Source organism: Aplidium turbinatum, chromosome 3 (assembly GCF_918807975.1).
Source record: "Aplidium turbinatum chromosome 3, kaAplTurb1.1, whole genome shotgun sequence".
Taxonomy (NCBI): Eukaryota; Metazoa; Chordata; class Ascidiacea; order Aplousobranchia; family Polyclinidae; genus Aplidium; species Aplidium turbinatum.
In genome coordinates, this window is record NC_137474.1 from 47470339 (window position 1) to 47614517 (window position 144179).

General features: G+C 39.2%; 2 protein-coding genes and 4 non-coding genes across 8 annotated transcripts in view; 4 read left to right on the forward strand and 2 right to left on the reverse strand.

The window, feature by feature from the left end:
- Positions 1-5938: 5938 nt before the first annotated feature.
- Trnai-aau (transfer RNA isoleucine (anticodon AAU)) lies at positions 5939-6012 on the reverse strand. Its single transcript has one exon. It is a non-coding gene; the product is annotated as a tRNA-Ile (tRNA).
- Positions 6013-8697: 2685 nt separating this feature from the next.
- Positions 8698-8780, forward strand: Trnal-uaa (transfer RNA leucine (anticodon UAA)). The gene has a single exon. It is a non-coding gene; the product is annotated as a tRNA-Leu (tRNA).
- A 2514-nt stretch (positions 8781-11294) lies between these two features.
- Trnal-uaa (transfer RNA leucine (anticodon UAA)) lies at positions 11295-11377 on the reverse strand. The gene has a single exon. It is a non-coding gene; the product is annotated as a tRNA-Leu (tRNA).
- Positions 11378-14062: 2685 nt separating this feature from the next.
- On the forward strand, positions 14063-14136 carry Trnai-aau (transfer RNA isoleucine (anticodon AAU)). Its single transcript has one exon. It is a non-coding gene; the product is annotated as a tRNA-Ile (tRNA).
- A 26345-nt stretch (positions 14137-40481) lies between these two features.
- On the forward strand, positions 40482-111422 carry LOC145766279 (uncharacterized). 2 transcript variants are annotated; one of them, XM_082577954.1, is made up of 18 exons: positions 40482-40627; positions 44494-44587; positions 46801-46853; positions 61789-61939; positions 64696-64809; positions 70916-71102; positions 71404-71488; positions 82916-83033; positions 91881-92014; positions 94152-94312; positions 94377-94475; positions 99928-99998; positions 103431-103987; positions 107271-107377; positions 108095-108338; positions 109882-109925; positions 110166-110258; positions 111104-111422. In XM_082577954.1, the coding sequence occupies exons 1-18, from the start codon at positions 40531-40533 to the stop codon at positions 111260-111262; spliced, it is 2568 nt and encodes an 855-aa protein (XP_082434080.1). In that variant the 5' UTR covers positions 40482-40530; the 3' UTR covers positions 111263-111422. The 2 variants fall into 2 exon arrangements, with proteins under 2 accessions (XP_082434080.1, XP_082434081.1); XM_082577955.1 differs by having other exon boundaries at positions 99931-99998.
- Positions 111423-136298: 24876 nt separating this feature from the next.
- The window catches only part of LOC145767547 (P-selectin-like), a 47916-nt gene continuing 40035 nt past the window's right edge, over positions 136299-144179 (forward strand). For both annotated transcript variants that reach the window (XM_082579389.1, XM_082579390.1), the window contains exons 1-5: positions 136299-136425; positions 137045-137133; positions 137733-137844; positions 140978-141109; positions 141968-142063. In XM_082579389.1, the coding sequence (XP_082435515.1) occupies positions 136362-136425; positions 137045-137133; positions 137733-137844; positions 140978-141109; positions 141968-142063 (493 nt within the window). In that variant the 5' untranslated portion in view covers positions 136299-136361. The remainder of the gene's footprint in view (positions 136426-137044; positions 137134-137732; positions 137845-140977; positions 141110-141967; positions 142064-144179) is intronic.

Consider the following 144179-nt stretch of genomic DNA (forward strand, 5'->3'; position numbering starts at 1 on the left):
CAGGCGGATGAATACTAAGCAAAAGAGAAGACCTGAGGAAAACGAAAACAAAGTACATCGTTTCAATGCAAATAAACTAAAATACATAACACCTCCCCAATAAAATTTATGACCACCCATAACGAAGAGGTGGTTGGCGTCTTCTCTTTGATCGCCTTAATGTTTGTTCTTGATGCGATGACGATGATGGATCGTCGGTCGCTATCGGCGTCGATGAATCCTCGGTCGCAATCGGCGTCGATGAATCCTCGGTCGCAATCGGCGTCGATGAATCCTCGGTCGCTGTCGGCGTCGATGAATCCTCGGTCGCTGTCGGCGTCGATGGAACTGGAAACTCGTCAGCTGTCGATGACGACGTGAAAGTAGTCTCCCCTGGGTCCCCGTCTTCCGGCGAGATGTAACGCGGACGTAGCTGGTTGATATGGCGTCTCCATATTGGACCTCGAGGGTCCACTCGAACCTGCAAACTATGACTCCCGTGTCGCTTCACCACGACGGCAGGAACCCACCGAGGGCTTCGGCTTTGCCTGGAACCAAAGTATAAAGCATAACAAGGATCACCAACATCGAAGTTAATTGTTTTCCGGTTTTGTTTCCGAGGCGAAGGACTCGTCGATGGTTTCGTGATCTGAGCTGAGGAAGGAAGTAAAATATCTAATTTAGTACGTAGTTGTCGGTGGTTTAATAACTCACTAGGAGAGTAACCACTGGCATTAGGCGTACGGCGAAACTGCATCAAGAATTGAGTGGTGGCACTTTTAGGCGGTAACGACGATTTTCTCAACGCCTGCTTGAAAGTGCGCACCAAACGCTCGGCAGCACCATTCGTAGCTGGATGGTATGGTGCTCCAGTGATGTGGACTATACCCCTAGCTTTACAATAATTCTTGAAATCTTCTGAAGAAAACGTAGTCGCATTGTCTGAGACAATGGAGTGGGGGTATCCAAAATGGGCAAAATCCTGCTCTAAAAGATCAATAGTACCAGACGTCGATACGGAAGAAGTTGGGTGAATAGAAGGATACTTACTATAAGCATCGGTAACAATAAGCTAATTATGACCTAAAAAATTAATAGCGTGATCGACATGAATTCGACTCCAAGGCTTCTCTGGAGCTATCCATGGGTGGATAGGAGCCTTGCTTGGTGCAGCTTGATGCTCACCACATGTAGTACATGTTCGGCAGAGGTCGACAATGTCCGCATCGATATTGGGCCAGTAGACTGCTGTCCTGGCCAGCTGTTTCATTCGCTGCATGCCGAAATGACCTTCGTGTAAAAGAGAAAGAATGTCATTGCGAAGTTTAAAAGGAATAACTACTCTAGAACCATATAATAAACAACCATAACATGTTGTTAGAGAATCAGCAACTCTTCTAAACTGTTCGATTGGATCGTTAGAGTTTGATTTCGCAGGCCATCCTTCTTGTGTAAAGCGAATGATTTTAGACAAGACTGGATCCTTGGAAGTTTCCTTGTGCAAAGTAGAAGAATCGGAATGACTAACCTGCGAATCCAACGTATCAATTGCGCAGACAATATCAACATCATCTGCACTTTCCTCCCCATCAAAAATTGTGTCATCGTTGGACGGAAGACGGCTCAAGGCGTCAGCATTTTGGTGAAGCGTTGTTTTGCGATACTCTATAGTATAACTAAATTGACTCAAAAACAACGCCCAGCGTGCTAACCGGTTAGCCGCCAGCGAAGGGGTAGGTTTATCTGGACCAAAAAGTGAAAGTAAAGGCTTATGGTCCGTTATCAAAATAAAATTCCTACCGTAGAGGTACTGATAAAATTTCTTCAAAGCGAAGATGATAGACAAAGCCTCCTTTTGGATTTGGCTGTAGTTTCTTTGAGCCTTCGTCAAGATTTTCGACACATTTGCTATTGGCCTCTCGCTTCCGTCCGGGGAGCGGTGAAACAGTGTGGCGCCAATGCCCACGCTTGATGCGTCGCACGCAATTCCTAAAGGAAGCAACGGGTTAAAGTGTACGAGAACATCGTCTGCGGAAAGAAACGTTTTTAATTTTGCAAAAGCGCATTTTTCTTTGTGTTCCCATCTCCAAGGAACACCACTCTTGGTTAAATGATATAACGGTTGCGCTACCGTAGAAAATTCTGGGGGCATAAACTTAGAATAAAATTGAACCGACCCCAGAAAAGAACGCAAGGTACCGGCATTGGAAGGAGCAGGCATGTTCAGTACTGCATCGACTTTAGGACCCTTTGAAATCCCCTGTTTAGAAAGAACATGACCTAAGTACTCGACATTTGCCTGGGCAAATCTACATTTTTCCTTCCTACATCTAAGACCTTTCGAAGATAAACGATCGAGTAGTCGTTTAAGGTTCTGGAAATGCTCTTCCGCTGTAGCTCCACTTATCAAAATGTCATCCAGGTACACTGCTACACCTGGAAGGTCACTGGTTAAATCATCCATTATCTTTTGGAAATGGCCTGGGGCAGAAGAGATGCCAAACGGCATAACATTTTGCAATAAAACCCCTCTATGGGTACTTAATGCCAATATTTTTCGACTCTTTGGACCTAACCTAATCTGGTTATAAGCATCTGCAAGGTCAATCTTAGTGAATCCGTGGCCACCCCCTAGTTTACGCATTAAATCCTCTGGAAGAGGCAAAGGGTGCCTGTGAGTTTTAAGTTGTGGATTAACCGTCGAAGAATAGTCACCACAAACCCTTAATTTGGATTTCTTACCTTCGGTAGAAGCCTTGCGAACTGGTACTACAGGAGTTCCCCAGTCGCAAAATTGTACAGGTGTCCAGATACCTTTTTCTATGCCGGCGTCATAGGCAAGAGCTAAGTCTTCTTGAATGGCGAAAGGCACTGGTCTGGGCTTTGAAAACACTGGTTTACAATCAGAGTTAAACTCAATCTCTAATTCGTAATCCTGAAGACAACCTAACTCAGGTTTAAATAAGTCTTCGTATTGGTCACATAACTCGGAACATGATTTTTGCAAGTTAAAATCTATGTCGTTGTGACGATGAATAGCATGTATAGATGAAGAAAAGAACTTATCTACCGAAATATCTAGTGCTTGAATAGCATCACGCCCTAATAAGTTAAGGTTAGGGATTTCACATACCATAAACTGAACTGTGGTCGTCTTTCCCGATTTGTTGCAGCTCGCTTCGGCAGTGAAAGATCCAATAATAGGCATCGAGTGCTTACTTGCCGACTGAAAATGTAGCTGCGGAGTCTGCAGGATAGGTTTGCCTAGCTGCGACCAAACTTCAGAAGAGATGAAATTTCCCCCTGTAGCTGTATCAAGTTCCATTAAGACGGGAAAAGACTTAATAAAAATTCGAACCTCGAGTTTAGGAACTTTACTCGACGAATTATGAACAGTATTTACCTCCTGTATGCAGTTGACCTTAGAAGAATGAACTTGTGCGGCTTTTTTACGACATGCGGATTGTACATGCCCTGCAAGTTTACAGAAATGACAGACCGCATTTTTAAATCTGCAGTTGTTAGCAAGGTGATTAGAGTTACCACATCGATAGCACTTACTTTGCTTGTTCGCATTAGCACTGGCCACTGTAGCTTTCTTGAAAGAATATCGTCTATCGGTGCCTTTAACTTTATGTACCACCGACGGTTCAGTGCCAAACACCGTCTCCTTAGCCACTTTTGCAGCGTCTTCAGTTTCTATGGCTATTTCAAGAGCACGTGAAAAAGTAAGATCGTCAGGTTTAATTTTAAAGAGAGCTTTAAGAACTGCTTCGTTTCCTACCGAGCACATAAAACAAGTACGCAAAGCTTCATCTAAAGGATTAGTAATAGAAGAAAAGTCGCACGTGGCAGCGGCTTGCCTTATTCGTGCACCCAATTCTGGAACAGTCTCACCTGGTTTCCGCTTCAAGTTGCTCCAGAAGCGAAATCGTTCACGAATAACGAAGCGCTTAGGGTCGAACTGTGCCTTCATGTAATTCGAAATTTCCTCCATTGTAAGTTCATTGATTGGCTTTGCTGTAGACTCTTGTGCGGCCAGATTGAGGATCATCTTGTAGATGCTGGCTGACTGGTTAGTGAGGAAAACTTGAGCCTTCTTATCATCAGGAACGGACTGTGCTTTTACAAATGTGCAAAAACGTGACCAATAATCAGTCCAAAGTTCTAAAGTTGAATCAAACTCACAAAATTTTGGAATGGCTTGAAATAATCGATTCTGGTTTTCTGATTCGCATGGAATTTTGAGGGCTGAAATTAACTCCTTCAATTGTTCTTCATGATGACGTTCTTGCTGTTGCATTTGTTGTCGTGCCTGTTCTTCTTGCTGTTGTCTTTGTTGTCGCGCCTGTTCTTCTTGTTGCTGCCTTTGTTGTCGCGCCTGTTCTTCTTGTTGCTGCATTTGTTGTCGCATATGTTCTAGCTGCGACTGCATTAATTCAACCACTTTTTCCATATTGTAAATAATTTAAAAAAAACTAGAACTTGTAGAAAGTAAAACTCGTAGGGACTAAAACTGAACACTTCTGCGTACCACTGTAAGTTTCTCGTTCAGACGTTCAGCATCCCATCCTCGTCGCCAAATAACTCTGTTGTGTTTTTAGCTCATTCAATCAGAGTCATACTGGAATTCTGTTTTATTATAAAATTGCACAACCAAGATATAGTGTGAAACCTGCAAAGTAAGCCCAAAACGAGAAGTGCCAATTAACAAAAGCAGGCGGATGAATACTAAGCAAAAGAGAAGACCTGAGGGAAGCGAAAACAAAGTACATCGTTTCAATGCAAGTAGTGTTATATGTAACTTTGCTTTATTATTGTGTTGTTTGTGGAGGTTGTGTTGTTTGTGGAGGTTGTGTTGTTTGTGGAGATTGTGTTGTTTGTGGGGATTGTGTTGTTTGTGGAGATTTTGTTGCTTGTGGAGATTTTGTTGCTGGTAGCTAAATTGCATAGACAACGGCGTGACGTCACACCAACGCGCAAAGCTGTCAAGGAAATAATTTATTTTAGGTGTAGGTCTAACCATGGCCTAACCTTCACAGAATTTCATATATCGCGCGGTGAGAAATGGTGATATTAATAATCCTTATATGAGGCTGAACAAGGCTTAGCTAAAGAATCAAAACTTAGACGTGCTACAGCAAAAGTTGTTGACATCGCCAGGACTTTCAATGTGGACTTTCAATGTGAAGCACGAAATTGGATTTAATCCGCACTTAAGACGAGCATCATTATCTGTTCGCGTCGGAAGAAAAGCGTTTCATCCTGAACAACTTTGCAAAGTCGCGAAAAAGCTAATTATGAAACAACCGTTTTTTGCTTTTCCCTCCACGAATAATATCTTACAAATTTTATACTGGAGCAAAGAAGAAGATTCAAACTATTGTCCTCATAGCCAGCATATCCAGCGTGTGAAAGAGGAGCTCTTACCTCAACAAATTGATTTGAATTTTACCATTTCTAAATGTTACTGAATGTTAAAATTTTCTAAAAAATACCGACGTTACTATGGCTCTATCGTTTCAATGCAAGTAGTGTTATATGTAACTTTGCTTTATTATTGAATTATCATTACGTAACAATTATGCAACAATGTAACAAAAACGTAACAATTAGATGTGTTGTGTCGCATTAACTGTTTCAGTAGGTACGCCAGTAGTAAAGATGCCATAATAAAGATGTCACATCTCACAGAATTCAACAAAAATTATTTGTAATTTGTATGCCTAATTACCTAAGCCAGGCTGGTCCAAGACTGCGAACATGAAGGGCCACATTAGGGTCTGAGAAAAACTTCACGGGCCGCATAGTGAGAAATGATAACGCGTTGCTGAAAGTAGAAACGTTGTTAAATAAAAACTTAACTAGGTTGCGATTTTGAACTTCTTTTCTATAGATTTCGATCTGTTTTAGCTACATTCTTACTGTTCGCTGGCTATGAACATTAAAATAGAATACATGGCCAGTACGGGGATCGAACCCGCGACATTCGCGTTATTAGCACGACGCTCTAACCAACTGAGCTAACCGGCCAGACAACGTCGAGGATGTTGTTGTTGTTTCAAACTAAAAAAGGATTGGCATATTTTTATGCGAAACGTATCGTCTGTTCTGATGATGTCACTACTTTGCCGTTATCAATATAATTTGTGTATGTGCCTTACGACTTTTTTTTTTTGCTGTGTTTTAATTTTTACTGGAAATCTTGTTGTTTAATAAAACTTATGTGCTGACTGACAAAAGAAACGTTTTATGATTCTTATTACAACTAAACCATTCTATGATAATAACATGACAATACAACTCAGCACACAACCACTAAATTAAGACAAAGAACCTCCTGCTTTGGTATTGTTCAGTTTAGATCTGTGTAGCTTGTCAGGTTCATAATTTAGCTAAGCATTTGTTTGATAAAGATCATTGAAACAGTGGCTTTAGGTAATCATTGATAGTAATTTTGATAAATATAACTTACCTGGAAATTAAATTTGTTGGTATGATGTCATTTAAAGCTTATAAGAATAATAGCTTTTTTCAAAACAACGTTACTCTAAGTTTGTCATTGTTTGTTTGTACGAATAAATTTTGCATTTTTATTTTAGATGATGCTAATACCAGCTAAACAATCAACATTCCCTTTATGCAATGAAAACAACCAAATTAACAGCTATAGAACAAATTGTTGCAACATATAGGCCGACTTCTACATTCTGACAACTAGAAAAAATCAACAAACCTTACGCAAACTACATCACAAATTGTTATCTTAACTTAAGACAAGCATGAAAAAATACAAACACTAGCAGAATGCGAGCGCAAATTTTGCAACACGCAATGACATCTGATGATAAAAACACACAAACAAATCTCCGAACGCAGATTTCAACGTTAAAAATTATACAACAGAAACTTGTGATATTTTGTTATAGTTTCTTAAGCTTGTAAAAATAACATTGTAATTTGCTGAAAATATTTTTAAGTTTGTAAAAGAAAATTTAAGTTTGTGACTTAAAATAATTTTTCATGTGCATGTTTTTCAGAGGTAAACTTTCAGATTACAATTTGTTAAATTATTATTTTTTTTTATTTTCAGTTTGTAAGTTATGGAACTTATAAGTTTGTTGTTTGTTAAAACTATTTTTTCAGTTTGTAAATTATGGAACTTAAAAGTTTGCACCTAGTCAGTTAATTTTTGTTTTGATTTGTCAATCATACAACTTAAAAAGTTTGCAGTTTGTTAAAAATATTTTTAGTTGGTTTTTACAATGAAAGAATTTTTTCATTTTTTGCAAGTAACAGAACTAACATTTTCAATTTCTTAAAATAAATTTTTTCGTGTCAATAATTTTAGAGCAAAAACTTTCAGTTTACAGTTTGTTGAAATAATTATTTTATTTCTCTCAAAGATAATACATCAGCTTATTTATTTATTTGTTTATTTTTTATATGCTACATAAGTCAGTTTGTAACGTTTTTGCATAGAAAATCAAGATGAGGTATTTCCAGCAACTTAAAGCACACTTATGATTTGTAAACCCCTAAATTGTTTTTATAATCTTCATCTAAAAATAATAATAAAACACTTTGAATGTGTCACATGAGACTTTTAAACGGCAACACCATTTTACTTAAGGTTTCACCTCCATTCTGTTCTAAAGGTTTTATTGTTGAGCTGTTGGATCCGTGATCGATCCCACGCTTACATTTGTAAAAAGAATTAGTGTCAACTATTTTTGTCACATTTTCAACCCTTGTTATTTTTGTTAAACACACGCATGTTTACTTTGTAGATGCTAAAATTTTTATACTGGTAGTTTTATCAAGCATATTAGAATATATTACAATTCATCTGTAAAGATAATGATTAGGCTTCCTAAAACTTACTGTTTTAAAATAACAACGTAATTTTTTTTTTTAATCTTGGTAAGTTGTATCGTGCATAAATCACTTTAAAGCCTTTGTGTTTTGCAATCTCCGGAACCACTGTAGGCTACAAGATTTTTTAAGAAACAAAGGAAGTTATGTTTTTCAGCTTTATAAAGCTCGATGCTTAAACTGTTTGTAATTATATCTAACCTAATAGGTAACTTCTAACAGATATACTAAACTATTTTATTACATTGAAAGATGTTTTCTAGCAACTCATTGTTTTACACGTTCTATATGCCTCTAACTTTATGTAATAATTTTACCACACCTACTAATAGCTTCATTTCAGTGAGATATATTTAAAACAACAACTTTCTATGAGTATAAACCCACAACTTTTTTTTTTTCATTTTAATTCATTGTTGGGTGAAAGCACACACACAGGTCTTGGAAACGAAAATTAATTTATGCCTGTCCTAATACATTGTCTTGTATCCAAACTACAAAATTTATGTGTTACACTGATTGATTTATATAAAAACGAACCCATATTTCCTTAAGTCCTATCAAATGCGTATAACGAAGTGTATCACACAACTTAACCGCTTCCTTTAATTGGATGACACCCTGTAATAAACTGCTAGCACCTTCTGTTTGAATAGCTTAGGCACCTGCTATAGCACATAATTTCATGATCACAAGTTTTCACAGTCGAAGTTTGGCTTAAACGTCTTTGTTTTATCATAGTCAAAACATTTTTTAAATAAAATTGCAATAAACTGTTTTATGTTGTAAAACAGACCTTAGGTGGTCGTGTGTACTGAGCACTTGTTTAGGCTATATTACCAAACTAGATTGACCGAGTGGTTAAGGTGTTGGTCTTAAGTACCAATGGACTAGTGTCCGCGTGGGTTCGAATCCCACATCTAGTATTTTGGGTTATTTTTAACGCATAACTCGATTTATTTTGTTTCTTAACATCACTTCAGTTGCTTGTCTACACGGTTGTATTTCTTTTCTCAGTCATAACAAGATTCACTTTCTCACATAAAAACATAGAAATCTAAAAAAATTAGAATAAGTCACCTTTTGTTTGCTCAGATTCCAACATAAATGAATAAAACAATCTCATTACCTTTAATCTATTTCACTATTTTCTGGCAAGCATTCAGGTTTTGGCAATACTTTTGCAACAACTTATTTAGTTTTTACGTGTGTTCTAGCTACAATATACTTATCACGAGTTCACTTGTAACAAAAATGGCGGATAAAAATATAAAAAACTCAACTTAGAATGGTATAACCTTCGTAATTTGCGATAAGTTTGTGCATACAAAATGTGAAATTTGAAACTGAACCAAAGTTAAGCACATATAACAATAACATTTTACTTGTTTGTATACAACAATACCAAAAGTAGTAATTATTTCCAACCATATAGCATCATCCATTCTGTTAGAATCGATGTCACATATATATATATATTTTTTTTAAACAAGTCTGAACACGATTTACATTTTTTATTTCACTGTGTTATTGTTTGGTAATTCTTTTTTGTAAATATCTCCATCTTGTGTGTAACTTTAAGTGTTTTGTAAGATCTAAACAAAAATCAGTCAATCTGATACATTTCAGGGTAGCTTTTGAACATGTCTAAACTGGTTTTGATGAAAATATGCTTGAAAACACTTAATGATGCTTTATTAAATGACCCACATATGTCAACCACGAGCTAAACCAATTACAATAATTTTGTTTCACAACATCAGAAAACTTTGTGTCCGTAGATTTTAATAATTGTTTGTTCTGTAATCGACTTAACCGGTTTGTTTACCATTAACTTACGTTTAAACATAAGAAAATTACTTGAACACTCTACTTGGTTACATAGTACCATGGCATTTACGCGTGATGATTTCTTGTAACAACTACAAACCAATGACATCAATTTATTCAACAGAACCATTATGTGAAGATTTGTTTATCATTACCCCAACTATTTCTATTGTCTTTTCACCATTCACCATTGAATCAGTTCCTATCAAAACTATCAAACAAAAGCTATCAAACAAAATCTAAGACAGTGTAAAACATTCACCAAAGCTCATTTGCAGAAAAACATATTATAACTAGATTATCTTATAAAATTATATCTTTCTATTATATTCTTTCTATTATAATCATATGTATATGATATTATACCTATTAAAAATTATATAGAATATATTAAAGTATTTTTCTATATAGTATATTCTAATTTTTCTTGACAAATACGTTTTGGTGAATGTTTTACACTGTCTTAGATTTTGTTTGATAGCTTTTGTTTGATAGTTTTGATAGGAACTGATTCAATGGTGAATGGTGAAAAGACAATAGAAATAGTTGGGGTAATGATAAACAAATCTTCACATAATGGTTCTGTTGAATAAATTGATGTCATTGGTTTGTAGTTGTTACAAGAAATCATCACGCGTAAATGCCATGGTACTATGTAACCAAGTAGAGTGTTCAAGTAATTTTCTTATGTTTAAACGTAAGTTAATGGTAAACAAACCGGTTAAGTCGATTACAGAACAAACAATTATTAAAATCTACGGACACAAAGTTTTCTGATGTTGTGAAACAAAATTATTGTAATTGGTTTAGCTCGTGGTTGACATATGTGGGTCATTTAATAAAGCATCATTAAGTGTTTTCAAGCATATTTTCATCAAAACCAGTTTAGACATGTTCAAAAGCTACCCTGAAATGTATCAGATTGACTGATTTTTGTTTAGATCTTACAAAACACTTAAAGTTACACACAAGATGGAGATATTTACAAAAAAGAATTACCAAACAATAACACAGTGAAATAAAAAATGTAAATCGTGTTCAGACTTGTTTAAAAAAAATATATATATATATGTGACATCGATTCTAACAGAATGGATGATGCTATATGGTTGGAAATAATTACTACTTTTGGTATTGTTGTATACAAACAAGTAAAATGTTATTGTTATATGTGCTTAACTTTGGTTCAGTTTCAAATTTCACATTTTGTATGCACAAACTTATCGCAAATTACGAAGGTTATACCATTCTAAGTTGAGTTTTTTATATTTTTATCCGCCATTTTTGTTACAAGTGAACTCGTGATAAGTATATTGTAGCTAGAACACACGTAAAAACTAAATAAGTTGTTGCAAAAGTATTGCCAAAACCTGAATGCTTGCCAGAAAATAGTGAAATAGATTAAAGGTAATGAGATTGTTTTATTCATTTATGTTGGAATCTGAGCAAACAAAAGGTGACTTATTCTAATTTTTTTAGATTTCTATGTTTTTATGTGAGAAAGTGAATCTTGTTATGACTGAGAAAAGAAATACAACCGTGTAGACAAGCAACTGAAGTGATGTTAAGAAACAAAATAAATCGAGTTATGCGTTAAAAATAACCCAAAATACTAGATGTGGGATTCGAACCCACGCGGACACTAGTCCATTGGTACTTAAGACCAACACCTTAACCACTCGGTCAATCTAGTTTGGTAATATAGCCTAAACAAGTGCTCAGTACACACGACCACCTAAGGTCTGTTTTACAACATAAAACAGTTTATTGCAATTTTATTTAAAAAATGTTTTGACTATGATAAAACAAAGACGTTTAAGCCAAACTTCGACTGTGAAAACTTGTGATCATGAAATTATGTGCTATAGCAGGTGCCTAAGCTATTCAAACAGAAGGTGCTAGCAGTTTATTACAGGGTGTCATCCAATTAAAGGAAGCGGTTAAGTTGTGTGATACACTTCGTTATACGCATTTGATAGGACTTAAGGAAATATGGGTTCGTTTTTATATAAATCAATCAGTGTAACACATAAATTTTGTAGTTTGGATACAAGACAATGTATTAGGACAGGCATAAATTAATTTTCGTTTCCAAGACCTGTGTGTGTGCTTTCACCCAACAATGAATTAAAATGAAAAAAAAAAAGTTGTGGGTTTATACTCATAGAAAGTTGTTGTTTTAAATATATCTCACTGAAATGAAGCTATTAGTAGGTGTGGTAAAATTATTACATAAAGTTAGAGGCATATAGAACGTGTAAAACAATGAGTTGCTAGAAAACATCTTTCAATGTAATAAAATAGTTTAGTATATCTGTTAGAAGTTACCTATTAGGTTAGATATAATTACAAACAGTTTAAGCATCGAGCTTTATAAAGCTGAAAAACATAACTTCCTTTGTTTCTTAAAAAATCTTGTAGCCTACAGTGGTTCCGGAGATTGCAAAACACAAAGGCTTTAAAGTGATTTATGCACGATACAACTTACCAAGATTAAAAAAAAAAATTACGTTGTTATTTTAAAACAGTAAGTTTTAGGAAGCCTAATCATTATCTTTACAGATGAATTGTAATATATTCTAATATGCTTGATAAAACTACCAGTATAAAAATTTTAGCATCTACAAAGTAAACATGCGTGTGTTTAACAAAAATAACAAGGGTTGAAAATGTGACAAAAATAGTTGACACTAATTCTTTTTACAAATGTAAGCGTGGGATCGATCACGGATCCAACAGCTCAACAATAAAACCTTTAGAACAGAATGGAGGTGAAACCTTAAGTAAAATGGTGTTGCCGTTTAAAAGTCTCATGTGACACATTCAAAGTGTTTTATTATTATTTTTAGATGAAGATTATAAAAACAATTTAGGGGTTTACAAATCATAAGTGTGCTTTAAGTTGCTGGAAATACCTCATCTTGATTTTCTATGCAAAAACGTTACAAACTGACTTATGTAGCATATAAAAAATAAACAAATAAATAAATAAGCTGATGTATTATCTTTGAGAGAAATAAAATAATTATTTCAACAAACTGTAAACTGAAAGTTTTTGCTCTAAAATTATTGACACGAAAAAATTTATTTTAAGAAATTGAAAATGTTAGTTCTGTTACTTGCAAAAAATGAAAAAATTCTTTCATTGTAAAAACCAACTAAAAATATTTTTAACAAACTGCAAACTTTTTAAGTTGTATGATTGACAAATCAAAACAAAAATTAACTGACTAGGTGCAAACTTTTAAGTTCCATAATTTACAAACTGAAAAAATAGTTTTAACAAACAACAAACTTATAAGTTCCATAACTTACAAACTGAAAATAAAAAAAAATAATAATTTAACAAATTGTAATCTGAAAGTTTACCTCTGAAAAACATGCACATGAAAAATTATTTTAAGTCACAAACTTAAATTTTCTTTTACAAACTTAAAAATATTTTCAGCAAATTACAATGTTATTTTTACAAGCTTAAGAAACTATAACAAAATATCACAAGTTTCTGTTGTATAATTTTTAACGTTGAAATCTGCGTTCGGAGATTTGTTTGTGTGTTTTTATCATCAGATGTCATTGCGTGTTGCAAAATTTGCGCTCGCATTCTGCTAGTGTTTGTATTTTTTCATGCTTGTCTTAAGTTAAGATAACAATTTGTGATGTAGTTTGCGTAAGGTTTGTTGATTTTTTCTAGTTGTCAGAATGTAGAAGTCGGCCTATATGTTGCAACAATTTGTTCTATAGCTGTTAATTTGGTTGTTTTCATTGCATAAAGGGAATGTTGATTGTTTAGCTGGTATTAGCATCATCTAAAATAAAAATGCAAAATTTATTCGTACAAACAAACAATGACAAACTTAGAGTAACGTTGTTTTAAAAAAAGCTATTATTCTTATAAGCTTTAAATGACATCATACCAACAAATTTAATTTCCAGGTAAGTTATATTTATCAAAATTACTATCAATGATTACCTAAAGCCACTGTTTCAATGATCTTTATCAAACAAATGCTTAGCTAAATTATGAACCTGACAAGCTACACAGATCTAAACTGAACAATACCAAAGCAGGAGGTTCTTTGTCTTAATTTAGTGGTTGTGTGCTGAGTTGTATTGTCATGTTATTATCATAGAATGGTTTAGTTGTAATAAGAATCATAAAACGTTTCTTTTGTCAGTCAGCACATAAGTTTTATTAAACAACAAGATTTCCAGTAAAAATTAAAACACAGCAAAAAAAAAAAGTCGTAAGGCACATACACAAATTATATTGATAACGGCAAAGTAGTGACATCATCAGAACAGACGATACGTTTCGCATAAAAATATGCCAATCCTTTTTTAGTTTGAAACAACAACAACATCCTCGACGTTGTCTGGCCGGTTAGCTCAGTTGGTTAGAGCGTCGTGCTAATAACGCGAATGTCGCGGGTTCGATCCCCGTACTGGCCATGTATTCTATTTTGATTTAAAAAATCTTTGTATATTTCTTTCAGTAGAAGAAGTAGCTAAAAGAAAAAATCTAGTTTCATTGGCGTTTGAACGAACTTCAGAATTTCTTCAAATTGGGCTATATTATGTATCCAATTTAAGATGAGCTGTTTGCTATTGCAATCAGCAGTGGCGGTCTGGCGGAGCAGCCTCCTTAATAAATGTTTTAAAATGGCTTAGGTCAGGGTGGTCCAAACCCTGGCACGCGGGCCGCATGCGGCCCACGTGAAGCTTTTGTGCGGCCCGCGAACACTTTGTGCATGCCGGAATTATCAGTGCTAAATCCAAGGTTTATATACACCTACGTTTTATAAATACATTATATTCGCCACAACCCTAAATAAGTCGCGCATAATCAGGTCAATAGGTCACTATGAGGGAACAATGTCGGTTTGTGACGACACAAATGTGCGTTGATATTTTGCTTTTGTTGCTGGCACTTTCTCCGTTATGAAGCGATTAAAAAGTGACGCACGGAACAGAATGGCTGATGAAACCCTGGATGCCTGCTTACGTCTGTCGACCACTGAATTTAAACCAGAGATCGACACTATATGCAAAAGCAAAAACCAATAAATTGTTTTGGTTTGCTAATTTGTTGACGTGTTATGTATCGTATCTTTTTTACTAGCTGAAAATCACTTTTTGAGTCGCAAGCAGAGATTAAAAAGCGAGTTAGGCGTGCAGCAAAACATTAGGTCGATCAGAACAGCAAACTCAGTCCTTTCATTGCAACTGTATTTTGTCAGCGACAAGATTTATTAATGTTCATAGCCAGCGAACAGTAAGAATGTAGCTAAAACAGATCGAAATCTATAGAAAAGAAGTTCAAAATCGCAACCTAGTTAAGTTTTTATTTAACAACGTTTCTACTTTCAGCAACGCGTTATCATTTCTCACTATGCGGCCCGTGAAGTTTTTCTCAGACCCTAATGTGGCCCTTCATGTTCGCAGTCTTGGACCAGCCTGGCTTAGGTAATTAGGCATACAAATTACAAATAATTTTTGTTGAATTCTGTGAGATGTGACATCTTTATTATGGCATCTTTACTACTGGCGTACCTACTGAAATAGTTAATGCGACACAACACATCTAATTGTTACGTTTTTGTTACATTGTTGCATAATTGTTACGTAATGATAATGCAATAATTTCCCGATCTAATAGAAAACAAGGTGCACAATTCATGAAAAGTCAACAAATGAAGTGAAGATTAGGGATGGTGAAGTAGCCTACCGTTCAAGACCAAACTGCGGCTTGTGAGAGCCATAGTAACGTCGGTATTTTTTAGAAAATTTTAACATTCAGTAACATTTAGAAATGGTAAAATTCAAATCAATTTGTTGAGGTAAGAGCTCCTCTTTCACACGCTGGATATGCTGGCTATGAGGACAATAGTTTGAATCTTCTTCTTTGCTCCAGTATAAAATTTGTAAGATATTTTTCGTGGAGGGAAAAGCAAAAAACGGTTGTTTCATAATTAGCTTTTTCGCGACTTTGCAAAGTTGTTCAGGATGAAACGCTTTTCTTCCGACGCGAACAGATAATGAAGCTCGTCTTAAGTGCGGATTAAATCCAATTTCGTGCTTCACATTGAAAGTCCACATTGAAAGTCCTGGCGATGTCAACAACTTTTGCTGTAGCACGTCTAAGTTTTGATTCTTTAGCTAAGCCTTGTTCAGCCTCATATAAGGATTATTAATATCACCATTTCTCACCGCGCGATATATGAAATTCTGTGAAGGTTATGTTAGGCCATGGTTAGACCTACACCTAAAATAAATTATTTCCTTGACAGCTTTGCGCGTTGGTGTGACGTCACGCCGTTGTCTATGCAATTTAGCTACCAGCAACAAAATCTCCACAAGCAACAAAATCTCCACAAACAACACAATCCCCACAAACAACACAATCTCCACAAACAACACAACCTCCACAAACAACACAATAATAAAGCAAAGTTACATATAACACTACTAATGCAAATAAACTAAAATACATAACAAATATGTAGCCTAATAATATAAAAAAATTAAAAAGATGGTGCCCAAAACATTGGGCAGGCGGCTTCCCCGCCTGCCCCCCTCTGGAAAGGTAACAATAATTTCCCGATCTAATAGAAAATAGGGTAGTGGTGCACATCCCTGGAAAGGTAATTTAATACTGAATCTGGTGCATGTAAAATTTAAGTGGCACGTGTTGCGGATTATAGTTTTATTCGAAGATGTTTGGAGTGGTGTCTATTATGCAAAAATTGTATTATTTTCTTGAATATCGTAAATATATGCTCCATCTTTGCAGCGTTCTGCTGGGAGTTTCTTCTAAATGCCGACCTATTGGTGCACATCCCTGGAAAGGTAATTTAATACTGAATCTGATGTATGTAAAATTTAAGTGACACGTGTTGCGGATTATAGTTTTATTCGAAGATGTTTGGAGTGGTGTCTACTATGCAAAAATCTATTATTTTAGTGTTCGTAAATATATCCTCCTGCATTTTTGAAGCGTTCTGCTGGGAGTTTCTTTCAAATGCCGACCTATTGGTGCACATCCCTGGAAAGGTAATACCCTTTAAGGGACAATGGTACATATGTGTACCATAAACGTTTTGGCCTTCCGCAACTAAAATAATCATTTTTTTGTTAATTTTACCTTTTTATGGTATTCTGCTACATGGATTGTTCAATATAAAATTAGAATTTCGAAACTCTGGATCATTTTTAACATATTTCAAAGGTCGGTTTTTGAGCAGTTAGCGCAGTACCACGGTGACGTCTGTTCACGGTATGTTTGTGGAAACAACAAGCAGCAGTTTGCTCTATTTCATTCCGAAACATAAAGGATAGTTGTTGTATTGTAATATATCAACGTTTTTACCATTGTTGAAAGTATTTTAGTATTGAAAAAATCATATAAATTTTATGGTACATATGTGTACCATTGTCCCTTAGGGGAAATATCAGATAACTTTTCAGATCTTATTGAGGTGCCTGTAGGCAGTGTGTTTTCGTGTTGTTGCTGATTCGTAGCTTTAATATCATCAAATGTTAATAGCCTATGTACATATATGCAAACATTGCACCAGAAAAACACTCCAAAACAGAACAAGCAATATATGTATTGAGTGTGATGTCCACCTGTGCTATGTAAATGGTAGAAATTGCTTCTCATTGTATCATGAGTGTAGCTAACTTTACTGAACTGTCACCATCATACTTGGAAGATGTTTCTGCATGAATATGGGAATTTCTGATTTCCATCATCAAGTTATTTTGTATGGAAACAACACTTTCATAATAAAAATGGTTAATATGGGGCTGAGTTGACCCCCTAAATGTGTTGAATGCAATGTCCACCTGTGCTTTGTAAATGGTAGAAGTCGCTCCTCATTGTACCATGAATGTGGCTAACTTTACTGAACTGTCACCATTACACTTGGAAGTTGTTTCTGTATGATTGTGGTAATTTCTGATTTCCATCATCAAGTTATATTGCGTGGAAACAACATTTTCCTAATAAAAGGGGTGAATATGGGGCTGGGTTGACCTCCTAAATACCTAACATTGAATAGTCGTGTTGGTAAAATCTTTAAAATCACAAGACTGTAAAGCGAAAGTGCTTATGAAAAACAATAGGGCTCCTCATATGAAGCAACTATAATCAAAAGAGTTATCAATAAAATTTCCCCTAAGGGACAATGGTACACATATGTACCATACCGTTTTATAATAAACAAACAAAAAAAATTAAAAAAAAATTCTTAAATTCAATTTAAGTTGCCATTTTAAACTACAAAACATATTTATTTTGAAAAAAACTTTCTTAGAAATATTATATCCCTTAAAGGGTTAATACTGAATCCGATGTATGTAAAATTTAAGTGGCACGTGTTGCGGATTATAGTTTTATTCGAAGATGTTTGGAGTGGTGTCTTATATGCAAAAATCGTATTATTTTAAAGTGCAACTGCACGATGACTTTGACCGCACTTTATCTGAAAGAGCATGTTTCAATCTATAAATACCAACCCCGCCCTTACCTTTTAAGGCTATATTTATCTCAATAAAAATTATCAAAACTATGGTTTTCCACGCGCTTGTATTTTTGGCCACGTTCCTGTAATGGCGGATTGCATTGCGCAACACGCGGATTATGACGTCAGTTGGAGTCAGAAAGAAGCGACAATCGCTTTTGCAAGTCCTTTAGTTGAGCAGTGGTCGGCAACCTTTTTTATCAAAAGAGCGATTCTCAGGGCCGGATTAAGGGTTTATGGGGCCCTGGGCTGAGCTGAAAGTGGGGGCCCTTATCAAGTGACATTTTTCGCTAAAAAGGTTATCGATCAATGACGCTAAAAGCATTTCTCAGCAGCTGGGGGCTCCGCCTCCAAGCCCCCAGTTGTGTGTATTGTGTAGTTGGTACTGTGCCATTGCTGCGATTGAGATCGAAAAAAGCGATTAAACAGGAACATTATTTTTTGAACAACAAAATGACATAATTCGTTTAATGCTGACTTTGGAGGGGCACAAACTCTCAAACTTACCCGAGCGACGCCACTATTCTCTAAGTACGCCACTGTTCTCTAGTTGTCTTTTTGAAAGCAAAACCTGGTTAATTTTCAACAGTATTTCTTCGGGAAAGATTCGTTTTCTGATTGAAAAGCAAATTTAGCAATGACAATGAATTTTTAGTGCTTGGTGTGAATGGTGTCGAATGCTTAAACACAAAACTGTTGAGATACAGAGCGATCAAAGTAAGTTTAATCGTTTCACAAAGATTGTTTTTGGCCGCAACTGTATGTATGAACTATAAATTGTTTGTCAGCTTCACACGATAAAAACAGAATCATATTCATAGAAGTATAGGCTATCAATCAAAAATGAAACTGCAAACTGGTAGGCAGTACCCGTACCGTAGTCATGTTGTTTGCTGCCCTAGAAAATTGTTTATATCAACTCAAAATGGACGCTTTCTTGCTTTTCTCGTGGCAAAATCGCTGATCAATTCTTCAAAATGCAATGAATCCAAAATATCGTGTTCAATGCTTAGAAGCGAAAGATTCGAAACTCGCTCTTGCCGCGAAGAACTTCGAACTCCATTTTTGATTCTCTTTAATTTTGAAAAAGATCTTTTTCCACTGCAGTTGGAGACCATCATACAAAAAGAAATTGAATAACTGGGGCGGGGGGGGGGGGGGTGCTGCAGCAGCGGCGCACATGTGGGGCGAGCCGAGTGGCATAGTCAGAAATTTTGAAAGGGAGAGTTTAACGGCCGGCAGACGAAAGGACACCCAGCGGCGGGGGGTCTGGGGGACCTCCCCCAGAAAATTTTGAAAAATTACTTTGAATTTGCTGCATTCTGAGAGCATTTTCAACAAAAATGTGGGTATAAATATTCCTGTAAAATGGTGCTGTCCGGTGGCATAGAAAAAGGATCAGATCATATTTTCTTTAGCATTTTTCGGAAATAAAGCTAAGTCTCTATGTTTTCTTGTTACTAATTCCTGGCTGAGATATTTGAATGTTTGGTAGGCTATTGGCGAAACTCGCTCTTTTAATGCAGTTTCGTTTAAAATTAGGCAAACTTTGTTTTAGAGACATAAAAAGTTTGAAAGCATCATTCTCAATATCATGACATTACACGCGTGCCAAATGAGGGTTGAACCCCCCCCCCCTCTTGGCTACACCACTGAGCGAGCCGCCCTTGCTTGTTTGAGATACGAATTAACGCAGCAAACTCCAGCTGTGCAACCAAAAATTAACTAAAATTAATTTTCTTCTTTGAGATGGGGGCCCCCAAAAGTGGGGGCCCTGGGCTTCAGCCCAGTCCGCCCCCCCTTAATCCGGCACTGGCGATTCTGTTACATATTTTGGCAGAAATGACCAGCTGAGAGCCACAAAACGTAATAAAAAAGGGTATGCTGTTCAGTGTTCACGCCAAAAGCTGTAAACTGACCTGATAAAGTCAAAACTTGAATAACAAAAATTGTAAAAAAAGGTCTATTATTTTCTGACAGAGTATCACTCGATCAGAGTTGGCTCATTGCTGCATCATCTTGCACAACTAGTAAACAACGTTGTTTTTTTTGTTTCATTATCACAGTCGAACGCATAGGCTATACCAAATCATGTCAAATCTGGAGGGAGCCGCTTCAGAGGAGCTAAAGAGCCGCAAGTTGCCGACCACTGTTCTAGAGGAAGGAGTTTTTTTTTCGCTGCTTCGATCTTGTTGCACGTGCTTTTTATGCGAAAGCAGGTAGTTATAGGCTCTTTGCAATCTCACGTTTGAAAAAAATAAGCTAGGTCTGTTGACTTATCCATTGAAATTGTTGGTTAAGGAACAGACCAAAGCTGTCATAGGCCCACGCGAGGTAGTACGGTACGTCTTAACCAATGTTATGTGACATTCGAACCACGTATGGCGGAGAGCACCTCTTGCATCACTGTGTTGGACGAATCCCATGCAATGGTCAATCCAGCAGTCCTACAAACCTTCTTCAGGGTTGATAGGAAGAATTGGGAAAAAGATGGCAAGCCCAGAGGACGCGATGGAAAGTTGTCAAATGAGTGAGTTTACTTGAGCTTGTTTACTGTTCAACAGCCTTTCAAGAGCTGGTTGCGTAATTGTTCCATTTATTATTAAACGAAGCTGTTATATCTCCCAGGCAATTCAGGCTATGGTCGCTTATGGGCACGTGCTGGAGTGGCTGTTGGATGGAGAAGTTCTGGGCAAGTCGAACAGAGTCGTGCTGCCATCCTGCATTGTCTCTTTCATCCGCAGAAAGTACCCCAGCGACGATGGAGATTATGCTGGGTTCCGAAGACAGTGTTACCATGTTAGTCTTTTTAAAACCAAATCTGGTTTAGTTGCATTTTTTTCGATTTGGTGTGTTTTTTTGGTTTGGTTTGTTTTCGATTTGTGTGTCGTAATGCGATTTGTCATCAGTAGGCTATTGTATGTTGGTTTATTTTTTAATTTATTTCTGCTTCAATTTGGTTTATTCTGGTCTTTTTTTAACTTCATCTAGATTATTTTTAAAAAACCTAGATGCCAACACTGCCGAAGAGAGTCCCAATGAATGCTAAAGCGTTATCGCATGATAGTCGACTGTAATATGTCCTACAATACAATACAAAATGTTTTCGATATAACCAAGTTTGGCTGTTGTAGGCTAATCTACGAAACTAGCCTTCGGCGATGGGCTTCGCAAACCACTCCTGGCACACAGGCATGAACAACTAAATATGTATAATGCTGGCTAAAAGATGCGTCTTCATTATGGAATGGATGCCTTATAAATTTGCGCATTCACTAGCAACCAAGCCTATCTCGGCTAGTTTGGTCTCCACTAAGCTCGACTCCAACTGACGTCATATCACTAGGTGGCGTTAACGAGTTTGCCACTTCCAGGTAGCGTGAGAGAGAAGCGCTAGAGAGCGTGGGAAAAGGGTCGGTTTCTCGGCTGTGGGCCTCAATTGTAAGGAAGTGAGTTTTTCAACAGGTACCGGATGTCTTGGCAATCGATTCTAGCCAATGTTAATTCGATCGTGCAGTTGCACTTTAATGTTTATCATGAATATCTCCTCCTGCATTTTTGAAGCGTTCTGCTGGGAGTTCCTTCTAAATGCCGACCTATTGGTGCACATCCCTGGAAAGGTAATTTAATACTGAGTCCGATGAATGTAAAATTTAAGTGGCGCGTGTTGCGGATTATAGTTTTATTTAAGATCTTTCGAAGTTATGTAATGTCGCAGTTTGTGCCTCGCACTTATTCACGGATAACTTTTTAGGCGGAAAGCGGAAAAATTATTCTGCCAGAATGACGGTGGTTCTGGGTAGCCACTTTAACAAGTCGAAATTCTGCCACTGAAATTGACTAGAATGAAACCGCCAACCAATCATAAGCTACGGTTTAAGTGACGTAATAAATGGGGAAAACAAGATCATTGAAAGCAAATTAAGTGATGGATTTTTTGTCAGCTGGTTGGTTTAGGGGTTAGGGTTAGGGCTAGAAAGTAGTCATTTCATTGACGCGTGTTCGATTCTCACCACTGCTATTGCTCTTTTACTTCTGTAATTACCAAATAAAGTTCAAAACAAGCATTAGCTCTCTGGATGAGTGCTAGAAGGGTCACAATTGGACAGTAGCCTCTTATAACACGTTCTGATTGGTTGGCGGTTGCATTGTAGTCAATTTCAGTGGCAGAGTTTCGACTTGTTAAAGTGGCTACCGTGGTTCTGAGGACTCCGCAGTGAGGAGTCCAATCACAAGCTACGGTTTAAGTGACGTAAAAAATGGCGAAAAGAAGATGATAGAAAGCAAATTAAGTGATGGATTTTCTGTCAGCTGGTTGGCTTAGGGGTTAAGGTTAGGGCTAGAAAGTAGTCATTTCATTGACGCGGGTTCGATTCCCACTACTGCTATTGCTCTTTTTCTTCTGTAATTACTAAATAAAGTTCAAAACAAGCATTAACTCTCTGGATGAGTGCGAGATGGATCACAATTGGACGGTAGCCTCTTATAACATGTTCTGATTGGTTGGCGGTTGCATTCTAATCAATTTCAGTGGCAGAATTTCGACTTGTTAAAGTGGTTTCCGGAGTCCTCATCATGCAGTGTTGCCAGGGTAAACAAAGTTGCCAAATTTTGACAATGAACAATTCGATTTATTTTTTGCTGCTGAACAAAAAATAGATGGAGTTGTTTCGAATATTGAAATTAAGAGAGCGAGGTGGTTCTGCTAAAATATTTTTCAATTTCTATGCATAAATTTGTTGTTCCTGAAAGATTTCTGATTTCATCAGAATTGTTAGGCATGCAGTGCATGCCTTGCATGCGTGGAAAGTATGCCTCTGATTTTTATCCTAATAGAAAGCGATATAGGACAACTATGTCTAATAGCCAGGGCCGGATTTACCAGTAGGCAGAGTAGGCAGTTGCCTAGGGCGGCAAATTATTGGGGGCGGCAAAATATACGAATATATTACATTAATAATACTTTACGTGAATATAATAATTCACAACAGATATATTCAGATATATAGCAATAAATATGTTATCACATCACACACATTTATAAACAGTGCAGCAAGTCATGTATGGCAAGTCATCGCCCCTAGAGTACTTCACGCTTGATTGGTTTTCAACAATATGTGCTGCTTAGCGCTTCTTTTAGTCATCTGTCTCGCTTAGTATGGAAGACTAGGCTTTGTCTGTGCAATTTTTATTAATCTTCGTTTGGTTTGTTTCACTGCTGGTAAATTTAAAGGAGCCTAGAAGAAATATTTTTAGTCAATGTTAGGTTGATGGAAAAGTTGCAGGCTATTTTGTGTACTTGCTTTGATGCTTAAAGTATGTAAACAAGCCAAAAAGTAAGACTAATATACGAAAGAACTTTAGTTTCATCATATTTTTTAAAAATGGCGGCATTGAGGACAAATGAGAGCAAGTGCCTGTGTTGTATCGAAGAATCGAAAATCACCATCGCAAATTTTTTTTGGGGGCGGCACTTTTCTCATCTGCCTAGGGCAGCACTTAGGCTAAATCCGGCCCTGCTAATAGCTAATTCTAATCTAATTTAAATTCTATTCAAATTTGTGAAAACATGGGTAGCTCTAATTCTAGTTTAATTTGTAAAAACTTGAATGTAGTCAAGTGGGGTAAAAAAAACAGTGGGGTACGCCTAGCCCTATTAGGGTAAAAAAACACTTACCGGTACCTCAACTTTTTTAGTTTTGTTTGAGTGGTCTCTGATTAATACTTTGAGGGGTAGAGGAAAAAGATTGGATTTGACAACGAAGAGATATGTTAAATACAGTAAATATGGCCAGCAAAGGGTGCAAAAAAAGGTTTGGAGGAATTTATTAAAGGTTTTTGCTCAGTTTTAGTGATAGGTAGGCTTAAGGTACGGTAGTATGAATGTTTAAATGTTATATATATTATGAGTACTATGTTGTGAGGCTACTTGATGCAACAAAGACTGGGCCTCCAAATGTTTGTGTAGATTTTTATTGGTGTTCTTTTAGTGTTGCAGGTTAGTGTTGCACTGTTGCAGGTTAGTGGTTCTGTAACATGTATAATACCATGTTTTAACTAACAAAATTATATTTTAACATTTAACCGAAACTTATCAGAATTGCAAAATGCATTTCAACGCTGCAAATTCAAAACCCAAACGTTCTCACGGAATTTAGGTCACGCTTTCCCAGAAATGCCACTCTCACAGAATTTAGCTCACCACAATCGTATTTCTGAAGCGATGTAATTGTGTAACTGGCTTCGCTTAATAATTCTCAAAGCGAATAGACTGAACAACGCAGAACTAAAAATGTTACATTCACGACTGGAAAATGTCGCTATTCTGACACCGGTTGCAATAAATTAAATTAGTTGGGCATATTTTTTAATTTCCCGAATTTGTAACTTTGATTTAATAAAAAATAATTAATTCTATTTAATTTGTTTGCTTTTTGTAGAAAGTCATAGCCTACCCCTAGACTAGACAGACAGAAGCCTAAATTATTCTTTTTTATTATCCTTTTAATTAGAGACTTAGAGTCTCTCAATATTCTTTTAAATTATCCTTTTTATTTTTATTAACAAAATTTACGACAATTAGACAGCCAAACTCCTAGGGTGCAACCTAGTTCGTACCCTGAACAGTTCGTACCCTGAAAAGATCGAGAGAAAAAATTAAAAAAAGCCGAAGTCGCTGATCGGAGTTTCCGCAAACAACTCGAGGGTTAGGGTTAGCGGAAACTACGGTTAGCAGAAACTGCGGAAAAATATTTGCGGAAAATGCGATAAGCTAGGGTTAGGGTTAGAGAGCATAGATTATTAGAGTTAGAGTAAGCGGAAACTGCGATGAGCGAGGGTTAGGGTTAGAGCATAGATTACTCTATGGTTAGAGTTGGGGTAAAGGTTAGCGGAAACTGCGGAAAAATGTTTGCGGAAACTGCGATCAGCGAGGGTTAGGGCATAGATTAGTCTATGGTTAGAGTTAGGGTTAGCGGAAAGTGCCGAAAAATGTTTGCGGAAACTGCGATCAGTGAGGGTTAGGGTTAGAGCATAGATTACTTTAAGGTTAGGGTAAGCGGAAACTGCGGTTAGCGAAAACTACGGAAAAATGTTTGCAAGAACTACGATCAGCGAGGGTTAGCGTTAGGGTGAGGGTTATAGCGGAAACTGCAATCAGCGACTTTGGCTTTGTGCTATCTTTCTCTCGATCTTTTCAGGGGGAAAATTTTAAAATGTTTGCGAAAACTGCGATCACCGACTTCTGCTTTTTTTATGGCAGTGGCTATTTGACCGGCGCCGGTCTTTGAATCTGAAACACTATTTGACCGGTCATGACGTCACTCTATAGGCACTTCTTTCTTTTTCTCTTTCAAAGCAAAAGACGAGAAGAGTGCGTATATAACTTGTAAATTCGACGATTATCTTCAACTGATTGGATGGCGCGTGGGTTACGTCTCTGGTTGGTGTTCCAGAGGGAATGAGTTCGATACTTTGCGGAAGCGTTTTTTTTTTAATTTTTAACTAAATTTTGATCCGAAGTGACTCAATCGTTAGGCTGCTGCATTTTTGTAGTCAATTTTTATTTTCGGAAGCCTACAGCCCAATTTTTTATGTCTTTTCAACTATGAGTAATAAACTCAGAGTTTTTTAATTTTCTTGAATTTGAGAATTTCTCTGGATAATTTTCCGTTCGTCATGAGAGGATGTGACCGTGTTTTCCGAACGACGCATTACATTTTTGCGATGTGACCGTGTTTGCCGAACGACGCATTACATTTTTGCGTCGTTCGGCTAAAATGGTCACATCCTCTTATGACGAACGGAAAATTATCCAGAGAAATTACCAAATTCAAGAAAATTAAAAAACTCTGACTTTATTACTCATAGTTGAAAAGACATAAAAAATTGGGCTGTAGGCTTCCGAAAATAAAAATTGACTACAAAAATGCAGCAGCCTAACGATTGAGTCACTTCGGGTCAAAATTTAGTTAAAAATTAAAAAAAAAACGCTTCCGCGAAGTATCGAACTCATTCCCTCTGGAACACCAACCAGAGACGTAACCCACGCGCCATCCAATCAGTTGAAGATAATCGTCAAATTTACAAGTTATATACGCACTCTTCTGGTCTTTTGCTTCGAAAGAGAAAAAGAAAGAAGTGCCTATAGAGTGACGTCATGACCGGTCAAATAGTGTTTCAGATTCAAAGACCGGCGCCGGTCAAATAGCCACTGCCTTTTTTTATTTTTTCTCTTGATCTTTTCAGGGTACGAACTGAGGGTACGAACTGTTCAGGGTACGAACTAGGTTGCATCCAAACTCCTACGCTGGGGACAAAGTTAGCTAAAAACCCTACACTAGGGGATGTAAGAACAGGCAGAACCCTACACTGGGGGCTCGTCCGGGATATCCTTTTAAATTATCCCTTTATTTTTCTTTTCATAAAAAAATTACGACAGTAAGAATAGCCAAAACCCTACAGTTCAATAACACAGATTGAGTGCACAGAGTGATCCATTGATCGATAGTGCATAACACATACAATCATACATACACAGACTGTTGTTTGATTTCCTGTCTGTTGCTTTTAGTTGTACAGTATGTTTATTCACAAACTGCTGGTTGATTTTTTACGATTCATGATCCGCGAAATGTAATCTCCCACTCGCATGTTCAAACTAGAGCTGCAGTTAAAATTGAGGATGGCGTGCATAAGTATACTAGACACAATTTTTTGTCTTGCTGCTGTTTTTATTACAGAAATGCGACTTTGGGATTTAATAAGGGTGCAACCTAGTTCGTACCCTGAACAGTTTTTACCCTCAGTTCGTACCCTGAAAAGATCGAGAGAAAAAATTAAAAAAAGCCAAAGTTGCTGATCGCAGTTTAATAGCACAAAGCCGAAGTTGCTGATCGGAGTTTCCGCAAACAACTCGAGGGTTAGGGTTAGCGGGAACTGCGGAAAAATAGTTGCGGAAACTGCGATCAGCGAGGGTTAGTTTTAGAGAGCATAGATTACTCGATGGTTAGAGTTAGGGTAAGCGGAAACTGCGGTTAGCGGAAACTGCGAAAAAATGTTTGCAAAAACTGCGATTAGCGAGGGTTAGGGTTAGAGCATAGATTACTCTATGGTTAGAGTTAGGGTAAAGGTTAGCGGAAACTGCGGAAAAACGTTTGGGAAAACTGCGATCAGCGAGGGTTAGGGTTAGAGCGTAGATTGCTCTAAGGTTTTTCTTTGTCGTATCCAGGCTTGCACTTAGTGGTTGAAGATTTAGATTAAGTGGATGGGAAGGCAAGGAAGCCAATCTTCGTGTCCACCTTCATCCTTCAGGCATGCCTTTAAGTGTCCTGCCAGAGACACAGCCGCATGCTCTTGAGCGGTGTCGAACCGGCGCCCTTTCGATTGCTGTTCCAGAGCCCTCACCACTCGGCTATGCAGCCGACAGCTCTAAGGTTAGGGTAAGGGTTAGCGAAAACTGCGGTTAGCGGAAACTACGGAAAAATGTTGTGTCTGGTCTGAATTCTTCGCCATTTAACCGTATCTGTCACTGGTGTAGACCTTATGGTCTCGCCCTCTGCTAATTCAGCAATTTCACATAGAAGCAGTGACGCTAGAAACCTGAGATTTCTTGACTTTTACTTTTTTTTCTTGCTCCAAATTTTAATCTGGAATATGTTGGTATCGGATAATTGTGAAGTTCACAATAAACCTTTTGTCACAGCCAGTTATGAAATGCAGGAAAATTTCGGGTTTATTCAATAGCTTGATTGACAGTTTACTATTAGCGTGCGGTCTCATTTTGTACTTGTCAGTCAAACGCGACGGCGCTAAAATTCCAGGCAGCAAAATCCGTCTTTTTACATTGATTCAACGTCGATTTTGCTGTCTGGGTAGAGAGTCGGTCTCTGACGCAATATGAGTCATTCTTTGCTGGCAGACAATGATTAGGAAGGTAATTTATTAGTTGCGCAAACTGCTTTGTAGTGCAAAAAGTGCATGGAATACTGTTTGCACAGAAACGGAAAAACAAAATTGATGAAATTCTGTGTTCTATGCAAGAGGACTTTCAAAATGAAATGTCAACTGAAAAATTTGACCAAGAAATGGCGAAAATAGGTCTAAAACCGAGTCTTTATCACCTTTTCTACCTAAAATACACAATCACGAAATTGATTGAAGTGATAGATAAGGCTTTTGACCAACGGCATACTTTTTCCCGGTGTTATTTGATATAAGCCGACGGAGTAATTAGCTATAAGAGAGACGTAGACCTGATGGTCTCGGCCAGTAACTCTTGCCGCCAAAAGGAAGCAGTGACAGATACGGTTAAGAGCTATGGCTACGGTTTGTAAGGCATTTTAAAATTTCAGCAAAGGCTTTCATCAGACCAATGAGGTGCGCTTGGAGAGTCAAAGCGTCGTGTAGCACTGTATCTGCAATACGCCGCATAACTGATTAACTTCCACCCAACGAGGTCGTGTGGCTTCTTGCGTCACAATGCTCTGGGCACGGGTCGAAAAACTTCTATACAATGACGCTACTATTTTTTTCTGTGCAAAGTTTCACTAGGATTTTTTCTTTGGGTTTATTTTTGCATGTCATGTGAGCGAAAGTTAATTTTCCCTCAGGGGCCTTTTCTTTCTTACTGTAATACCAAAACTTGACAAATTTTGCTGCAATTTGCTGTGATATAGCCTACTCGTATGATCTAATTTTTTAACAAGTCTTGCTTTATTAATATCACCCGGAGATCAAAGCCAGACATTGTGACGTAAGACTTGAAATAAATTGCGCGTGGTTAGTGTAGAAGTACACCGGTACTCCCATCGATTCTTAGCGAAAAATTCACCTTTGTTACACTGATTCAATGTCATCAATCGTGGAAGCAAAGTAAAACTCGAAAGTTTTCCTGCTTGAATGGAAGCTAAGGGATACAGTATTAACATTTTCTAGATGCGTGCACTAGAATGGGCAGGAAATCATATTCTTGAAAAAATTGTTCGTGCTATGCCAGCACGTTTGAGCAACTTGTGTTTCTTCTATAGGCATGTATGGCTGGTTTTGAGCTTGCTTTTGCTGGCCGATGTTTATCGGCAAAAAATAGCCGATATAAACAATATATCGGCTACACCTGATATAGGCCGATATATATCGGCTAACTGATATATCGGTCGAGCTCTAGCCAGGGCACATACGACTATTATCATCATTTTGGTAGAACTCTGTAACATTCTGCACAACTTCTGCTTTCAAAGTTAGTGTTACTTTACAAAGTTATATACTTTCAAAAAAATCGTGTTAGAGGAGACATAGACTTAAATGTAAAACTAGGCTAGCCCAACAACCTAGCAAAATCGCCCTTTTGAAAAATGCACAAAATAACCTTTATGACGTGACAGTATGTGTTCGCCCTTCCAGCTATTTTGAAAACTCAGCGCCTATGGATAACGATACCTTCTCAGACTGACCATGCTATAACAGTATGGCGAAATCGATTTCTGATTATTAAAAATGAAGCTGGTACACTGGTGTTGCAAGAGCAGCAAGACTTATTCTACAATATAAGGTCTAAGCTAACCGGATTTTATGAAAATTTCACAGATATCGTCCTCATTGAATGAAAACTATGGCAAAACTAAAAATATTACCTCTCCCATTTTTTCATATGTTACAGAGATGGTATCAAGGAATATTGTTCATGTAGACAAGTTTTTTGTATCACGTGATCCACAGGGTCAAGGTCTAAGCAAAGGTCAAAACGTCATTACCCTAGCCCAAACATGCTTATTTTTGAAAATTAACCACAGATATGAAATCCTTGACCAATTTCCTGCAAAATGACACCAATTTCATTAAAATACACCCAGGTGGTCGGTCCCACGAATTACCCATAAGTACCCATAAGCACCATAAGTACCCATAAGCCCCATAAGTCGCGTCGAATTACCCATAAGTACCCATAAGTCGCGTCGAATTACCCATAAGCCCCATAAGTCGCGTCGAATTACCCATAAGCACCATAATGTCGCGTCGAATTACCCATAAGCCCCATAAGTCGCGTCGAATTACCCATAAGCCTCATAAGTCGCGTCGAATTACCCATAAGCCCCATAAGTCGCGTCGAATTACCCATAAGCCCCATAAGTCGCGTCGAATTACCCATAGGCACCATAAGTAGCATTGAATTACCTAGAAGTAACGTCGAATTACCCATAAGCCTGTATAATGCGGAGTGTAGTCTATAGCCGTCTAGAAGCCTAGTAGTCGGCTGCATAGCCGAGTGGTGAGGAGCACTGGTTGGGCGTTCGAAAATATAGTTCGACACCGCTCAAGAGCAGGACACTTGAAGGCATGCCTAAAGGTGGACACGAAGATTGGCTTCCTTGCCTTCCCGTCCGCTTATGTGTAATCTGCAGTTTGTTGCTGCAGATAGAGTGTTTTGTCCGATAAAACACTTTAACATTGGACAATTTTCCCTATAAACCAGGTGACTGCAGCATAGCAATCGTTCTCGCACTCAGCCAGAGACTTAATTCTTGCTTTAAACTTGATAATTAAAGAAAAAAATAATAATGGCAACGGTGGGAATCAAACCCATGTCACCAAATTCAATAGCCCTTCGGCTAAACCACTCCGCCACGGAAGCGCTCGTGGAATCTTCGCTTAATTTGGTTTATATGGTTAATGTTTCGAGAACGCTCACAATATTATCAGTTTAGTTTGTTTTTATTTCTGACCATCACAACGAAAAAACAATATACGACAAACTTAGCACAGATCTATAAAAGGTAGAAGCGACAAAACGCGGACGTTATAACGTTCATGATACCAAAGCAGGACAATCAGTTTAACATGACACGTACGTCGTACGGTCGCAAGTCGCAACAGCAACCTGCAGATTACATATACGCTGACATGAGGCGTAAGTAATTCCACGTTGCTTATGGGTAATTCGACGCGACTTATGGGGCATTTGAGTAATTCGACGCGACTTATGGAGCTTATGGGTAATTCGACGCAACTTATGGGGCTTATGGGTAATTCGAGTCGAATTACCCATAAGCAACGTGGAATTACTTACGCCTTCATGTCAGCATATATGTAATCTGCAAGTCGCTGCAGCAGACGGAGTGTCACGTAAAATAAGGTGCTGCGACCGTGCCATATTTTAAACTGATTGTCCTGCTTTGGTATCATGCACGTTATAACGTCCGCTTTTTGTCGCTTCTACCTTTTATAGACCTCTGCTATGTTTGTCGTATATTGTTTTTTCGTTGTGATAGTCAGAAATAAGAACAAACTGAACTGAAAATATTGTGAGCGTTCTCGAGACATTACCGATATAAGCTAAATTAAGCCAGATTTCAAGAGTACTTGCGTGGCGTAATGGTCCAGACCAGGGGTGTGCAACCTTTATTACAGGAGGGCCAAATATAAATAAATGGGTGAAACCGCGGGCCGCACGTTTATTTAACATAATTATGATTTCTAGTAGTTGCAGGCACAAAAAAGTACTTTGTTTTTGTTATACATGTTATTCTTATGGCATTATTAGGGGTTATCTCTTTGCAGAAATAATAAGTCAAGATGCATAAATTTCTAAAGAAAACTGCTATTTTAATTTATTGTCACACCAACTTTATACGAGTTCAGTGAAAAGCTTGCAGCTGGCTTTTTTTTCCCGACTGCTTTTTCCAATTTACTTTAATGGAAGTGCTCGCAATTCGAAGTCCATTTCCAAGTGTTCGTCTGTCAGAACCATGACCTTGGTCAGAACCGATCGATAGGAAAATTTCATGACGCTTATTTTAGCAAAAATTGTTAGCACAAATACGTTGAGCCAAAAAGAGCTATTTTTTAAGCCATGAGTTTTTTCAAATGTGGGAACTCACCTTGGTTGAGATGTTTTCGGTAAACATCGCCAAGATTCATTTCTAATTAGCCTATAGGCTACTTGCTTTCAAATCCGTTTTCTCTTGAAGATCAATCAGTTCAAGATGGATATCAGCTGGTGCTTTGTGAATGTCTGTGTTGAATGGCGAAGAGAATATACCAAACAAATGTTCATGAGATTTGAAGTCCTTGAAACAAGCCAAAAATTCATACAACAATTTTTCATGTTGGTATGCAAATTCAGTTTTCTTCTCAGGATGCATTCGATAGTCTCTCCAAATTGGAAAGTGAAAAAGATTTTCTGTCTGTGTGTGAGCTTTCCAAAGTCGTAATTTGTTCATAAAGCCTTTTATGTGACCATATATTTTTACGTTCCAGTGATTAAATGCAATGGATTTGTGGTAGCCGGTGGGAGATTTTAAAATGGTTAACAGAAGGTGTTAAATCTACAGTAGACCTACAATAATTCACTCCACAATAAATTGTTCACACGTAGGCCTACCAGACAAAACTAAATTATAAACACGTTTCGCGGGCCGTGCACAATACAAAATTGGCACAACTACGCGGGCCAAACAATTTTTCTTCGCGGGCCACATTTGGCCCGCGGGCCGCACGTTGCACACCCCTGGTCCAGACGATAGCTATGCAATTTGATGATACGGGTTCGATTCCTACCCTTGCCAATGTTTTTTTTTTCTTGTTCAATTATTATCAAGTTCAAAGCAAGAATTAAGTCTCTGGCTGAGTGCTAGAATGATTACTATGCTGCAGTCTCCTGGTTCATAGGGAAAATTGTCCTATGGTAAAGTGTTTTACCAGTCAAAACACTCCATCTGCTGCAGCGACCCGCAGATTACACATAAGCGGACGGGAAGGCAAGGAAGCCAATCTTCGTGTCCACCTTCAGGCATGCCTTCAAGTCTCCTGCCAAAGACACAGGCACAGGCTCTTGAGCGTTGTCGAACTATATTTTCGAACGCCGAGCCAGTGCTTCTCACTACTAGGCGGCTATACACTACAGGCTTATGGGTAATTCGACGCGACTTATGGAGCTTATGGGTAATTCGACGCGACTTAGCCTATGGGGCTTATGGGTAATTCGACGCGACTTATGGAGCTTATGGGTAATTTGACGTAACTTATGGGGCTTATGGGTAATTCGACGCGACTTATGGGGCTTATGGGTAATTCGACGCGACTTATGGGCTTATGGGTAATTCGACGCGACTTATGGGTAATTCGACTCGCGTCGAATTACCCATAAACAACGTGGAATTACTTACGCCTTCATGTCAGCATATATGTAATCTGCAAGTCGCTGTTGCGACTTGCGATCGTGTCATTTTAAACTGATTGTCCTGCTTTGGTATCATGCACGTTATAACGTCCGCGTTTTGTCGCTTCTACCTTTTATAGACGTCTGCTATGTTTGTCGTACATTGTTTGTTTGTTTATCTTTATCCTGCATTGCGGGAAAGCGGACTTGAGCGCTATGCATCGGTGTACGCCTTCCGACGTACACCTGACCCACGCTGCAGCCGACGGCAATGTCTGTTTCCGGTTGTCTACTCTACTTATGACTTAAATTTGGTACTACCCATTACTCGAAATCGATCACTGGGTAGAGGCAATTATCGTAAAGTTTCTTGCCCAGAGAAACAACAGCAAGTGCGGGTGGCTGGAGTCGAACATGCAGACTCTCGATTGCGAGCCCAACGCGCTAACCACTCGGCCACGGCTGCTATTGTTTTTTCGTTGTGATGGTCTGAAGTAAAAACAAACTAAATTGATAATATTGCCCTGTTTTTGTATGCTTTACATAAAAATTGTTGCAATTCGGTGGTGGTATTCACGTTTTTCCCCGTTATTTCAGGAAAACTTTCGCAAGTGCTGTAGCCTATTACAGCACACAATCACTTATTGGTCGTTGGTTAATTCTTGGTCGCTGGTTTGAATCTTCATCCTCGGCTTACTCAGTTTGAGAATGCAGATTCAAACCATCAGCAGTTGTTTTTCAATCTCAGTGGCAAACCCTTTTATTCAATGAAGTAGTGTGCCTGCCTCTGCACACTAGTGTGTATGAATGTGTAGTTAGATTTACTGTGATGGGGTGGTGGCTGACTAGATGACTGCTTATGGTCTTTCGCTACCATCCTGATTGCGCCATAATCTAACCAACAGTTGTACAATGCATTGGTTTGACAATTAGGCTACATTTTACTCTGATTGTTTGTTAATATATGGCGCTGTTAAAGCAAAATAAATTGACTTGACTTGTGAGCGTTCTCGAAACATTACCTATATAAACCAAATTAAGCGATGATTTCACGAGCGCTTGCGTGGTGGAGTGGTTTAGCCGAAGGGCTATTGAATTTGGTGACATGGGTTTGATTCCCACCGTTGCCATTATTCTTTTTTTCTTTAATTATCAAGTTAAAAGCAAGAATTAAGTCTCTAGCTGAGTGCGAGAACGATTACTATGCTGCAGTCACCTGGTTCATAGGGAAAATTGTATCCCTAGGAAAATTGTCCTATGTTAAAGGTGCACTGCAACGAAAATACATGGCTTTTGTATTTGTAGATCTTTCTGAAATAAAACGTTTTTCAACAATTTTTTTATTTTTTGTGTTACCAGTAATTAAAAAACCTAAAATAACCTTTTTTGAATTGAATGATTCTGATTGGTCAAAATTTTTGATGACGTCATTGGCTGGCAAAGCCGCATCCAAAGTCTACTGTTTTGCATGCAAACACAAGGAACAAATCGCGTAGGCTACCGAAACAGCGAACAATTTTGGGCTAAGGGAGTTTTTACGCCCTTAAAATGGTGGTTTCTTGTATGGCTCCCGGTTGTACTAACCGGGGAATCGTTGGGTGTATCATTTCATCGTTTACCTCTGAATAATGACGACAAGCTGAAGAAATGGATCTCAGCGATGAAACTCAAAAACCCACCTGTAAACAAGCACTGCCGTGTGTGCAGCAATCATTTTCTGGCCAGCGATTACCAACGTGATCTACAGGCAGAGCTAAAAAGCACCAAGTTCAGACACCCGCTCATCCCTAAAGCTGTTTCTTCTGTCTTTGATTTTTCAAGATATGTGAAAGCCACTGTCAATGCAGTACCCACAAAACTCGATCGACCTAGGTACATAGGTCTGTGAGTACGATCGGACGTTTGGATCGAATAGCAAAGCGAGAAAACAACAAGACTTTGAAACTTTTAGGACAGTAAAACATTGGCAGGGTAGGCATATTAGGCAACTCTGAATACATCGGCTACTTTTAGCTGATATAAACCACTTGGTTCAAGCAAATTATTTTCCTGCATTTTTTTCAATGCAAATTTTCCATCCGACTGCTGTCCGAACTGGTGTTGTCAGAGCACGAATCAGAATGATGTTCTTCGCTGTCAAGTCGCCGTCTTTTTGGTTCAAAGAAAAACCCTTGTCTTGTTTCAGACATCTTGCTTATGCTGATCTTCTATTACTCAATATGCAATGACCTATGCGACGTTTTTAAAGCAAATGCATCAAGCTGTTTACTTGGTTGCCAGCCGATGACGTCACAAGACACATAGCGCCATCAGGTGGCCGATTTTCATTTGGTTATATCTCCCAAACAAAAAGGCATATCAAAAAAATTTTTCGAAAAATATAATACTTAAACACTAAAGAATCACCAAAAAAATTTAATTTTTCATTTCTGACCCCCTTTAAAGTGTTTTACCGGTCAAAACACTCCATCTGCTGCAGCGACCCGCAGATTACACATAAGCGGACGGGAAGGCAAGGAAGCTAATCTTCGTGTCCACCTTTAGGCATGCCTTCAAGTGTCCTGCTCTTGAGGGGTGTCAAACTATATTTTGGAAGGCCCAGCTAGTGCTCCTCACCACTCGGCTATGCAGCCGACTACTAGGCTTCTAGATGGCTATAGACTACACTCTACACTACAGGCTTATGGGTAATTCGACGTTACTTCTAGGTAATTCGACGTTACTTCTAGGTAATTCAATGTTACTTATGGGGCTTATGGGTAATTCGACGCGACGTATGAGGCTTATGGGTAATTCGACGCGACTTATGGTGCTTATGGGTAATTCGACGCGACTTATGGGGTTTATGGGTAATTCGACGCGACTTATGGGGCTTATGGGTAATTCGCAGAGATGTACGTATGCGCCGCAAATTCTACGCCGCATACATGCGACGTAGACTTTTTGTTTGCGCTAACGCTTGCGGCCACATTTTTTTGGATAGTTTGCGCTTGAGGATGCGCCGTAAAGTTTTCGCGGTTTTTTAGCGCATAGCGTCAACGCATACTTTTTAATGTCTTAGTTGTTGTTTGCAATTTATTTTTTTTTGTCAAACTGCGAAATGTTGACGTCTTGCAATTGCCCATTGTTCTAGTGTTGTGTCACAGTGTCATCTATTGTTCAGTCAGCTGGAGTTTGTTTGTATATCGCACTACTGGCAGGCAGCACTACTGTCGGCAGCCATGGCCGAGTGGTTAGCGCGTTGGGCTCGCAGTCGAGAGCCTGCATGTTCGACTCCAGCCACCCGCACTTGCTGTTGTTTCTCTGGGCAAGAAACTTTACGATAATTGCCTCTACCTAGTGATCGATTTCGAGTAATGGGTAGTACCGAATTTAAGTCATACGTAAAGTAGACAACCGGAAACAGACATTGCTGTCGGCTGCAGCGTGGGTCAGGTGTATGTCGGAAGGCGTACACCGATGCATAGCGCTCAAGTCCGCTTTCCCGCAATGCAGGATAAAGATAAACAAACAAACAATACTGCCTTTGACGCTAGAGTCCCACGTGGAAACTGAAGTCTTGCAGAAAAAAAGAAAGAATTAGTTAAAACAACTTAGGCCTACTGCGAAATTACTTAGTAAATTACGGGTCAGAACAGGAATGTAATGTAAGCTAGCAAGTAGGTAGGTTGGTAATGTCGCTCCATGTAAAATGTAAACAATGACTTGGCTTCGTAGTGTGAAGTTTTTTTAGTCAAGCAGTGTTGAAGGCGTTTGTAAGCAATTGTGAGCACTTTAATTTATATTAGTTAAGTCTTGCATTTTGGGGCAAATCAGAAACTTCTCTGGCAATGAGCAGTGCAGCCTATGTATCTAAACAAACTCAAATATTTGGTCTCCGACCGTGATTGCTTGCATGATGTTGTACTCTGTATGTTATATGTAGTACATTACTTTGCCTTTGCCGGTCATTCTTGTTGTAGGCTATGTAGCGTAGTAATGTGTTGGCCTACATACAGTAGGCTATCAAGCTAAGGTAATTTTTACTTGACAATTTATACATTCTGTTGCGTAAGTATGTAATTATATATGTTTTGTAACTTGATGAGAAGTTTAGCAAAACATGCATCCAGGGGCCAATTGTGAGAGGCTTTTGAGTAGCCTACTGCTAATAACACTAGTAATGCTAACTATCCCTGAATGCTAATAACAAAGAGTTGTGCAGTTCAGAATCTAAACTTGCTTGTGTCTGGCAGTTTTGTCTTCCATTAACCCACTTTTTAAAAATCTTATCAAAAAAAAGCATAGAGCTTACTGAGAGAATTATGGCATTACAAGCAACATTAGTCTTATTCAAACGGAATCATTTTAAAAATAGTGTTTTTTATAATGGATTTTTAGGGAGCGACAGTTAGTATATTACTAGGAGCGACAGTTAGTATAATACTAGAATTTTCTTGATAGGCATATGGTACAGTTTCTTACACTACACTATTGTATTCAGGGAATAACTTACGGTAATACTAATCTCCAAGTGAAATGGAGCATGATAATACAAATCCATGGCCCTACAATCATGGAAAAGTATTTTAAGCTCTCTTCTTCGAAAGGCAAAAACTTATATTTTCAATGCCAGATGTGCCTTTCGGCCAAAAAGATAATTTCTTGTAACGAGAAATCGCGAAGTGGCTTGAAAAGTGTGTTGTTTCAAGTGGTTTATACCGTGTGAATGTTTGGCACCTAGCAAACAAAATGAGTTTGCGCTAGAGCAGTGTTTCTCAAACTTTTTTAGTCCATCGCCCTCTTTTCGTTATTGAAATAAAATTTCGCCCCCTAATTTTTTCAAGTAAAATAAACATTGATAATAGAGTGATAGACAAATTTAGTTTTAGGAATTTAATCAATGAAACTGACAGTAACATAAATACATGATAATGTTCAATGGGATATGTGAGATTGGCGACTTTTACAAAGTTTTGAAATGTTTGGCGACATCTTCGTAAGATAGAGTCGAAGATCATGCCGTTTATGAACTAGCAAGCGTTTTTTTGCTTTGAAAACATCAATGCCACAGCCGAAAACCCCTTTTCAACCATATATGAAGTAGAAAACGACAAAATCCACATTCTAGCTTCTTTCCAGAGAAGCTCATATTTGCCAGCAACCTGGCACCAAAATAAATCGTATCGATCATTTCTGAATTTTACTTGACTCATCATCTGTTTGCATATCAATGAACTGCTCTTGAAGTTCCACTTCTTCTACATGTAGGTTCGGTAGAAAATGGTTGTAACACCCAGTTTGGAACATGGAAGTCCACGAGATCTGGAAAGCGAAGTTTCATGTCTTTATGAAACATGTCTAAATGTGAGCAGTATTTTTGCCGTTGTTCTTCTGTAATAACATTCTCGCTCAAATTAGGAAACTGAGTTAAGACATTTTGACTTGCACTTATCTTGTTGTTGACATATTTTATCACAATATTCAGTGATTCATGCAGTTCAGGACTGAGATTAGGCTACGGGCAACCAAATGCTGACGGTGATTACACAATGTATTGCAAGTCCAGGAATTGCTCTTTTCATCAGTGCAATGAACCCTCGATGCTTTCCAACCATTGCCGAAGCACCATCAGTTGCGCATTGTAGAATATTCTTCAGTGGAATCCCCTTCTCTTCGTAGAAGTTTTTCACTGCATTTGAGATGCTTGATGCCCGAATATCTGTAGGAAGACTGAGCGCAAAAATCCTTTCTTCTTGTTCTCATATTATGAACAAAACGCACATATCCAAGCAGCAGCGATACATTGTCAGTCAAGGTAGAATCATCTATTTGCAGTAAATGGTTTGCGCGTTGGACTGTTGTTAGCGCGTTGGACTGTTATTGGTGGTTTGATAAATTCGCCCCCCGATCGCCCCCTTTGATTTTTTTGCCCCCCTGGCGCTCAAAATCGCCCCCAGGGGGGCGATTTCGCCCACTTTGAGAAACGCTGCGCTAGAGTATGCGCTAACGCTGACGCCGCCAACTTTTTTTACAAGTTGCGTTGACGCATGCGGCGTATAGTTTTTCGAACGTTTGCGGTTGCGCTGACGGCGTCAATATTTTTTGTATGCGCGTACATCACTGGTAATTCGACGCGACTTATGGGGCTTATGGGTAATTCGACGCGACTTATGGGTAATTCGACGTGACTTATGGGTAATTCGACGCGACTTATGGTGCTTATGGGTACTTATGGGGCTTATGGGTAATTCGTGGGACCCCCAGTGGTTGCTGAGAAATGGCATTTTGAAATAAGCCGGGTACCCCCCAAAATACGAAATTTCACAGGGCCATATCTCCAAAACCACTGGCCGGATTTTGATAAAATTAAAAATTCATGCGTTTTTGCCCAAAACCTAACCACAAACCAAATTTGATGTAAATCGGTGATGGCGGCGTTAACAGCATTGGGTGAATTGAGCTGGAATGACCCACATATGAGTTACACAAAGCTTCTTTCCTTTGGTGGAGAATCATTTACACTACATATGAAATCAGTAGCAAAACATATGAAATCAATATTATAATAATAAAGAAGAAGCTGCTGTACTAACAGGTGTTTTTTTTACCCCATGAAAATTTTTTTACCCCAAAGCTGGGGTAAAAAAAATTCATGTCTTTTGTGCTCAATTTTCAAACCAGTTAATGGATTTAAAAAATTTCATTGAGGAATGATAGACATAAAATATGGTAGCCTGTGCTTGTGACCAAGTTTAGTGGTCATACTTGATAGCTAAAAATCTAGGACAACCTTTCTGAAACAATTTTTTTACCTCACTTGACTACAATAGTTATGATTCTAATCTAATTTCAAAAAGCTATAAAAGTTCGGAGCTGGTATACAAGTCCCCCTGGTAACTCATCACAAAGACAGGACTCGACCAAACATAGGGTGAAACTACTTTACCTTTGCTTTACTGTTCACACACTTCAATCCACATGTTTTGGTCAATTCCTCTTTGTCATGAGTTACCAGGGGGGGGGGGGGGGACTTGTATACCAGCTCCAAAAATTCTAGTTCTATATGTTGATTGACTTTGTCTGCTCACTTCTGACAAGTTGTAAGAAGTTTTTATTCACTTGCATGGTTAGTGATACAGCTTTGCTAGGCTGTCTGAATACTTCACTTCATGTAAATTTTCAAACATGAGTTCAAACCAAGGAAAAATAAATGCGCTAGCTGCTGTTCGAATGATGCAAGTTGACGAAGAAGATGATGATGATGTAGCAGAACCACCATCAGGTCAGTCTCTATCAAACACTTTCTTGAAATTATAAACAGATAGAGGTGGACCCATGCTGTCCTATCATACATTGGTATGGACCCATGCTGTCCCATCATACATTGGTATGGACCCATGCCGTCCTATCATACATTGGTATGGACCCATGCTGTCCCATCATACATTGGTATGGACTCATGTCGTCCCATCATATATTGGTATGGACCCATGCCGCCCCATCATACGTTGGTATGGAGTGGACCCATGCTGCCCATCATACATTGGTATGGACTCATGCCGTCCCATCATACATTGGTGTGGACCCATGCCGTCCCATCATACATTAGTATGGACTCATGCCGTCCCATCATACATTGGTATGGACCCATGCCGTCCCATCATACATTGGTATGGATCCATGCCGTGCCATCATACATTGGTATGGACTCATGCCGTCCCATCATACATTGGTGTGGACTGTGGACCCATGCCGTCCCATCATATATTGGTATGGACCCATGCCGTCCCATCATACATTGGTATGGACCTGGTTTTTTTTTTCGGTCATTTATCGGTCATTGACCGATTTTTTAGCAAAATGTCCGAAAAAATATAGTCAATTTGGTCAAAATGTTCGAAAAAATACATAGTCAATTCGGTCAAAATGTCCCTTTCGACATTAAACACGACAACGTTTCTCAGCAAAAGTTAATGTTGTAGCTAGCCAGGAAGTGCAAATTTTGGTTTGTATCAGCTACTTGAAAGGAAATACTTTCAACAGAAAAAATGACCAAAATAAATAAAAAATGACCGAATTTTTTCAAGTCATTTCGGACAAATGACCGAAAAGTCTCAGTGAAAAAAAAAACATATATGGACCCATGCCCTCCCGTCATACATTGGTATGGACAGTTTTTGCTGCCAGAAAAATCCTATTTTATTTTTCATTGCTCGTGCAAACGTGTAGAGAACAGCAAGTAAAATCACAACAGTCTGATTCTGCACTCTGCAGTCTAAAGTTAGTTTGAGGTTTTTGACATAAATTTACTTGTGTAGCTTTTTCAGGCATGCTCGAGCTGTCGACAGTCTCGCTTGATGCTCTAACAATAGTTGGCTAACATCTCTATCACTTATACAAATGTCGATCAAATCTTATTGCAAAATCCACCAATTTTTTCAAGAAACTAGCAAAATGTTTGTGCAAAAAATATATCTTGATACTCAATCATGTTATTCCTGAGTATTTTGGAGTTTTGTAATTAAGTTCAGATCAGATCTATGCATAGAGCTTCAGCTGTTGCTGTTACTCCAATTTGTCGCTGTGTTTCAACAATCATCATCGAAGCTACACAGCAGGTGTGAAACTAAAAGTAGCACTCTTGTGGTCAAATTTCGTATTGTGACATCACAGAGATTGGTAAGATCAAAAGGACTGTGATTGCCACCTTTTCGAGAAAAATGCTTTGATCTTATATGCTCTGGGATGATCGCTGACAATATTGTGTTGTGTATCGCAGAACTAACCTTTGCAGCAAAATCTGTCATTTTACATTGATTCAACGTCTGCAGACATTTAGTCAATCCAATTTGATGTTGATGATGAATCAATATAATTTGATATCAATTCAACGTCACATTGATTAAGCGTATCAAAACGTCTGGTAAATAGGTGATACGATTAACCGATTTCGTCTGCACACCAAAGTTAAATTTTTTGAAATGACATACAAGTAAATGCCAAAACAAAGTATTAAAACAGTTGCCATTACTTGACATTCCTACTAATTGTTTCATTTGGTCGAGTTTGATATGCACCAGCAGGAAAATAATTTTCTTTTTGTAACAAAATTACTTATTTAGAATGTTAAGATATATAATCAGGTTAAAGGTCAGATTTTGGAACATAGCTCCTATCCATCCCGGAATGGCCGTTTCATTGAGTCCGTTTCATTGAGTCCGATTCAGTGAGTCCAATCCCTTAACGGGGGATTTTTTCAATTGTTTTTTTAAATTATTGGGTACCGTAGCCGAATTACCATTGCCGTTTTAAGATCAACACAAATGATCCAATTGTGATATTGCAACAATTCAATGATGATTTGTCGTATGTTTCTGTATTTACAAAGACTAGTTGAATGTGCAATTGAGACCGCACCAAATAATTTTCCATTATAATGAAGGAGGACACACTTTAACCTTCTCTCTTAGCAGTCAATGAACAACTGCCATTTAGTTGAGTTGTAAATCGGAATTCTCAACTCCTTCAGTAAACTTTATATGTCATGGCAATGCACAAAACAACTCTCACTTTGAAAGTAAGTAAAGTACTCTTTCTCTGGACCAATAAAACAACAGCTTCGCTCATTTTCTCGTTTAGTTTTGATGCAAAGAGTTTCGAAGCTGTTGTTTTTCTATTCCCAAATCTCATTTCATAATTATGATCATTAGGCCTGCTGTCACTAACAAATTCCCTACAATGGCAAAGATCAACAGAGCAACTGCAAAGAGTTTATGTGATGTAAACACAACTGTTCTTTTTTTTTTCTACAAGCAGCTCAAACAAGACAAACAGAATAAAAATATCGCACAGTCCAAAATTTATTGTTCAATTATCATATGTGTAAGCACACTGATTTTTTCCACCAGGCCACCTCCATCCACTTCTCCGCATTTGCACATCACACTCATTTTAAATCAAATATGGTTATTACTATGTAAACCCTTGACAGCCTGTTTCACCTAAAAGGAGGATCATCAGAAGGTCCTGAAAAACAATTGCAGGGTGAAAATTGTTCTTTGAATGGGCAATGCTTGTAGAAGGTCGTTGTTTACAAAGCCACCACTGATAACGGCCCGAAGGTTCTTAATTACATCGGTTGTTGTAAAACTGCTTTTAAAAACGTTTCTCCAACCATAAATGTTCCTTCATGGATAGGTCTAAACCAGCGGTTCGCAACCAGTGGGCCATGGCTCACTGGCGGCCATAGAAGCATTTTGAGGTGGGCCACAGACTTATTTAACAAACTGAGAGATTTATTGAAACATTTTGCTTCATTTTTAACAGTATAGTTGATTTTAGACTTGTGTGTTTTTTTAGTAACAATGAATGATGCTGCTGTTTTTAGCTACAAAGTGGCAATCATCATTTTTTTTATTGCAACACAAAGTTTTTTGTTTCAAACAGTAAAATCACTCATTTTTACATTGATTCAACATCCGTCCTATGACATATCAGACTGACAGACATATTTATATTTAACTGGGTGTATGTTGACTTGTAGAAGCGACGACCAAACATGGCCTACCGCCGGCGCAGTAGTTTCCGTGGCCATTCTTACTTTGTGGCCATAGTTGCCATGTCTGCCAGAAGCTTAGAAGCCTGCTCCTTTAAAATTTCCTCTGTTCCTGGATAACTGGCCCTTTCATAGTTCACTGCCAACCACTGACCTTGCTACATACAACTTCTTGAATTTTTTTGCAATAAATAAAATTTATCCAACTTATTTAATGCTTGAATACAAATGTGAAAGCCTGAAACATAGGAAACAACATTAACACGTTGACCACCGGGGGTTTTTTCAAGAAAATTTTCAGGTTGCCAAAATATTTTTTTTACAAGATATGATGCAATTTTTTAAAATTCTGACCATCATTACTCCACCATAATTTTAAAATTTTGTTACCAACATGTCACATCTTACACGAATTTTATACAGGGTTGCCATATTACCGTCCTTATTTTTAAGATTTGTTCTTATTTTGAAATACAATATTTGAGAAAAATGTATTGTCTTTATTTCTAAGAAATGTCCTTGTTTTTGACGTAAACATTTTTATTCAATTTATTTGTAACATCAGGTGCATATTAAAGTGGTTTTACTTTAAGGAATGGATCTTGCCCAATTTTTGACTTGCCCAGAAAGTGAAGATTCATCGAACTCCTTGAAAAGCATTTTAAAGAAGAAAGAGGTTTCATGCAGGTCCCATTGTTTTACTTAATGTTTTTTACTTTACTTTAAATAGAAAAATTAAAACTTTCAGAAATTAAGATATGACCAAAATAGGTTAATTTTAAGATTACCTGATGGTTACACAGGCCTTAAAACTTGTGTTTTTTTCTGGCAGCCATCGTGGCCTACCGGGTGCTCCTTCTCGGCGGCCAAATTTGCGCGCTTGGAGGCCAAAATACAAAATACGATAGCCAAACCTCGAATCTGAAGGCGGCCATCGCGTCCATGGCCGCGATTAACCTACAAAAACCGACATTTTGTCTGCCGGGTCTCGCCCTTTCGTCGGCCGCATTTGTCCGCCATAAAGTTCCGAGAAAATTTTACGCAAGCGCCGTTGTTAATAAAGTACTTTGTCACTTATAATCACAAATGATTAGAAAGCAGTCAAAGCACCCGATGAATCACAATACACATTGGTTATGCTTGAATTGTTAACATTATTGATTGACCAAGCAGCTGATGTCTGACGATAAGCAGGATGCAAGTGACATCACAATACTCTTTATTGATGCGATACATTCAGTCTTCGAAATTAGCGACGGCAATAAAAATGCCAAAGCTTTGCCGTTCGCTATCAAACGTGGACGCTTGATTGCAAGTGGCGAAGACGCTGTAGATTTACAGCCAAGCGATGTGCCTCTTGATATGTCCGATTCCAGTGATGGCGCTCAACCTCGTGCTCCGATACAGCATCTGATGATTCCGATTCTAGTTCTTTATCAAACAGACTTAGTGTTGTTCGCAGTATCGCAATTGTGCCGAAATTATGTTAGTGTATGCGTAAATCGAGGCAATCTTCTCGCAGGGAGCTATCAATTTGTTACCGGTAGGCTACCTGGTTGAGCAAGCAATTAAGGTTATTTTATGATAATTCAACGTTGCTAGATGTCGAATTAATGTAAAACAAACGTAAATTTCTTATTGGGCATTGTTGTTACGCAGTACAACCCGCTGGAAAATTAAATCGATCTGTGCTGACTCGAACGTTGAATTAACCCAAAATTAACTTACTTTTCCGCCCATGAGTTATTTAACGTGAATTACTGTAACAGCGTGCGACGTGCGTATCTTGTTGCTCGCTTTATCGCTACTTTTGGCATTATTACATCACAACAAATCAAACAGTGCGGTCGTGACAGACTATTTTAGTATATTTTTCGCTTCTCGTTTTACATGTTTTGGTACAATTGTTTTGTAATAAACGTTCACAGCAATGTCGAAGTTTCAATGGCCGCCATGTGCATGTGATTGGCCGCCGAACAGCTTGCTTCAGTCGGACACGTTTGGCCGCCGGAAAAAAAGTTGTTTCGAGGCCTGCGATAGCACAAGTAAATAGAATTAAACTTGCAACAATGCTAAAATGATCACTTAGCGTTGCTGAAGTCTGGGCGATGTCCTAGATTGTCCTGCAATAGAATCGTTGTACCACGCAATAACTGCTTTATCGGGATTGTAATCCGGTATTGCGGGACCATCTAACGACACTAAATTGTTCCAACTGCATACCGCCTTTCATAAAACCTGACCATTTATACCGATATGATGTCACCATTGAGGGTGTGAAGTCACTAGCCCATAGCGTGAACATTTCTCAATTACGAAGCACGTATTTTCCCTTCCAATGTCAACTAACCTAGTTCTCCTTTTTAACAACGATTCAATGTCCGACAACATTGAATCGACATAAAAACGACAATATTGCCAGCCGATGTAAATTAGCACTTCGGATTAACACTTTGTTAAAATAAACGTCAGGAATCACAAATAAGACGTACAGCGCTGGTGATCACAGCTAGATATATTCTATAATACAATAGCAAATGTTCCCGCACAATACAACAGTGGTGATTATGACGTGCTGGCCTAATTCTGCGTCACTCTTTGATACTACATATTTTCGACAGTTAATCCAGATCATTCTATTGCGAAATTAAATAACTGGCTAGAAAAAACTGGCGGCCAAACTTGGCCACCGAGGAGGTAGCACCGGCGGTCATTCAAGCACTACTTAGCAGCCATGGCCATCGGCTGCTTTAAGGCTTGGTTACGGGAGATTGCCACTTCTAAAACCAGGTTTTCTAATCGTAGCCTTGGCAATAGGTTATATCCCTGCCAAATTATTCCAATGTGTCTTTAGAAAATGTTTTTTTTAAATAATCTTTTATAAATTATTTTCGTTGCAGGTCTTCAATGACCGAACAGTGTGCCCAAATCGATGATCCTGAAAAAACGCAAGGTACTATATAATTATATATGAAGGGCTTAGAGGCAAACCGGTCTAACCCCAAAATTGTCAAATTCGTTTTAAAGATGCCATTCAACAGATATCGATATTATCTGTTTATGCTATAACGGTCTAACCGTTATCACGTGTATGTGAAGGCGAAATGAGCAGACTAATTTCAAGCTCTTCGGTTTTTTTTATACTTGCTAGAGCCAAAGTGGTCTAAGCCATAATTTTTTCCCTGCGCTTGAGCCAAAGCGGTCTAAGCTACAATTTTTCCCCTGCGCTTGAGCCAAAGCAGCTGCTGTGCAAATGCTTCAGGGTTGTCAGTTGTCATTATTTGCAAATTTGGCTATTTTCAATATCATTTCAATATTATGTTGTGTATAAATATGTATGATGCAATTTTGGCAACTTTAAATTATTGCAGACTCATTTTTAGCCTATAGGTTGTCCAAAACAAGAATCATAATTACAAGATAGCAGTATTTAGCTAGCTAAAGTATTAAGAGTTGATGTTCTGTGTTAATAGAAAGGTAGGTAGCTAATAACCTTGTTTATGAGAAGGTCAGCCGTTTTTGCATTACCGGACCTCATAATTTTATCGATTTAGAAATTTTTGGCTATTTGGAAACCTCGGTTATGGCAATCGGTACTTTTACAGTCTTGGCAACACTGGTACAGTTTAGGCTATTTGAAATTTTTGATATCCATCAAAAGTTTACTTCGAGATATGGAAAAAAAATGACGGACGTTACTAACGTTGTTCATAGTTTGATGAATGATGATTCAAGTGATAGTGGTTCATTGGATAGTACTGATGTGGATAAGACTTACCAGCCAACTGAACAAGAGAGTGACAGTAGTGAAGAAGAATGTTCAGGTAAGCTAGCCTAATCTTATTGCATCATCTAATTTATGCAGTAATCACTCAATTACCACAATATGGTTCAAGTTAGCGGAATTGAACTAACATAATTATCTGCTAATGCCAGACACTCTCTTTTTAGAAGTTCGAGGTCGAAAACGGAAACGGAATGCTGACAACTGGAAAAGAACGACTAGAAAGCGCTTGAGGAATAGTGGAGAGGAATATACCAGTGTTACTGGAAAAATTTTGCTGCAAAGAAAAGGCGTTATTTGGAAAAACATACTTGCCATTTTAATTGTGCTGAAAAACTAGATAATGCTCAACTTGATGAAATATTTCATGGCTTTTGGGCAATGAAATGTTGGTCAGCACAGAATGCATATTTATGTGGTTTGGTACATCAAAGGCCAGTCTCTCATCGCTACACACAAAAAGGAAGCGAAAGTCGTCGTAGCTTAACAAGATGCTTCTATCTCTCATCTAGTGATGGCTCAATTAGAGTGTGCAAAGCAATGTTCATGGCTACTCTTAATATCAGTAACGGTAGGCTAAATAGGGCACTGAAAAATCAGCTGATGGCGGGCGAAAGCACTCCTGTTGCTGACCGAAGAGGTAGACACACACCTGCCAATAAAATACCCCAATGTAAAATAGATCAGGTCTTTAAGCACATTAGCAGTTTCCCTACTTATAGTAGTCATTATAGCAGAAAAGACAATCCTAAAAAACTCTATTTAAGCCCAAGTCTATCTCTTAGCAAGATGTTTAAACTTTATATAGAAGAATGCCAGCACCATGGAATTCAGCCTGTCAAAGAATGGTGTTATCGTCGAGTATTTGTTACTGATATTAACTTGACCTTTCACAGACCTCACACTGATACCTGCAAAAAGTGTGATGCATTTAAAGTTAAGATTGAAGCATTGAAAGACGATAATCAAAAGACATCACTTGAAACTCAGTGGGAACTGCATAAAAGAAAGGCCGAAAAGGCTCAAAACCAATTGAAAATCGACAGCATGTTAAATGATTCCCAAGTCGACACTTTCACGTTTGATCTACAGAAGACAATGCCAACACCTGCCTTGACTACAAGTGTAGCTTATTATAAAAGACAACTATGGACTTACAATCTTGGTGTGCACTTTTGCACATCCAACAATGCATTCATGTATATGTGGCATGAAGGTCAAGCAGGCCGTGGTTCTCAGGAAATTGGGTCATGTTTGTTGAAATACTTGACTCAGAAAGTTGCTGAGAATAAAAAGGTATTTCATGCATACAGCGATTCCTGTGGTGGCCAAAACAGAAATATTAATATTGTTCTTTTGTGGAGTTATGGAGTAGCTAGACTTGGTATTGAAGAAGTCAATCACAAATTCATGGTTTCTGGCCATAGTTATCTTTTGAACGATAGTGACTTTGCAAAAGTAGAAACCGCAAAAAAGCGTCATGAGAATGTTTACATTCCGCAGCAGTGGATGGACATTGTTGCAGAGGCAAACAGGAAAAAACCTTTCAACGTTATTCCCATGTCTTCAGAAGACTTTATTGGTGTGAGTGATTACAAAAAAGAACTGGTGATCAGAAAAAGGGATACTGGTGGCAGAAAGGTGGAGTGGTTAAAAATTCAATGGATCAGACTTGTCAGTGAATCACCAAGTTTAGTGTATTTGTGGCGCCCGAGAGCTCTGACGTAACGCACGTCACATACTGACGTTATATGGAATTCTAGCACCTTCGTTTCCAATCAACAAATACCGCATACGTTCGGAATGCAATCCTGTAATCAATCTTTGTACCGTGCCTGAATCATAGTACTACTGTATTTCATCGATAAGTGGATCCACCGTTATATAATGTTAAATGATCGTATGTAGAATTGGCAATGCCTGTAGATTGCGTCTTTCCAATTAAGCTAGAGTGCTTTTTAAGTAACGGCAACCATGATCCTTCACTGTACTTTACTATTCAACTTTACTAGACTTTACTATACTATACTATTCGAGACGATTCAAGAAAGTTCGCTAGTATTTTCTGTTTGCAACCAAGCTGGTTACTCGATTTCTGCAAGTTGAAGTTCTTTTAGTTTGGTGTTCTTATTTCTCTATATTTTGGATTTCTGTTCTTTGAAAGTCGAGTTAATAAACAACGGAGTCTTGGAGAATTCAATCTTGTAGTCAAGTGTTAGCTGTCAAGCCAGTTAAGAAATATACAGTGAAGAAGACCATCGTGTCCTGGTCATTCCTTGCCAATTCGGATCTCGGTTCTGCCCAGGAATGTCGCCGTCAGCACGGACGGCTGCATATGAGCGCGCGTATTAACTGACGCGTCCGCTACATATTTCAAGGACAACTTGACTGATATTACTGAATGGAATGTATTGGATTTGGCAAAGCGTCAAAGTAGTGGTCGACCAGCCAATGGTGTGGCAGTTCTCAATCGTCTTCATGATCAGCCTGTGCTGATTAACCCGTTAAAACTAAAAGATATCAACGATTTGTTGGATTATGTTCCTCCTGTCTATCACGATTTCTATAAGAACTTGCGTAGTTCTGCGGATCAGGATCTTGATGAGATGCTACCAGACGAAGCAGATCATGAAAACGAAAATGATTAGAGGAAAGTTGTGTGAGTTAATGATATCCCAAAAGTTTTTCACAATAGAACTGCTTTTATTCCTTAAATGCATTGACACTTTCTTTTGGTAAAGTTTTTCTGCCAAACCTAAATATTCTTCAGCCCTTAAAAGATCCAACTGTAGATAGAACTCCCAAAATTGTAACTTACAATGTATGCTACAATGGTCTAACAGCATTTTTGTAGTTTGTATTGTTATGTTACAATGTGTGCCACAATGGTCTAACCGTATTTTTGTATTTTGTTCAGTAGTTATTTCGATTTTTTGAAACATTCAGTGGATAACAGATGAGGCTTGTCACAATATCTAATAAACTTGCAAGCATTGTTGTGTGTATTGTTTGTCGATTTTTTGGTACTCAAAATACTTCAATTGCGATTTACTCAAAATAATGTTTTTTGTGGTTTAGACCGGTCTGCTTCTAAGCCCTTCATATACAATTGTAAGACTAGAGATTTTTACCAATTTCATTCAAGGACATTTTATAATACAGTAGAACTCGGTTAATCCGGATTCGATTTGACCGGCGGTTCCATCCGGATTAGGCGAAGGTCCAGATTAACCGATGACGGTTCTATCAAGCCTGACGTTACCTAGATAGAAGGATATCAGTAAAAATCACCGAAATTGAACGCATTAGTGTGGTCATCTGCCAATTCCTAGACGCGCGATCACCACATTAGCACTAAAATTCTTTTGAAATGCAGTATGCATGTAAAACGAATGTATTTGTAGACTCTGCGTCTAACGCAAGAACACACTGGCAAAAGTTACATCTTCAGATATGCGTGTCGGAATAATCTGTAGTCACTCAAAACTTTTGAAAACAGTTACGGAAGACGAGTTTCTATGGAAAACTTGCAAAAAATCACGGTCAAACAAAGTCTTCAATTGGAAAAACGTCACCGACATACCGCCGAAAATTCCACCAACATCTTTTCAAGTTACAGTACGAGTTTGGGCATTTGCGCACGAATTTTGCATTAGGAGGGATTACTGTTCATGAAAGGAAGAAATCCGTAATGATTTATTGTGTCACATTAACTGAACAATAGATAAGAAACTTCTCGCAATAAGTCACGTTACGTTTTAGCATAAAATGGCAAAACTGTCGGGCAAATCCGGATAAAGCGATAGAGAAAGTGCAACTTTTGTCCGGAATAGGCGAAGATCCGGATTAAATAATCCGGATAATCTGAAGCTGTTTCTCAAGAAAAAGATTACAAATCATTTGTACTTCCAGTTTTATCCGGATTAGGCGAAGATCCAGATTAACCGAATCCGGATTTACCGAGTTCTATTGTATAATATAATAATGTTTTTATTCATTTATTGAGTAGTGCAGCATTGATCGGTTTAAACTAAGATTATTATGAACACATGAAAAAAATTGGATAATTTATTATACCATAGACATAGCGAGCTCCCATTCTTATACATTTGAAGTGCGTTGGGTTGCGGTGTCTGTAACCTAGAAGGTCAAACTTATGCAAAAACTACGTCACTTTATATATTTTCTGGTTAAAAATGTTGTTATAAAGTTTATATATATCTGATAGCCCAAAGCTTTGGTAGAGATTTTGCATTTTTGAACCATAGACAAGCAAAACAAAGTAACCTTAGTGGGTTTAACATAATATTAAATACAAAACAAAATATATAACATACATAATGACTCAAACGTTTTCGACACATACGTCGTACGTGTGTCCCCATCAGGAATTAAGTCTGCAATATACATAAAATAAAAAATCGTAAGATAAATCTGACTATGCACTATAACTGTAACGACACTCTCGACTGAAAAGCACAAACTGAACAAAATGATACAAGAATGATTACAAGTAAATTATACGGTGGGAAACAGATCACATGAGGTGTAAAGTCCAAGCATGTGAAAAACAATTAGAACACACACGAAAGGAACGATGAGCCACAGGCGAATAACTGCCAGTTGAGAGATGGATTTACATTTTATTCTTAAGGCTTCCATGATCTTAGTTTGAAAATCAAATCTGCCTGGAGAGATTTTTAAATTGGTTGATGGAGACAATGAGACATTGTCAATGCACGTTTCACAAGATGCGATGTGCTCTTTAATTGCACTTTTAGTTGTTAGGTTTGGGTTTAAGTGTTCCTCGGCCCTTGTCAACAAATGACTGGTTGACATACGAATGTATGTCTGGTTTACATCACGCAAGCAACTAAATTTATACACAACATTTGAAGAAAGAGCAATAAACAAATTTTCATCTGACATTCATCCTATGTATACAGGCCTCAAAGTTCACGGTGGACATGTTCGCCGTCACAGCATGTGATGTCCGCGGGAAGTACCATCTAGATCAGTCATATTTGTCCGCCTAGAAATAACACAGGAACTAGCGATACAATTCAATTCAATTTATTTTTCATTGCTGGTGCAAACATGTAGAGAACAGCAAAGTAAACACACGAATTTGGTACCTACAAAAGGGAAAGATGGCAAAACCAAATAGTTTAAAATGTGCAAAAACAGTATTTGGATGTCACTGTTTTTATTTTGCACAGCCACCAAACTTAGAAAAGAGATAAAAAAGATTAAAAAAAAATACACAAATCGTCATTGCATAACACGAACAATTACTGCGAGAATATAATTTTCCGCGCATACTAGCGCGCATCTAGAAAATGTGAATACTGTATCCTTCAGCTTCCATTCAAGCAGGAAAACTTTCGATTTTTATGTTGCTTCAACGATTGATGGCATTGAATCGTAACAAAAGTGAATCTTTCGCTAAGAATCGATGGGAGTACCGGTCCTTCTACAGTCTACACTAATCACGCGCAACTTAGTTCAAGTCTTTGTTGTAGATTACAACTGACCATTCTTATTTTGCCTCATGCCTAATCATTTCTATTGCTTCTCCTTGCGATGCTATGACGTAGGTAATTGCTCGTTTAAACAATCAAATGCCTGCCGCTACATTTTACTTGTGTTCTAGCAGCGTAGCTTTATACAGCAGATTGTTTAGTAGTGAAGATATTTTGGTTGCATGTAATCTTTAGTTTGTAAGCTGTAGTGTATAATCTTTTTATTTAAGTTAATACCTACTACCTTATTATGTTGATTGTTGATGTTAACCGCTATGTTTATGTTCAGCTATATCGTGTGTTTTGTTTATAAAACCTTATATTGAGGATTTGTGATGAATGAGTATGGATTCATAACAATTTAATAAACAGACACAGAATGGATCTTAAAGACTTAAGACCAAAACTGTTTACTGCCGATCTTCACAGTTAGCGAAGCCAGGAAGCTTTGGTCGCACTGGTATAGGTCATTTACCTATTATATTCAGAAGTATGAAGGTATTTCGGATGCTAATAAACTCGGTCTTCTTGTCAATCATCTTGATAGTGCAGCTTATGAGGTCATTTCAGAAGTTGGCACGTATGAAGCTGCGATTACTCAACTTCAAAGTGCATATGACAAAGCTCCTCAATGAATTTATGCGCGTTATTTGCTTAAACTTGCAAGCAAGACGTCAACCAGACACTTGATGAATATTATCAAAAGCTCAAGCGTTTGAGTACTGACTGCAATTTCGAAGCTGTGTCGGCCGTTCAGCACAGACAGGAATCTATTCTTGATGCCTTTATTGGCGGATTGACATCACTAGAAATTAAGCAACGTTTACTGGAAGAACCAAACCTTGTTCTACAAGCTGCTTTCGAGAAAGCTCGGTCGTTGGAAGATGCTCAAAAAAATGCTGGACGAATAGTTGCAGAACCCTCGACACTGCATTTGCATCAAGTTGCTGTTATATCCGAACCTAAAGATCTTGAGAGAAAGCAAGATACTGTTGCAGCTACCGTTTCAGTAAGATGTCCATATTGTGGAAATAAACGGCATTCTTGACAATTTTGCCCAGCTAAGGAAGTTGAGTGCTATTGCTAAGAAAGGACATCTCTCCAAAATGTGTTGATCACCTAAACTTTCTATGAATAAGAATCATTGTTCTTCAACTTCTTTGATGCACGTAACCCCTCAAAAGGCTTCAAAATCTATTGATACGAAAGTCATCATTCCTGTCACCAATAACGGTATTTCGGCCAATGCTTTAATGGACACAGGATCGTCGTTATCGCACATAAGCAAGTCGTTTAGTCAACAATTGCAACTAAACCGGCGATACAAATCGTCATTGCATAGCACGAACAATTGTTGCGAGAGTATAATTTCCCGCACATTCTAGCGCGCATCTAGAAAATGAAAATATTGTATGATACCATTAGCTTCCATTCAAGCAGGAAAACTTTTGATTGTTACGTTGCTTCAACGATCAATGACATCGAATCAGCGTAACAAAGGTGAATTCTTCGCTAAGAATCGATGGGAGTACGTTTTTTTTACAGCAATCACGCGCAACTAGTAAGAAAGTTACTGAATTATGAAAGTCTGTCAAGAGGCTAACAAGTTCTCTTCTAACCAGTGCATAGGGCAGAAGCAAGTCACCATCTCCAAATGCCTTAGAACTTCCAAATATCCAATAAGGACTTGGTCATACATATAACTGCCATCCGTATTTTGGTTTCTTGCGGCCCAGATGCAGGCTCATTCTTGGATTTGTCAATAACTCCAAACACAATTTCATACTTCAGTGGCAGCTTATCATTGAAACAAAATACATAATCAGTAGATGTAGGAGCCATACTACTCAAAAACTTAGAATATTAACAATCTGTCAAAATAAATGAGAATGGTAAATAATTTTGGTAATTTTCTCAAAACTTTTGCCTGCAGTAAAAATGATACCATTTTTTTCGCTAGCACTAAAAATGGTACCATTTGGCCATTTCAAGAGCTTTTTTACTTTTTCTTCCACCAAAATCTTTGCATTTATTCTGACCATCTTACACGAGGGCTTAAAATACTGGAATTGGGATGTGGGGGGCACAGCAAGAAGATTTTTACAATAATTTTTTTTTTTGAGGGTATTTTTTCAGTATTTTTGGAAGAAAAATCAAGTTTTGGCCACTTTCTACATGAGATAGATTATTTTAACCACCAAAAATGAATTCATTGCTGAAAAATGAGTAGGAATACACGTTTAAATCAACTGATTCTCTCAACTGTGTCAGATTTTATATCCAAAATTAATTTTTATGAAAAAAATTCCCTCGCTGGGGTCAAAAATCACATTTTTTGCCCCTAATGAATGGTTTTTCAATATTTTGACCTAAAATTTGGTATACAGCCTAGATTTAGTATACGGTATCTATCAAAATAAAATTGGATATAAAACTATGGATGTAAAAAACAAAAAATAAACTGAACTGATCTATACTATTTTTTGGGTACCCCCCCCTCTGGTCTCACGCCCCTAGTAATATTGATAAGGCAAGGTTGGTTATAAAATTAGATTATATGAGTAGGCTATTACAGTAAGAAAGAAGAGGCCCAGGGAAAGTTCACTTTGGCTCACATGACATGCAAAAATAAACCTAAAGAAAAAAGCGTAATGAAACTTTGCACAGCAGAAAACAGTAACATTAGTGCAGAAGTATTCCGACTCGTGTGCAGAGCATTGTGACGCAAGAAGCCACACGACCTTGTTCGGTGGAAGTTAATTAGTTATATGTGGCGTATTGAGCAGCCACACGGCACTGACTCTTCAAGCGCACGTCGTTGGTCTGATGAAAGCCTTTCAGAGTGACTTCGCTGAAATTTTAAAAAGCCTTCTCAATGTGGCTATAGTTTTCAAATGACAAAGAATTATCAAGTTGAAGTAACTAAGCATGACGATTGATGCTAAAACTGGTGTGTCCGCGTGAGAGTTAATTTGTCCGCCAAGATAGCTGCTCAGACCAGACACGTTTGTCCGCCGTCAACAAAAACGAATTTTGAGGCCTGGTATAAAACAATTAAAGTGCACCAATATTTTCAACTGAAGTCGCCTACCTCCTTTGCTCTTTTTTCAAATGTTATGTATAAATTGAGTTGTTTGCGTGTCGCAAACCAGACATACATTGGTATGTCAATCAGACATTTGTTGACAAGGGCCGGGGAGCACTTAAACCTAACAATCAAAAGTGCAATTGAAGAGCACATCGCCTCTTGTGAAACGTGCACTGACAATGTCTTGATCGACCAATTTAAAATCATCTCTCGAGGCAGATCTGATCTTCAGACTAAAATCATGGAAGCCTTAAGAATAAAATGTAAATCCATCTCTCAACTGGCAGTTATTCGCCTGTGGCTCATCGTTCCGTTTGTGTGTGTTCTAATTGTTTGTCCAATGCCTGTAGTTTACACCCCATGTGATCTGTTTCCCTCCGTATAATTTACTCGTAATCAACTAATCATTCTTGTATTATTTGTTCAGTTTGTGCTTTTCAGTAGAAAGTGTCGTTACATTTATAGTGCAAAGTCAAATTTATCTTACAGTTTTTTATTTTATTTATATTGCAGATTTAATTCCTGATGGGGACACACGTACGACGTACGTGTCGAAAACGTTTGAGTCATTATGCTATATATTTTGTTTTGTATGTACTGGGCTGCGATTTCTGCCTTTTTTGCCATGTTCTTTTTTTATCCTTAACCCTAACTCGCTCGACACGTGCCGTCACTATTCAACAAATGCCGTGCCTTATGAAAAAATACGAACACCAAGTCAGGTCGAGGAACAAATAAGGGGGGGAGCATCACGTGATGCAATCATAAGAGTGCCGACTTACGTAAATTTTCTTGCGCCGGGTACTTCAAGGCAAGGCCTAAAAGCTACGCTTCACGCGAGAAATTTCCAAGGTGTCCGCACCACCAGTTTGAACACTGCGGCAAAATGCTTTGAGTGAAGTTCTAATACCTGGCATCAAACATTTTGCCACAGACGTTTCGTGGCTATTCGACACAACGGGTTTCTTTTATAGATGAAATGACTGAAGTAGGCTACTTTTAGTTGTCAACGTCTATGCCAGTTTGTATTTTGCCATATGAGCCAATTAACAGAATTGACTCTGTGAGATACTTAGTTACTTACTACGCATTTTTTTTTTTAAATCTAGAAATAAGCTGAGTTTCCGACCAGATGTTCAGAATCAGAAATATAGATGAGAAAGGCCGTTACACAGTGTCCGACGTTTTTTCGTAAACAGTTTTTCGTAAAACGATTGTTCGTAAAATCAATTCTTTGTAAAGCAATTTTTCGTAAAGCAATTCGTCGGGCATGCAATTGACCGTAATACTAATTGTTCGTAAACAAATGTTCATAAAAGTTAGGCTACAGCTTTTAAAAAAAAACACAGTTACAATTGTTTACGAACAATCAATTAGGATAGCCTATATGTTAAAGATGTGCTAATTGTGCTTAAAGACGTGCTGTACCTGTAGAGTGTAGACGAGCAGACAGAGTGTAGAGTCCCTGATTCAGAATGGCATTACAGTTTGTGAGCAGTGAAAAATGAAAGCCAAAACTTTTGTAGAGTGGCCAGCTTTATTACAAAGTGTCACGATTTCTTTCTATCTCTTACCAGGAAAAAGACTTGGAAAGGTTCAATGACGTAATTTAATGGGTTAAATCGAAAAGCAGTCAATTAAATTCACGGATAGTTCTACTGGTGAAATGATATATATGAAAACGCTTGAAGGACTCCAACGAATGGTTCACCACTTCCAGCAATTAATCAAAGTAACAGTAAACAGCAATAGATTCCAACGCTTGCGGCTTTTGATCGAGTCTAACGTGATCCACTCACAGCTTCTCATACGATTCTAATTTCAATCAGAAATTATATTAGCATCAACTTTGCTTTACTCGTATTCAATACTTCAACTCTCGATCAACAATAATCTTTGCGTCTATTAACAGCTGCTACTACTACAACAATGATCTCTCATCACCAACTCATAATAATAATAATCAACTCATCATAATACAACTCCAATAATAATCATTACGCAAATTACACCACTATTTATAGAAGGTTGTTTCGGTCTAGTAACATCGAGAAGGTTACGTAATGTCACATTGTTCTGTCAAGTTGCAATAAATGTCAACAAGCAGAAGCTTAAAGAAGTCTAAAGAATGTCACGTAGGGTAGAAGATTCTTACATAATAACGGTTTCGCAATCAGAGATCCATTGGTAAACATCCTTGTGACATCATTGCAAACGATATTTGGTGATTGAGAAAACAACAGAAAGTTCGAGGTTTGCATCAAAGGTTACTTCAGGTCATAACCGATGATAATAACACATCACTCCAGAATTTCACAATCAAAACAACAACGCTCGTTGAAGACACAAAGATTATAGTGAACTTAACGCACAAGGGCAAGAAACTACTTATTGGAAATGTGAGCATTTGAATAAGAAATGTCCTGCACGAGTAACAACTGCTATGGCAGCCATTGTACAATCCAGAGGTGAGCACAATCATGCTGGAGATGCTTGTCATGTCGAAGCAACAAAGGTTATGGAAAATATTCGTTGTGCAGCAAAAGACAGTCGTGATGCCCCAAGTTACCTCGTCTCAGCAAAAACTATTGGACTCAGTCAAGCCACGGCAGCAATACTGCCAAGTGTGCAGAGCATGAAAAGGGCAGTCACCCAAGTGCGATTGAAGGAAAATGCAGGCCCGGCAATCCCACATTCTCTCCGTGACATTGTGCTTCCAGTAGAGTACAAGCAAACGTTTGCTGGTGTAACATTCTTGGCCTATGATTCTGGGCCTGGAGATAATTGTATGGTCCTCTTTGCCACTGAAAGAAATCTGCAGCTCCTTGCCCGTTCAAAGCACTGGTATGCTGACGGCACCTTCAAGACAGTGCCTTCACTGTTTGAACAGCTTTACTCAATACACGGACTGAAGGAAAACACTTCAGTGCCTCTGGTGTATGCCCTGCTGGGGGACAAAAGGAGAGGGACATACATTCATCTGCTGCAAAAGATCAAGGAGTTGTTACCTGCTGTTGCTGTTCCAGAGACAATCATGACTGACTTTGAGATGGCCATGGTTAATGCAGTAAGCAGAGACTACCCACTTTCAACTCACCGTGGCTGTTTCTTCCATTTGTGCCAGTGCATTTGAAGAAAGACGCAATCAAGTGGCCTGAAGAAGCAGTACGAGACAAGTGCAGAGTTTGCTCTGAGGTTGCGCATGTTGTCGTCTCTGGCCTTTGTGCTTATTAATGAAGTCAGCCGGGCCTTTGACATTCTCATTGATGGGAATGTATTACCAGATGTTGCTCAGCCAGTAATTGACTACTTTGAAGACACTTGGGTTGGGCGCCCAGATCGTCGTCAAGGGCGCCGTCCTCCAATGTTTGCAATTCAAATGTGGAACTGCTATGATGGCGTCCTCAGTGGCCTTCCCAAAACTAATAATAGCATTGAAGGATGGCACAGAGGGTTCATGTTCCAGGTATCTGCAAATCATCCAGATATTTGGAAGTTCATATCTGCAATCAAGCGAGAGCAAAATCTAAATGAGGTTCGCATTGAACAGTATGTTAGTGGCCAGGCAGGACCCCCTCCAAAGAAGAAGTACAAGGACAGTGCAGAAAGACTAACTAGAGTCGTCCGAACTTGGCGTCAAGACTTTCAAGATGATGAAATTTGTGATTACTTGCGTGGAATTGCACACAATACTTCATACTAAACTTGGCTCGTGGACAATTTGTACGAAGTTACTCAAAGTAATATTGATAGTGTAAGCAAAAAATGGCTAAACACAGACAATTGTTGTATTCCAATAAATAACAAAAATGCACTTTTTCATTGTGCTTATTTCTTTGTGTCGTCGTAACTTGGTTATTCAGGAAAATTTGCATTATGCACCTTCATCGGAAATTGCAAGACAAACCTTGCTGTTGCGAAAAATTGTTCACGAACAATTCACCTATCACCTGTTTACGAACAATTCACCTATACGAAGAATTGATGTATACGAAGAATTGCTTTGCGAAGATTTGCTTTGCAAAGAATTGATTTTACGAACAATTGTTTACGAACAATTGCTTTACGAACAACTGTTTACGAACAATTCACCTATAACCTGGTTATACATATGAGTTCGCTTCCAGACGAACAGTAGGAAGTCACTGGGCGTGAACAGGGCAAGGTAATAGGCAAGTTGTAAGAACAGCATAGCTCTGCCCGACAACAGATAGGATAGTCTTCATTTAGTCAGTATCTTATTATGACCAAAAAACAAAAGAATCCTCCGCCAACACGGATGGCAAAAGCTTCGGTCGGTCTTTATCTTCTTTGTGTTTTCTTGGTAACTTTCATATTTCGCTCCTAACTGTGTTTGTGTGCGGATACAATACATAACCATTTACGTATATACTAAGCGAGACTAAAGAGATACGGTACCAAAGGAAAACATCTCAATTATGCAGTAGATTGCACTAGCGTTAGCTTAAAGGCTTTTTTATTTGCGATTTTCAGTTTTGCGTTTACAACAGTTCTCTTCCTGGAGCAAAACAAATAATATACACGTCCGATAGGTGCACATTACACAACTTAGCGCTTGATAATCCTTTTTACTTTGCAATCACTCAACCAGCGTGCAACACAACTTGTGCGGTAATTCGCAGCCAAACGCTAACCGTATCTGACTTGTGACATCATATTACTATTCAATTTGGGTAGAGAGGTAACTCTTTTAAACCATAAACAGACATAACTCAGCAACAACACTACATTTAACATTATAAAAACAAAAAGCGAACGTTTTCGGCTAGTCATATAGCCCTTTTCAAGCCTATAAGAAAATACATTTTTAAAAGAAATGCTAAAGAATCATATAGTATCACAGCAAAAATCAAAAATTATGTCAAATATGTCAGCAAAAATATGGTCAAATCTAAACATTTGAGAAACTGCCTCGCTCACACAAAATGACAACTGAACATTACACAGCACAACGGGTCAAGTATTTCAGAGGTAAAATTAATTGATTGTTCAGACAAGGACTCAGGCAGATTACGCAAGAAAGACAGAAGCACAAATACTTGACCCGTTGTGCTGTGTAATTGTCAGTTATCATTTTGTGTGAGCGAGGTGGTTTCTCAAATGTTTAGATTTGACCATATTTTTGCTGTGATACTATATGATTCTTTAGAATTTCTTTTAAAAATGTATTTTCTTATAGGCTTGAAAAGGGCTATATGACTAGCCGAAAACGTTCGCTTTTTGTTTTTATAATGTTAAATGTAGTGTTGTTGCTGAGTTATGTCTGTTTATGATATTACTATTCGACAAACAAACGCAGAATTTTTGGTTGTTCGACAAGAAAGAAAAAATCTCAGCCCTGTGTAGTGTGTATATATATAATACATTATGTTAAACCCGCTAAGGTTACTTTGTTTTGTTTGTTTATCATATCTGTCAGGTAGAGCCTTGTTACAAAGTTTGAGTGTAAGTTTTCATTGTGATGTCATCCCAGATCGTGAAATTGATGTTCCTGCTTTGGTTGTTACAACCTCATCACCAGATGAAGAAAAGGAACTTGGCGAAAGTGACTCGAAAAGTTGTAACATTGCATCCGCTGATACTCCATCACTGACCAAGCAAATCAATTCTAATCATGGTGAAAGGTAAATGTTCTCATATCTCAATGATCGATATCATTCAGTGCGATTGCAGTCTTCTCATCTCAATGATCGATATCATTCAGTGCGATTGCAGTCTTCTCATATCTCAATGATCAATATCATTCAGTGCGATTGCAGTCCTCATATCTCAATGATCGATATCATTTAGTGCGATTGCAGTCTTCTCATATCTCAATGATCGATATCATTTAGTGCGATTGCAGTCTTCTCATATTTCAATGATCGATATCATTCAGTGCGATTGCAGTCCTCATGTCTCAATGATCGATATCATTTAGTGCGATTGCAGTCTTCTCATATTATATCTCAATGATCGATATCATTCAGTGCGATTGCAGTCTTCTCATCTCAATGATCGATATCATTCAGTGCGATTGCAGTCGTCTCATCTCAATGATCGATATCATTCAGGGCGATTGCAGTCTTCTCATCTCTCAATGATTGATATCATTTAGTGCGATTGCAGTCTTCTCATCTCAATGTTCAATATCATTCAGGGCGGTTGCAGTCCTCATATCTCAATGATCGATATCATTTAGTGCAGTTGCAGTCTTCTCATATCTCAATGATCGATATCATTTAGTGCAGTTGCAGTCTTCTCATATCTAAATGATCGATATCATTTAGTGCAGTTGCAGTCTTCTCATATCTAAATGATTGATATCATTTAGTGCGGTTGCAGTCTTCTCATATCTCAATGATCGATATCATTTAGTGCAGTTGCAGTCTTCTCATATCTCAATGATCAATATCATTCAGTGCGATTACTGTCCTCATGTCTCAATGATCGATATCATTTAGTGCGATTGCAGTCTTCTCATATCTCAATGATCGATATCATTTAGTGCGATTGCAGTCTTCTCATATCTCAATGATCGATATCATTTAGTGCAGTTGCAGTCTTCTCATATCTCAATGATCAATATCATTCATTGCGATTACTGTCCTCATGTCTCAATGATCGATATCATTTAGTGCGATTGCAGTCTTCTCATATCTCAATGATCAATATCATTCAGTGCGATTACTGTCCTCATGTCTCAATGATCAATATCATTCAGTGCGATTGCAGTCTTCTCATATCTCAATGATCGATATCATTTAGTGCGATTGCAGTCTTCTCATATCTCAATGATCGATATCATTTAGTGCGATTGCAGTCTTCTCATATCTCAATGATCAATATCATTCAGTGCTGTTGCAGTTTTCTCATATCTCAACGATCGATATCATTTAGTGCAGTTGCAGTCTTCTCATAAATAATTATTACTACTTGTTCAGGTGTTTACTTGTGTTTTTGCCAATTTGTGATCGATGCACATTTAGAAGCAAATGTTGCACTATAGCAGATATAAACATGGACATGCCTGCCCACTGCCCAGTTTAGGAACGCTTGGCGCCAAGAAAATCAACCCATATTGAACCAAAGCTGTCATTTGGTTACAGGCTGTCTGAAACCAACAAACATGATGCCGCTACACATTCTGTCTGGAATTGCTCAGGACTTCCAATATCAGAAGCCTGACCTGCAGAAATGAAAGATCTTGTCAGAACATGGATTTGAGACACCCACTACATGGCCAAACCCCAGCTCGTGGGTGACTAAAGTCAAAAAGAAGTTTTGTTGCTTCAGTTGTACCACTGGGTCAAGATGAGGTTGCCACCAAAGTGCGGGTCCAACTGTAGAAGGAGGAGCTGGCAGCCGGGCCGACATGGAGCTCTCTCCCACAGAATGCCTTTCTTCTGGAAAGTGTGAATGGAAGTATTGCCTCAACTGCTTAAGAACTGGTGTTGGAAGGTGCACCATAATACGCTGATGCGACACTGGGAGTATTCCCCAGGAAGCACAAGCTGTAAATGTGAACAGGAGTAAAATATGCAACATCTACTCGAATGCCCTGTCCTACAAGCAAGATGCTCTGCACAGGATTTAGCCGAGTTCAACGATAGAGCAAGAGCTTGCGTGATGCTCTGGGCTACGGTCGTGTGACACGAGACAAAGAAGAACATGGACCTTTTGAGCATTTTAAGCCAAAAACCAGTTTTCTTCTAACTATACCGGTTTGTAAGATCAGATTTTTGTCGATTTAAGAGGTCCCATGACCTTTCTGGGCATTTAGCTACAGGGTGCAGGATCTGCTACTATTCGGTGAGTCCGATTCGGTGAGTCCGATTCGGTGAGTTCCTAACCTCTAACCCCTAATTCTAACCCCTAACCCTAAAACGGCAATGATAATTACTTAGGCTACGGTACCCGATAATTTAAAAAAAAAATTAAAAAATCCCCGTTAAGGGATCGGACTCACCGAAACGGGCCATTCCGCGGGGTTCAGGTGGCAGATGACTAAAATCACTTAGAAAGTTGTTTTTGAGCCTTAAACACCACTTTTAAGACATCTGGTTTTTGATATAAAATTTTTTTTTACTCCACCCCAGTGCACATAATTCCAGTAGGGACATGCATCAAAGTGCAACGTAAAAAAGCACTGACTTCGTTTAGAATTTAGATCATGAAGGTTGTGTGAATTATGTTTTACTAATATTATGTTTCTTGTTTGGGAGTGTGAGAGGTCTGTGGTTAAATTCACTCAGGAAAGCTTACAACTATTCTATTTGAGCTTACAACTAGGCTTACAATGACACGCTGTAGAACCACTGCATTGAACTGATGTCTTTATGTTTATTGTTTTTCATAACAGACTGATGCCAACAAAACTTTGCAATGTTTTATGTTACAGACAAGTCGTTCGGATTAGCGGACTTCCATTAGATTTCAAGCTGTCCGAGCTTTTCACATTCCTTGGTGTATGGCCCATTGGTGGCAAAGATGGTGTAAAGCTTATCTATAATCGGTAAATTGTTAAGCATCGATGGCTAGAGCTCGACCAATATCACCTTTTTCAGGCCGATGCCGATACCGATATTAATGAAATTTTTAGGCCGATACCGATATATTTCAACTGATATATCAACTACAAAAAATTTGTTACCAACAAAGTTATTAAGCAACAAACCAGTCCAAGAAAGTTTATGCATTGGTTGCTGTAATGGAAAAATCATTCTTAACACTAATCACAAAAAAACACCAAACAAAAAAGAAACAACCAAATGCAATACTGTTTTGTGTTCAATTCAATAATCAAAGTTCAACAGTTTTAAATTGTAGTTCAAAAAACATAGTTTCTAAGCATACCTGCCAAGAAGAGAACATCTTTGTCATCGTAAATCAGTCCAACACGATAGGAGTTTCTGCTAGGATTTCGCACAAAGACCGAGGTCATCGCCACTAGCTCGATATACAGAAGCACAACCAGGCAGCACCAACTAAATAGGCAGCTAGAAGAGCGCCCTTCCACGTGCACAAAACAAGACATTCAAAAGCATACCCACGTGCTGCTTGCAAAAATCGATTGTGTGCAGCCGTTTGCACGTAAATAAAACGAGAGAGTTTAAATGCGTATTTGGGCAACTTGTGTTTCTTCCAAAGGCATACGTATGACTGGTTTTGAGTGTGCTTTTGCTGGCCGATGTTTATCGGTGAAAAGTAGTCGATATATACAATATATCGGCTGATAAATTTCGGCTGATTGATATATCGGTCGAGCTCTATCGATGGTGTGAAATTAGTTTTTGAGACAGATTTTGGTGGTGCAAAGTTGTAGGTGGTCACATCACTTAACTATAGCTGGGTTGGTTCGCAAAATACCTTTGTACGCAATTGTCATTTTGATATCTTGATAAATCATCCAACAGCAGCTATGGGGCCGAAGTTACTTAATGCCAGGACATTCTCAATGCTTTGCTGAGAAATTTGGTTGTTGGCTCACTCTGTCATGTGGCTGGCTTGCTTTTAATATTTTAGTGAAAATATTTGATGTTCATAGCGACACCATGATATACTTTCTTAATAGTAGCCTAGTGTGTGTTTTTGTATCATAGCGCTGTATCCATCGCATATGTGCGTTGCTCCTCAGCGCCTTACAAGGCAATCAGTGCAGTCGTATAGAGAGGCGCAATATATTATGTATCCTAAATTTATTGTCAAGCAGAAACAAGATTCAGTGTCATCATTAAAACTTTTTCTTTGTGTGACCCAATAAGGCATCAAACCTATGTTTGCTGATTCAGAAGTGGACACGCTAACCACTTAGAAGCCATCTAGGCGGTAAACGCAAAATGAACAATTGAACATGTAATGATCAAATAGATTACAACAACAAAGTTTTTGTATTGAAATCAAGGAGCTGGTATTATTAGAGATGAATGCATCTTGAAAGAAAGATGGGTTTCAGCGAAAATTTGCTCAATGTGTCACTCAGGTTACCATAGAAGAATATAATGTTTTGCAATGTAGTTAGTTGTGCTAGTAATGCATCGGATGCAACATTTTGGCCAGAAGCAGGATGTTTCGGCCGGAGAATTGCAACTACGGCCAGAGGCCAGAACCTCCGGCCTTTGGTAGTAAATGCTTCAACCGAGCAGTTGTAGACCACACTCACCAAGCGATCTAAAAGGTGCCTCACTGCCTCATGGCAATGTTAAGGGTCCTTTGAAAGGATTTCAAATTTGACAATGTTTTCCATCCATCCGATGTACAGTAGTACGGACTGTACGGTATATATTGTTTTTAAGATATTGAAGATTTTTGATTTATTTGAGATAGTAAACCTGACCACAGCCACACACACAGCTTGCACATTAGGGTGGCTCATTTTCGTTGATGTTCTTTAAAATTTTTGTCAGTTTGGAATAATGTTCCATTTTGCTCACTGATAGTTGTAAACCAAAAATTTTTGTTGGGTTTTCACCTTTGACCCTGGTTCACCCAAGGAGAAATTCTGAATTTTTCTGAAAAATTAGTAAATTTCGAAGTGGTTTAGCAGTATCTGAAGAGGGAATTTCTCAAAATTTGACCACGTGATTTTAACGTCACTTCCTCTGTTAACTTCCACGTGGAACATCTTCACCCTACTCCAAGTCTGAGAGTCACTAATAGTGCATGCTTTTAGTGTCATTTTAGTTGATTTTACAGCCTTTTCGCAGTCAGTGAATTTATAACATAGACCAACAAAAAAAATTTGGCACAGAAGATGAGAGTCATTATAGAGTATTTCAGGGCCCCTGATTCCGAAAATGCACTTAGTTTTTTCGAATTGGCTCAAGTTTTCGAGATATTTGACAATGAAAATATTTTTGAAATCGTTTCTCAAAAGCTTTCAATTTGCAAATCACTTATTTTCAGCGCTGTTTACCATTATGATGTCATAATTGCACTTGTCTAATTCAATTGGTTCATATTGCACGAAAGTTCAAAACGCAAGCAAAGGTTGAAATGAACTGTGTTTAACACAAGGGAGACATAAATATTCAATGAAAACAGTTGTGAATCAGTAGGCCTACCTCACAAGAAAAATATCCCGAAAGTCATGTGTTTATGAATGCAGCTTTATATTGAATAGGTAAAGGGGGATCCCATACTTGATTTAAGTGTCGGGTATGAGAAGATAAGGTTCTCATTGTACTAAGCCTTCGGCACTAAGGAGAGTAGGGTGGCCAGTTCCTTTCTCTCGGCCGCCTTTACTTCAGCAACTACGCCCACCCAATTTATTACACCCTGGGTAGAGGTGAGCGGTGTTTTCAACAACCAGCTGAAGCCGGGAGTCGAACCAGGTTTGCACAATTGGAAAGCCAACGCCTTATCCGTTGCGCCATCCCACCGCTATATTGAATCGGTATATTGAATAGGTAAGCCTACTGAAATGGATACTGTACAAATGAAATTTTATTCTAAGCTTTTGCTAAGGCCAAGTCTTTGCTGCAATAAGTTTTTTTTCTGGTCTTTAGGCTAAATAAATGGCATATAGGCTAATAAAATATGCCTTTGTCAAGTAGGATGATGTACAAACAACCCAGATATATTTTGCTGCATGAGACAACGCAGAGGAGCAACGCATTCTGCGATAGATACAGCGCTATATAAAAACAAGCATTATTATTATTATTACTTTGACATGAAGCTGGGTGATCAAGATAAGTCCTGGGTTCCTCCTATAAAGTATGCAAACATTGCACGAAAACCCGTTTCTGGGCTAAAGGCTAAGAAGTTCAGAGTGCCATGGCATAAAGAAAGCCGTGGCATCACCATGAAAATTGATACTTCTGCACGGTGAGAATGTTCGAAGGAAGTTGGAACATTATGTTTACATGGAGTGTGCAAGGCAGTCATTGCATGGACGTTGCTATTTCTGTTTTTTGTTTGCCCTCTTTAGATTCAAGTGGTGATTTGCTTGAAACAATAGGAAAACCGGCATGACTGAGAGTAACCTCAATACCTTCAGTAGTGTTTTGGAGCAAGGTCAAGTTTTTTTTCTCAAAACCATTTCTACCACCTACTGTAGTAGTTAAAGATTTAGTTATCAAAAGTGGTAGCTGGAATCTTGGCTCCTCATCTCGATCAACATGCAATTCTTGACTCCAAGGCCAAGATGACGTTCTTCTGCAGCAAGGATAAAATTCTAAGCAGCTACTTTACTGAATAACATAACTTTGTATTCTGTAATTATATAAATGGCCTTCATACCTTGATGGGGTGTTGCTCAGTAGGCCAATCATATTAAAGAGTTGGGTTTGTTCATCGACAACTTTGTTTTGCTTATTTGTCTAGTTTGTTAAGCAAAACAATGTATGCATTTTGTTTGTACATAGTAGCTTACTTAGTAAGTCTGATACTGTTGAAGTCAACAAATATATTAATGCAAAACGCAAGTTATATATTCTACATCTTGTATCCTCAGGCTTACTTCACAACATATTTTGATTGTTACTAGGCCAGTAAACGTTAAATAGCTGTTTGTTTGGGTTGTAATCAACGTGATTGGTTCCAAATAGCGTTTATACAACTCAGAAATGTGCCTGGGATTACTTCCAGTTTTGTCTATGTAGTAAACGACACGACGTTAAATCTATAGGGTCTCAAAAATTAAAAAATAATATTTTTGCTGTAACTCAAAAACTAGAGCCAATTCGAGAAAACTTAGTGCATTATCAGAATAAGGGGCCTCGAAATACCTTAAAATTACTGCCTTTATATAAAAAAAAGTTTTGTTGGTCTGTGAAAATCGATAAACATTGTCAAATGATTCAAGAAACTGAAAGCAGTAGATATTTACTACGGTGAAGGGTGCACAAAGAAAATCATGTCTGAAAAATGATAGAATTCGACATTTTGAGAGTAATACACGTGTCAGTGTTCATGGAGTTGCTAATTAAACCACTTAGCTTGCTACAAGTTTGTGTTACTGCCTCTTATTGTGTCCATTAAGATGCTAGAGTGCATTAGAAGATAGCGGGTGAGCAGTTTCAGGGATAAGCAAAAATTCCATATTTTGAAAAAATTCAAACCAGGTGAACCAGGGTCAAACGTTAATATTTTTTTGTGAAATTTGGTGTAGGACAGGGGTGTGCAACGTGCGGCCCGCAAAGAAAAATTATGTGGCCCGCGAAGATGTGCCAATTTTGAATTGTGTGCGTCCCGCGAAACATGTTTATACGGTAATTTAGTTTAGTCTGGTACGTTTGAACAATTCATTGTGGAGTGGATTATTGTAGATTTCGCACCTTCTGTTAACCATTTTAGAAGTCTCCCACCGGCCACCGCTAATCCATCATATTTAATTATTTGGAACGTAAAAATGTATGGTCACATAAAAGGCATTATGAACAAAGTACGACTTTGGAAAGCTCACGTACAGACGGAAATCTTTTCCACTTTCCAACTTTAAGAAATTATGGAATGCATCCTGAGAAGAAAACTGAATTTGCTGACCAACTTGAAAAATTGTTGTATGAATTTTTGGCTCGTTTCAAGGACTTCAAATATCATGAACATTTGTTTGGTATATTCGCCTCGCCATTCAACACAGACATCAACAAAGCACCAGAAGATATAACTTGAACTGATTGATCTTCAAGAGAAAACGGATTTAAAAGCAAAGTATTTAAAAATGAATCTTGGCGATTTTTACCGAAAACATTTCAACTAAGGTGACTTAATTTCCACATTTGAAAAATCCATGGCTTCAAAAATGGCACTTTTTGGCTCAACGTATTTGTGCAAACATTTTTTTTAAAAACGGGCGTCATGAAATCTCCCTATTGATCGGTTCTGACAGACGAACACTTGGAAAATGGACTTCGAATTGCGATCACTTCTATTAAAGTAAATTTGGAAAAAGCCGTCGGGAAAAGAAGCCAGCTGCAAACTTCTCACTGAGCTCGTTTAAAGACGGTGTGACAATAAATTTGAATAGCAGTTTTCTTCAGAAATTTATGCGTCCTAACTTATTATTTCTGGAAGGAGATAACCCCTAATATAAGAATAACATAAATATCAAAAAAACTACTCTTTTGTGCCTGCAACTACTAGAAATCATATATTAAATAAACGTGCGGCCTGCGGTTTCACCCAATTATTCATATCTGGCCCTTCTGTAATAAAGGTTGCACACCCCTGATGTAGGAGATACATTTACCAAAAGGAACAATATTCCAAACTGACAAAAAGTTTAAAAGAAAAAAAAATTCGAGATTTTGCGCCAGCCTATTGCACATGCACTTCCGGCTCCGGACCAGAGTTACTATCACCACCAGTCCGGAGCTGCAGTTGAAAAAGTGGCCGCCGTTTGACCGGAGCCTGAGGGCGTTCCATCAGTTAGTGCACGGTTTACTATCTTTTGTTTTCCCTGCTAGGGTAGACGCCACCAAATGTCAATCCGGCTAGATGGCAGCTTTTCACGCACTCCTTTTTCAAACGTGGACATCACGATCACAAGGTTTCCCTATGGGAAGTCACTCAGCACGCTATGGTACCACTTATATTCATAACCCCATGTTGACTGTGAATAGTGAATGGATTCTATTCCATTTGACCGACACCGTAGGTTGTATTTTACGCTGCAGCGTCGGTCAGCCAGCCGGGCGCGCATACATTGAGTTGGAGCGACATCAGGACAAGATGGTTCTCTTGCGGATGTCCGGAATGAAGTTCAAAAAGAAACAAATTGAAGTTATTTTGTGTTCTGGAGACACCATGGATGTGGAATGGTCGAAGACGTTACGCATTAAAGAGCAAACCAAACAATCACCGGTAAGTTTTAAATCCACATTAATGTGGTTTTCTCATGATTTTTCTTTTGTTGCTCATCGTTTCTATCTTTTATTTATCTTTTGTTTTGTTAATTTACTAGAATTGTTTACAAACTTGTTGATGATTTCTTGATTTATCAGACAAGCAGGAAGTTTAATGTTTCGGTTGTGATGAGGGGAAAATCCTTTATATTCAATAAAGGTGTGAAAAGTTAATAAAACATTATATTAACAACATTTCAGTGCAGCTTCAAATAATACTACTCTATAAATAGTTCAACTCAGGACAAATTTGTTTTTAGTTTGTGCTGATCAGTAAAATGGAATGCTCCATGACTACAGAAGAGATGATCCAACTCCTGTCGGATTATGAGAGAAAAGATGAAGGTAAGACTTCAACCATTGTGAAGAAAGGCGTTCTTCCCGGCTATCAGCACAAGGCTGATCACTCACTAGCACAGCGAGCAGCAGTTGCACTTCGCTAACCAGAACGGTGTAGCTTCCACGCAAGCCATTGAGACCTCCAATAAACGTTTAAGTTTTTGGCAGCCGATTGTAGCATCGAATAGACAGCGATAGACACGTGTAGCTTCCACGCAAGCCACAAGACAGGTCTCAATGGCTTGCGTGGAAGCTACACCGTTCTGGTTAGCGAAGCGCAACTGCTGCTCGCTGTGCTAGTGAGTGATCAGCCTTGTGCTGATAGCCGGGAAGAACGCCTTTCTTCACATTGACCTACCCCTGGCACCTGCTGGTTTTGTTGGCTCTTTCTTTCCACAAAGATAAGAGTTAAACTGACTGGTAAAGCGGCGGTCGATTACTCAAGTGCTGTATCAATAAGGATAGGCTCTTTGGCTTACGCCGATTAAGCAAAACAAACTTGGCCAGGAAAGTAGACAGTTTTGGATAAAGAAAATTGCCAGTACAAGTACAAAAGTAGCCTACACAGTCTTCAGCCATTCGGAAAAATTAAAGACTAAAAAAAAAGCTCAAGAAAAATTCATCTGCAATCAACCAAGAAGACTAGCTTAATAATCAACCCCTACCCAATCAACGGAAAAGACTTCAGTACCCAACCTCTACCCTTGTTAACCTTTCCCACCCTTAACAAGCACCGGGATTCGCAATTCCAGCCCGGTCTTGTTACTCTCCATCTTTACCCCGAAGACAGTATTTTTAGCTTAAGAAGAAAGGACAAAAAGACTTTAAAAACCGTAATTATTTGTGTTTTATTTTAATTTTATTTCCACCTTGATTTGTAAATTTAAAAACAAAAACAGTTGCAATATTTAAAAAAAAAAAATCCTAGCCTAATTTTTGATCTTCTCTGTACCAATATTGTCTCTCAATTTTTACCAATTTCAATAATTTTAGTTAATTTGTATAACCAGCCTGTTGTGTCTTCAAATTTTTGTAAAACTAAGTTATTTTGCCCATTTAATTACCCAAATTCCACCCATTTTGATTATTTTCTTCATAGCTTTTTAGCATCAATTAAAAAAAAAAAACCTAGTGTTGCCAGTGCTCCCCAAATTCAATTCCATATTCTCTCTTTTTAAGCTTGAATTACGTGTCGCTTTTAATTGTTTTATTCTGAATCCTTAATCGTTGATCCGAAACCATTTAACTGATTTATTTCCAATCAATTGTAACGACTATTGGCGTATTATATTATATTTAATTGTTGTATTTTATTAATCGTCGCAGGGTCACTCTGCTAGCTGGAGTAAAGTTTACGAACTGACGTCACAATTGTACATTCATTCAATTGCTCTTAAAGCTTTATCATTTTCCTCTTATTTCTCCCACCAATTCGTAATTAAAATTTTTTTTTTTTAGTTTATTTATCTGTCACTAACATTTTTACATTATAATATTATCCTGTAACGTTAAATCAACGTAAATTGCTTTTTATCAGCCAAATCTTTAGTAAATCGTTGGTTTTTAAATTCAATTTCATCACAATCTGCTACCAGTTCTTATATCGTCACTTTTAAATCTCTAAATTTAGAAACGTCGCCGTAAACTTTAAATCTTTGTAATAACCAGCTTTTTATAATTATTTCATTTGAATTATGTCTCGCTTTTCAAGTAGTGCAGGTTTGAAGACTTTTAGAGATAACCTGGCCGGTGTTGGTTTCTCCCTTCCATCTTCTCAGTCCACTAGCTTAGGCTCGCCGACGAGGAAGCAGGTTCCTGTGAGTGGTCACTCATTCAACCCAGATGGTGAAGCCTCCCCGGTAGACTCACTGCTTTTTGCGAACTCGTCACTTCCTCACGGTGACGAGTGTCCGATCCGCAATTCCGCACCACATCGTGGCTACCCCACCCATTTCGAGTCACCCTTCCCGAGGTCGAATAGACTGCAGTCCGTCTGCCCTATTCGCCTCACCCTCCCCAATCTATTCCCCCTTCTCTGTCCTTTCTCCACTTGCAGGAGGGCATCTCAACCTTACCGAGATGTGCAGGCGTATCAGGACCATATTCGAGCATTTCATGGTTCGCGCGCCGAGTTCCTGATCACCTGCAGCAGGTGCTGCCGTGTTCTCCCTCGAGCTTACAAGCTGGATGGGGCCCAAGAGCATTGGCGATCCTGCCCCGAGGGCCTTCAATTGCCAACCTGCCTTCCCTGGCTGAGCAATGACCCGACACCCTCGGAGAGCCAAACCAGACCCCCTATGATGACCAAGCCTGGGCTTTCCTACACCTCTGTTGTCAGGCGTGGAAGGCGCCGGCCCTCGACTGCAGGCGCATCGGTCGAGGGGTCATCCCCTCTTCCCCCTTCTTCTGTCATCCGTTCTCAAGTCTTCTGGCGCCAAGGCCTAGACAGCACTCCCACTTTGCCCCCCCCACCTGACTTTATGCCTGAACTTTTCCGTACTGTTCTATCTCATCCAGGCAAGACTTCGCTCAGCCCTGCTGACACTGACAGCTTGCCTGACCTAGATGTGTTGTTTCTTCCTCATCTGTCTTCGGCCGGACCTGGGTCGGAAAGTGGGGACTCTTCCGACTCGTCTGACTCGTCGAACAGTGAATCTTTTTCCTCTTCCTCCAATTCTTTGCCCGATAGCCCGACCACGGACTGTTACGGCCCTACTGTTAGCGCGAACCATTTTCTACATGTACCTCTGCGCAAGCCGACCTCCACCGGAGCCGTGGCAGTGGACTCGCTCGGTTTATCCAAGCCGGCTTCGCGCCCTTCTTCTTCTCTGCCTCTGACGGCTACCACCGGAGCTGAAGCTGGGGACCCCATCAGCTCCTCCAAGCCGCCCATGCAAACCTTTTCTCCTAATTCTCTTCAGCGCTATTCATCTCACTCCTCCTTACCCTTTAATCCTGCTCCCATCTGTCCTATACAACCTTGTACCTCGACGCTGTCTGCTGAAGCCCAACCTTTTATCCCACCTACCCAAACCACCCACTCTAAATTCCTGCCAACTATCTCTTCCCAAACCTTGACTCAACCCCGAAGTGACACCATGACATGCAACCAAGCCACGATTGACTCCGGACTCCCACAGACTACCCCAGGGATGTCCATCTCACCCAACATTCAACGATCCATCCAAGACCCTGTTGAACCAGTCAGGGAAAGTAAGACGAAAAGCTCCAGGCGGGCTCTTTGCAGTTTAGTGAACCTTACTTTAGCGGGTGGCATAAATTTCGACCGGTTCTGCATTGAATTGGAAGAGTGGACCGCTGGCACTTCGCCGCCCAAGAGGACACGTCCTCGCAAACCACGCTTCAATTGTGGCGCCCGGGCTCGCGCGGCTCGCCGTCGTTCGAACGGGGGTTCTCCTCGGTCGGACGGCGGGGGTTCGCGCGGGAACGGAGCCCGATATTGTAGGGGCGTGGGGTTGCGAGCCGCCTTCTCACGGGACGCGAAGGGAACAGTCCGCCGGATCGTTGAAGGAAAAAACAGTGACCGTCGTTGCGAAATCCCACCTCAAGAAATTGAGGAGAGATTTCGACGCGACATGACCGCTCCTGAAGCTGGGAGTTGCTCGCAGATGCCCGAGTGGATGAACTCCCACCGTTACGAGCATGATAGTGTGAACCTCTTCCCCGTCGATGACGGTGAAGGTCCCATTACGGCGCGGGAGGTGGAGGCGGTCCTCCAGTCGCTTGATGTCGGTTCCGCCCCTGGTTCTGACGGATTGTCCTACGGTTTCTGGAAGACCCTGGATCCAAGAGGGGGACTCTTGGCCAGCCTTTTCGAGACCTGCCGGATCAACCGTCGTGTACCGGACCAGTGGAGAACCAGCAGGATCACACTCATATGTAAAGACCCTGAGGGTGACCTGCACGACGTCAGCAACTGGCGGCCCATCTCCATCTGCCGAAACATTTATAAAATCTACGCCGCCGTATTGGCCCGGCGCCTGCAGCGATGGGCGGTGGAGGGGAATGTTATCAGCCGAGAGCAAAAGGGATTCATGCCCACAGAGGGCGTCTATGAGCATGTGTTCATGCTCGACACCATCCTCTCGGATGCACAGTCACGCAAAAGGCCTGTGTCGGTTGCGTTTCTAGACATTCGAAACGCCTTTGGCAGTGTCCGGCACGAATGCATAGCCGAGGTCCTGCGTCATTTCGACGCCCCCACAGACCTTATTGAGTGCATCTCCGACATATACGTCGACAACACCTGCACCGTCCGCTGCGGCAATGGTGAAACCGACCGTATCCCTGTGGGGCGGGGAGTCCGTCAGGGCTGCCCGTTGTCTGGGCTGCTATTCAATTTGGTCATCGAGGTGCTCCTCAGGGGCGTCCGTGACAAAACGGATTGCGGCTACAACCTTCCTGCCAAAGAAGACGACATCAAAGTGCGTTGTATGGCTTATGCGGATGACATCTGTCTCGTTTCTTCCGATCGCGAGCAGATGATCTCTCTTCTATCTGCTACTGAACCCTTCTCTTCCTGGTCCGGGCTACGGTTCAACCCACGCAAGTGTGGCACCCTTTCCTATGGGAAAGTGTCGGCGTCCCGTCTGCGGGTCGACCCGAAACCTTTCTCCCTTGCCGGGGAGAAAATTCGAGTCATCCCCAAAGGCGAGACGTATAAATACCTCGGCGCTCGAACCGGTTACGCCTCGGACGCATCCCTAACCCAACCCTTCATCTCCACTCTGGAGAAGCACATTTCCTTATTGATGAAATCCTTTCTTACCCCAAGCCAGAAACTTCTGGCACTCACTTCCATCATTCTCCCGTCCGCGTCATACCATCTGCGAGTGCGGCGCTTTAGACAGTATGAGCTTCTGAAGCTTGACCGACTGGTTTTGCGGTGTTTGAAGGTGGCGTGGCGTCTTCCCAAGTGGGCCTGCAGCGCGTTCTTTTACTGTAAGCCTGCATTGGGAGGTTTGGGCATCACGAACTTGTGTCGCGAAAGTGACACGCTTTCGCTAGCTCATGCTTTCAAGATGCTGACGTCACCTGACAGCATTGTCTCTGCCGTCGCTCTCGGGCAGCTTAGGCGTCATGCCTGTCTGAGGTTCGGCACTCCAGATCCCACGACTGACCACCTGGCCAGTTATCTGAATAGTGACCCCCCTCCTGACGGCGCCCGTCCTAAACCGTGCCCTACAGGCGAGAGCCTGTGGGGCCGTGTCCCGGCGGCCACCCGTCGCCTGAACGTACGTTGGTCCGCCCGCCCGGATGGCGGCCTTGAGTTGGCCGCGGGGAGCTCCACAATCACCCCTCCTATAAGGAAAAAAGTGGTGCCGACCCTCCATCAACACAATGACTTGTGGTGGAGGAGACAGTGGGAATCCAAACCTGACCAAGGCAAGACGGTCAGTGCCCACTGCCTGTCCGGATTTTCAAATTCCTGGACCCGGCACCCGGAGCTCCTGGATCACGCGGACCGAGTATTTGCGTACAAAGCTAGATTGAATCTAATGCCACTTGAATCAAAACCAAGCCATGGCCGCCGTTACCTACCTTCCATGTGTCGTGCGTGTGGGAAAGCGGAAGAGACTCTCCCCCACATATTGAATCACTGCCCTACCGTGATGACTGTCATCACGGAACGACACAATTCGGTATTAAGGGAGATCGTGGGGCATGTGCCTGCCGAATGGCAACCCGGGCTTTCCATAGATAGTACGGTTCCACAGCACGTGGAAGCGGGCGGTGCCGATCTGCGTCCTGACATCGTCCTGCAACGCCCTGACGGTGTCACGGTCGTATGTGACGTCACATGTCCGTTCGACAACGGCGCGGATTCTCTTCGAAAAGCCGCCGACAGGAAACACGACAAGTACGGCGAGTTATGTGTCAACATAAAGGAAGACAGGAAGCGCCCTTGCAGGGACGTCCTGTCACTTCCGTTCGTCGTAGGCTCCCTCGGGAGCTATGCCCCGATGAGCTCTCGAGCTCTGACGGCCTTGGGCGTTCCTACTCGTGGGGTAGCAGAGGTGGCTAGAAAAGTGGCTTCCCTCTCAATCAAAGGATCCTTCCGCGTCTGGAAAGCTTGGAACGCCGGGCTCACTTGTGGAGGGGCTACGTCATAGAAAAGACGACATCAGCGATCAGAAACTTATTCCCCAATAACGTTGCAGTAAGTATCCGGGCGCGCAAGACAGCAAACCGTTTAGACGTTATAACCTTATAACAATATTGGCTTAAAATTGATCACCTTATGTCATCACCTTATTTCTATAAACCTGCGCCATTTCTTTTATATGATACTCCAGTCTCTTCAAAAACAACCATTCTAAAGTAAAAAGGAAGGAAATAAAATACCTCATGTACATTGTGACTTGAGACTGGTTTAATAGCAATTAAGCAATTTCAATCCTCACTAGATTCTCTATGTACTAATCAATCAATTGTTTCGAACTGTCATACGCTGCTTTCGCCTTGTAACGCTGTTCTTGCCCGCTCGGATCAACATCGCTCCGCTTTCAATGCATTGATCAACACGATCCCCTGATCAACTCGATGCAGCCTCAAAACTTCTACCCCAATTTTCTATTTTTACCGGTAGTGCAGCCTATCAGTGCCTCTGGTTTCGATCGCTAGCCTCCCCGACCCAGCTGGGCGAACCTGCCTCAACGTCTGGCCAGTGCACATCCGTGCTCGCCGAATGAAAGCTTACTCTTCTCCAGTGAGTATTAATTACACTCCCACCTATATATATATATATATATTTTTTTTTTGATTACAGTATATTGATTCATCGAGCCTCTGCTCCACATTTTTATTGAATATTCGTCTCCCACGAGAGCCAAATTATCCTTAAATGGTTCGACTCTCTTCCTCGTGGGAGACCCCAATTTTATCCGCTCTGCCTACTGGCAGACCGGGTATAAGAGTCAAAGTACCTGCGCGAGGACGCGTGAAGGAGACGTGGGCGCTGCCCGGCGGTCAATTACTGCCGGTTCCAGCGTCCACACACGACGGGTCGCCCGGTTCGTCGCAGGGCTTCTTTCTGGGCTATGCAGAAAGAGCCTGTCTCCCTGTCCCGCTCCGCCATTCTAAATTTGCGGACGGGCCATATAGTTTTTCGATCCACACTCTCCCTCCACAGGTACCTCGACTCCCCAGCCTGGCCCTCGCGACCTAAGCTGGTGGACTTAACCCTCCGGGTGCATCGTCACCCCATAAATCACGCCGCTCCCCGCCGCCGCGGGGTGTGGCAGGCCGGTTTCTTAAAGTCTTCGACCTGGCTATGTTTGTTTGTGCTCTCTCGTCGTGTCAATTATTTGTACCCGTGCGCTGTTGATGCAAATAAAACAGTTTAACACATACGGTGCGATACTGATGAGCCCAGCCTCATGGGCGAAACACGTGTCTATCGCTGTCTATTCGATGCTACAATCGGCTGCCAAAAACTTAAACTTCAACCATTTTTGATATCTTGTCTATTGCTGCAACTCGTTTGTAATTTCGTTTCAGGCTGATTTGCAAATCATTCGAATACTAATAAGTAGACAATTTCAATTTCCCAGTTACGAAAATCACTGTAAAATGTCGGTGATTGTCTGCAGCATTACAAATTTACTGACAGTCTGTTTTGGGTGGCATGGTAAAAGGCTTTCCATCAGTAAGGCCATTCCGGCTGGAATCCGATTCGGAGACAGCCTTTTTCGAGGAAAGCCTTTTTCGGAGATTTTTTGAAAATCCAACAAAGGAACTAACCGAAGGAATTCCAGGTCATGTAATGCCGAAACCCAGGTTTATTCTAAACTGCCACTTAGGTTTTAACTTTATCTTTTATGTCAAACACTATTTGGCAACTGTCTTTTTTTCATTGACACTTTTTCGCTGAGACTTTATCTCATTAACCTCATTTGTTAATGTTAATCATGAAACGCTTCTTGACAACTGTTTTTTTTTTCTCGCTGAGACTTTGTTTTATTTTCACTGCCAGCGTTTTGAAAAAATAGGAGGGTTTCTCCTCTAGCTCTTGTTGCCGTGGTAATGAAAAATATGTTGCCAAATGCCAAACTATTGAAACACACTTTGGAATTTTGGAGCAAATCATCGGTGAATTGCAATTGATCGGCAATATGACCATTGCATTTACTCCCATACCCACCCCTTACCCTCGCTAGCACAGTATTCCTTTATTAAAGAAAGAATAAACGCTACGAACGGAATGATTAAACAGAGCCTGTAAAACGGAAAAAAAGTATATGTATGTGCATGTAATGTGTTCTCTCAAGTTATCTACTGTAGCTCCGCCCAAAACTCTAAAGAATTGTCAGCTGGCGCATGTTCTTTTGGCGAATTTCGTGCACCTCGTCGTCTAGCCGATCGCATCACACTGGGCTTCCCACTTTTCATCTGCATGAACTTCCGGACAGTGCTCCATGCCCACTGGGCTTCCTCGAACGAACCGATTTCCTCCTCAACAGTTATCTCATCTTCTCTTTCAACCGGCTCCTCGCTGCGCAACATCTCTTTTGCAATCTCATCCAGTGTGAAAGACCTACCAGCCTCGAGGCGCTCATCAGCTTCAAGAAAGTTTCTTTTATGACAGCATGGTACCGTATCGTATGCTATTATCAGGAAGACTATAAAAACACCTTAATCTTAATGTTAAGCAACAGAAAGCAAGATTCTTAAAACTAACTTTTAAATTGGGTGATCATTCATTATCATTCATTTTTCTATTGTAAGCTAATTCCCTTCAATATACATATGCCGCTGTGATTTTACAATTCTCCGAAAAAGGCTGTCTCTGAATAAGGATTTTTCCGATTCGTATTCTCCCAATAGTAGCAGACCGCATTCCAGCTGTGGCTGGGGCCATAGACGTCCATCTTTTCTTAGAAGAGAGGAATTCTGGGTGGGCGAGAGTTTTCAAATAGATTTGAGCATTGAATGTGTATGTTCGCAAATTCGCAATGGTTAGTCTTTCTCACAAAGACTGCGTTTAGCGTGGCTGCAGCAATTAAGCTTTATTAGGTTTGATGTTTGCTTTCTTGCGCCTTGCGATCTTATGAGCGCTGCTAAACTAAGCAAACTTCTTTTATGTTTTCCTTTGCGACTTAAAAAGTGCATGACTAGTGACCTTGTTATCTAGTGGCGTCTTCGGATTTGCCGCAAAATGTTTGAACAGGTGACTGCTGACCAGAGGTGGGCAAAAAGTAGCGCTTCTCCCGCTACCGCTACTTTGGAAAAAAAGTAGCGCCGCTACTGCAGACATTATTCCAACTAAAAAGTAGCGCCGCTACCGCTACTTTTACCAAAAAAGTAGCGGTAGCGGGAGAGGCGCTACTTTTTGCCCACCTCTGCTGCTGACTATGCGGATATTACGGTGTACTACTGCGCCAAGCTTACATACAATGTTGTCATTCAATCACGCAGCACAAGTTCAGTTGTAAAGTAGTCCTGAACAGAAAAAGGTTTATTCGACCAACTTTTTCAGATTCAAAATAATTTTTCAATTGATCACGCTACTTACTGTACGTTTGGCGAAAATGTATTCAGAACTTCCGAAATGGAAACAAGATGCAGCGTGACATTATACAAAAAAGCAAACGTAACCAAGACGGAAAGAAATGTAACCTGTTGGAAATAGGCGTACATACCCTAAAGCAAATGAAATGACAACATCGCGTTCGCGCGGTGCCCCAATTTATACCCAGAAACAAGTTTGTGAGAAAAGATTTGTAAAAAGCGATTGTTTCAGTACGTCTTTAGTTTGTATCGGTTATTTTATTGTCATGTTCATTATGATGTCATATTCATATTCCCTTACGCTGACCCGGAACTGAAGTTTGATGACACACTTGTCAGCGCAATTTCGATTACCACGAAAAGCTAGGGCACACGAATTCTAATTGTCTTGGCTTTCTGCTCTAGACAGGTTTTCAACGTGCAACGTCACAAGATCGAGAGAGAGATGAGTTGGCGGTTTTACAGCGTATTGGCTTGATATCAAATTATGTCCAAACGCATTATTTCAACGCAGCGTTGTTGCGGAATTGCTTTGTTCTGTCGGATACCTAGCGAGAGAAATAGCGTAAAACAAGAAGTTGCGCTGCTGTGGGTTGGATAATTCAGTGTTAAACAAAAACGGAAATAATTGTAACAAACACTTCATAAGTGTCATAAAACAGGGTGGGCGAAACACATTTAGCCCACCCTCATTTCACGGCAGGGTGGGCTCCACCCGGCCCACCCTATTTCGACGCCTATGGCTGGGACTCAATGGAATCTCGTAATCTTCAACTTTTAGTATAGTCCTGTTGAGGTATTGTGGCGTAACAATTCTCCAGCTTTTACTTATATTTTGTGTCATTCCAATCAAAGGTTTATTTGGCTTGAAACCTGTTGACTTATTCCAGTAAAAGAACGTATCAAATTAAAAACCATTTGGTTGTCTTTGCATCAATGTGATGTTTGTTAAAAGGATTAAGTTTGTATGAAGCAAGATGCTGTTCAACGTGCGATGTCATGTGCATTGTGATGTCATTTCCATTGTGCTTTCATCTCCATTTGCAATGTTTGCAGAAAAAACACCTGAGTTGTAATGATCAACCTGAATGCATTATCGAAAAACGAAACAGAATTAGTGCAATACTTAGCCTGATGCTACGAGTTCGCCGTGGTTATAGCGGATTGCACTCGCTTTCGGAACACATAGTTTGGTAGTAGTGTGCTATGATGAAAGATGTTGAAGTCAGTGATTCGCTCTTTTATGCGTCTTTTTTGTTTGGCTTGAGGCTGCTGGCTGTTGAGTTTCTGTGTTGTTAGGCGTTAATGCTGTGAATATTTGTTGAAGATTAATAACAACAGTTAGAATGCGTCAGATGCAATTTGTAGGTCATATTCACAGACACGGAGATTTGGAAAAATTAGCTCTATTGGGGATGATACAGGGAAAAAGAAGCAGAGGTCGACAAAGATTAACTTATTTAAACAGGTTGAATCAATGGGCCACAAACACAACAGTTAAAACGAACGATTTTATACGAATGGCAAATGACAGAGAAGTTTGGAAGACCATGATCGCCAACGTCTGTATCAGATCAGGCACATAATCATCATCATCATTTGTTGAATCAGTTAGATTAGGTGACGTAGTTCTTCCCTTGCACACATCCTTCCTCTACACATCTCTGTCTACCACACATCTCTGTTTTCCACACATCCTTATCTTCCACACATTTTTATCTTCCTCACGTGTATATCTTCCATACATCTCTATCTGCCATCCATAGCCTACCTGTCTTCTACTTTTCGTCTCATTTATTACAAAATCTGACATGTTTGTTCTGATTTTGATTTTCATCCTTAGTGTCGAAACAGAAGAAGATCGTTGAAGTAGCCACAAATAATTATATTACGTTTGTTTAGATGTGTATTGCCACAGCAACGGGGCGGAACACTTCAATTCGGGTTGCTTCTACATCATAATGAATAACAAAGATCAAGCAGACAAACTTTGTTCGACCGAGTTGTCGTACAATGGAAGGTGAGATGAGGTCACGTTGCCATTGTTTATATTTTGATGAACAGCATTGGAAGCTTTGAACTAAAAGTTGATTTGTCATTGATTGCCACTGGAAATAGACACGCATGTAACAACTACATAAAAGCAGACAGAGCTGAGCAACAACACAACATGTAACATTATAACATACAAAAATTAAAATAAAGCGAACGTTTTCGGCCACATGTATAGCCCTTATCAAGTTTAAAAGACAGTATTACATTGTATAGCTAAGATTTACTCGAGAAACATACAGTATAACAAGAATACTATCTAATCTAAACAGTTAAACAAAATGCTTATCTTGCTCACATGTAATGACAAACTGGAAACGCGGCACAACAAATCGAGTATTTAAAAGACGAAAAGTTAATTGTTCAGAGTGGAATGTACGAACATAGTAGCCTACGCAAGATGGACAGAAGCACAACACGAGACAATTTCACAAACAAAGCAGAATACGTCATTATTTCTACATCTTTTTCTACTTTTTCACAATACACACTTTTTCCACCAGAAACAGACATAACCCAGCAACAACACTACATTTAACATTATAAAAACATAAAAACAATAAGCGAACGTTTTCGGCTAGTCATACAGCTCTTTTCAAGCATATAAGAAAACTATTTTTGAAAGAAATACTAAAGAATAATACACTATCACAACGAAAATATGGACAAGTCTAAACATTTGATAAACTTGCTTAACTAGCTCACACAAAATGATTACTGAAAATTACGCAGCACAACGGGTCAAGGGTCAACGAGCTACTACCACAGTTCTACCACAGTTCAATAATAATCACTTTCATCGAAATTAAGTTATAAATTAAAATTGCAGACATATACAACCAAGCAACCACACGGCATTTAACATAATCGATTAAAATTGAACATAAACTATAAGCTACAAACGTTTTCGGCCATACACACTTTTCTTGATACGTCATATGATGCGTCTTTGCCTGGTGTAATTTAAACGCCATGTGATGTGCCTTTCTCCTTTGTTCTGCCGTTTCATTTTGCATTTCGTTTTTCAATTCAGTGTTTAGATCAGTTATTCATTTTCATTGTAGATATGATAAGTAGTTATTTTTTGTTACTTGATAAGGGCTAACGTGTGTATGGCCGAAAACGTTTGTAGCTTATAGTTTATGTTCAATTTTAATCGATTATGTTAAATGCCGTGTGGTTGCTTGGTTGTATATGTCTGTGGTTGAAGAAAGTGACCTCTTTACCAAAATTGTAAATTAAAATTGGCCCATTAAAATTAAATATCTATTTTGAATATTGAACAATAAATGCTATTAATATAATTTTGGTAGACATGTGATTTTTTTTAACCGTAGACAAATAAAACCTAACAACCAGACAGCATTTAACATAATAACATCAAAATAAACTAAAAATTACGAACGTTTTCGACCATACTCATGTTAGCCCTTTTCATGTAACCAACTGACTGATGTTCTTCATAAATTGAAATAACAGTTTTGATCTACATAAAAAAAATTGAAAAAAAAACCCATAAGAATAAAACGGCAAGGCAGAGGAGAGACAAAATCACATGATGCTTAATTGCCTAAGAAAAAAACACAAATCAATCACGCAAAATTACTTGAAAACATTTAGCAGGTAGGAGGCGCCTGCGCCAAACAGCTGCCTATTGAGGCGAGGATTGCAAGATTTTATGAGCAAAACCTCATGGATTTTAATATCAAATTAGGTGAAGCATTTACGTACAATTCTAAAAGACTCTAGGAATGGTTTATTGTTTGAACAAGTTTGACAATCGAGAGTATGATCTTTAATTAAGATCATTTAAATGCTATTAATAACTTACCATACTACAAAAAGTGCTCAATGGCAAGCAAAAAAGCCAAGCAGAGCAAATTATATCAAATAGAGTTACTACTTTCTATAACCTCTACAACCTATCTCACCTAATAATTTGTAGATTGCTCTTTTACCACAGTTCAATCCAAATTACTTTCATCGAAACTAAGTTATAGATTAAAATTGTCCCATTAAAATTGAATATATACAGTAAAAATTGAATATTAACTGCAGACATGACGTCACTGTTTCGACCTTAAGGTCTCCTCAGTGCAATAAATCGTAAACTAGACAGGGACGCCTTATAAGTAATGCAGCGTGGTGATTTTTTCCATTTGTGGTACGCAAGGAACCACGTTTGGGTACTTTCACCCATCTTGCCAGAGTGCTCAAACTGCCGAAGCAGTGAGCTATGCGCGATGTAATTACCTACATTAATGTATAAATCAATAAACCATTGCATCCATCATTGGTTATCATTGTTTAGGTCCATTGTTGTAATTGCAGGGTTCTGACGACGTTTAAGATCCATCATTGTAATTGCAGGGATCTGACGACTTCTAAGGCTCATCATTGTAATTGCAGGATTCTGACGACTTCTAAGGTTCATCATTGTAATTGCGGGTTCTGACTACTTCTTAGGTTCATCATTGTAATTGCGGGTTCTGACTACTTCTTAGGTTAATCATTGTAGTTGCTGGATTCTGACTACTTCTTAGGTTAATCATTGTCATTGCTGGGTTCTGACGACTTCTAAGGCTCATCATTGTAATTGCAGGATTCTGACGACTTCTAAGGTTCATCATTGTAATTGCAGGATTCTGACGATTTCTAAGGTTCATGATTGTAATTGCAGGATTCTAACGACTTCTAAGGTTCATCATTGTAGTTGCAAGATTCTGACGACTTCTAATGTTCATCATTGTAGTTGCGGGTTCTGACTACTTCTTAAGTTCATCATTGTAATTGCAGGATTCTAACGACTTCTAAGGTTCAGCATTGTAATTGCAAGACTCTGATGACTTCTAAGGTTCATCATTGTAGTTGCAAGGTTCTGATGACTTCTAAGGTTCATCATTGTAGTTGCAGGGTTCTGACGACTTCTTAAGTTCATCATTGTAATTGCAGGATTCTAACGACTTCTTAGGTTCATCATTGTAATTGCAAGATTCTGATGACTTCTAAGGTTCATCATTGTAGTTGCAAGGTTCTGATGACTTCTAAGGTTCATCATTGTAGTTGCAGGGTTCTGACGACTTCTAAGGTTCAGCATTGTACCGGGTGCGGACAAAGTCCTTGGATTATGATTAAATTTTAATTTACTATTTCCTTAAATAGATTTAGTAAGTGTTTGATAGTGCATATTTATAGTATCAAACCTTATCTTTCAGAATGTGTCATCTGTTTATCATAATTTAGCTCTATTTTCAAGTAAGTGTGATAAACGTGCAGTTATCATTGAGCTTCATCGAGCAGGCAAGACCAATACAGAGATAATAAAGCTTCTTGAAGCACCGAAATCAACAGTTTGTCACACTGTTAGCAGGCTTAAAGAACTGAACAGTGCCGAAGATCGCTTTCAAAGTGGGAGACCACGAACTTCTCGTACCCCAAAGGTTATTAATGCGGTTCGAGCCAGAATCCGCCGCAATCCCAAGAGATCTATGAGGAAAGTGGCTTGCGAAATGGATGTGAATGAAAAGACGATCAGGAAGATCGTTAAAACCGATCTGAAGTTGTCCCCCGTCAAACCACAAACTTGCCAACACCTCACAGACCTCCAAAAAGAAAAGAGACTCGATCGAACTAAAATTCATCTGAATAAAATGAAGTCAGGTATGGACACAGAAGAGATCATTTTCTCTGATGAAAAATTGTTCAATGTCGAAGCAGTGTGTAACCGACAAAATGATCGTATCCTTGCTAAGTCTTCTGCAGACATTCCTAACTCCATAAAAAAAGTTTTCATGCGCCAGAAACCGTCTTCTGTCCGTGGTGTGGGCTGCTGTCTCCAAAACCTGGAGGTCTCCCCTCATTTTTGTTCCACAAGGCGCTAAAGTTAACACCAATTTGTACATTGAGACAAGATTGACTCCTGCCCTGGCAGAAGCTAAGAAACACTTCAAAAGGAAGCCATTCACATTCCAACAAGACGGTGCGCCATCCCACACATCCCAGAAAACCCAGGAATGGTGCCAGAACCATTTTCCTCATTTCTGGAGCAAGGAAGTTTGGCGCCCTCATCACCAGACCTGAATCTAATGGACTTTTGTGCTTGGTTCATTTTGGAGGCAGATGCCTGTGCTTAATCCCAGGACCCAGTTGAGGCGTTTAAGTGCTCCCTAAAAAGCATGGGACAAAGTACCCCAAGAAACCCTACGTAAAGCGGTAGGGAGTTTCAGAACTAGACTTGAGCGTGTTATTCAGGCCAGAGGGGGACATATTGAATAAAACTTTGTACGATTGTTAGTTACTGTCTTGGCAAAACACCGTTAAAATATTTTGCGATTTTATTCACTACAGTATTTACAGAAATATTACACTTTAAAGCAGTCCAAGGAGTTTTTCCGCACCCTGTAATTGCAGGGTTCTGACGACTTCTAAGGTCCATCATTGTAATTGCAGGGCACTGAGTGTAACATCCATTTATTGAGTTTTAAAAAACTAAGAAACGAAGTGTACCTACAAAACACAAACCATAAATATAAAGCAAACAAAGTAGATATGTTTCACACAATGAGAAAACTGAGAACTGAGCGCTGAACTGAGAACTGAACGCGAACTGAGAAAACAATCAACGTGAAGCGCTCTAGGCAAGGAAACCAGAACGTAGGAACATAATGTAGACTAAACGTAATTTTACAACATTCTTTCCTCCTAAAACGTAACGGAATCGCCATATCGTAGTGGTGGGACGCCTTTGTTAGTTCGCTTGGAACGTCTGATGTTTGGGTTTACGTCGTCACAGTCTGAATCGAAGCTTCTTGCGCTAGCATCAGAAGTATCGAGTCCAATGTTATTCGGGTCATTGCCAACATCCCAAACAGATTTAGAGAACTCAGCAGCTTCCAATCGGGAATTATCCGTGACGAATGGTTCAGGGCAGTGAGATTGATCCGGAGAGTCGTCCGGGCACGGCGCTAGGTCTCTTAGCGATACATTTGATTCTCTTCCATCTGGAGATTTTACAGTTGCATACATAGGATTGGCATCGGTTAGTTCGACCCGCCGAACCAGATCATCGTTCTTCGAACCCACAAAATTGCGCAGTAACACGGGCCCGGGTTTCAGTAGCCAAGACGGCAGTGATAACCCAGTTGGAGATCGCCGGTCGAAACGAAAGAATAACTCGTGCGGTGTAGCATTAGTTGCAGTACACAGCAACGTACGAACAGAATGCAGCACAACTGGTAGCACCGTTTCCCAACGACTAGGAGGTAGATTACGAGATTTCAATGCCAAACGTATCGCTTTCCAAATAATACCATTGTAGCGCTCGACTTGCGAGTTCCCGATGGGATGATAAATGGAAGAGCGACTGGTGGCAATGCCTCTGCTAGTTAAGTAACTTTTGAATTCTTTAGACACGAAGCTTCCCCCATTATCAGTGTGTACACAGCTAGGGAAACCACACAAAGAAAATAGATTATCAATCACTGTTTCGGTGACACTTAATCACTGTTTCGGTGCACATGTTTGAACACGGATAACAGAACGGAAAGCGAGAAAATTCATCCACTATTACGAGCAAATACACATTGCGACTACTGGATGGTAATGGTCCTTTAAAGTCAATTGATATGCGTTCGAAGGGGCGAGTAGCTTTAACAAGAGTGCCTTGTTGCTGCATAAAAAATCTTGGTTTTAATTCTGCGCATATTCTGCAGTTACTACACACTCTCTTTATGTCATCCATTGAGAATGGCAAGTTTTTGGACCGTACGAAATGGGAAAGTCTCCTCACACCAGGGTGGCAAAGGATCTAATGAATTTCGTTTAGATTGTAACTGGCGGTAGACGCACAATACGCTCTAGTTAATGTATCAGGTCCGGCATTGTCCTTTCCGGGTCTATATTGCACTGTATACGAAAAAGATGCGAGTTCGAGACGCCAACACTGTATTTTATTATTTTTAACTTTCGTGCGTCTCCTGTTGTCGAACATAAATGCTACCGACTTTTGGTCTGTGACCAAGGTGAAATGTTGTCTCGCCAGAAAATGCTCCCATTTGCGAATGGCCTCTATGATTGCAGTAGCTTCTTTTTCTACGGCAGGATAATGCCGTTCGCTCCCTTGAAAAGTCCTTGACATAATCGCAACTGGTCTTCCTGCTTGGTTAAGAGTAGCAGAAACTGCAACCTCCGACGCGTCGCATTCGACAACAAATGGTAACGTCTCGTCGATGGCCGCCAATGCGGATTCGGAGATTTCTTGTTTAATAGAAACAAAGTCATTCAACGCTTCTGGATTCAATAGAAACAACATAGTGTTTTTCAGACTCTGAATTTTATCAGAAACGTTCACGACCCATCGTGCATAATATGCAAATAATCCTAGAGCTCTTTTGAGAGATTTGGTACTTTGGGGCGCAGGTAATTTAAGCAGTGGCCGTAGTCGTTCGGGATCCGGTCTTATTTTGCCATTGCCGACGCAATACCCGAGAATGCAGATTTCTTTGACCGACGAGATTGTTTTGTCTTCATTTAACGTAAAATTTATTTTCTGAATTGAATGAAGAAAGCGCGAGACATTTTCATCATGTTCACTTTTGTCACGCCCACATACCGTAACGTTATCTAGGTAAGGGTAGGTATTTTTCAATTTATCAATTTTTACCATTTCATCCATTTTCCTTTGAAACTGGGGAACGCCATTTGTTACTCCAAAAGGGATTCTGTTGAATTCCCAAAGTCTTCCAGACGCCTCAAACTCGGTATAAATTTTGTCCTTTTTAGCGATAGGGATTTGGTGATAGGCGCTTTTGAGATTGAATGTTGAGAAAAACTTATGAACCGATGAACTAGATCGTCTATGCGTGGCAGCGGATACGCGTCCAAATTTGTGAACAAATTTATTGTTTGTGAATAATCGACACATAGCCTCTTCTTATTTGTTTTTTTTTTGTTAACGACCAGAACTTGGGCCCGCCAAGGCGAATCGTTGGGGCGGGGCGGATGATACCTTTGGAAGAAAGTTTTTCAATTTCTGCGTCTATAAACTTTCTGTCCGACTCGTTGTACCGTCTTGACTTAACAGCTATCGGCTTACAGTCTTTCGTCAAGTTTGTGAAAAGAGACGCTTCATCAGTTATTGCAGCGATCACCGAGCAATGGTCGTTCTGTTGATTAACTACAAAATCGGGTTCACCTCCTTGGTATTCAAAGATTACTCGACGATGATTTCTTTGAAAGTCTGCTCCCAATAAGATGTCGCAGCACAAGTTTTGTAAAATGCCAGCTTTTACATGGCTGTAGAATTTCCCGCCGACAGTGATATCGATGAAACAGTTACCTACGACTTTTTCTTTTGAGTTGTGCGTAGCCATAGAGACTTTGGAATCGCAGCGTTCAATTTTAAGTTTTAGCTTGTAAGCAGTGTCTTGGTTGATGAAACTAACAGAACTACCAGAGTTGATGAGTGACGACAGCTCGATGCCATTAACGAAGGATTTCATAGTAGCATGAACCAAACATCTCGGTGCGAGGTGAATTGTGCACATATAGTCGGAATTAACGCAAGCGGTAACTTTTCCTCGAGAAAACTTATTTTTGCAAACTTTAGCGAAATGTCCAACTTTATTACAATGATAACAAGTTGCATTTCGGGCAGGACATCTCTTCCTCTCATGATAGGCATCCCCACAAAAGAAGCAATATCTTGCGACGTTGCTTACTGCACTGATAGTAGAATTGTTTTTGCTCTTACCTTCGACAACTTCGTCGTTATGGATATTTGAGTTCAATGAGACGGCCGATACCTGTAGTTGGTCTCTTGAAGCATGAAATAGCCGAGTGTCTCTTGCCGCTCGATCAAGAGTGCTTGCTTGAGTGTATGCGTCAGCTAGACTGAGCTCTTGGTTTTCCAACAGGCGTTGTCAAATTGTATCGGAAGAAATGCCGTTGATGAATGCGTCGCGTACCATTTCCTGCTGATATTGAGCCGAGTCGTCGGCTTGAAAGCCACATTCTTTGCTTAGAAGCTTTAAATTATGGAGAAATTCGTCTAAGGATTGTCCTGGGTGTTGCTTGGTAGTGGCTAGACGATGCCTCGCAAATAAAATATTCATAGGCTTCACATACAAGTTTTGAAGAACGTTCAATGCACCGTTGTAATCTTGACAGTCTTCGATGAATTAGTAGACTTCAAAATTCACACAATTCGTGAGTATTCGCAGGTCATCCCGCCGGTTTTCTCCTTCGTCTTGGAAGGGGAGAGAAGCCAAGTAATTTTCAAACGTCTTCCTCCAGTGCTTCCATTCTTTTGCCGCTGTGCTTGCGTTTGGATTTAAAGCAAGGCGTTCCGGATTCATTAACTTGCTCATCTTAGTTTTTTAAATTGTAACATCCATTTATTGAGTTTTAAAAAACTAAGAAACGAAGTGTACCTACAAAACACAAACCATAAATATAAAGCAAACAAAGTAGATATGTTTCACACAATGAGAAAACTGAGAACTGAGCGCTGAACTGAGAACTGAACGCGAACTGAGAAAACAATCAACGTGAAGCGCTCTAGGCAAGGAAACCAGAACGTAGGAACATAATGTAGACTAAACGTAATTTTACAACATAATTTTACAACACTGAGGACTTCTAAGCTCCATCACTGTAATTGCAGGGTTCTGACGACTTCTAAGGTCCATCATTGTAGTTGCGGGTTCTGACGACTTCTAAGATCCATCATTGTAGTTGCGGGTTCTGACGACTTCAATGGTTCATCATTGTAGTTGCTGGTTCTGACGACTTCTTAGGTCCATCATTGTAATTGCAGGATTCTGACGACTTCTAAGGTCCATCCACAACTGTTTGCTCGATGGTGTCGACGTAATCAGGTCAAGCCAACCATTCGGCCTGAGGTTGGCTGTGATATAGACCTCGATGTACCAGAGCTCGATCTTGACCAAGGTAAAGGTTTATCTGTTGTGACACTCATAGAGCCTTGACACAAATTTATGCTCACCACTCATTAGGATTAAACATGCATGGAAAGACTCCAATTGTTCTTTGTGCCTTACAAACTTGACAGTTAAAAAATATTTTGTTGAATATTATTATGGTGTTGAAACGGCAACTTTTGTGGCCTGGGTGTAGGACTGCAATCATGTTACCTTCGGGATTTGGAGTTGTGTCTTTATAGTGTGTTCAGAATGAACATTGTTGTTGACGTATTTGCAAAACGTACTTCAATTCAGCACCAGAAAGCAGCAAACCATTCATACTTCTTTCCAGAGGAAGAAATTTTGCCACCAACATTTGTACTTGAAGTAAAGTGGCCAGATTTACAAGTGAGCAAGGTTTTGTTGTGGAGTTGCAGCAATATGCAGTTGCATGATGTGGAAACAGTATAATTAAGTAAAAGTAATACTTTGATGTGAAACTTGTTTTAGAGCAGTTAGAAAGGAATTGTTTGGGCCGAAATAAAACATTTATCTTTGACTTGAATTTGTAAATAATTTACTTACAAAAAGCCAAAACATCAAATTTTACGTCGACCGTCCATCAACACGTTAATGTTTGGAAGCTTTTCGGTACTTTCTGTTTAGTACTAGACATTGCTGCTTTCTGATTGGCCAATTCTGCCTTGATGCCGAACTGCACTAGTTTTTGCAAATACACTGACGGTAATTTTCATTCTGAACACATTATAAAGACACAACTTCAAACCATGGTTATATGATATCTTGTTTGCAAACTTCCTTTCTCTGCTTTAGTCATAAGACATGCATTGTGATGTCATTATTATAAATGGAATTGATCGAAGTTGGTTTGAAATGCTCTTTTTAGGTTTTTCCTCACTGGTACTGACTAGTTTAAAAATAGGTCAGTGCAGAAATAGTAGGTCTGTTCTATTTTGATGACTAGAATATGCTGATGATGGGAGCTTCTCGAACCTATTGTGCGAAGATTAAGTTGTATGTTAACAAATGTGTAGAAAATGTATTACGGTCTGGCAAGAGAAGACTACAAACGTGTCAAGAACCCCACTTATATTTCTTGTTGTAAACAGTACAGTAAACAAAACAGTTCTCTCTTTAAAAGACCTATCAGAAATATGTAATCTCCGATTATTTCAACGATAATTTTTTGAAGTTAGATGTTTTATGAATATATATATTTTTGTTGAGTTTATTATGTCATTAGGCCTACGACTAACGCAGAAAATGTCATTACGCAGAAAATTTTCACTAAGGATAAAAGGAAAAGTATATCGGAGCTGTGTGAGGCCTGCAATGCTATATGGTAGCGAGACATGGGTATTGAGAGAGAGTGAACTGGCAATCCTGAAAAGAACGGAAAGGTCAATGGTGAGAGCAATGTGTGGGGTGAAAATGAGAAGGGAAAAAAGGACTGAAGAATTGTTGGATATGCTAGAGATGAGAGAGACCATAGACCAACTGGCAAGGGCAAATGGAGTAAGATGGTATGGACATGTGATAAGGAGGGAGGAAGGAAGTTTTCTTAGAAAGGCACTAGATCTAAAGGTGGATGGAAAGAGGAAACGCGGTCGTCCAAGAAGAACGTGGAAACAACAAGTGAAGGATGAATTTTAAAAAGTCGGACTGAAGGAGGAAGATGCAAGGGACAGGGTGAAATGGAGAAAAGGGATTAAAACAATTGCTGCGCGGAAACAATCGGCCACCCCCACTAGTGGGGAACAAACCGACGATGGATTATGATGATGACTAAAAGTACTGTATTGTTTATCACCATCACCGTTATGTGCAGCGCCCAGGAGCACTGTGGATTCGGGGCGTTATAAATGTTGTTATTAATATTAATCTCAAACCTTCGATACCAAACATAGCAGACCTGAACAATACATTTTGGCGCAGATCATATAGTAGCCTAATAATAATAATCATGCTTTTATTTGCGCCCATTGCGATAACATACAGTACACTGCGATAATTTTCGAACGTCGCGCAGACGTTCTCACCACTCAGGTACGCAGCCGACGTGTACGGCATTCTGTGACGTCTGGTGGTTTAGACGTTAGCAGACTCCACTCCTAAGACGACTCTTGAACAAGAAATCTTTGCAGATGATTTCGTGGTAGAAGAGAAAGAGAATGTTCGACCATTGAAAAGTCTACCTGATTCTCAAGTTCGATCCTCGACGCTTCCAAAGAACCCACAATTAAATGCAGATGACATCAATAAAGATCCGGATTCCACTGTTTTCGTGTATGATGGAGATTGCGTTGTAAGTTTAGAAACGTGAGATTGTTTGGCGTGTTACTGAGTGATGACGCATCTCTTTGTTTTAGGGATTGACTATCCCTGGTGAAGAGCAGATCATCAGTAATCAGACAGAAGTGGTTGAAAATGAACCTGTTTCGTCGATTTATGTATATGAGGATTCAACTGTGAGTCACAATGATATTGTTTTGTAGCTATCTGTTAGTTTTGATGTTGCTGATATTGCATTTTCACGTTTATAACAGAACTAAGGGAATGTAGGGATTTGAATCTCGATTGAGCGAAAAAGCAAGACGTCATACTCGATCCTTGTTTGGGATCATCAGTGGTGCGCATCCAGAGATGAGCATGATCTTGATGATCATTTTTATGTTTTTGATTGTCATTTAACTTTTTTGTGTGATCTTGAAGAGAGAAAAGATCAAGATCACTTTAAAATTGAAGTTTGCTTTCTAGATAGAGGCATATTTTAGAACTCGTACTGTACAAAATAATTAGTGGTAATATTAAGCCACTGTTAATATGATATGTGTTCAAGAAAAGTCGATTTGAAATTTCAATCTAATTTGGTCAGTGATGCCATTTCAACATTTAAACAGTTATATGTGTTATGATAAATAATCAACTTCCGCATATACTTTATGTTGGTGAGTGACAAAAAATGATTCAACTTTGTTCACAATTCTGTTTTGTGAATTCTAAAAAAAGGTTTAGAATGTCGGTGCTAAACAAACTGGACAGTGTGGACACTATAGGCGATTTTGGTCATGTAAAGTGGTTTATTGCAGAAAATCATCCAGACCAATAATAATTGTTTAGAATGTGTATAGACCAGAGGTTCTTAACCAGAGGGGGCGCCCCCCCCCCCCCCAGGTGGGCGTGAAGCATCTCTTAAAAGGGGCGGGAGCTTTACAACAGTTTCAATTTTTTTAATTACTTCAATGTCCTAGAACCGTGGCCTACGAAAATAGATGGCCTGGACAACGTGCACAAGCCTTCAGAACTGACGGCTGACTCCCAAGTTTGTGATAAAGAAAAAACGTCTCCCAAGGGAGGTTTTTCTTGCGATCGTTGAGTCACATTCTAGAACTGATAAAATTTGTTTTTCTTTTACGTCGTTTCAACAACGGTAGACATTGAAACGATATAAAATAGAAAGCTTTGCTAGCTAGGGCCTGCTGGGTGCAGTCAAGTGCACCTTTTTACTGAATTCACTAGTATTAACAGAAGCTCAAATATGCATGTAGCCTACAGAAGTAGAGTTGAAATGCTAAAGAATACCTGTAATGTGTTGGTATCTGTAAGCAGGATTTATGATTTAGAGGTTATTTTGTAGTCCTGAGAAGGTTTACAAGGAACTAGTAGGCTAGTTGTTTCAGAGTAGGAAGGGTTATCATAATATACACTCAGGTAGTGGCATTGTGGCAATGAAATTATTTGGAAAGCCCTAGTTGGCCAGATATTTTTATATTGTACAATCACTATTTGTAGCCTACCGAAAGTGTGTTAAGTGTCCTGATTATTCTTGAAAAGTTTTTAGGTGAACACAGTAAAAACTTTTGCCATCATCATCATTTGCTCATACGCCATCATCATCAGTAAAAACTTAAGTGAGGTAGTAAAGTAACAAAGAAGACTTGTAGTTAAATTAAGGCAATTCACAGTGTCTGTTTAAGGATAGCATCAAGTAAACTTTATATGATAGGCCTGCATCAGTGTAGGCTGTAGCCCTTTTTGCTAATAGACAAGTATTTTTACAGATTACCCAATAAATAAATAATGCCTCTTAAATGCTGTGCGCCTCACTGCAATTCAAAAATGATTCTTCCGAGATCAAAGTCTCTGTGTATAAATTTCCAAAAGATGATGTAGAGAAACAAAAGTGGAAAGATAGCATTCCAAGAGCCAAGTGGGTTGTAACTAAACATAGTGCAGTTTGTGCTCGAAAGAGTCCAATATTAAATAATGATAACACTTATTATTATTTTGAGAAATATAAAGACTATTTTACCACCATTGATAGAGGTGCACTGACTGTCCCTGTTGACACCCTTGTCCAATGGTCTGTGTTTTGTATGATTTTTTTTTTCAAAGATTAACAGGGTCGTTCTGTAAGTCATTCTGTATAAACAATTTCATGCTAATTGCAAAACAGTACAAGTTCAGTGGTATAACAACGAAACATTCTCGGATATTGTCTAATATATTCATTAAAAACTATGCCTTAATGAATACCCCGAGGAGTTCAAAAGAAACTGAACTGAAAGTGATAAAGCCGGGATAGGAATATCTTAGGTTAGGTTTGAAAAGTATGATCAACCTCACTTTCCATTTTGAAAATATACTTTTATGTGTAGACAACGGTTGTACATCGGAGTTAACAGACTGTAATTATACACAATTAAAACATTCAAAAAGTTTGCTCTAATTATCCATTTCATGCATTTTTTAGTTTTCTTTTCGTTTGACATCTAATGTTATTGTTTACGCGTATTATTTGAAGACGCCCTTACTTAACACATTTAATCTGCAAGTCCGTTTTGGAGAATGCGCTTTCACACAGTCGATTTTTTTGCAATCTGTATGTAAGAATATTGATAATGTGATAATTATATCAGTAAAACTTCGGAAATACCAGTACATCTTAAGCATTCCATTCAATGTTTAAATTATTAAAATTGTGTTTGTATGTTGCTTGATAAATGCTACGATATTTTTTTTTCTCATATTAAAGCTGCTTGTCATCAGAAAAAACACTATTGTGCTTGAATGAACATTCTTGACGAATATCCAACCAAAGTACGCTTTTCATTATTTAACAGACTTCAGCCTTCAGTTCTGAAGGCTTGTGCACGGTGTCCAGGCCATCTATTTTCGTAGGCCACGCCTAGAACCTATGCTGTTCGTCATATTTTGTATTTTATCTTATTTCATATTGTATTCAGTAATTCTTGCTTTATTAGTTAGACCAGAACTTCACAAAACTATTTTGCGCTAAACTCCTTCAGATTTATTAAATTTTCTCGATGCTGCTTCATTTTTACTTTTTTGTTCAAATTGTTTTTTTACAGTTTTATTTATTCAATGCTCGATCACCTTACTTAATATTACCTGTACTAATGGCCTGTTTTATTTACTTAATGCTCGATTGCTTTTTTACACTTTTATTTAATGCTCGATGACCTTATCTTTGTGGAGCTGCATTTTTTGCTCTCGTTGCTATCAAGACCAATTACAGAAACAGGCTGAGAGTTCAAGGAGACTTACGTTGTTTACTCTCTGGAGTTAAACCTCACATTGATTAAAAATCTAGTCGCTAAGCAGCAGTGTGAAGTATCTCACTGATGTGTACAATAAACAGACAAAAATGCTTTTTTTTTTGGTATGATACTTATTTAAAATCTAGGGGGCGCGAGGCACATGACCATTATTGAAGGGAGGCTTGATAGAAAAAAGGTTAAGAACCACTGGTATAGACAAATATATTAAATGTGAAAGCTTATCTTGACCGCAGATCTCTGAACGTTTTGATAGCAGACAAAAGTATCAAGGTTGCCAGATGGGTAAATGGAGCAATATAGCAACACGAATAAAAGCTTTCCGTGTGAACAATAATATGGTGAAAAATGATGCAGTTCAAAGGTGTTTTATTTAAAAACATAAATTAATTGCAGATTTAATGAAATTTTCAGTACTGTAGTTATCCTTGGCCTTGGGTGACTGTGACGTTGCGATTCTACACAAACTACGACCTAATGTAGCCTCATAGCAACAGTCACTAACGTATTACAGTTCTTAGGCCTGCAATCGAGTAGTTAACAGCAACAATTAGCAATACTAACTACCTTTAACCAGGTTACTTGTAGTAAAATTCGTTTTTTTCCAACATCATTGATCAAAAACTCCATTTTTCTAACTGCAATTTTTCTAACCCTAACTAAAAGTGATTGTGATCTTGAAGATCATAAAAAGTGGTGATCTTGTCCATCTCTGTTCATAAGCATGTGTCTTGAGCGGGAATCGAACTTCAAATGAATGTTAGTATGTGCGCAGGTACCAGGTACCCTCTCTAAAACCAGGTACCCTCTCTCGCATTGAACAAAATCGATTGGTTTTGAATCTTTATTCTCAGACTTACAAAGCCTTTGATAAGTTGTTTCTGGGCTCTTCTTTATCGTGTGTCACTGCCGTAGCCCAGAGGTTTACGCAAGCTCTTGCTCTATAGTTGAACTTGGCTAAATCTTGTGCAGAGCATCTTGCTCTATAGGTCAGTGCATCGAGAAGATGTTGTATCGTTTACTCCTGTTCACATTTACAACTTGTGCTTCCCAAGGAATATCCCCAGTGTCGCATAATCGTCTTACAACATCTTCCAATACCAGTTCTTAAGCGGTTGATGTATCGTCATTACCCACAGGGTTGACGCTTTTCGGAAGGAAGGCCTTCCGTGGGAGAAAGCTCCATATTGGCCGGTGTCAGCCCGACTGCCAGGTCCTATTTTTGATAGTTTTTTTTTTATACTTCTGGAGGTTTTTGATGCAGTGCTGGTTACCGAGATTTGCAGAGTGAAGTTTCTGATTGTTGAAGTAAGACTGTAGTTGACAACAACTTCATTGTCTTGAGACGTGGCCGAGTGGTTAAGAACGGCATACTGGTCACAGTAGTACAATATCGATGGAAGTTCGATTCCCGCTCAAGACACTTATGCCCCATTGATGATCCCAAACAAGAGTGAATCTCGAAAATCTTCCATTTACGTTCGATCAGATCTTATTCACGTTTACAACTCAACTTTGGTTAATTATTATTATATGGCATATGATATATTTTTATAGTCAGTCATATTATATTGTAGACCCTAACCCATATTTTATGATGGATCAAGCCTATGTTACATTGTCGGAACCACTCACCGTATTTTATTTGACTTTTTAGCTAGTTATTGTCATTAAGGAATCAGTTTTTGTGCACTTTCTAAACGAAACTCATTTGCAATAGAATAAGTAAAAAATTGTTTATTTAAAAAACAAACTATTTTTTGACTCAGCAACAAGCTCTACTCGGCTCGTATACTATGCTGAGTACTCAACTTATCACTGCGAGCAATCTGGTTTCGCTAACCATATTCATTTATTTTGCTTCCACGCTAGCCGTTTAGTCTATCCAATCAACAAACTGTTTTTCGGCAGCCGAGTGTAGCAAGAATTAATAGTAACAGACAAGTGTTTTGCACATAAGGCTGGACTGATCTGTATCGCACCACTAGTGGTGCGATAGCAGAATCTCATGATTTGCATGCTCTGTATACCCAACCTGATGCTTATCTAAGTAGCATCTCATGGTTTGGATGCTCTGTAAACCCAACCTGATGCTTGTCTAAGTAGCATCTCATGGTTTGCATGCTCTGTAAACCCAACCTGATGCTTGTCTAAGTAGCATCTCATGGTTTGCATGCTCTGTAAACCCAACCTGATGCTTGTCTAAGTAGCATCTCATGGTTTGCATGCTCTGTATACCCAACTTGATGCTTGTCTAAGCAGCATCTCATGGTTTGCATGCTCTGTATACCCAACTTGATGCTTGTCTAAGCAGCATCTCATGGTTTGCTTGATAATTTAGAAGGAAGATACAACGGGCGACGGGTCAGCAACGGATAAACCTCGTCCGTCTAGTGCAGCCAAGGAGAACCGGTAAATATCTTTAACATTTCAGCAAAAATCTGCATTGTGTAACTGAGATTTATACTTTTATCGAAGCTATGTCTAAACAAAACTTTTAACTGGCTCATAATGTATATTATGCTAAAATAACATGATTGGTGTGGTGCATTTATTGAGTTTAAAAGAACGTGTGGATTATAATATGTAACATTTTATAGGTCCATTTTTATAGGATTGTTCATTTACGCAATTTTTAGAATGAAATGTTTTAAACAGCAGTCGTGGGCTTGCTTGAAGTTAAATCCCTGATGCATGTTATGAACCACACAAGATTGAAGAACACCTGGTTTTGATGTTGACAATTTTAAAATACTGCACTATTGCGACAGGGTCTGCTACTATTTGGCGAGTTCCCTATTCGGCGAGAGCCTTTTTCGGCGAGTGCCCTATTCGGCGAGTTTTTGAAAATCCAACGACGCCTTCTGCAAATCCAACGATTGAATGTAATTGAATATTCAGACATTGAATCAATGTAAAATGAACTGTTAGGCTAACTGGGTTCTTGGAACAAATCGAAGGGCTTCTATGAATGTTTTTCAGTTTCAACGTATCCTAGTCAGCAAAAGTTCCCTTTTCTACTCGATTTCAACGTTTAGCGACGTTAAAACGATAGGCCACACATTTGGCTAGGCTTGTCATTCTGTTAATACAATGTAAAAATAAACTGTTAGGCTAACTGGGTTCTTAAACCAAATTTTTGCTGGTCGGGATAACTAGGCTACGTTACCCGATAATTTCCTTTCAATCCAAACTGCAGGCCACACATTTATTGATCCAAACTAATCATATTTTAATTTAATAGTTCAAACATTTTATTTATTTTTTCAACGTTTAGCGACGTTAAAATGATGTAAAAACGGCAATGATAACCTTTGAAAAATTTCAAAAAATTGCCCAATAATTTCCTTTCAAAAATTTCAAAAACTCGCCGAATAGGGCACTCACCGAAAAAGGCTCTCGCCGAATAGGAAACTCGCCGAACCGGGCCATTGCGACAGACTCATGCGAAATTCTTGGACAACTGGATCTTTTTAACTTCGCTGCTCGTAGGGGGAGAGGTTAATTTTAATATCAACTTTAGCCCTGATTTTAGGATACAACATTCTAAGACCTTTGGTATAATTTTTTTGAATTTTTCGTTCAAAACCACAAAACTTTTTCCTATAACAAACGTCATAGAATTATTTACCTGAAAGGTTTTTTAAAAACTACAGCCATTTGATCATGTTGTATGTTATAATATAAAATTACTTTTTAGGCACTATTATAAGTTTATTTATAAATAGTTTTTATATAAAAAAGCAAACTCTCTTCCAAAACTATAGTATAAGTTTATTGGCAAGGTCTGATTCTGTGGAGCCAAAGCTCTCCATATTTGGCTTGTGGGTCAAAAACATTGGGGGGGTACGTAGGTTTCAAGAAAAACAATTCATTCATGAATGTTGCCTGGAGTGCATTGCAAGGGAGTTGGAGGAAAGACCTTCTTAAAGTTTATTTTACAGAATCTGCGCATTGTCTAGTTTCCTTTTGACAGAGCTTTTTCAATAACCATTTCTCGTCAACCACCATCCATTAGGCCTACAATAACTTTACACTCAATATTGCCGTTGAAGCATCTTGACCAGCACTTGTCAGCCTGAGGTTTTCAATCGGTTCTTACAGTAGAAGCATAGTAACCAAGGGCAAGTCTGACCTCCGTGATTAAACTGAAACTAGCAGATGAAATGGATTGAACCGAGAATCTCAGAATGGAAAGTAACTTTTTGCAGATAGAAGCCGATGACGTTTTATTAGTGAAATCAGTTAGCGAATCCAGCCCTGTAGCTCAGTTGGTGAGCGCGTGACTTCGTGAACGACAAATCTTCAAGATCAAGCGACACTGGCTCGATTCTCGGTGTGTGTACACTTGAGCAACGCACGTTAAGGAATGCTCTCCATTCGGCACCTAGTGAATGGAATAATTCCCCAGCAACAAGACTTCAACAATCCAAAACTTCACTCTGTCAAGCTCGGTGACCGGGCCTGCGTCAGTGATTCAAAGCCTCTACAAGTATGCGAAACTGCCAGGATTACGCTTTCAAACAAGCTTTTCCAGTCCGAGGATAAAGATTAAATCATCAATCAAAAGAAAGCTAATAATACAAAAGAAGCTAAATGCGACTCTATTTTTTGAAAAATAATTTTTGGAGCTAGATTTTGGTTAATTTACGGCGGCAACTATAACCAGTTTTACGCAGACTTTCTATTAATGTGACACTTTTGCGCATACTACTGTGTGGTCATGCGCACAAGCCGAAATGACTACTGTACCGTGCTTTACGATGAACCCAAGATCAGATAAAACTGTTTGCAGTAGTCTTGCAACACTTTTAAAGTGTTTTAGTAGCAAACAGTATTTGAAAATAATTTAACGTCCACACAATACAAGGATATTTTAAGCTAAAAGTAATTTTGAAGGTTGAAGGGGGAGTGGACAGAAATTTCATTTTTTTACCAAGGGCCTTAGAATATACTGTTGTATTCTAAAATCTGTGCTAAAATTGAATTGAAGTCGATTACCTTTACCTAAAATAACGTTTGTTATTGCACCAGTGGTTCCCAACCTTTTTAGGCTTACGGCACCCTTCAGAAGATAAAAAGTTTTGTGGCACCCCAAAAATGTTTTGTGGCACCCCATGGCAGACAAACGATTTTTCACCACGAAACAGCAGGTTGTTGGCTTAAACCTGAACGGTTTCACACCAAGCTCTTTAAAAACTGGTATCTGTAGCTTTTCTGCTTGACTTTCAGCTTTAATGCAGTGTGGAGAAAAGTAGGCAAGTTCGCTTGTGCCCTTGGTAACGTCAATCAATAATAGCACGTTTGAAATCAATGCGATAATAGCAACACTTCAATTTTACTTGGAACTTGAATACCATTTTGAAACAACATTTAAAAATAAAATTTTAATTTCGAAGTCAAACTTAATATATTGCTCCTCTCTGAGCAAACAAAATGGGCAAAAACCTTTCTACGCGGAGCATTCAGCTACCGTACCGAATTACAGTCAGCAATCAGCACAACTTGTACAGACATTAACATCACAAGCAACAACAATATAAGGGTGTCACACTAAGAATTTGTTACTACGAAACATCGTATAGCTAAATTACCCTTAATGATGTAACAAAAACAATCGTGCATGAAAATTGTTATCAAACATTGATCCTAGGTAACCATTTGAAGACAGATAAAACTGAATGTGAGAAATCGCTTTTGGCACCCCAGAGTATTGTTAATGGCACCCCGGTTGGGAGCCACTGACTTACATCCATCTGCAAAGTGCAAGTCATAATTGTGACTGCATAATAACAAAAAGTCTTGGTATTCATGTGTGTTCACAGTTTTTCAAACTTTTTCAAGGTCCAACAAAGACGTCAGAAAACGTTCTCCCGTGAAGGGACTTCCTGATCATGCTGGAGTCCGAAATGCATTGCCACCAAGTAGCATGGGACCTTTGTTCCATCCACGACCTTTTCATGGGCGAGGACCTCCTGGGCCACTTCCACGAGGACCACCAATACATGGACCTCATGGCCCACCCATGCCCCATGGTCCACCTATGCTCCGTGGACCTCCTATGCCCCACGGACCCCCTATGCCCCACGGACCCCCAATGCCCCACGGACCCCCTATGCCCCACGGACCCCCCATGTCTCATGGACCACCCGTGCCCCATGGACCCCCCATGTCTCATGGACCACCCGTGCCCCATGGACCCCCCATTCCACATGGACCCCCCATGTCCCATGGACATCCCATGTCTCGTGGGCCACCCATGCCACATGGACCACCCATGCATCATGGGCCGCCTTTGCATCATGGACCACCCATTCCCCTTGGCCCCCTTATGCTTCCCGGTTCAGCACATCCTGGTGGCCCTCCGAGAATTGCAGGGCCACCTATGTCTTCTTCATGTGGTAAGGTTTTAATTATTTTTGCTATGAAATGTTTGAAGTCTTATTAGGCAGGACATGGACCGTATAGTTTCAAGTTTGGATTATTATATTGGTTGGATGTAGAATTGTAGAGTTGTTAGACATCAACCTCACACAATTATTATGCAATTGCAGTATTGAGATGTGTTTCACCAGTGATTTTCAACTAATGCAGTCAGCGTATTATGCAGTTATTATGCAGTCAGCGTATCTGATGTTTTAAGTGCAATAAGTTTGTGTAGGCTTAGCAGAGTTGAACATGAATTTGGATGCGTGTCTTGCAAGAATTAATGTCAGCGACCGGATTTGGAATCGGACTATAGATGAACTTGTTCTGTTAAAAACCTCTAACCTCAGTAATACTTTTACTTTGACATCCGAATGTTTTCCAGTGTAGACCAATTGCTGACTTGTCGTGGATTTTCCCTCGAAAATTTTTGTTTGCCTGCGATTAATATGTTGCAAAGAAATTTAAAGGATTTCTTACTGCAGTTATAGTGCAGCAGATAAGGTTCTTGCTTTCAAATCTTGCAATCCTGGACCCTTATTTTCTCATCCCCCGATGCTTGTATTGAAGTATGGGACTCACCTTCACCTTTTACTGCAGCTGTGAATTAAAAAAAAAACCTGCTAACGTTTAGTTAGATCCGATGAAAGTAGATTCAAACAGCAGAAGGTGAAAAGGCTGGTGTGTAGGGATTTCCAAACTAAAAACATTTCACATTTTTTCGAAACAAAGGACACTTTGTTTTGCTTTGATGCAATTTTTTTAGTTTCAGGCTTTATTTTGAATAATATTTTACGAAAAACTGGTTTTAAAAGTCATTAAATTTTTCTTCATTGTTTCTAAGTAGAAGTAGTAATAAAAGGTTTCTGCAGACTCTTAACCTCAGTTCTGGCTTCTCGGTGTTATGGGAATTGCTAATCATAAATAACACTGGTCAACAAAAAAAAATTTTTTTTAATACAGAACATGAAAACAGGTGTTCTTAGCTGAATTGGGGGCGCTGATTTCAAATATGACGTCAGATTTTCCCTATCACGTCACGTTTCTGAGATACTGACATGAACCAATTTTGCTATTTTCAGGATATAGCAAAAATTCGAGCGCTAAAACAATCATAAAAAGTCAATAAGGATAAAACAGTTATCGACCATTCAACAAGAACATAAACAATAAACAATCAAAAGCAGTCAACAATAATTTAAATAGCAATGTAAACTTCAGTAGGTGATCAGGGGCATAGCCAGGGAGGGAGAGAAAGGCACCATTGTACCGCCGAATTGTAAAAATTTTTTACAATTTTCCACAGATTTTCCATTTGTATACTGAATAATTAGCAGCTTCAGAAGTACTTCCGTTGTTTCATATGTTTCTTTCTTGCTAATGCTATGTGCTAAAGGAAGAGACGGCTGATTGTTACCACTGTGCAACAACACAGCTTTCAAACTTGTTTTGCTGGAATCAATGAATAGCATCCAGTCAACAGAATCGTGTTCACATCCTAGCTCTTGCATCAAACCATCTACATTCTTACAGTAACATATATCATCTTCAGTTGTAAAAAAGCGCGAAAGTTTCTTGCTGCGTTCACGAAAAAAAGAAATTGTGATGTCTGAATCTAACAAATTCCACTGTTGTAATCTAGACCCCAAAAGTTCCGCTTTCTTTTGGACAAAGACAGATCACACACAAGGTTGTCCAAGCGATCCTGATTGATTAAGAGAAGTCTTCTTTCATCCAACAAAGATGCCTCCATTTCCGCATTTGTATTCTCCTCACTACTCACCGGTTCATCGCTAAATAAGAACTCCTCATCTCTAACTGGAGGAAGCGGAATAGCAATATCAATACCATAGATAACAGGTAGAAGAGCTGAAGGGCAAACTGGATATTCAATCTTAGACTTGTTTTTGCGTGAAAATCCTTTGATGTTGGTCATGCAAAAGTAACAGTCTGAGTGATGGTTACTTTGCTCATGCCATATCATTGGCACAGCAAAAGGCATAGCCTTCCTTTTACCATCAAGCCATAACAGAAGGCCTGTTCTGCACCGATCGCAGCAAATGTGTGGGGCCCAGCTCTTGTCTTGATCCTCGACTTAACATCCCAAGGTAGTGCTTGTACGCAAACTTGATTCTGGTAGAGAGCTTCATAGTGTGGGAAAGTGGAGTGTATTCTCCGCATATGTAACAAAACTTGTCTGAATGGTTCAAGCAAGCTCGCCTTGAGCTGCTTGGTCGAGAACTCACTTCTTGCAGTCTCTATTGCTGACTACGTTAGTAAAAAGTATACAATAGCCTGAAAAGATACATTGTGAAATTTATGCCTCCAAACACAATACTAAGCTTAACCAAATACATTAGCTGCGCATAACTGCAACACAAACGCAGCAACAACCTCAAAACCAATGATACAGTCACTTGATGTAATACCTAGAACTGAATGTAACCAGCTGTCCATTAAGACAGATTATGATGTCACAAAAGCGAAAAGCCAAATGTTATTATTACGTCGTTATGTGCCTTTGTTGGAGACAACTAACTGTAGAAAAATTAATTTTTTGCTAAAAAACGAAAAACAATGTAATTATCTTGAAATCCTGACGTGATAGGAAAATTCTGACTTCAGATTCGAGCTCAGCACACCTGCATTACCTAAAAAAGGTTGTTAGTCTAGCTTGTAAAATTTTCATGTTGACCAGTGATATAATTGTAGGATCCATGTAAGAGGATTCAACCAAACGTATAATAATCAATAAAAAATCAACCAGGTTTGGTAACTACAAAAATTTATTGGTAGAGCTTTCGCCGCTGTAAAGGCAGCTTCATCAGTACTCTTATTCAAATAGAATGCGCAAATAGATTCTATTTGAATAAGAGTACTGATGAAGCCGCCTTTACGGCGGCGAAAGCTCTACCAATAAATTTTTGTAGTTACCAAACCTGGTTGATTTTTTATTGATTTCTAAGTAGAAGTTACAATTCATTATTTGCTGTTTGCTTTTTGTTATAACAGAATTCAGAAATTTCAGATGCTGAAAAACCAACAATAAAGGCAGCCTAAGAGCACCCAGTTAACGACTCAGCTGCCGAAATGCAGCCGCACGCTTTCAAACGGTGTCGAACCGGCATCTCTTCCAACACATTATCTCCATGTGGCTGAGTGAGAGAATTTTACAACTCAGAGAATGTTTATAATTTCCTGCATTTTCCCTACTTTTGAAAGTAAGACTTGAAATCTTCATCATTGTGATAACCACAGGGTTTCCTCCTACCATCTATGTTCGAATGTACGATGTCCCGGACCGAACATCCACCGACGATATCAAGGACTTTTTTTCACCCGTTGTCCCTGCCAAAATTGCTCAGGTATTCTGCTTCATGTTTTCAATTGATGTGTGTTGGCATCGCAGTGTTGTGGGTACCACCTGGTGGTCACAGCGGTAAACCATAATCTCTTCGTGGTAAAATTGTAACATAAGATTCCCGCATCCGTTCGTCTGTATGTAATGATCGAAAAAGAAACACTCCTTTGAAACGTCTATTCAAAAAGTGTATTTCTGTAAAATTAGCCCGCGGCTATCGAAAATGGGTTGCAACGCGATACACCACTAAAAACTTGTCACTACAGAACAAACTACTTAGATAAAAGACGGAATTTTCGTCCAGCTGGCAAGCACTAAGCAAACAGTTAAATATGCCTCCAACTTTCAAGCAACCATTTTACGAATGACTAGAATAATTTGCGATATCTAAAACTCACGTAAACAGTAACTGTGACGCAATAATGAAAGACATTGTCACGCAATTCAAACAGGTGTTCAAATGTGGTGATGCAATGTTTCATCAGGTCTTACGAACGATGGTGCAATATTTGGACATTTTCTAGCAATTTCCATGACGTAAGATGCCAGCTGGGTTAAGTAGACCATAACGGTTTTATATGACGTTTGATTTGGTGAATAATTGTCGGGAACACCTGGTTAATAAACTCTTCTATTTTACTTATTAAAGGATCTGCTAAGGTCGTGATTGTTTTGAGTTTCTAACAGGATTTAGATCCAACTTAAATGCCTTCTTCCGTAGAACGTCGGCTACAGCATCTATGACGTCGATTTTTACTCCCCCGCTGACGCCATGGTCGCGATGCAGAGGAGTGGGTTGATGATCCGAAAAAATTCTGTAAAACTTGAAATGCTTCCTGGTCCTCCCATTCCTCTTCCTCCCAGAAAGGCAAAGAAGAAGAAGCGCCATCACTCACCTCCTCCTGGGGATATTCCACCTCCATCTACTCTCAACCAGCCCCTGCCAATGCCAAGAACTACCCAAGGTGTGTGCAGTCTCCATCTTCTAACGTACCTGCAAACTTCATAGGTTGTCTGGAGAAAACTTTTCTTTGTTAGAGCTTGTACAAAGCATTCCACCAAGAATGTTTAAAAAGGTGTTTTTGCTATATGTCTGTGGGGACTCATTGGTGTACGGGTTCGGTTTCATGTAAGAATTATGGGTTGGATGCGTCTCTGTGTATCTTAGCTGTGTAAAGCATAATGTTGGATGCGCCTCTGAGTATCTCAACTGTGTCCATCATGGGTTGGATGCGCACCTGAGTTTCTCAGCGGTGTCCAGCATGTGTAGGATGCGCATCTGAATGTCTTAATTGTGTCCAACATGGGTTGGATCCATCTGAGTATCTCAGCAGTGTCCAGAATAAGTTGGATGCTAATTTGAATGTCTCAACTGTGTCCAGCATGAGTTGGATGCATCTGAAAATCTCAGCTATACACATTGTGCAACATGGGTTGGATGCGCGTCTGAGTATCTGAGCTGTGTCCAGCTTGGGTTGGATGATGCGCCTCTGTGTATCTTACCTGTATGCAGCATCGGTTGGATGCACGTCTGAGTATCTGTTGTGTGTGTAACATGTACCATGCACCACATGTTGGATGCGCTTCTGTGTATCTCAGCTGTATGCAGCATGAGTTGGATACACATCTGAGTATCTCAGTTGTGTGCAGCATGGGTTGGATGCGCTTGTGAGTTGTGTGCAGCATGGGTTGGATGCCCTTCTGAGTTGTGTGCAGCATGGGTAGGATGCGCTTCTGAGGTGTATGCAGCATGGGTTGGATGCGCTTCTGAGTTGTGTGCAGCATGGGTTGGATGCGCTTGTGAGTTGTGTGCAGCATAGGTTGGATGCGCTTCTGAGTTGTGTGCAGCATGGGTTGGATGCGCTTCTGAGTTGTGTAGCATGAGTTGGATGTGCTTGTGAGTTGTGTGCAGCATGGGTTGGATGCGCTTCTGAGTTGTGTGCAGCATGAGTTGGATGCGCTTCTGAGGTGTTTGCAGCATGGGTTGAATGCGCTTGTGAGTTGTGTGCAGCATGGGTTGGATGCGCTTCTGAGTTGTGTGCAGCATGAGTTGGATGCGCTTCTGAGTTGTGTGCAGCATGGGTTGGAGAAGGAATATGAAGAGGGCCATCATTGTTGAAGAGAAGTGATGTGATGAGTAAATCCAGGTAATTGTCATGCCACTGTGGAAAACCGCGTAAACGTGACCTTGCAAAGTTTGGTAATGCAATGAGATTTCCATAGAGCGGCCGCATTCCCACTTTAATGATTCCAACAAGAGCTGGTCTGCAATCGTAATCAATTATACGGCCTAAACATTTTCCTGACATCAAGAAGAAACTTTAAACTTTAAAGGATTTTGATATTCAGAAAACATTTGATGTTCAGAAAACGTACTCAGATTTAGATAGTTTTTTTTTAGTAGAATTGAACAGCTGCAGAGTCGGATCACAAGCAAAGTTGGTTTTTATCAATTCTACAACTTAACGACCTTCACTAGTCTGAGCAATCACAATATTTTGTTTGTAGATCTTCCTTCAGCACAAGCACCACAGGCTGAAGAGACCATCACTGTGAGTATTTTGTTGAGTTATTCTGCTGACATTCGCTGCTTGTTTGGACTACTTATTTTAATGATGGCGCAATGCTAAGGTGCCTGTCACGTTTTGGGTGTATATTTCTATGTGCATGTCCTGTCCCTCTGTATGTCTCAAATGCGTATCATGTCTCTCTGTATGTCTCGAATGCGTATCATGTCCCTCTGTATGTCTCACATGCGTATGATGTCCCTCATTTGGTTTTTCTGCCGTTAGGTTTCCCCTTTTCCTGATGATCCATTCCAGTATCACATAAAACCTTACGACCCTGAGAGCCCTGAAGGACAGTGCGCTATTCAACCAATGCAAGTAAGTTGCAAATGTTAACATTAACTTTTCCTGTTGTGATTATAACTTCGTCTGATTATAACTTCGTTCAATATGGAATGAGTTACGACACCAACAATACTGATAGCCTAAAAGAATCTGCAACTTTTTTCTTCACAAATTACATCAACAATTAAAGGGTAGGCGCTGTGATTGATGTAATGTAATTAAAAGTAGTTTTGAAAATGTATACTTGAAAAGCGCTCATGGAAGACTTGCTGTCCCCATAGTGCTTCTGTTTTGTATCCGTTTTGATAACAGACTCCGACGAAGCGGAACATATTGGATATTGTCCGTATGGAGAGTAGGTTATTTGGCATGAAACTAAATAAAATTAAAAAAACGAAAGTTTTATTTAGAATTTTTGGTGAAAAAATTCAAACATAAAGTGTTTTACAATCAAACAAGTCAGGTCACTCTTAAAATATCAAAATCATCATTTCTTGGCCAAGCAATAAGAAAGTAAAAGCTGGAACATCTTGACATCTTTAAGTGATACAATTTTTGGAAAGTGGGCGCCTGGAAAAGAGAAACTCACTTAAAACAATTTAACGACAAGGCAGAAACAATCATTCATACAACGTATACCAGAAACACTTGGTCTAACTATTCATCTGAGGCCGTCGATGCCTTGTTCACTTGTTCAGGCAAGGCAATAAAAGAAGATTTTATAATTTTTTAAAACGAAAGTGTGACTATAAACATGAATTGTTAAACAGGGTGAACTGTTTTGGTGTCTCCTCCATTTAGGATTTAGTGTTTAGTTGTTTGTGAGAACGATTACTTTTCACAAAACTTGAATTTAATGTTGACTTTTTTGTTTTCAGGGATATTTTTGCAAATTGTGCAGAAAATTTTATCGACATCATGAAGCTGGCTACGTCACACACTGCAAAACAAAGGCACATTATGACAACTTAAAGCAACATTTTGAGGAAATGAAGACCAAATCCGGACGACAGTTGCAAATTCGCGTGGCGACCTGAACAACTGATTTCTTAACAATAAATAAACTCTGATTTACTTCTTATTTTTAATGGTCAGTGTGAAGTTGCATAAAAATATTCTTGTCTTAGAGTTCTAGACCAGTAGTTCTCAACCGTCGCCCTCGGCCCCCTCAAGTAGTGTTCTCTGGGGGAGCCACGAGCGTAGGCCTCACTAATGGATTATAACACGTATTAATTGACAAAAATGTAAATTTAAGAGAAAAGTTTTGGCACAACCGACACTGGTGTAGAGATGTAGCCTAAGTATCGTAAATCTAGCTAAAAGCACGGGTTTTTCCGTCGTGTGTTATATCTCACTGCAGTCATTGGTGATTGTGACGTAACAGTCAAGCACACGCTTGATTTCAGACTTGGACAACTAGAGTTTTTGTAGCCTTTCGAAATTAGATTAGAATTATAATTAGAGTAATTTAAGCTGTTACACATTAGACTAGGATCAGAATTAGAGCTACCCAAGTTTTCACAAATTAGAGTAGAATTTAAACTGGATTAGAATTAGTTGGGTGCAGTTGTCACATATCTTTTTTTGGTTGGATAAAAACGCCAATGTGGCAACTCGGGATCAAAGTGTCATTCCACCATCACAGCGCCAAAACCACTTACGTCATAATATACATTGTGACGTCAGTGAGTTGATGCATTAATCGAGTTTTTCATGACTTTGCTGCTTATGGGATGGAATGACATCTTGATCCTTTTGTTGCATTTTCTTTGTATAAGGTTGATAAGAGCGCAGTATCCTTTTGTTTACCAAAAAAATACTGTTAGACAAACTAAAATTTTTAGCAAAACTGGAAATTTGATTAGAGCTAACAAGTTTTTACCGAATTAGATTAGAATTACAGACATTTCAATTATAAAAGTTGGGTTTCAATTATAAAAGTTGGGTATTCTCCTATCCGGGGGGGGGAGCATAGTGTAGGCTAGTAAAAGCAGGTTCGAGAAAACCCCGGACAAAAAGCCCTTGTGTTTTTTAGAAAGTATTTGAAAAAGGTAGTTTCACGCTTATTTCACTTCAAAATGAATTTCAGAGTTGAAGCCGGAGTCAAAAACAGTGACTCCCGTTCACCTAGGCATATGGTGAATGCAAAAGTTAAAAAACGGTTATTGGTCAGATGATTTTTGATTATGTTTTAACAAGGTGTTATGTTTGAGCCTTCGCAGAGAGCTTGACTTGTATCAGATGCATGTAACACTCAGTAGCCTAACGTTAACGGATTTAACATCTTTTATACATTAATGCCTAATTCTTTTTATACACTAATTTTTTTATGCCTAAGAAAACATCACGCGTTTTGCCAAAGACAAAGGGGGCCCGGAATGACTCTTCGTACCCCTAGTGAAAATTTCCCTCAGAGGCCCTGTTGGCAAGACCATGCCTGAAGGTGGACACGAAGTTAGCTCAGTGGTTACGCGCCCGGCTCAAGATCACGCGGCGCAAGTTCGACTCTCGGGGGTGTGCGCTTGAGCATCGCATTTCAGGACTGCTCTCCATTCAGCAGCACCTAGTGAATGGAATAATTTTCCGGTAACAACACTTAGCAACACGAATTAAAGCTTTTCACATGAACCAGACAAACATTTGGTGAAAAATGATGCAGTTCAAAGGTGTTTTCCAGTTTCAAACAGTGTTGTACGTTGACGGCGTCAACTTTTTGTTGACGCTGAGGCTAGCGCCGTCAATTTATTTTTCATTTGACGGAAGTGATAGCGCCGTCAACTATTTTGCCGATTTTAAGCGTCAAGCGCTAAGCGTCATTTTTTGTTTTCATAGAAAATCACGTTTCACAATAAGAGTTTCACAATGCATTCTGGCCAGCGCGACTCATCCGAATTACCAGTTTTTGCGTTGGTTGGAATGGCTCCCTGGAATACATGCGGAAGAAGTTCGCCAAATGGTGATCACCCATGTATTGAGAACGAGGGATCAGAGACTAAAAGCGAAAAATCCATGAATGGCATCGCGGACGTTGAATATACTTTATTTCAAGAGCTCTATGCCCCTGAAAAGAACGATGTTGGTGCAGTGGACTTCGTTAAAAGATTTATACATGCTAAACTATCACAACACGCTTGGAACGGTGATACCTTTCCGACTAAACGTTTTCAACTTGTTTTTGTAATAGCCTACAACACACCAATACCAACCAGCGCTGGTGTGGAACGCATGTTTTCACTTGGAAAGGACAATAGCCTATGCGCAGGAGCGCCGGAAGCGGGGGGGGGGGGCAAGGGGAGCGGATGCACTCCCTGCCCTCAAATTTCTGTGGATGGGGAGGGAAGAGGGGGCAATGGTGCCCTTTTAAGGTCATGTAAGCTACTGCACACTTTGCAATATAACAATTCATGCTATTCGCGTTTAGCCTAATTATAATGTTCTATTTTTGCCTCAAAATAATATTCACGACGCAAAATTCTCCATCACAGTAAGTTATATTACATCATTATAAAATAGCATGATGCCCTTCCGTGCCATTGTTCTTTGTATACCGGACGCTTGTATCATTACTCGATAATGAGCTGATAGATGAGCATTATCGCTATATCTGATCTTAAAACTTAAAAAAAATTGGACTTTCAGCAACAAAAGTGCCCTTTTTTCATACTCCTGCTCCTCCAGTCAAAAATCGCTCCGGCGCCCCTGAATATGCGTCCCAAACGCAGCAGATTGTCAGACAAACGTTTTGAAATGCTTGTTTTTCTGCAAGGAAATAACTAATTGTATAGGCTGAGCAGCTAATTACAATACAGTCTCAAAACATAATACCTGCTCTTTATTTATAGCTATTGTTAGCCTGAACTTGGTTGAAATATTTCCGTTTTATGAGACGCTGGCAAAAAATAGCGCTAGAAATTAGCGCTGACGCTGACGCCGTCAATTTCTTTAAGAGCTTACGCAGTCCTTTACGCCGTAAAGTTTTTAGGCAATTCGCGCTGACGCTGACGCCGTCAAATTATTTCAATGACGCGTACAACACTGGTTTCAGATTTAATGAAATGTTCAGTATTGTTGTTATCCTCAGTCTTGGGTGTGACGTTGCGATTCTACGCAAACTACGACAACAATTGATAGGCCTAATAGCACCACTCAGACTTGGACAACTAGATAATTCTGAGCAACGATTACAGTCACTAACATATTACAATTTTTACTTAGGCATGTAGGCTAATCGAGTAGTTAAAAGCAGCAGTTAGCAAAACCAACTACCTTTAAACCAGGTTACTTGTAGTAAAATTCGTTGTTTTTTGTAATAGATCAAATACTTAATTTTTTCAAGTACCGTAGCCTACACAAAAAGTGATCTTGGTCTTTACAACCACAATCTTCAAGATCGCATTATTTTGGTTAGGTTATCTTCAAGATCGCCTAAACTAGTGATGCTGCCCATCTTTGAGCAACACCGAATCGGTGTAGGCTGGGCAACATTTGAAAAGAATAAAAAGATGCCTCTAATAGACTTCCAACCAAACTAAAATCAAAAATTTTCAACACTTCCGTGTTACCAGTCGTGCTATACAGTCTGGCTCTAGAATTTATAAATTGGATCTCCACAACAATGAAAAAACTCACCATGTTCCAAAATTACATCATGAGAAGCATGACCAACAAAATGCTACTTGACTACATGAAAATAGAAGACCTATTGACAGTGGTGCCGAAGTAGGGGAGGATGGGAGAGATATATCCCCCCTCCCCAATAATTTGGCAGCATCCCCCCCAATAATTTAGAAAAAAAAAAATTGCTATGAAGTTGTAGGCTACTTCAATTTAGTTGTTTGCAAGTATCTTGCATTGCTGTTGTTTTTCTTTTATTGATGTTTGATCACAGTTCTAAATTGTCTTGGATTTGACGCTAGACATTGAAGGACCTTCACTGAAGGTATTAAGGACGAGTTGGACCAGGCCACCGGCCACGGCACTGCAGTAATGCTTACGAGGGGACTCATTGTTTTAATCTCCTGTGCAGGCCTTGTGTCTCTAGTACGCAATGGATTAATCTCCTGCGTTTAATCGCAGCTCCTAACCATAGTGTCTGCTGTTCTAATCTAAAAGAGCTTACCAGGCATTGTCCGAGTTGGAAAAACCTCTCTATTCTCAAATACTTCAGCTGATTAAGATCCTCTTAGTTTGCCAGGTAAGCTCTGCTGCTTGTAAGCGGTCATTTTCTAATCTTCGTAGATTGAAAGCCTTTCTGAGAAATACTTTGGGACAGAAGAGGTTGAATGCTAGCATTGTTTGCAACATTCACTAAAATATTCTTAATGACATCAGCATAAATGACAGTGCTAATGAGTTTTCAATGCGCACTACCGTAAGATGCAATATGTTTGGTTGTAACAAGTTCTTGTGATGTGTTTGAAAGTTATTATTTTTATCATAAATTTGCAGATGTTCTTCTGTAGCTTCGATTGTTTTCAGTAGGCTATCCTGACTAGTGACTTTGTCTTATAGTGCATTAAGTGTAGTGATTCTAACTTAGTGAAGGAGAGGACAAGAAGAAAAGTATAACTTTTGCTTTTTTTTAAAAAACTAAGTATTCATTGGCAGGTCATAAGCTCGAATCCTGCTGGAGGTAGCCTACCAATTTTTCTTTGACTGCTGCAAGAATAAGAAACAAGCGCACTGGTAGCACTTTTATCTCCATGATTTCTTATCTGTATAGGGTACTATGCTGTTAGCAGCTAATTTACCGAGGTCCGGTGATTGTTTAATAAACTAAATACTGGCACCACTAAAATTGTGTACAAAAATTTGCATCCCCCCAATGTTCAAAAATCGTCTAGAATTCGATAAATTGTTGAATTATCCCCCCCAATCCTCAACTAACTTCGGCACCACTGCCTATTGACTATAACGAAGCTACACTCAATTGCAGCAACAATGAAATCCAAAAATCAAAAACTTTTGGCAATACCGTACTTAAAGATCACAATCTGATTTCAAGATAAGGAAAAAGAAAAACGAGGCAGACACCAAGGCGATGGCATGACAACATCCAGGCGTGGACCGAACTCAATTTGACGACACTGGGCGAGCTAGCTAAAAATCGTGACTCATGGAAACGGATAAAACCCATGTCGACGCACAGTCTGTTTCAAGCGAAGATGGTGATGGAATATAATATTTACAGGTATAGCCACTTAAACTGGTCAGTTCCCAATAAGACCCCTAATGAATGCAATGACACCGCCAATCAATCACAACATGTTTAAAGTGGCTACGGTCCAATTGTGACCTAGCATTCAGCCAGAGAGTTGTTTTTTGCTTTGAACTTTAATTTGATGATTACAGAAGAAAAAATAGTTCTGTCAGGGGTGTGAATCGAACCCACGCCATCAAAGCGATGAGTTTACTAAGCCCTAACTCTCTACTACGTCAAGCCCTAACCCCCTACTACGTCAAGCCCTAACCCTCTACTACGTCAAGCCCTAACCCTCTACTACGTCAAGCCCTAACCCTCTACTACGTCAAGCCCTAACCCTCTACTACATCAAGCCCTAACCCTCTACTACATCAAGCCCTAACCCTCTACTACGTCAAGCCCTAACCCTCTACTACGTCAAGCCCTAACCCCCTACTACGTCAAGCCCTAACCCTCTACTACGTCAAGCCTTAACCCTCTACTACGTCAAGCAGCTAACGGCGAAACGTTCACTTGATTTACTTTTTATAAGAAATAGTTGCGTTATTTCTCAGTTCCATCTGTAACTTGTGATTGGTTCGAGGTTTCACTGGGCTTTGTTATGTTTAAGAGACCAACCAATTTACAAACCGACAGCACTCGCGACAACTTGCTTCCGCGGATTGCGTAATTTATCAATTTCAGCAAATTCTTCAGCCCAAGAAAGGTTTTCGGTTCATTTTGCCCTCGAGGTTATGAGGTCATTTCGCGATAAGTTATTGCGGTTAGCTCAAAACGCCTGATATCACCAGCAGTCAAAAAGTTAGTTTGGTGCGCAAAAACAGCAGTAGGCCTATAGACGAAACAACAACAATGCAATTGTCACAACGCAATTGTCACAACGCAATTGTCACAACGCAAGAGGAAAAAAATAGTTGTCAAACGGGGTTTCATGATTAAGAATAGAGGTTAATAAAATAAAGTCTCAACGAAAAAAAAAGCAATCCGGACAGAAATAGGTCCAACACTGACTGCAAAGCAGTGTTCTATATATACATGACAGCCGTGCCAGTCTATGGTATTTCAAGTGATCAAAGTAGCCTAGGTAACTTATTAGGTAGCACAGGAGACTGGCTGAGGGAGAAACGCTACAACCAATTACGCTCTTCCATTGATAATATCTACTTGTTTAGGCACAGCTATATGGTCGAACAATGGGTGTACTGTGAGATTGTACTGTAACTGTACTCAGGGCTGCGATTTTTTTTTCTTTCTTGTCAAACGACCAAAAATGTTGCGTTTGTTTGTCGAATAGTAATATGACGTCATAAGAGTCAGATAAGCGTTTGGCCGCAAATTACTCCACAAGTTGTGTGGATGTACATCAGAGTCACTTAAGTTTTTAATCGCCTTCTGTCTGAGTGATTGCAAAGGAGCATCAAGCGCTATGTTGTGCACCTACCGGACATGTAGAACTTGTAGCCTACAGGGCTACCAATAATTTAACGTTACAACTTCAAACAACGTATTTATCAAATGGTAGACAATTTTTGAGTAATAAACATAGAATATTATTGTCGAATAAATAAATAGTTAAGAAAAACAAGTTTTACTCAATGTTTACTTAACGTAATAAATTTTGTTTTCTATATTTCTGTCACAATTTCTACAGGGCATACCTTATCTGCAGTGGCGCCGCCAGACCTTTAACAATGGGGGGGGGGGGCAAAATATTGACAGTGCAAGACAGTAGCGTAGTCAGGAATTTTAAAAGGGGGGGTGTTGACGGCCGACGGGCGAAGCCCGATGGCGTGATCGCCGAAGGCGACACTTGGGTGTCTGGGAGTCTTCCCCCAGAAAAATTTGAAAGATTACTTTCAGTTTGGTGCATTCTGAGAGCATTTTCAACAAAATTGTGGGTATGAATATTCCTGTAAAATGGTGCTGTCCGGTGGCATAGCAAAAGGATAAGATCATGTTTTCTTCGGCATTTTTCGGAAATAAAGCTAAGTCTCTATGTTTTCTTGTTGCTAATTCCAGGCTGAGATATTTGAATGTTTGGTATTGGCAAAACTCGCTCTTTTAATGCAGTTTCGTTTAAAATTAGGCAAACTTTGTTTTAGAGACATAGGTTGATTGCTTTTTTTGCAAGATTGTTACAGTTTAATTATCTATCAATTTTCTTCTTGGTTGATCTAAAAAGCGATCTTATTCCGGTAAGTCACTAACTTTTATGCTTTAAAGTCAGCCCAAAGTTTGGAAAATGTAACGTCATAGACGTCATACATCTTGATGAGTGTCAAACAAAAAGCTTTGAGACAATGAAGTTACTTTATTTCTGATATATGTTTTGGTATATGTCTATGAGGCATTTGAAATGTAGATTTATAGAAGAATGCTTAAAATTTCATGGAAGGATAAAATCACAAACAAAGATGTAGGCTACTATCCAAAATACAAACCAACATAGAAATTCTACAAACAATTAAATCAAGAAAATTGAAATATTTTGGCCACATGATTCGCAATAATTCTATTCAAAGACAACTACTAGAAGGAAAAATGAACGGCAAACGAAATAGGGGCAGACCACCAAGAATTTGGACTAATGATATTGAAGACTGGTCAGGACTTAATTACAAAACTGCAGTAAAAAATCTCACAACAGAGAAACTTGGCGTCTCATTGCCTCCAACCCTCGACGAGAGGAAGGAACTTAATGATGATGATATGTCTATATCGGTTTTGTATAACGAATAGCTGTTTAGACGTTAATCTAGATCGAACAAGCGTTCTCAGCAGTTACAGATGGCTTGCATCCTTGCACAGTTTAACTTGAAATTACATCATAGGCTAAAACTTTTCTTGCAAACAATGTCTTAACATCTGTAAATTCAATTTGAAAGGTTGAAACCCCCAAACCCCCCTCCCTTGGCTACGCCACTGGTGCAAGACATGCAAGACAGCGATATATTATTTAATTTCTCTTGTTTTCTACTGCTATTGTCTACTGCAATATTGCCTACCAAAAGTCCAACATTTTTGACATGTCTGATCTGTTAAAAAAAAAAAAATTCAAAATAAATCACAGTTTGATTCCGTAAGGGACTTGCAAGTGCAATGGTCAGCGAAATTCTGCGTAGCTTTTTTCCAGATTGAAAAAACATTTTTACAAATGCACTTTCTGATTAATTATCCAACAGTCTGTTAGTTAAATATGCCTCATGATTTTGACTAGTCTGTTAGTTGACAGAGAAATTATCAAATACTGTACTGAAACGCTGTGAAAACGTTTTTCCATGCAGAGGCGGTCACATGCGTATTGCGTAGCCTATGACATTGTGAGAATTGAGGCTAATAAAAGTTAATGGAATAAATATAGTGTGACGGCCACCGGGCGTAGTTCAACTGCAATAAATACTCAGCCGGTGTTAAATGATTTCTTATTCTTAATGTTTCTTCTTCCTATCCACGAAGATTTCATCAGGAAAATGCACAATATTCCTAAATGATAAGTTTAAAATACAACATTAGAGAACAATTTTTATATTTCTTATTAAGATGCCAAAAATGCAGTATGGCGGAACAATACAGTTAAAGTCAACATGTTTCTACGTTTAATAGATGTAAAAACAAGCTTCACTGACAGTAAAAATAATCAATTAAAACGCCAACCCCAGCCAGCTAAATCTGCTCATTTTACATCGATTCAACGTTGTAGAGCGTTGAATCGATGTAAAAAATGCACAATCTTGCTCGTGAGGACGCAAGTCTTCCAATTTCAAGGCAATAAACAACGCAATATCCTCAAAAATAAAAGAATGAGAAAATAATTTTACTACAAGTGAAACGTATTATAACGTCTAATAAACGTAGGAACATGTTGACTTTAGTTGCATTATTTCGTCATACTGCATTTTTTGCATCTTAATACGTATATAATATAATTGTTCGCTCATTTTTATTTTAAACTTTATCATCATTATATTGCGCATGAAATCTTCGTGGATAAGATAAAGAAACATTAAGAATAAAAAATCATTTAACACCGGAGGAGCATAATTTCAGTTTAACCCTTAGAAGGTTGGGGCCCTGGAGTCTCGCTCAGTTTAGGGGGACTGTCGATTCTTCTGATGCTTTAGGAGTGATATCTCTGTTATTTTTTAAAGCACGGTTTTAAAATTTGGGACTCACTTTGTAAAATTATTCACGCTGAGCATATCCGAAAATTAAAACTATGTGAATTTTAGAACTGCTCATATACTTTGAAATGTTGAGGTGACTTATGACTTTTGGATTATTTTGCGATTGCGTAAGTTTACACATTATTTTTTGGTAGAGTAATGAAGAACATGCATTGCAATGTTGTGATTAAATTTTTTTCTACATAATCTCAATTTAAATCTATATTTTTCATGCAAAATAATATAATAATGCAAAATAACATATAATAATGCAAAATAATATATAAATAGAATATGAAATATTTCAGAGAATGTGCTGAGAAATGCCTTATATCTCTTAATTTATAACCTTTATTCGCTCAAAATTGCAGCTCAATAGAGGTGAATAAAAATTAGGAAAAGTCAAGAAATCTCGTAGTCGCAGCCTCAGTGGTTTTAGAAATACAACTGTTGATACAAAAAGTTTAATTGACAGCCCCCCTCCCCCCAACCTTCAAAGGGTTAATAGAATAAACTTTAACTAATATTAACAGGACTATAACATACCAAGCTGTTGAAACTCGACAGGGAAAGCAAAATGTGGCATCCTTAGCTTCTGAATACTCCAGCCAGAGATAGTCATCAAACCACTGGTTACTTACTGTATTACTTTTTGTAGACTTCGTTGAGTTAAATCTACATTATATTCTTGAAACATTGAACAACCCACTGCTGTATACACTGCCACCACTCTAGAACCACGCAAGAGCCAATCTGCTGAACAACCGGTAACACTTGTTACGTGACAGGCAGCAGGCGAAGTACGTGAATAGAATCACAAAATCATAATAATAACAGCAGCAAGAAGAGCAAGTTTAAAATAAAAGAGAAAGCTTTTAACTCCCCCTTGCAACTTCAGTTGACGTCAGGTTGGGATCCAAATATTAAAAAAATAATAACAATATGTAATAATATAAAAAAAATTAAAAAGATGATGTAGGCTGAGTGCTGTTGTGAGCAAATAAGTCATGTGAATTTGCAGTTAGTACTAACCCTATTGTAGGTAGGCCTAGTAGTCTAATATCGTTTTCGTCCCGTGACGAAAAATAAAACGAATGAATGAATTTGCTTATAAGGGAATTTTTGTCTTTTAATTTTCTGCTGTGGTAGGTAAGTAGGCAGGTATGATGTTCTTTACGAGGTGATTGTCAGAAATAATCACAAAGTTAATCAATGAGCGATGTGGAGCGGTCCTAAGCGTCTAACTCTGTAAAGCAGGGGTGTCAAACTCAAATGCACCCCGGGCAAAAATTTAAAAATCAGTACAAGTCGAGGGCCAGACTAGTTCAATATCTATTATAAAATATATTTCAAGGAACTTCCGATTTGCAACAATAATAGGTGGTTTTGCCAGAAATTTTGAGCATATTGGTTGCGCATTTACCGAAACATGATTAAAGTTTAAAAAAAGTAAACTCAGGTTAAGTCATCTAAAGTCAAGAAAGGACTATTAGATAAAGAAAAATAGGCTATCAGTTGTATTCCTTGCTTATGACTTTCAGTACGGCCTTTTCAGAGCAGCGAAAGAAAACAGTATTCAAAATAAAACCGAAAAACACCGACATGCCTCTAAAAAGCCTACACGACAGTTTACTTGCGCATTTGTAAGCATTAAAATGGGTAAACTGAACATTCAAGAAAACATTAAAAATAAAATTACCAAAAAAATGTGTTTTTAATGGCACTGGCAAGGTCCAAAGTCCAATGTTTCATTTATTTTTAATTTTTTCAAAATGACCAAAAAGTGGAAACACTGCTCGAGAATACGTCACTATCGACAGCAACAACAAAAGCCACGTTACCACATCTGATGTTTTGAGTAAACTGTCTGTTGTTTTGATGTTGAAATATGATGTTTTGATGTACATACATACATAGCCTACAGTTAAATCGCCCGCAGTAACAACTATTGCTCGATCAGCTGATTGCTAGTCTATAGTGACGTAGACTGTACAGTCGCACGCTTCGCTGTTTACGCCCATTCCCGTTTTGAAAGCTACGACAAAAGCACGCGAAGAATGCTGATCAGATCGCATTGGGGCAAAATTTTATTGAAAATCGTTTTATGGTAGCATGTTAAACATAAAGAACGTGTACAATCGCCAAGTCAGGTTTTTCCTTTAGTATCCCTTTAAAATGCATGTAGGTTATGCATAAACTTTTCTAGGCGGTGTGATTATATCAATCAGTATGAGGTAAAAATTAACATGTAGCCAACTTTCTCGTGTACTTTCACATCCGATGAAAATCTACTAACTAGTCCACAGTATAGCCTGTACTTAATTACTAACCTACCTGATTACTACCTAATGGACGGCAACAGAGTATCCCACGGAAGACCAAAAGGTTCGAAAAACCGAAGTAAACTCTCCCAACTGGGTAAATGCCTTACTTCTACACGACGAAGATCATCATTAACTACAGTGACTCAAAGAGTAGCTAGTGATCCTACGCAAGTTACAAGATTCAGATCAGTTATGTCACTGAATGAGACGGCCGGTGAAGCACACCGCTAGCTGGCACAAAGACCAAAAAGAAAGTAGACTTACTTTCTCATTGGGAACACTAGCGAAAGAGGGTCTGCTACTATTCGGTGAGTCCGATTCGGTGAGTTCCTAACCTCTAACCCCTAACCCTAACCCCAAACCCCTAAGCCGTTTCGGTGAGTCCGATTCGGTGAGTCCGATCCCTTAACGTTTTTTTTTCAATTTTTTTTTAAATTATTGGGTACCGTAGCCTAATTATCATTGCCATTTTAGGCTTAGGGGTTTGGGGTTAGGGTTAGGGGTTAGAGGTTAGGAACTCACCGAATCGGACTCACCGAATAGTAGCAGGGGTCTGCTACTATTCGGTGAGTCCGATTTGGTGAGTCCGATTCGGTGAGTTCCTAACGGAAAAATTTCAGTGATTATAAGAAACTAGGCAAATTCGTTTTGAACGTAAGGGTGGTCAACGATATTGTGGAACGAGGAACGCGGATTAAACTAATCACTGATTTTATGGACAGGTGTTTTGACGAGAGCCACCGGCAAGCTCTCTTGCTTGTTGTGAAAGGCACAGAGAACAGTTCTCAGATTACAAAAAAGCTACCTTAGCCAAACTCAATGTTAAAGAAATTCGTCAAGAATTCAGTGAATTGAGTGTTTGCATAACTCTAGTATTGTGTTGATGAAATACTGGAATTGAAATCAATCAGGACTGAAGCATGAGAAATTGCATGCAGAAGAAACACGGATGGAACATGTTTAAGAGTGATTAATGCAATTTGTTTGTAAATGAATCGTGTTGTTACTTCAAAAGTTTGACAATATTTCAGGAATATTCATTCTGGGGTGAGGTATTCTTGGTCAGGTTGTGTCCATGTCTGTAAAATTTCACCATAAATGTCAAGTGGTAACGTTTCACTTTGCAAAATTGTTGTCGTAGAGCATTTTTGACTTCAGATTGGTGTCCTATGACCCCAAAAACCCCGTAATCGACATATTATATGATCACATTACGCCAGTTTAAAGCTGTAAATTTTCATAATATCTTATCTGGCCGCCATTTTGAAAAAATGGCGGCAGAACCACACTTTTGGCGGGAAAATTCTGAAACTCTACCAAGAGACTTTTTAACAAAAGTAGAAACCCGTAATGCATAGTCGCAATAATTTCTAAAAACGTTTTGCAAAATGGTACACCCTACTGATGATTTTTGAAAGGACCACGCTTGTGAAGAGGAAGTATTTTATAAGAATAATTAAATGCGTAACAATGAATAAACAATGGACAGTTTGCGATAAAAGTTACTGCTGATCCAAGTGGGCATTGTGACATATTTCCTGCTTTTATGGGTTAATATGGTTTAATTGTGTCGCAGTTCCTGATTTACAATGCTTCTACTAGGATTTTGACAAAAATTACTCTCAAGAAACACAAAAAGTTTCTCAAAAGCAATAATATGACAAATTTTGACTTTATTGTCAATTTTGACTTTATTTTGACCTACAAACTTCTTAGAAACAGTCCCCTAGGTGCTGAAAACAACGTTATTCTTTGATTCGTGGATAGCCGAGGTCCTTAAAAATTTTTGACTTTATTGACTTTTACGGGCCCTACGTGATCATGTTTGCTGTTTAATTCTCAACCGAAAAAGAAAAATATAGCCTACAGCAGGGTTACTCAACTAATGTTAACAAAGGTCCAGTTTGACAAGTTGAATATTTTTAGCAGTCCGGTGAATAAGTTATTTCACACGCAACCATAAAAGTTGAACTACTGTATCTTGTACCAAGCCACTTTTTAAGTAAAATGTAACTCGACTTGGATGAGTTACTAGGATAATCGCAGAAAAAAATGCTTCCTCCTAGTAAAAATCTATTTAAAAAGGACCTGAAACGTTGCAATGAGGTTATTCTTCCAGAAGCCAGAGGTCCACTATCAACACCCAGAAAGTCCGGATTCGGACCGCGGTCCGCCAGTTGAGTAGCCATGGCCTACAGGTTTCCAATGAACCCAAAATTTTAAAGTAGGCCTACTTATTTTGGACCAAAAATCAGGTCCGATGATGAAATTAAAGCTCGATAGGAAAGGACGTAACAGGTTACAAAAACATAACTCATAGACACTAAAGAAAAACCAAAAATACTCAAAATTTAACAAACAAGTCATACAGTAGCCCATGCACAAACCAAACTGATACGGAATTGGTATATTCTTGAGCAATGGTCAAGCTATTGCATATTGAAAAGTTTGTGTGTTTATCAGAACAATTATCGTTTCAAGCGCTGGTTGCAACCTTCATCTGATGAGAGTGAAAATAAAAGCAAAGACAAAAAAGTTGAGCGAATAATATACAAATAAAATGTACGAGTTTATACAATATACTGCAGTGTGGTTGAAGGCAAGAGAAAAAAATGAAACGCACATTATTCTAAAGGTTCACTAAAATATGTGTGAGCGGTTACTTTCCATTTAGATTATGTAAAAACTTCCAACATTAAACGTAAAGTCGAATCAGTGGAGACCAACAGAAATTCGAGACAAAATTAAATTACTATTACTTTTCCAACTGTGTTCCAATAGGCATGAAGCCTGCGTATCTCTATGGGTATCATAGCTGATACAGCCCTCGATGTACACTAATGTTCCAGTTTGATCGATCTCGTCCGTCTTGCCCAATTTTAGTAGGGTTAGTTCAATTGAATATTAATAAATCTAGAGACATCAGAAAGTCACTTCCCGCATGCAATTCCAGACCGACATTACTCGCTTAAGGTTTTTTGTTTGTTTTGAGTATACTTCGGTAGATGTTCATTGTGATGGCTGTTTTTGCTTTGAACATTAAGTCTGTTTTAACAAAAAAAAAACTTAAAAGAGTAATGTCGGTCTGGAATTGCATGCAGGAAGTGACTTTCTGATGTCTTTGGATTTATTAATATTCAATTGAACACTGAGAATATGTCCTTATAATCTTTGTAATGTATTGTATTGAGTTTAAATTTGGCTGTTGTTATTCCGTTCATCAACGTAGTTGCACTGATGAGAATTTAATATTCGAAAACGCGTTCTGCAACACTGTTTTTGCATTCTGCAATGCCTGATGCAGATCTACTTGCAGGTTTCCATCACGCATTAAAGCGGTGATCTAATTATAATATTTTCAACGGTTCGAGAAAAAGTTTTCCCTGCCTATAAAACGTTGAATGGTAGTTTTATCAAATATTTCTGGAAACTACTTTACCATCCACTTGTCAGATATTGTACTTTACTCGCCACTTGTCAGATATTGTACTTTACCATCCACTTGTCAGATACTGTACTTTACCCTCCACTTGTCAGATATTGTACTTTACCATCCACTTGTCAGACATTTTACTTTATTATCCACTTGTCAGATACTGTACTTTACCCTCTACTTGTCAGAAATTGTGCTTTACCATCCACTTGTCAGATATTGTACTTTACCCTCCACTTGTCAGATACTGCACTTTAACCTCCACTTTTCAGATACTGCACTTTACTAACCACTTGTCAGATACTGTACTTTACCCTTCACTTGTTAGATACTGTACTTTACCCTTAACATGTCAGATACTGTACTTTACCATCCAATTGTCAGATACTGTACTTTACCATCCATTTGTCAGATACTGTACTTTACCCTCCACTTGTCAGACACTGTACTTTACCCTCCACTTGTCAGATACTGTGCTTTACCATCCACTTGTGAGATACTGCACTTTACACTTCACTTGTCAGATACTGTGCTTTACCATCCACTTGTCAGATATTGTACTTTACCATCCGTTTGTCAGATACTGTACTTTACCATCCAATTGTCAGATATTGCGCTTTACCCTCCACTTGTCAGATACTGTACTTTATCCTCCTCTTGTCAGATACTGTACTTTATCCTTCACTTGTCAGATACTGTGCTTTACCATCTACTTGTCAGATATTGTACTTTACCATCCAATTGTCAGATATTGCGCTTTACCCTCCACTTGTCAGATATTATACTTTATCCTCCACTTGTCAGATACTGTACTTTACTCGCAACTTGTCAGAAACTGTACTTTATCCTTCACTTGTCAGATACTGTGCTTTATCCTCCACTTATCAGATACTGTACTTTACCCTCCACTTGTCAGATACTGCACTTTACCATCTACTTGTCAGATATTGTACTTTACCCTCCACTTGTCAAATACTGTAATTTACCATCTACTTGTCAGATACTTTACTTTACCTTCCACTTGTCAGATACTGTACTTTACTCGCCACTTGTCAGATATTGTGCTTTGCCTTCCAATTGTCAGATACTGTAGTTTACTCCCCAATTATCAGGTACTGTAGTTTGCCTTCCACTTGTCAGATACTGTACTTTACCATCCACTTGTCAGATATTGAACTTTGCATCCCACTTGTTAGATACTGTAATTTACCCTCCACATGTCAGATACTGTACTTTACCATCCACTGCATTTACCATCCACTGTCGGCTGCATAGCCGAGTGGTGAGAGCCCTGGAACGGCAATCGAAAAGGCACTGGTTCGACACCGCTCAAGAGCATACAGCTGTGTCGTTGGCAGGACAATTAAAGACATGCCTGAAGGTGGACACGAAGATTGGCTTCCTTGCCTTCCCGTTCACTTAATCTAAATCTTCAACCACCGGGTGTAAGCCTGGATAGGATAAAAAAAAAAAAACATCCACTTGTCAGACATTGTATTTTCCCCTCCACTTGTCAGATACTGTACTTTGCCCTCCACTTATCAGATACTGTACATTACCCTCCACTAGTCAGATACTGCATTTTACCATCCACTTGTCATATACTGTAGTTTGCCCTCCACTGGTCAGATACTGTACTTTACTTCCCACTTGTCAGATACTGTACATTACCATCCACTTGTCAGATATTGTAATTTGCCTTCCATTTGTCAGGTACTGCACTTTACCATCCACTTGTCAGATATTGTACTTTGCATTCAACTTGTCAGATACTGTACTTTACTCTCCACTTGTCAGATACTGTAACTTACCCTCCACTTGTCAGATACTGTACTTTACCCTCCACTTGTCAGATACTGTACTTTGCCTTCCACTTTTCAGATACTGTACTTTATCATCCACTTATCCGATATTGTACTTTACCCTCTACTTGTCAGATACTGTACTTTACCCTCCACTTGTCAGATACTGTACTCTACCATCCATTTGTCAGATACTGTACTTTGCCTTCCACTTTTCAGATACTATACTTTATCATCCACTTATCGGATATTGTACTTTACCCTATACTTGTCAGATACTGTACTTTGCCCTCCACTTGTTAGATACTGTACTTTACAATCCACTTGTCAGATACTGTACTTTACCTTCCACTTGTCAGATACTGTTCTTTACCCTCCACTTGTCAGATACTGTACTTTACCGTCCACTTGTCAGATACTGTATTTTATCCTCTACTTGTCAGATACTGCACTTTGCCTTCCACTTGTCACATACTGCACTTTGCCCTTCACTTGTCAGATATTGTACTTTACCCTCCACTCGTCAGATACTGTACTTTATTATCCACTTGTCGGATATTGTACTTTACCCTCCATTTGTCAGATACTGTACTTTACCCGTCACTTGTCAGATACTGTACTTTAACTTCCACTTGTCAGATACTGTACTTTACCCTCCACTTGTCAGATACTGTACTTTACCCTCCACTTGTCAGATGCTGTATTTTATCCTCTACTTGTCAGATACTGCACTTTGCCTTCCACTTGTCAAATACTGCACTTTACCCTTCACTTGTCAGATATTGTACTTTACCCTCCACTTGTCAGATATTGTACTTTATCATCCATTTGTCGGATATTGTACTTTACCCTCCATTTGTCAGATATTGTACTTTACCCTTAACTTGTCAGATACTGTACTTTACAATCCAGTTGTCAGATACTATACTTTACCCTCCACTTGTCAGATACTGTACTTTACCCGTCACTTGTCAGATACTGTACTTTACCATCCATTTGTCAGATACTGTACTTTGCCTTCCACTTTTCAGATACTGTACTTTATCATCCACTTATCGGATATTGTACTTTACCCTCCACTTGTCAGATACTGTACTTTACAATCCACTTGTCAGATACTGTACTTTAACTTCCACTTGTCAGATACTGTACTTTACCCTCCACTTGTCAGATACTGTACTTTACCCTCCACTTGTCAGATACTGTAACTTACCCTCCACTTGTCAAATACTGTACTTTACCCTCCACTTGTCAGATACTGTACTTTGCCTTCCACTTTTCAGATACTGTACTTTATCATCCACTTATCGGATATTGTACTTTACCCTCTACTTGTCAGATACTGTATTTTACCCTCCACTTATCAGATACTGTACTTTACCATCCATTTGTCAGATACTGTACTTTGCCTTCCACTTTTCAGATACTGTACTTTATCATCCACTTATCGGATATTGTACTTTACCATCCACTTGTCAGATACTGTACTTTACCCTCTACTTGTCTGATACTGTACTTTACCCTCCACTTGTCAGATACTGTAATTTACCCTCCACTTGTCAGATACTGTACTTTACCCTCCACTTGTCAGATACTGTACTTTACCCTCCACTTGTCAGATACTGTATTTTATCCTCTACTTGTCAGATACTGCACTTTGCCTTCCACTTGTCAGATACTGCACTTTACCCTTCACTTGTCAGATATTGTACTTTACCCTCCACTCGTCAGATACTGTACTTTATTATCCACTTGTCGGATATTGTACTTTACCTTCCATTTGTCAGATACTGTACTTTACCCGTCACTTGTCAGATACTGTACTTCACCATCCATTTGTTAGATACTGTACTTTACCCTCCACTAGTCAGATACTGTACTTTAACTTCCACTTGTCAGACACTGTACTTTACCCTCCACTTATCAGATACTGTACTTTACCCTCCACTTGTCAGATGCTGTATTTTATCCTCTACTTGTCAGATACTGCACTTTGCCTTCCACTTGTCAGATACTGCACTTTACCCTTCACTTGTCAGATATTGTACTTTACCCTCCACTTGTCAGATACTGTACTTTATCATTCACTTGTCGGATATTGTATTTTACCCTCCATTTGTCAGATACTGTACTTTACCCTCCACTTGTCAGATACTGTACTTTACAATCCACTTGTCAGATACTATACTTTACCCTCCACTTGTCAGATACTGTACTTTACCCGTCACTTGTCAGATACTGTACTTTACCATCCATTTGTCAGATACTGTACTTTGCCTTCCACTTTTCAGATACTGTACTTTATCATCCACTTATCGGATATTGTACTTTACCCTCCACTTGTCAGATACTGTACTTTACCCTCCACTTGTCAGATACTGTACTTTACAATCCACTTGTCAGATACTGTACTTTAACTTCCACTTGTCAGATACTGTACTTTACCCTCCACTTGTCAGATACTGCACTTTACCCTCCACTTGTCAGATACTGTATTTTATCCTCTACTTGTCAGATACTGCACTTTGCCTTCCACTTGTCAGATACTGCACTTTACCCTTCACTTGCCAGATATTGTATTTTACCCTCCACTCGTCAGATACTGTACTTTATTATCCACTTGTCGGATATTTTACTTTACCCTCCATTTGTCAGATACTGTACTTTACCTGTCACTTGTTAGATACTGTACTTTACCATCCATTTGTTAGATACTGTACTTTACCCTCCACTAGTCAGATACTGTACTTTAACTTCCACTTGTCAGATACTGTACTTTACCCTCCACTTGTCAGATACTGTACTTTACCCTCCACTTGTCAGATGCTGTATTTTATCCTCTACTTGTCAGATACTGCACTTTGCCTTCCACTTGTCAGATACTCCACTTTACCCTTCACTTGTCAGATATTGTACTTTACCCTCCACTTGTCAAATACTGTACTTTATCATCCACTTGTCGGATATTGTATTTTACCCTCCATTTGTCAGATACTGTACTTTATCCTCCACTTGTCAGATACTGTACTTTACACTCCACTTGTCAGATACTATACTTTACCCTCCACTTGTCAGATACTGTACTTTACCCGTCACTTGTCAGATACTGTACTTTACCATCCATTTGTCAGATACTATACTTTGCCTTCCACATTTCGGATACTGTACTTTACTTCCGATTTGTCAGATACTGCACTTTACTTTCCACTTGTCAGATTTTGTACTTTACCCTCCACTTGTCAGATATTATAGTTTACCCTCCACTTGTCAGATACTGTACTTTATTCCCTACTTGTCAGATACTGTACTTTACCCTCCACTTGTCAGATACTGTACTTTACCCTCCACTTGTCAGATACTGTATTTTCTCCTCTACTTGTCAGATACTGCACTTTGCCTTCCACTTGTCAGATACTGCACTTTACCCTTCACTTGATATTGTACTTTACCCTCCACTCGTCAGATACTGTACTTTTTTATCCACTTGTCGGATATTGTACTTTACCTTCCATTTGTCAGATACTGTACTTTACCCGTCACTTGTCCGATACTGTACTTTACCATCTATTTGTTAGATACTGTACTTTACCCTCCACTAGTCAGATACTGTACTTTAACTTCCACTTATCAGATACTGTACTTTACCCTTCACTTGTCAGATGCTGTATTTTATCCTCTACTTGTCAGATACTGCACTTTGCCTTCCACTTGTCAGATACTGCACTTTACCCTTCACTTGTCAGATATTGTACTTTACCCTCCACTTGTCAGATACTGTACTTTATCATCCACTTGTCGGATATTGTACTTTACCCTCCATTTGTCAGATACTGTACTTTACCCTCCACTTGTCAGATACTGTACTTTACAATCCACTTGTCAGATACTGTGCTTTACCCTCCACTTGTCAGATACTGTACTTTACCCGTCACTTGTCAGATACTGTACTTTACCATCCATTTGTCAGATACTGTACTTTGCCTTCCACTTTTCAGATACTGTACTTTATCATCCACTTATCGGATATTGTACTTTACCTTCCACTTGTCAGATACTGTACTTTACCCTCCACTTGTCAGATACTGTACTTTACAATCCACTTGTCAGATACTGTACTTTAACTTCCACTTGTCAGATACTGTACTTTACCCTCCACTTGTCAGATACTGTACTTCACCCTCCACTTGTCAGATACTGTATTTTATCCTCTACTTGTCAGATACTGCACTTTGCCTTCCACTATTCAGATACTGCACTTTACCCTTCACTTGCCAGATATTGTATTTTACCCTCCACTCGTCAGATACTGTACTTTATTATCCACTTGTCGGATATTGTACTTTACCCTCCATTTGTCAGATACTGTACTTTACCCGTCACTTGTTAGATACTGTACTTTACCATCTATTTGTTAGATACTGTACTTTACCCTCCACTAGTCAGATACTGTACTTTAACTTCCACTTGTCAGATACTGTACTTTACCCTCCACTTGTCAGATACTGTACTTTACCCTCCACTTGTCAGATGCTGTATTTTATCCTCTACTTGTCAGATACTGCACTTTGCCTTCCATTTGTCAGATACTGCACTTTACCCTTCACTTGTCAGATATTGTACTTTACCCTCCACTTGTCAAATACTGTACTTTATCATCCACTTGTCGAATATTGTACTTTACCCTCCATTTGTCAGATACTGTACTTTACCCTCCACTTGTCAGATACTGTACTTTACCCGTCACTTGTCAGATACTGTACTTTACCATCCATTTGTCAGATACTGTACTTTGCCTTCCACATTTCAGATACTGTACTCTACTTCCCACTTGTCAGATACTGCACTTTACCTTCCACTTGTCAGATTTTGTACTTTACCCTCCACTTGTCGGATATTGTACTTTACCCTCCATTTGTCAGATACTGTACTTTACCCGTCACTTGTTAGATACTGTACTTTACCATCTATTTGTTAGATACTGTACTTTACCCTCCACTAGTCAGATACTGTACTTTAACTTCCACTTGTCAGATACTGTACTTTACCCTCCACTTGTCAGATACTGTACTTTACCCTCCACTTGTCAGATGCTGTATTTTATCCTCTACTTGTCAGATACTGCACTTTGCCTTCCACTTGTCAGATACTGCACTTTACCCTTCACTTGTCAGATATTGTACTTTACCCTCCACTTGTCAAATACTGTACTTTATCATCCACTTGTCGAATATTGTACTTTACCCTCCATTTGTCAGATACTGTACTTTACCCTCCACTTGTCAGATACTGTACTTTACCCGTCACTTGTCAGATACTGTACTTTACCATCCATTTGTCAGATACTGTACTTTGCCTTCCACATTTCAGATACTGTACTCTACTTCCCACTTGTCAGATACTGCACTTTACCTTCCACTTGTCAGATACTGTACTTTACCCTCCACTTGTCAGATATTATAGTTTACCCTCCACTTGTCAGATACTGTACTTTATTCCCCACTTGTCAGATACTGTACTTTACCCTCCACTTGTCAGATACTCTAGTTTACCCTCCACTTGTCAAATACTGTATTTTACCCTCCACTTGTCAGATACTGTAGTTTACCTTCCACTAGTCAGATACTGTACTTTGCCTTTCACTTGTCAGATACTATACTTTACTTTCCACTTGTCAGATACTGCACTTTACAATCCACTTGTTTGATATTGTACTTTACCATCCACTTGTCAGATATTGTACTTTACCATCCACTTGTCAGATATTGTGTTTTACTTTCCACTTGTCAGATACTGTACTTTGCCCTCTGCTTGTCAAATACTGCACATTAGTTGGTCATCCAAAATTTTATAAATCCCTGTTTTTTTCTGTATCGGCTTCCAAATTTTACAAATTGGAAAGTATTTCTCCATTGTGGCAACATTGCTAAGTTAAAAGCGTTTAACACAATGGCAACATTTCTTTCAAGTTATACTTTTTGAATCCAATTACCACTTCTCAGGTTACCTCTGTTAAGAAGTCAAAAATGTCATCTATATATATTCGTGATCGGCTTGGCTCGGTCACGAGTCCTTGTCATTTATGGTTTTTAAAAGCGCGAGAGTTGCAAACGAGCTATAAGGATGTGACCCGCGATTATCTTACGAACTATCACGTTCTGCGCGATCATTCTCAGAAGTTCTCACATTCTGCAACCTTTCATTTCCTAATGACTTTTATTCCAACCAAGCTACTTTACAAGTTATTAGTTTCCAAAGAAATCAAGCTGTTACTTGATAAGTGTCTGACATGTACAGTTTAGTTTTGGCAACGCACAACTGAATATCAGGTTGGCGTAAGGATCCTAGAAAATGTGTTTTTATCTTCAAACGATAAAGACAAATAAAAAATGAGAATAAAAAGAATTTTGTAATGTTAGAAAGTCGGTACGTCAGACATTTTCTTTTCTGACTGAAATAAGTTTTCTTGTCAGCGGTTTACGACATGGCATTGTTTAGACCAGAGGTTCCCGACCGCCGGCCGCGTAATTTGTTTGCCTGTCCGCAATAAATCCTGCTTTCTGCCAAGATCATTTTATTATGAAATTATGAGCATTGCAAACCTGTTACTGTAAAACTTATTTTACGCTTGTCGAATTCACAGCAGCTGCTGTAGGCTACTATTGACGTATCTCGCCTTCGTTGACACAAAATTGTTAAATAATAAAAGTTTGATAATCTAAATTTTGAGCTGTTTGGAATATTATCAACTTAGTGTAGGTTTCCAAAATTTATGGAATGCAATGTTGATCAATAGGAAATTTTGTCTCTCCTGAGTTCAAGATCGCTGGGGACAAAATTTGGAATGGAAAGTTTTTTTAGGTTTTGGAAAAAAGGAGCAAAGGTAAAAAGCCCGTATTAAAAATCTGCTAGAATCGGAGTTTGGCAGGGCGAAAATCTTGTTTTTCTGGAAATTGTGCGAAAGAGGTAGAAAAACAGTGTTTCCAATTGAATTACAGTACTAAAAAACACTGTCAAAATTCTAGATATCTTTTGGAAATGATTTTGGGTCTAACTCTCAAAACACGTGTTTCAGAAACTTGTTTGTTACCTCACACACTGGCAGCATAACAGCAATTAATTTCCCACAAACATTGATGACTTTGTATGGAAATGGATTGACATTTTGTTGTTTGAGTTTTGGTTGCAGTTTTTGTCTTAAATACATGTACATAGCCAGCGCATAGTGTACCGACTACGACATGCGTTGCTCAAGCGCATAGAGAGTCGAACCAGTGCCGCTCGATCTTGAAGCTTCTTCGTTCCAGAAGTTACGTGATAACCAACTGAGCTATCGGGGTGAACTTTCTCGTTTAGAATCGAACCCGGGTCTACGCTACCAAAGCTGAAGACAATAGGCTTAGCACTGCATGTTTTATTATTGGCAACAATTCCAATACCTACAGCTCATACCAAAAACATAAAAAATGTCCAATTAGTAGGCATTTGTTATGGATGACAGGATCGAGAAACGGTTCCTTCCCAGACAGCTAAATCCGTCATTTTTACATTGATTCAACGTCTGGGGATATTGACTCAATGTAAAAATGACAGATTTTTCTGTCTGGGTTAGGAGCATTGCGATGACGTCATCAATACCTATATTCAAGCGTGACAAAACGTAATAAGTTTAATTGTTCAGCTGCAGGTAGTTTAATTGTTAAGCTTACATCTTAAACTTCTAAAGATTACCAACCTACCGTGAGTTGTTTATCAACGAATTGAAGGTCGACATTATGAAACACAGTACTCGCTGTTCTAAAGTGAGTTAGTCATGTAACGCTGACGCCAGGAAGATCGCTCCTTCTCAACTGTGCATATCCTTGGCGACAGTTAGTTTGGTTGTTTTCTTTCCACAAAGATAAGGATTGACTGGCAAAAGCAGCGGTTGAGAACTATCTGGTATGAATTAATGGTGCGATACTGATGAGCCCAGCCTCATGGGTGAAACACGTGTTTGTCGCTGAATTCTTGCTACACTCGACTGCTTAGAAACATTATCAAACCTTCCATTCAAAGACACCACAGGGCTTCCGAAGTGTTTGAACTTTCAAGCCACTATTTGTCAGCTAATGTAAAAGTTTATTTTTAGAGTAGGCCTACCTAAACCTTTTCACTTTGCCAGCATTTGAAATAAAAACAAATTTTTACAACATTCCGATCTGAATTTGTCATAATGATGTTGAAAGCGTTGTTGTTGATTTCGCTGGGATTTCCTTGCCTGGCAAGCAGAAGTAACGGTAAGCCAATTGCAAAATTAAAGTAATTATCATCGTTTATTGCAATGCATTGTTCCATCGTTTCAAACTCCACCTCAGTGCTCCATGTTATCTCCTGCATCATACGATCTCGTTTAATTATAAGTTATTATTGAGTTACTTTTAGTTTAACTTAGCTTACTCTTCATCGGTCTGCAATCCAACTTACACTCCCATAACAATCTATCTCATTCTGTTTTGCTGTTCGACTGCTTTTAATCTACTTCACTTTCTAATCGTTAACATGTTTGCTTAGTTTTTCTATGGTACGAAGAATTTTTTCAAAATAGTGGCTTTAAGGATGGCTACCGTTTCATTTAAACGTCTTCATCACGTCTTTTCCACGTCTTCTTCACGTCTTCATCACGTCTTCTTCACGTCTTCATCACGTCTTCATCACGTCTTCTTCACGTGTTCTTCTGTTCAGTCATTTTGAACCTTTCTTGTTGTTCGATCATGTCAACTCTACATCACGGGTCTGCCGCCAAAAATGCAGCTTCTCTGTTGATTGTATTTTGCTCTTGTTTAATCGTCTTCTATATAATTTATTGCTTGGTTGTTAATTGTAACAATGATCCGAATAACTCAAGCACTTCTCCAGGATGCCCGCAGTTGAAGCGCCTCCCCAATGGTAACGTACAATGTACGAGGTCTAACCATCATGGTAGCAGATGCTCCTTTGTTTGTAACGTGAGTGAACTACTCTTTATTGTTATTTGTTTGGAGATTATTTTGTCAAAGCTAGTCTTCGGTCAAGAAGTTGTTTTACCACAAAAAAATTGTGTTACGCCAAGAATCAACAAAAATTCAACCTATTTTTTTCATTTGTTTCGACTTTGGTTATATCTGCAGCTTAAAGTTATTTTATATGTTTCTCTACACGGCAACCGCCAGGTTATCTTTGTTTTTGGCAACACATGAAGTTAAACGCTACCCTGGTAAAACAATGTAAGGTAGTGGGCTACAGAGGACATCGGTTCGTTGCCCATCAAGGGCACGCTGCTGTGTTCTGGAAAGACACTGAATTAGCCTACATGCTTGAATGTGAGCACCAAGATTGGATGTATTGTTGTACACACAATGTATACCAACAAGCTCAAGCTTAGATGCTTTAAAGTGTGATAGGTAATGACTTAGGTTGGAAGGATAATTTTGTGAAGAGGTTACTCTGCTGGAGTGAGTGAATTAGCATGTATCTCTTGTAGGCTACCGTTTTTTCCTATCTTTCTGAGTGAGTATGAAGCGGAGGAGAATTGGTTTATATCCTTCAATATTTGCTTTGTGTTTAGGGTGGATTTGAGCTAGGTGGTGGTTCCGGTTCAGTGATGTGCAGGAATGGGAGGTGGTTCAAAGGAAGGACCAACACAAGAGCTAATCTTGCTGTACTCTGCGTTTCAACAGGTGTTCTGCATATTTATTTCAATCACTATCAATGCCATTCTCAAGGACTATATTTAATAGGCACTTAAAATTAACGGTAAAATTCAAAAGGTAGCCGAGAATTGTTAATGGGTACAAAACAGACCAAAGATCCCAACCTTACCTGGAAACTGAGCTTGCAAAAGCTTTAACCTACTGTTGATCACCTCAGGAGAGAAACTAACCAGCCAGCAATGACAACTGGGTCACATCTGGGTAACAAATGGGCAGTCTTTTGGTTCCCAACTGTGTTGCCCGGCAGGTTACCAGTCAGACTTGGGCAATTGTCAAATTCGATGAATTAGACCAAAATGTTAGTAATTCTAATCTAATTTGGTGAAAACTTGTTGACTCTAATTCTAATCTAATCTCCAGTTTTGCTAAAAATTCTAGTTTTTCCAACAGTGCTTTTCAGCAAATGAAAGGAAACCTCATGCACGGAAAATGCAATAAAACGATCACATCAAAGTGTCATTTCATCGCAGCGAAGTCATTAAAATCTCGATTAACTCATCAATTGACCTACATCACAATGTCTATTATGACGTAAGTGGTTTTGGTGCAGTGATGGGGGAATGACACTTTGATCTAGAGTTGCCCATGAGTTGCCATATTAGCGTTTTTATCCAAATAGAAAAAAGATATGTGACGACTGCGTCGAACTAATTCTAATCTAGTTTAAACTTTAATCTAGTTTGCAAAAACTTAGCTAGCTCAAATTTTAAGTCTAGTCTAATTTGTAAAAAACTAGAATAGCTGTAATTATAATTCTAATCTAATTTCAAAAGGCTGAAAAAATTCTAGTTGTCCAAGTCTGGTACCAGTTTAACATTGTCTGTGAGCTCATGTCCTACCCTAACCCAACTGGGCAGCCTAGTTGGAAAATGTTTAAAAACAAACGCTTCCGAGCGGTGTCAAACTGCTGTCCTTTGAAACCTGGATCACAAACAGATGCCATTTTGGTTGGCCCGCCCCGTTGGCTCAGTGATTACGCGGCCGGATCAAGATCACGCTGCGCTGGTTCGACCTTCGGGGTGTGCGCTTGAACAACGCATTTTAAGGACTGCTCTCCATTCAGCGTCACCCAGTCAATGGAATAATTCCCCGGCAACAACACTTCAACAATCGGAAAACTTCACTCTGTCAATCTCGGTAACCGGCCCTGCGTCAAAAGCCTCTACAAGTATGCGAAACTACCAGGAATAACCTATCAAGGCTTTGTCAGTCCGACGATAAAGATTCAAAACCAACCAACCGTACATGCGCCACTAAACCTGACTCAACAAACTTCGAGTTCAGAGTTAATAAAAGCAGATTTTTGTTGTTGTCGAAGAAGTGAAAGAGAAGAATGCTCTATTCTCGAGTGAACAGGCGAACATAACGGCAAAGAACATGAATGTATGGTAACAATACCCACTGCGTTTCCTAGTATATGGTAACAATACCCATTGCGTTTCTTTGTATATGGTAACAATAGCCACTGCGTTTTCTCGTATATGGTAACAATAGCCACTGCGTTTTCTCGTATATGGTAACAATAGCTACTGCGTTTCCTAGTACAGAATTCGCCTATAACGGCACCTCTAGGGGTTTGCAAAACTGGCGTTATAGCCGAATTGACGTTATAGACAAACTACCGCAAACTATTCCAAAACTGTCTTTTGAATAAAGAAAGAGGTGTATAATCCAGTCAGGTTTACTGTGTACCACCAAACTGACAAAAGTCACCCAGAAAATACAGTAAACAAAGAAATTGTTAAAAAAAAAAAACTACAGCGAAAGGTACAGGAAATTTGCGCAATAGGCTACAGCTCGTTACATACAGTAGTAGAGAAGTTCATTGTTTATTAGCAAAAAAGGCATTGATCTTCAGCTGTTTCGGCTTTGACACGGATTTCTCTACCACATAGCGTTCAGCTTTTGCTAAATAATGTAGGATTTGCTCGCTGTCGTCGTGACTTCGGAAGTATCGGTCTAGTTGTCTGATTGACTTCAGGGCTTCTACAACGTACAACTGTTGCTTTGAGTTTTTTAAAGGTCAGCTGTAGAGCTGCTTTTTACATGTGATAGTTTTTCACGCGGGAAAAAGTTAATTCAGTTACCTAATTAAAGTCCCTGTTGCGAACGACGTAGCAAAATAAAGGAAAGACATTTTGCAAGCAGCAGCGCTAATTGGATTAAAAGACTGACCGTTCTTGGTGAAGGTGATGGCTTAAAGTGACGTTATAAACGAACAAAAGACGTCTGGGGACCAATAAAGGGTGCTGTTACATGCGAATTGACGTTATAAGCGATGCTGTTGTAGCCGAACTGCAATGCACGTAAAAGATAGGAATTCTGCCGGGACCGGGCGAAATGTGACGTAATAGGCGAATTGACGTTATAAACGAAGCCGTTATAGGCGAATTCTACTGTATATGGTAACAATAACTACTGTTTCCTCACAGTGCAAAAGAAATTGGGTAAGATAAAAACTTAAATTTGTATTTCAAAACCAATTTGAGTTAAAAATATCTTTGGATGTAACTCTATATGTCTTCCTCGAAAAGCCAATCAAGACAAATAATAATGATTACATAGGCTATTAACAAAAAAAGATAAAAATATTAATTTGTAAAATAAAATAACAAAAACCGTGAGAGACAAACTTTAAATTTTACATTTGATTGAATTTACCATAGCAGTAGCCAGATTTTTAAATAGTTTCTTAATAATCAACTTGCTTATTAGCATACTCGTAATAAGCTACCTTCCTACCTATACTGCCATCATAAAATGGTGCATTAAATTGCTAATGTGGGGCATTCAACTCGCCTTAAATGTTGTTAAATGTCGTTTTGCAAATGGGCTGCCCAGAATGAATTCACATGAGATATGACACTGGCAATAGATTAATAAACAGCACTGAAACAGTTGTATTGTTGTTGAAAATGCATAGACGAAACTAGCACACTCGTTTGCCACGCTTGACCAGGTCAGACGTAAGTTGGTTGCCAGGTGTTGTCAGTGGTAGCAACGATTTCTATAAACATCTGCTGGGCTTTGTTCGGTAATATATCTTTTCTTTATAACATAAGTGCATCAGTCTGGGTGATAAATGTTTGTTGGTTTCCAGACTTGGGAAGAGTTGCGTCAGGAAATGACGAATGCTCATCGCGCCCTTGCGGCTATCCCGGCATCAATGAGGAAATGTGTCAAGAATTCGCCGGTTGTTGCTGGAACGAGGCACGCTCCTCATGCAGTGAAGGTAAAGGAAGGCCAGAACAGATTTATTTTATGTTTACTTCAATATTGTTGCACTTGGAAACATTTTGAAGTACAGGATGCGAAACTACCTTCTCAGAGTGAGGTGTTTAATCACAGTGTTGCCAGATACTTGTTCTTCCTAATTGCTATTTTGGAACATCTATTCCCACCCTTTAAAAACCGTACAACTTTATTTTAAAGTGAATTTTTATCAACTCGTTAATGCAAACAGCATTCGAAAATTCGAGATGTTCAAAGCACAAGTTCTCTCTCCTAAACATACACACGATTATAAAATACTGTGTCGCAAAAGCATCAATCTATCTGAAAATTATCATTGCATTTACAAATTTTTATTGAAATATTTGGTAAATTTATCCTTTTTCATATTTTAATTTCAACAAAGCGAAGTAGTCTAAAATAATCCATATCTTAACCAGGCTTGCGTCTGCTTAAAAAATATTACTTTAGATTAATTTGTGCAGCTTATTTAAACTTTGGACTAAGTTTGAAATCTTTGATTTACTTTTGAGTTAAATGGATTAATATGGTACATTTATTTGGAATTGTAAAAAAGATGTGGCAACTGTTTTCTCTGTACGCACTTCATTTCCTTGGTTTCAGTTTATCTCATGTTTCACTGAAGTGAAACAAACTAATTAACAATTGAGAAAATATGCTGCTCATTTCTTTTACGTCTGTTAGCAAAAAGCGATGTTAGGATACGGACTTACAAAACATAATTCAAATATTGCAAGTGCATTTGCAAGTTTAATCAAAATAGCTAGTTTTCCTGTAACCTTGTCGATCGCTTGCTTTCAACATGATTGACCACTTCGACTCTTCCATCTGTGTTCAGTTGCACGACGCCTTTGTGGATACAGAGGAATTCCGTCGAATCTTTGTTCTGCGAAAGGATGCGACTACAATGTCGAGGAAGGAAATTGTTACAAAAGTGGGTTTTGATTCTCACTAAGGCTGCAGCGTGCGTCATAACCATCATATATCTGCCACAATAGCTCATCGCGATAAGCAACCAACTTTGTAAATGAAGAAATTGATAGATCAAGCAACGCTGGTTCAAATCCCGGCTTAAGTGGTTTAAAAATGCATTCCAAGGATTGAAATGCATTTTAAACGCCACCGTGGTAATAATCGCCATCACAGTGATAAGCGCCACCATAGTAACAAGCGCCACCATAGTAACAAGCACCACCACAGTGACAAGCACCACCATAGTAATAAGCGCCACAATAGTGACAAGCACACCATACTGACAAGCACCACCATAGTAACAAGCACAACCATAGTGATAAGCACCATCATAGTAACAAGCGCCACCGTAGTGATAACCGACGCCATAGTGACAAACACCACAATAGTGATAAGCGCCAACATAGTGACAAGCACCACCATAGTGACAAGTACCACCATAGTGATAAGCACCACCATAGTAACAAGCACCACCATAGTGATAAGCGCCACCATAGTGACAAGTATCATCATAGTGACAAGCACCACCATAGTGATAAGCGCCACCATAGTGATAAGCGCCACCATAGTGACAATCACCACAATAGTGATAAGCGCCACCATAGTGACAAGCACCACCATAGTGACAAACATCACCATAGTGATAAGCGCCACCATAGTAACAAGCACCACCATACTGCTAAGCGCCACCATAGTGACAAGTACCGCAATAGTGACAAGCACCACCATAGTGATAAGCGCCACGATAGTAATAAGCGCCACCATAGTAACAAGCACCACTATAGTGACAAGCGCCACCATAGTGAATAGCACCAACAGAGTGATAAACGCCACCATAGTAACAAGCACCACCATAGTAACAAGCATCACCATAGTGATAAGCGCCACCATAGTGACAAGCGCCACCATAGTAACAAGCACTACCATAGTAACAAGCGCCATCACAGTGATTAGCGCCACTATAGTGATGAGCGCCACCATAGTGATAAGCACTACGATAGTAACCAGTGCCACCATAGTGATAATCGCCACTATACTGACAAGCGCCACCATAGTGACAAGCACCACCATAGTAATAAGCGCCACCATAGTGACAAGCACCACCATAGTGACAAGCACCACCATAGCGACAAGCACCACCATAGTGATAATCGCCACTATAGTGACAAGCACCACCATAGTAACAACTACCACCATAGTAACAAGCACCGCCATAGTGATAAGCGCCACCATAGTGACAAGCACCACCATAGTGACAAGCACCACCATAGTAACAAGCGCCACCATAGTGATAAGCGCCACCATACTAACAAGCACCACCATACTGCTAAGCGCCACCATAGTGACAAGTACCACCATAGTCACAAGCACCACCATAGTGATAAGCGCCACAATAGTAACAAGCGCCACCATAGTAACAAGCACCACCATAGTGAAAAGCGCCACCATAGTGATAATCGCCACCATATTGACAAGCACCACCACAGTAACAACCACCACCATAGTAACAAGCACCGCCATAGTAATAAGCGCCACCATAGTGACAAGCACCACCATAGTGACAAGCACCACCATAGCGACAAGCACCACCATAGTGATAATCGCCACCATAGTGACAAGCACCACCATAGTAACAACCACCACCATAGTAACAAGCACCGCCATAGTGATAAGCGCCACCATAGTGACAAGCACCACCATAGTGACAAGCACCACCATAGTAACAAGCGCCACCATAGTGATAAGCGCCACCATAGTAACAAGCACCACCATACTGCTAAGCGCCACCATAGTGACAAGTACCACCATAGTCACAAGCACCACCATAGTGATAAGCGCCACAATAGTAACAAGCGGCACCATAGTAACAAGCTCCACCATAGTGAAAAGCGCCACCATAGTGATAATCGCCACCATAGTGACAAGCACCACCATAGTAACAACCACCACCATAGTAACAAGCACCGCCATAGTGATAAGCGCCACCATAGTGACAAGCACCACCATAATGACAAGCACCACCATAGTAACAAGCACCACCATAGTGATAAGCGCCACCATAGTAACAAGCACCACCA

What these genes read in the sequence shown, in the direction of transcription:
- LOC145766279 (XM_082577954.1), top strand. Translation starts at nt 40,531, where the DNA reads ATGAGTTCAAACCAAGGAAAAATAAATGCGCTAGCTGCTGTTCGAATG. An exon ending in TGATCCTGAAAAAACGCAAG is followed by an intron (nt 46,854 to 61,788) that starts GTACTATATAAT and finishes ATGTCATCCCAG; the next exon opens with ATCGTGAAATTGATGTTCCT. An exon ending in GCGCTATTCAACCAATGCAA is followed by an intron (nt 110,259 to 111,103) that starts GTAAGTTGCAAA and finishes TTTTGTTTTCAG; the next exon opens with GGATATTTTTGCAAATTGTG.